Source organism: Myodes glareolus, chromosome 6 (genome assembly GCF_982192425.1).
Source record: "Myodes glareolus chromosome 6, mMyoGla1.1, whole genome shotgun sequence".
Lineage (NCBI taxonomy): Eukaryota > Metazoa > Chordata > Mammalia > Rodentia > Cricetidae > Myodes > Myodes glareolus.
In genome coordinates, this window is record NC_142031.1 from 7,033,413 (window position 1) to 7,155,308 (window position 121,896).

Below are 121,896 nucleotides of genomic sequence, written 5' to 3' on the forward strand. Positions count from 1 at the left end.
GCTGTGAATATAATTGGTTAATCAATAAAGAAACTGCTTCGGACCTATAGCAGGACAGAACGTAGGTAGGTGGGGAAAACTAAACTGAATGCTGGGAGAAAGGAGGCAGAGTCAGAGAGAAGCCATGTAGCCCTGCTGGAGCCAGACAGAACTTTACCCGGTAAGAACTTTACCAGGCAGAACTTTACCCGCATGGCAATACACAGATTAATAGAAATGGGTTAAACTAATATGTAAGAGTTAGCTAATAAGAAGTTAGAGCTAATGGACCAAGCAGTGGTTTAATTAATACAGTTTCTGTGTGGTTATTTCAGGTCTAAGCAGCCAGGAACAAGAGAGCAACCTCCTCCAACAAACACCAAATACTAACACCCAGAAACTAGGATATCCCTGTCTTATGATGCAGCAGGACAATGACCTAAGCAGTCTTGGCAAAGAGCTCAGAGCAGCTTCTCAGCCTATGAGTCTTGACCCTCTGGGGGCTGAAGACTTTTTACAGGGTAGCCTAGGACCACCTGCATGTCAGATGTTTGCACTGAGATCATAACAACACCAAAACTGCAGTTGTGAAATAGCAACAGAAATGCTTTTGTGGTTGGTGGAAGGGTCATCACAACATGGAGAGCTGCACTGAAGGATCAGAGCATTGGGAAGGTTGAGAAACACTGGCTTAGAGAACGTCTCCTTATCTGAGGTCTACTCAGGCTTAGGAATGTGTGTCTAGCCTCCCTGTCTTTGCTAACTTTGTTCAGCGTAAGCTATTTTGATAAACTGAGTCATATAAGAAACTGCTGATTTCTGTAACGGTACTATAAAAGGATCAGGAAATTTCTCAGTCTCTCTGGGGACTGTGTCTATGAGTTAAAAGTTTTATTTTGATGCTAAAAGGAGCTTCAACTGAGAAATTATTAATTTTGAAGCCTCAGACTTAATAGAGATAAAGCTATAAAGTCCTTTTCCCAAGGTCAGGCATTTAGACAAAGGCCCCATTCCTTTAGGAGTTTGAAAAAAGTTCCTGCTGGCTAAGGGAGTCCTTCTCCTTGTACCTGGCAAAAAGAACTTGTGGCCCTTCATTAACACATGGCTGCGGTGCCGGTTAACTTGTCAAGGGCGGTGCTAGCCTGTAGGCTCCCCCAGTTCCTGCTCACAAGCCCTACTCCATAAAATCCTAGTCTCGTGAAAGCTAATAAGTTATTATAAACTGGTAAGGATAATGAAGAAAAATCTGACTAAAGTAGTCTTTAGTGAATGAACAGCAGCTGCTGAGAGACTTTGGATAATAAAGGAACTGCTGAATTAAACCACCCTACATACTTTAGGGATGTCTTGTCTTCGGAATGGAAGTGGGAAAATGTTTTGCACCGGGGGAAAGGTTGTGCTTTTGTTCCTACAGGAAGCAAAAAGCTATGGATTCCTTCAAAATGGATAAAGATTAGATTTGGCCAGAAGACCTCCTAAGGATCTCCACTGCAGAATTTACAGAGGAATCCAGGAAAGACTACAGGTGTGTGGGGGCGTGCTCGAGCCAGAGCGTGCTTGTGGAGGTGTGTGTGGGCATGCTCGTGCCAGAGCGTGTTTGTGGAGGTGTGGAGGTGTGCTTGTGCCAGAGCGTGCTTGTGTATGTGTGTGGGCGTGCTTGTGCCAGAGTGTGCTTGTGGAGGTGTGTGGAGGTGTGCTCGTGCCAGAGCGTGCTTGTGGAGGTGTGTGTGGGTGTGCTCGTGCCAGAGCGTGCTTGTGTATGTGTGTGTGGGCGTGCTCGTGCCAGAGCGTGCTTGTGGAGGTCAAAGCATAACCTCCTGGGGTCAGTTCTCGCCTTCCATCATGTCAGTTCTGGAAAGCAAACGCTCATTGCCAGGGTTGGCAGTGATAGTTTACCTACTCGACCATCTCTGATCTGACTTAGTGATTTTGTTTTATATTAAAAACAAAAATATTACATAGCTGTTGAATCTGTTGATGCCAATGATAAAAATCAGGACTTGCATTTCTTGCTTATTAATTACACTGTGTGTGTACATGTGTGCATTCGTTCAAGCCTATATTTTATATTTGTATTGGGCCTGTATTTTGGTTTTGGTTTTGTGTGGAAGTCTTTGTCTGTGTGTGTGTGTGTGTGTGTGTGTGTGTGTGTGTGTGTGTGTGTGTTTTGAGATTGTAATTTAATTACTTTTCTCCCATCCCTTTCCTCTCTCCAAATCCCTATGGACTCCTTCCTGTTCTCCTTGAAATTCATGCCCTCTTGTTTAATAAATTGTGATTGCACACACACACACACACACACACACACAGTCCCAATTATAGCCTGTTGAGTTCATATAATGTTACTTGTACGTGTGTTTCCAGGGCTGACCACTTGGCACTGGACAGCCATTAGTGTGCTCTCCTCTGGGAAGCCCACCTCTCCTGCTCCCAGCTCTCCTCAGTTACCTTTAGTTCTTTGTGTAGGGCTGAGGGCTTGTGGGATCCCCCATCCAGTTTGGCATAGTTGTCAGCCCTTGTTGGCAGCTCAAGTCTGGGTGGTCATGCTGGTGAGACTTTGTGGATGTAGCTTCCGGTGTCACTAGGAGCACGATCTCTCAGCAAAGTCTCATCCTCTGGCTCTTACCATCTTCCCACCCCTTCCTCCTCAATGTTCCCTGAGCCCAAGAAATGGGAGTGGATTTGTAGACATATTCATCCATACTGGCTCTATAGCTCCGCGTTTTGATTGGTTGGTTATGACTTTCTGAAGTGGTCTGAGGACTTGTAGACACAGGATAGCCCATTTGGTCCGAGGATTCCATAGAGGTCAGAACTGTGGTTGGCTGCTCCACTTCTCGAATCTTTCGGCTTTCACCCCCTAATATCTGACTCTGGGATTTTATTATTGAGACCAATTAGAATTTCACTAATTCTATAGGACTTGTATTTTGTGTGGCCTTTGTCTTTCCCATCTCATTTTTTTTTAAGTAGGTCATTGTTGTACGTCACAGTGGCTGCAGACTGTAATGGTTCGGAGATTTTAAAAGCTAGTCATTCAGTTTAGACAGTTGGAGACTCGCAGGCACCATTAATAGCCATTCCCTCCCCAGCCCTGAGACAAGATCCATAACTGCCCTAAGGGCTACAGAGATGCCACCCAGACAGCCAGGAACCAGGACCACCACGGGTACGGGACATGCCGTGCTGCCGCCACTGCAGTCCCTGCTCTCTGCTGACAAAGCATCGAAACAAGCGTGCGGGGTGCCCTGGCTTGCGGCTACTCGTGGCTAGTCCACCCTTCTCCATCCCCTGCATAGGGAGACACAGACCCAGGAAAGCTCAAAGTTCAGTTACAAGAGTCGTGCATAAATGTTGCTCTCTCTGTCTTTGTCTCTCTTCTCTCTCTCTCTCCTCTCCCTCTTCTCTCTCTATTTCTCTCTCTCTTCTCTATTTCTCTCTCTCTCTCTCTCTCTCTCATGCGCAGTATAAATGCACAAAAGTACAAATGTGTGTGGGGACACACAGTTGACATTGGGAATCTCCCTCTATCCTCCTGGCTCAATGAATCCCCTGTCTTCAAACTGCTGGAATTTCAGGCCAGCCACTGTACCTTACCCAGCACTTACAAGGGCTCTGAGGGTTCAAACCGTGGTCCCCTTGTTTGTTCAGAAGTGCTTTAATGGCTAAGGTGTTTCCAAAGACACACTTTCCATGCACCAATTATTGGCTGAAGTCAGATACCCCCACGATCCATGGCTCTGTCCCGGTTTGCCCTCTCATCCCTGAACCGGAGGAGTAAATGTGACCCAACTGAGAAACACTGTTGGCTCCAATCCACTTAGGACAGTTGTATAATTCCACTTATATAAAGAACAAGAGGTTGTGGTGAGAAGTTAGGATAGTATCTCTTGCCCTGGGGGTCCAGCAACTCGCGAGGGCTGGCCACATACTGACCCTTACATGTGCTCCTTAAGCATAGGTTCTGCTGGGGAAATTCACACGGCTCTCTAGAGCTGGACAACTGAGTGGTCTATACAGTTTTCACCACATTTTAAAAACAAAGCTAACCAGCACAACAACCACCACCACAAAAACTGTTGGCAGACCCCGTGTGACTCTGTCTTGCTGGTGTTCAGAGCGCTCTGCTGGAGGACCACACGAAAAAGCAGTTTCTCTGTACGAGAAACCGACGTTTGTTTTTTGGGTCACTGTTTTCCCAGGTGGTGTGTGACGGTGGTGGGGGTGACTCACTTTTGTTGCTCCACCCCTTGCCCTCATCCCAACCATGTGGGGCTGGATGGGGGCCAATGGCTGGGAGATCTGGGCTGTTGCCTAGGTGATGCTTAAATATTGGCCTCCAGTTATGATGGTAAAATAAATAAGCAGGAGCCTAGGGAGGGCCAGCTAGGCTTGCCCAAGTTCCAGATCCCCTGTCAAGGTCTGTGGACCAACTTGGCTCAGCCATAGTGGAGGCTGTAACCCTCTCCTGGGTGGATGGAGGGCAGGTTAGGGTTTCAAGACGCCTGGATGTTCACGATTCTATGTTGGATGCTCCATGTCCTGTTTTCATAGGCTCTGCCAAAATTCTAGATTAAGGTCATCAGGAAAGACCCCATGTTCATGGCCTTGGGGGATCTCGCTCTCTCTCTTCCTCTCTCTGAAGGCAGAACATGCGTGGAGGGAGACTGGACAGCTGCCAGCGATGCATTTGCTCTCAGGTAAAGGCAAAAGGATTGAATCGCTGGGATTAGAGTTGTGGCTCAGTAGTAGAGCCCTTGCCCAGCAGGTGTGAGGTTCGGGGTTCAGGTCTCACCACTACATACAGACACTTTGCACCACAGAGCAGAGGCCGAAGAGATGGTTCAGGAGTCAGGAACACTTGTTGCTTTTGCAGAGGACCAGAGTTTGGTTGCCAATACCCAGGTCAGGTGTCTCACAATCACCTGTAATTCCAGTTCCAAGGGATCCAACACCCTCTTCTGTCCTCTATGGGCACTGGCATTTATTTACACATAGACACACAAGTGTGTGTGTGCGCACACACACACACACACACACACACAATTTAAAATCAATTAAATTTCAATTTAATTTAAAAAGAAAAAAGTGGTGATGGTAGTGCATGCCTTTAATCACAGCCCTTGGGAAGCAGAGGCAGGCAGATCTCTGAGTTCTAGGCCACCCTGGTATACAGAGCAAGCTCCAGGACAGCCAAGGCTACACAGAGAAAACCTGTCTCAAAAAATAAAAAGAAAGAAAGGAAAGAAGGAAGGAAGGAAGGAAGGAAGAAAGGAAGGAAAAAGAAAAGAAAAAGAAAAGGAAACAGAAGGTTTTAAAGATCAAAAATCCAGAGGCTGACTCCAGCCCCTCCTGGCCCAGGGTTTACAGAGAAGACTTGCTCCTATGATGAATTCTTACTTCCAGACCAGGCTCCTATTTCAAGATGCCCTTTGGTTCAGAGAGATATATTTAGCAAGGCCTTAGAGCCTCTGGACCTCAGTTTCCCCATCTGTGAACCATCATTTTTATAGGCAAGAGGCGGGAGGGACTGAGTCCCCCAAAGCTTATTCCAGGATGCTTCCTCTGCAGCTGCGGCAGCTGTGTAGCTCGTATTCCAGGGTTTATGATCGCACTGCCCCTGGGGAAGTGGAAACCATTCGCCTCGCCCCCAAAGCAGCTCAAGTCTTGGCCCAAAGGTCTGCTTGTCCTGCTTGTTGGCCTGTGTGTGCAGGGGAGCCGGGCAGGGGTGGGGTGGGGACAGCTCCCTCCGGGCAGTGCTGAAGCACTGGGCAGTGCTGGGAGGGGTGCTGAGTGTTTGACAAGCAGCATGAGGTCACTACTGTCCTCCCTCCGGGGTGTGATGTGTCAGCAAACGGCCATTGGCCTACATGCCGTGACTCAGGGTGGTGGCATTCCTCTTGAAGGCCCCAGCCCTGCCGCTGCCCTCCCCAGCTGCAATCTCTGTCCCCTCCCTCTGGCTCTCTCCTTCCAAGGTTCCAGCCAGGAATGCTAAACAAAACACTATGTCAGCAGAAGCAACTGCCCGTGGGAGCCCCAGGGTGTTCCTTGTGATACCTGGGTCCCCTGCAGGGTCACATGGCTACCTTGGTGCTGCCACAGCGTCCTGAGGGATAATAGTACAGGCAGTTTGGGATTTTAGCGAGCATCTACAATGTGCCCTAGGCCAAATGTTAGTGATAGTCCACAGCAAGGGTATCTCCCTCTCTGGAATACTGCCACCATCACAAATTACCAGAAACTGGTGTCTGACAACAACAGGAATTTCTTCCTTCTAATGAAAGCCAGAAGGCCAAAATCAAGGTATCAACAGGTGCCTGTTCCCCCAAGACACTCTGGAGAGAAGCTATTCTCACCTCTCCAGCCTCGGGTAGACCAATTTCCTCAGTCCATGGCTGTGGCCCTGTTCTCCCTGCCTCTGGCCTCAGCTGGCCCTGGCTCCTCTCTTCATCCCTCTGGGTCCAATTTTCTTGATATGAAGACACCAGAGATGGGACATAGAGCCCACCCAAGTCCAAGAGGGATCCATCTGAAGATCTCTAGTTGCATTTGCAAAAGCCCTATTTCTGAAACAGGTCATTGTCACGGACATCACTGTGCCATTCCCCAAAGTCAAAATTTATCAATTAGTAATAAATTCAAAAGCCATGTCAGCTGCAATTTGCCAGGTAAGGCCAATTGTACTTGGTAGCTGGCTGCCAATCCCAGACTGCTGGATTCCGGTCTTAATTACTAACTCTCAGATCACATATTACAAGCTAGCAGACGCAGAATGTCTAAGAAAGGGTTAGCAAGCTGCATAGGTCAAGAGGCCATGCTGAGGTTGGGGGCAGAGCCAACCCAAGTACAGAAGGGTCTGCAGGGGACCTGAAGGCTCAAGCTGTCACGGGGCCGCTTTGAAGTGGGCCGAGTGTTACAAGCAGGAGAAACTGCATTTGAGCTTGAGACAGAAGCATGGGCGAGAGTCCTTTGCTGCGGGAGTCCTTTGCCACAGCGGCATTCGAGGACACGGCTCAAGACACCTGACCAGTGACCAGCCAGCACGCCTGCACCTCCGTCTTGTGTCCAGCCCTGTTAGAGTCTCAGGTGAGGGCTTCTGTTCGGCCTGAGCGAAAAGCTCCCGTGTCTAGGGTTTGTAATACGTTTAGGTGTACTCTCGGGTGTTACTGTTTATGGGCATAAATAACCACCAATCCGTGCCTCCTGGTGCCAGAAGCTGGTAGTTGGTGGTTTACTAGTATTAAAATGTGGAGACTTTTTTGGTACTTATACTCAAAATGTTGTCGCTTAGGACAAGGCTGTTGCTTTATAAAATGGATTTATCTAAGGTTAGACCCAGCCTGCTGATATCTCATACACCAGAGAAGAGCCCAAAGCAGGCCCAGCTCCTTCCCCTGTCACATTCTGAGCTCTGAATGACCTTGGATTGGGAGGAGAAGGGACAACTTCAGTTAGGAATCTCAGTGCCATTTTACATCCAAGGATACTAGGGGTCCCTGAAGGGAAGTGACTCCTCCAGGGTCCTTCAGCTGTAAGAGGTGGGTTCAGGACTTGAAGTCAGTCCTCCCAGACAGGATCCCCAGACTCAGCACCAGAGAGGATTTCTACCATGTAAGTAAGCCCTGGCAGGGCTGAAAGTGAAGGGGACCTCGGCAGTCAGGAGCTAGGCATGCCGTCAAGCCCCAGTCTTTCCCTTGCTTCAGTTTGGAGACAAATCCTCAAACAGAGCGTGTAATGCCACAGGGAGATGCTGAGCCATGGTGCCCATGGCTTTGTATGGTGGAATAGGCCTAGGAGACTTAGCGCAGGAGGCCCGGGAATCCCAGAAGCCTCGCTAGACGTGAAGCCACAGACCAGCGGTCCTCCAGCTCAGAGCAGGCACCAAGAGCACAGTTTAGCAAAAGGGACTGGTCCATGTCCTCACCAATGAGCCCAGCACTGCCAGGAGTCCTGCCACTGGGGCGGGGGTGCAGGGAATCACCTAAGAAAGAGAAACACTCATTCCTGGAGGTGCCAGTGTGCTTTCAGGAGTCACAGGCAGCTGCGGGCTCTGCTCAGGCTCCAGTGTGCTGAATGTGGACAGGCTCGGAGAATGAGATAAACCTTCTGTCCCCTTCAAAATTCCAGTGTGGCCAGACTTTCTCATGGTGGCCTCAACAAGCGCCCCTAGTGCCAAGTGAGGGTGGAAACCAGAACTCCCAGCGTCCTCTGCCTGCTGGGGCGGTGTGGACTCTGAGCAGGGACAGCTCCTCCCAGTCCCAAAGCCAGGAAGAAAACAGGTGCCACTGCTTACAAGAGGCCCTGGGGAAGCCCGAAGTGCCACCTCCTCTGAACAAGATGTCCTTGGCACCGCGCTGGGACTCGCTTCACCCGGTCTCATGAAAGCGCAGGACTCGGCCTCTGGACAAAACAGCCAGGCATTTCCGTGTCGCTACAGTGGGCAGCGCCTTGCCAGTGCCACGCCTAGCGTCACTATGTGCTGTCCCCTCTGGCTAAAACCCAGTGTGAGTTCCAAGCAGCAACAAGGGAAGGAAAAGGTCACAAGCCCTTACAGCCCCGAAGATGAAACACCCCAAGATGTCTGGGATGAGGGGAGGACCCTTTTGTATTGAGATGAGATTCAGTAAAAAATTCAGCGTCTTAAAGTGAATCATTGGGGCTGGGGGTGTGGCTCAGGAGTGAAGGACTTGTCTCATATTCGTGAGACCCTGGGTTTGAGCTCAACACCAAAACAAACAAAAAAGGAAGAGAAAACCCACAGAGTGAACAATGCAGTTGTGTTTGAGATAATTCGCAGTATTATGTAAACCATCGCCCCATCTAGTCCCAAAACATTATCAACACCCCCAAAGGATACCCCATCCTCACTGAGCAGTTACCCCACCCCCATCACAATCAACAGTCTCTCTGGAGTGTCTCTTCTGTATGATTCAGACAAATGGAATCAGGTAGTCTCCCTGGCCAGCCCTGCTGTCACTGGCTAGCGCCCGTTGCTCCTCTGATTGTGCACCCCCGTTTTACGTTAGGAAAAAAACTCACCAGCCCTTTCCAATCATGCAGCTGCCCCACCCTTGCCTCTAAGAGCAGCTCGCACCCCATCTTGTCAATAATCAGCATGGTCATTGGGGACAAGTAGTGATCCAGCCCAGCCCAAAACAACCTCAGAGTCATGCCTGAATGGCCCAGAGATTGACACTGTCTGGATCCATTATCAGCAAGCTTACTGGAGTGTTGGGGATAGAACACGGGGCTTCACCTATAGTCAGTAAGCGGTGCCTCCGAGTGTATGAGAGTGTGTGTGTGTGTGTGTGTGTGTGTGCACACTTGGGAATGCATGGGTGTGCCCGTGCCATGGTACATGTGTGGAGGTCAGAGGGCAACTTGTAGGAGTCAGTTCTCTCCTGCCACGTGGATTCTAGGGCTCAAACTTGGGTCGTTAGGTTGGCAGCAGTCACCTTTATCCGCCAGTCCAGAGGACACTCACTGTCATCCACATGGGTACCTGGATCCAGATCTGCCTGAAGTAGAAGCGGTCCTAGGCAGTTTGCCTTAAGAAGCTTCTAGCATCCTCTGTAAGTTAGACAGAGCACACATCTGTTGTTGTAGGAGGCAGAGGTGGCTGTAGTTTCCTGCCTTAGCATTACACAAAGCATCAGCCCCTTTAGATGATAGAGGGGCAGATTCTAGGGCGGGATGGCCAAAGCTATCTTCTGGGCTGTGGCCAGAAGGTGTTCCTTGTGCATTGCGAGGGTTTCAACAAAACAAAGTACCTGGCCTTTCTCCACAGCAGGTGAACACCAACCCTTCACGGGGCTCCTACCACTTCCAGGCCCTGCACTTTTTGGTGCCCAGTGCGAGGCCTGCTGCCCTGCCAGACCAGACAAAGCCTGACTGCCCTGGAACGCCTCAAGGTGTTGGGTAGGCTCCCTCCACCTACGACAAGAAAACGTGGATGGTAGTCCCTGCTGTCCTCAAGGCTGGGCAGCTGAAACCTAATCAGAAAGCTTGCTCATCTGGGGCAGGTGGCTTATGAGGTCGACTAGCAGTACCAGACTATGAGAAACAGAAGGATTCCAATTCCCAGATTCGTTACCGGAAGAAGCAGCCCAGAAGGCTACGGAAACAGCAGGAAAGAACGTGGAGAAGAAGTTCAGCAAGCTCAACAAGGTCCTTGGGACCAGTGGGTTCCTGGAGCGAGACAATGAAGACTGTTTGTGCCTCGAAGCGAATCAGAAGGAGCACACGGCCTTCATTCAGTTTGTTGAGGACCGAACTCCTGGTCTTGCACATGCTAAGCAAATGCTCGGTCACTGAGTTAAACTGCGGCCCTGCCAGGCTTCCTTGACTTCCCCAGCATCTTTCATGCCTTGTTACCTGTGTCTTTCGTTTAACACACCAGCTGCCCAGTTCTACACAGACACACACACACACACACACACACACACACAAACACATACACTTCCTAGTCTTTGGGTCTTCACTCTGGTCTCCACTTTCCAGAATGCTCTTCCCATCTCCCCACTGCCCCCAAGTGATTTTCTCTTGTCTTCTCTTCTCTTCTCTTCTCTTCTCTTCTCTTCTCTTTTTTTTTTTTTTTGAGTTTTTGAGACAGGGCTTGTCTCTGTGTAACAGTCCTGGCTGTCCTGGAAATCACTCTGTAGACTAAACTGGCCTCAGACTCACAGAGATCTCCTTGCTTCTGCCTCCCAAGTGCTGGGATTAAAGGCATTCACTACTACTGCCCAGCCATCCCAGGTGCTTTCCAGTCTTCTACCCTCCATTAGATGTAACCTTTCCCATAAGCCTCCTGACCTAGGACCCCACCTGTCTGTCCTCCATCAGAAAGCCATGGTTGTGATCTCCTCACCTCCCCCCACCTGTGATTCAGACTCAGCCTTCACCTGCCTGTTGCTTGTGGCTATCTGTCTGCCTCTGTAGTCTGACCCTGCCCCCAAACTGGGATCCTTCGGGGCAAAGCCTATGCCTGATGCACAGAACCTTAGTATGTGTTTGTTGAATGAATGAATGAACTAATGAGATGCCTAGCACTTTTCTTCAGAAGAGGGCTTGTGGTAGAGTGTTTGCCTAACACTCCACGCAGAGTCCCACCCTCGGCTCTTTCCCAGAACGCCAACAAAAGCCGCACTTCGAGACCACTGGCTCAGTGGCTTCTGCCCTGACTCTGGAAGCCCGTGTTCTCCGGGAGCTGCACCCCTCCGACACTTCCTGGTTTTTGAAGCCCCTGCACCTCACACCGCCCTGTTCTCCCAGGAACCTTGCTCTAAGACCCTGCAGACTCCCAGTCACACCCAAGGCCAGGATGCAGCAGCCCGAGAAGTGAGCCTCCAACTGTGGGGGATCATCAAGAATGAACAAGGAAGGGTGCTTCTCAGGGATTCCCTTTTCCAGAAGCAGCCTGTTGGCTGGCCAGGGAAGGAGTTTCACTCACTGATCCTTTTACCCAATGTTTGTCCAGAGCCCACTAGGAGCGGGGTGTTCAGCTCAGTAGTATACAGTCATGGGCATTTACAGCACTGCCATCCTGTACCTAAGAACAAGACAACCAATGTGCTAGGGAGCCCATTATCAGGATGCCCTGGGAGGAGAGAGCAGGGAGCCAGGGCCTTGCAGAATCGCTCTCCTTTGTTTACATTATAACCTGGAATCATTGAATTCTCACCAGGACTTTATGGGGTTGGGTGATGACTGCCACACCTTACAATCCTGCAGGAAGCTGGGGTGCAAAGAGGCCACTAGCCGGGAAGTGTAGAGCAGCCTTACACAAGCTCCAAATCCTGCTGCTTCTGCTGATGGGGGCGGGGTCTAGCTGAAGGCACGCCCTCTTGTTGGCTTGTCAGGCCACAAGAGGACAGAGTGTACTTCGGTACCATCCACGTGGCACAGGTGTCCTGGCTCCAGAGAGCACTCAGCTGAGGAGATCACAGGCCCCAGACAGACAGCCTTCAGGTCAGCCTAACCATCGTGGGGTCCCAGGCGTGTCATGGACTCCCAAGCAGGACCGCTCCCTCTCTGTTTCCAGGCCTTTAGAAGCAGCTTCCAGAGCCCCACGTGGCCCTTGGGGGCAGTGTGGTGGCTCCCCCCACTCAGCAGACAAGGTTTGACACCTGTCCTTGTGGGAACAGCTTGTTCCTGAAGAGAAAAACAAAACAATGAGTCAGACGCTAGGTGAAGGGTGCACTCGTTGTACCAGCGAGGGGACACAGGTCACAGAAAGGGCACCTGATGGCCCTGTCGGAAACAGCAGGCCAGAGAGAACATTCCAGCTAGGGTGTGGGATCTCTGGACATCATGGGCTCACTCCTGACTGCTAACTGTGATGAGGGGAGGAACAAGTGAAATTCTCGGAGCAGGAGTGGGTCACACTCCAACAGGGACTTTTCCTTCCCTCACACACAGATGACTTCAGGAGAGCAGCTCTCTCAAGGCCCTAATTTCTGTCTTATTCACCAGAGGGTCTCTAATATCCCAAATTTTATGTCACTGGGGGCTGGAGGGCTGGCCCAGTCAGTAAAGTGTTTGTTGTACCAGCACAAGGCCCTTGTTAGGGGCCCCAACATAAAAAGGCAAGCACAGTGTACACGTCTGTAATCCCAGGGAGGTGGACACGGGAAGATCCATGAAGCTCTGGTCAACCGGAGTCACTGAATTAACTAGCGCTGGGTTCAAAGACCTACTCTACTTCCAAAAACAGCGGAGAGAGAGACTAAACACCTCTGTGGACCTGAAGCAAGCACATTTACACACATCTGACACTCAGGGATGCACAAGTACACACACACACACACACACACACACGATGAGTACATAGAAGTCTGCATTTGTCAGACCACACAGCCTCTGTTAGGGGAAACAGGAACGTCAGTGCTCAGCTAGCAGGCTCCCTTCTCAGCGGCAGGGTGCAGGCTCCCATGTCGTTGGATAGTGCCGCTCAGATTCACGGGCAATCTTCCCCCAAGGCGATCCTTTCTGGAAATGCCCTCCCACGCACACCCAGAACTGTGCCTCACCCTCTTCCCAAATGATTTTAAATCAAGTCATCTTGTCACCAAAAGTTATCACCGATTTGAATTTGGATTTTATATCATACTCATAAATTATTAGCCTTAAAACAACTTTCCCCAGTCATTAGAAAAGATAAAACTCACCTTCAGCTTACAAGGGTCCAAAACCAGTCATGGGCTGACAGTGGCCCACAAGCATTGTTGTCTGGCCCCTAACTGTGGCCACAGCCCAAAGCTCAAATCCAGACACTTCTCCGCATGATCTGTCAATCAAATCAGGCATTCCCCCAAACCATGAACCCCATTTAACACCCACCATGCTCAATTTATGTCTCTTATGAGTTCTTCTAGAACATTCTTCTTCCTCCCCTTTTTAGCAACAGGCTTGTTTTCTTTTTGTTTGTTTGTTTGTTTTAATTTGGTTTGGTTTTTAAGACCCAAATCGAGTGTCACCAGTTCTGGGACCCCTCTGAGGATCCTCATGAAGTCTGAGTGCCCTCCTCACTTCTGTCCAAGTCTCTATAAAGAGAACATCACCATGCTGGCTGCCCAGTCCGATGATGGTCCTCATGCCCCTACACACCACCTCATCAGTGTTTGCAGCACGGGAGATCCTGATAAGTGCTGGGTCACCACCACCTCTGCTCCCTCTGGTCTGGTCCGTCCCTTCTGTTTCTCAAACCCTAGAATTGGTCACTCAAGACCTCAAGTCTGAGAATCTTCATCCAACTTCACCTCTTCTGTGAGTCACCCCACATCTGGGCATTTATACCATTCACGGGTGGTGGTGACAACTCTCAAATTGACATATACAGTCCCAGCTTGAACGCCACAGCCAGAACACCACTGCTGCTCTTAAAGTCAGCTCCCTAGTGACAGCCAACAAAGGCTAAGAGGTGCTTCGCTGTGTGATAGTTTCATGCATTCGACCTCCTGAGCCGAGGAGTCTAGAAGTAAGAGAGCAGGCCCAGTGGGGTGCAGAGTTGTGTCATCTGGACACAAGCCAAGTCATCAGAGAGGAGGGAACTTCTATTGAGAAGTTGCCTTCATAAGATCAGCCATGGGCAAGCTCTATAGGGCATCTTCTCAATTAGCCATTGATGGGGTAGAGTCCAGTCCATTGTAGGTGGTGCCAGCCCTGGGCTTCTGGTCCTGGGTTCTATAAGAAAGCAGGCTGAGCAAACCAAGAAGGGCAAGCCAGTAAGCAGCTCCTCTCTGTAAGTTGCCTGGCTGTGGCGTGTTGTCATAACAACAGGAAGTAACTAAGACAGGTGCCACACACCTGTAACTAAGACAGGTGCCACATACCTATAACTAACACAGGTGTCATATACCTATAACTAACACAGGTGTCACACACCTATAACTAACACTGGTGTCACACACCTATAACTAACACAGCTGGCATACACCTGTAACTAACACAGGTGTCACACACCTGTAACTAACAAGGGGTTCCATACGCTTATAACTAACACAGATGCCATACACCTGTAACTAACATAGGTCCCATACACCTGTAACTAACACAGGTCCCACATACCTGTAGCTAACACAGGTGTCACACACCTGTAACTAACACAGGTGCCACACACCTGTAACTAACATGGGTACCAAAAATCTGTAACTAACACAGGTGCCACACACCTGGGATCCTAGCACTCAGCAGGCTAAGACAATAAGATGGAGAACTCTAGGCCAGTGTGGGCTGCATAGCAAGAATTATTCAAAAGAGAGCAGGAGGGGCCAGCCAGATAGCTCATTAGATAAAGGCGTTTGCCACCAAGCCTGATGGCCTGAGTTCCATCCCTAAGGACCCACTTAAGGAAGGTCTCCCGCAAGTTGCCCTCTGACCTCCGTACACACAGTAGTGCATGAACACACAAATAGAATTTGATTAAATAAATAATAAATAAGAGGGAGAAAGGAGGGGAAAAGAGAAGGAGGGAAGAATGGATGGAGGGTAGATGGAAAGGAAGAAACAAGGAAGGGAAGAGGAAGGGGGAGGAAAGGGATGGAGGAAGCGAGGCCAGCTCAGAAGAACCGGCCAAATGCCTGCTAATCAAGCTGGCTCAGAGGCCACAGCCCACGGTCACCCCAACTGGCCTTGCTGAGCTCGCCTCTGGCCCACACCAACAGGCCAGGGTCCATGCACAGCCCCGAAGGTCCGGGCTGCAAACCCAGTCAGCACTTCCAAATAAGCTTGGGAAGGAGACACTGTGCCTGGGATGAACAGAGACGAAGAGGAGGCATCGCTCCCCACAGAACAGTCCTAAGCCCTTGATCTTATCAAATGTTAGCTGTATCAAATCCCAGAGCGGCTCCCCAGCCCTCCAGGGGTCATTATTCTTCTAAGCGGGCTCTGTGCCCGGGCCTCATCGCTTGCTTTCCAGAGTTACTTTGTTACTCTTCCATCGTCTCCCCAGTCTCTTCTCAACTCCTTCCATTTGGGACCCTTAACACCTGCCAGCTCAGGGCCCCAGCTCCTCCAAGGCAACCCAGAGGCCAAGTCCTCTGTTCTTGCTCATCCAGTCCCTCCAGTCCCTCTATCACTTTTATTGCCTTTTCCCGGCAAAACTCCCTGCAAAATTATCAGTGACCTCCACATGGGAAGGCCTAAGAGAAAATCCCCAGATAAGAGAGCATCCTCTCGCCTCCCAGAGTGCTTCTCTGTGCAAACACTCCTCCTCGGGCTGATTACAGGCACGATCTGGGCCAGACGGGAGAACGTGCGGTTCCGGATGGCTTCTGCCTGCCTGAGCCTGCATCTGCTTGGCCTGTTTCCCTGCAGACCCTTTGTGCCCCTCACCATCTCTCTGTCCCTGACCCAAGCACCTTTGACCCAAACAGCCAAGCCAAAGACCCTGAGCCACACGGCCCACCTTCTCTCCAGCACCCTCGGACTCCCGCAAATGTTCGAAGATCCTCCTCTCTCAGCCAGAGTGCTTTAACACAGGATCGCATTTCATCCAGAAAGCCATGTTCTGCTCCCTGGTTTCCATTAACGGTTGGTAGGCACAGGTTCTGGTGGATTAGGTAATCAGTCTCAGGCAACTGGGCAGGAAGTGAGAAGACTTCATTCAACCCAAGGCCTTGCCTTTCCCGGGAACCCACAATTGATCCCTCGGTGCAGGATGCACAGAGGGAAAGGAAGTCTGTACTGCGCCTCAAAGGCAGCAACCCCAGGCTCCTGGCCCCTGGCCCCAGCTGAGTCAGCTACACCCTAAAGGACATGTACTCTTGTCTCCTGCCCACTCACCCCCACCTCACAGCTGGTTCTTACTGAGAAGAGAGAATGAGGGGAAACTCCTGATTTGGTTATAAATCTTCTGATTCGACCTCTGGCCAAGGGAGATTTTCTTCTTCCTGTAGAAACACTGTCCTTTTTAAATTAGCAAGTTAGGGGCCGGCAACACGGCTCAGTAAGTAAAAGTGCTTGCTGCTAAGCCTGAGGACCTGAGTTCAATCCCTGAGACCCACGTGGAAAGAGAGAACTGACTCCTGCAAGTTGTCCTCTGACTTCTACACGTGTGCAGTGTACACACACACACACTAAATAGGTAGAGAAATAAAGGTTTAAAATCATTAAAATTAAACAGGTCAAGTAAAAAATGCACAGATATTATGACAGTACCATACACAATAACTAAAAGTGATAAACAGCTTAATATCCATGAATAAGTGAATGAATGAATGACTGAATGAATGAGTACAATAGGTCATCCATATTTGGAATATTACTCACCCATGAAAACTGTTGCCATTCTGACACCCAGTGCTTGGTGGAGCCTTGAAAGTGTAATGCGGAGTGAAGGAAGACAGACACGGAGGGTCCTAAAGTGCACGGACGCGGAGGGTCCTCCAGTGCACAGCCATGGCTCTGAGATGCACAAGATAGACAAACCTACACAGACAGAGGCACAGCAGTTTCCAGGGGTTGAGAAGATTCCTAGATGTGGAACTTTGGGGTTATGGGATAATTCTACACAGACCCTGTCTCAAACACAATGGAAGGTGAGGACAGACACCCTCTGATGGCCACACAGTATATTCATGCCCACACTTACACACACACACACACACACACACACACACACACACACTGAAGTGTACCCTTTCAATAGACAGATTATATAATATGTAATAGCTCAACAAAAGTGTTCTCTCTCCCTCTCCCTCTCTCTCTCTCTCTCTCTCTCTCTCTCTCTCTCTCTCTCTCTCTCTCTCTCTCTCTCTCTCTCTCTCAGCTAAACTCTGGCCAAAAAAAAAAAAAAAAAAAGATTCTCGGAATAACAAAAAGAAAAACAGCAGGAAAGCCCATGTCTTCCTGTAAATTGTCGACTGCATTCCCCAGGTCGTGATGGTCCTGATGTCACAAGTTTTTGAGCAAAAATCTGAAATTCAACAAGTCTCAAAAGGATCGCAAAAGGAGTTGATTAGCATGGTCTCGGGCGCCCCCTGGTGGGCACTGAGGATTTAGTTCCTTGCCAGTGGCGTGTGCTGGTTGCCCAGGGCTTGCAATGTGCCCACACTTGTTATTCTAAATCACTTGGGCCTCTCTGAATGCCAAGAAGGCCAGTCTTACCCCTAACCTATATAACTCTACATAACTCCTTTTAAACTTTTTTTTTCGGTTTTTCAAGGCAGGGTTTCTCTGCAGCTTTGGAGCCTGTCCTGGAACTAGCTCTGTAAACTAGGCTGACCTCGAACTCACAGGATTCACCTGCCTCTGCCTCCCAAGTACTGGGATTAAAGGTGCGTGCCACCACCTCCTGGCAAATGATTGATTGATTTCTAGTTTATGCCTGCACTTATGTCTATGTAAGAGTACTGGATCCCTGGGAGCCGGAGTTACACAGATGTTGTGAGTTGCCATGGGGTGCTGGGGATTGAACCTGAATCCTCTAGAACAACAGCCAGTGCTCTCAACTGCTGAGCCATCTCTCTGCCCCTTGCTGTCCTATTCTAACCTGAAGTTTGTCCTAGTAGGCAGCCTGGGTGAACAGACCAAGCTGTTTCGTGGTTAAAGCCACAAGGGTGTCATTTGTCTGTTTTTCTAGCTCTCTGTGGCTCTGTTACTTTTATCATTTTTTTTTTTAAAAAAAATAGTTTGTTTTTTTTTTTTTCCAGACAGGGCCTCAAGTAGCCCAGGTGATCCTCCAATTGGCTACATAGGCAAGGGTGACCTTGAATTTCTGATCCTCCTGCCTCCATTTCCTGGGGGCTGGGATTATAGACATGCACACCATGCCTGGTTCTATGCGGTCCCCAGATGGAACTCAGGGCCCCCTGCAACCTAGACAAGCACTTTCCTACTGATACAACCTCACAAAAATGAGCTTTAAAAACAGAAATTGGGAGAAGCAGCAATGACTTAGTGGTTAAGAGCCCTTGTTGCTTCTACAGAGGACCTAGGTCCAGTTCCCAGCATCCACATGGTGGCTCACAATCACCTATAACTCCGGTTCCAGGGGACCCAACACTGTCTTCTGGCCTCCCAGAGCAGTGGACACATGTGTTGCACTTACAGACATGCAGGCAAAACACTCGCAACATAAAATTAGAACAAATCTTAAATATAAAATAAAATAAAAATGGAAATTATGCGAAATTAGTGTCACAGAGAACTTAGATGTTCCACATCCTCTTTCAAATGACATCAACCTGAGTTGTTTGTAGATGCCTCTGAGATTTCTGGACAGTTAAGAAGGATTCTGTTCCATGAGGAGTTCATCCACTCAGACAATGTGCCCAAGCTAATGGGAGCTCACCAACTCCAACTGGACTGGGAATGAACGAGCACAGGATCAAACTAGTCCCTCTGAATGTGGTTGACAGTTGGGGCAGACTCAGGGGTCAAGGACAATGGCACTGGGATTTGTCTCTACTGCATGTACTGGCTTTTTGGGATCCTATTCTATTTGGATGTGTACCTTGCTCAACCTGGATGTAGTGGGGAGGGCCTTGGACTTTCCTAAGATTGGAGAAGGGTGGGGGGAGAGTGTGTAAAGGGAGTGGGAGGGGAGTGGGAGGAGGGGAGGAAGTGGGAATTTGGATTGGTGTTTTTTAAAGTAAAATAATAATAATAATAATAATAATAATAATTCTGTTGCTGGGCAGTGGTGGCACACGCCTTCAATCCCAGCACTTGGGAGGCAGAGGCAGGCAGATCTCTGTGAGTTTGAGGCCAGCCTGGTCTACACAGAGAAACCCTGTCTTAAAAACCAAAACAAAACCATAAGAAGAAGAGGAAGATGGAAAGAAGAGGAAGAGGAGGAGGAGGAGGAGGAAGAGGAGGAGAAAGACCTGCTTATGAATGCTTCTGGTGAGTTAAGTGGAGGAAATGGGGGCAGGTGAGACAGAGATCTTTGCTCTGCTTCTCTCCCTTGATCACCTACCCTGTACCATTTTTGGTAGCACCTCAACTTCCAAGGGGACCTCAGTATTCTTAAATCTACAAGCAACCACCTCTGTCTTAGTGGCCGGGGACCGCGCCCTCGCTTCTTAGCTAATGTTGGCTATGGGGGAGGGGGAGGCATTGTCCATCAGAATAGTCTCCCAGGTGCCCACCAGTCTTGTCCTGTGGTGTGAGAGGGAGGGAGGATGCTGAGAGTTCAGGAAGGACCCTGGCGGCACAGAAGCAAACCGCCCAGACGAATGAATGCAGCGCAGCTCGAAGACCTTCCATGGCTACACCTCCTCTGCAGCCACTAGAGGACACGATGGCGCCAGAAGGAGCCACAGGGACCCGTTTAGCCTCCTGAGGCGCCTGTGCTCCCTCCTGAGGCGCCTGCACTGTTACCTCTGTGCTTTCAGCCAGCACAGAGGGAAGGCGTTAGCAGTGACTCTGTGGGTCTATGCTACAATCAGCACCAACTTAACAGGCTCCCAGCTGGCAAGCAGTTTGCCAAGGACCTTAGGTCTCAACTGCCCTGCCCAGCGGACAAACCACCAGTCCTTGCTTCTCAGCCACCATCTGCCCACTTGTTTGTCCCCGAACCCTTCTCCAAGGGCACTTTTTTCCTTCCTCTCCACTCCATTTCTGGCTCCACAGTACTAGTTAGTTTTTGTTTTGGTTTGGTTTTGGTTTTAATTTGTTTTTTTTTTCTTTTTGTTTTGTTTTTTCGAGACAGGGTTTTTCTGTATAACAGCTCTGACTGTCCTGAAACTCACCCTGTAGATGTGGCTGGTCTTGAACTCAGACATCTGCCTCCCTGAGTGCTGGGATTAAAGGTGTGTGTGCACCACCACTGCCTGGCACAGTACTGAGCTTGAGGGAGCAAGGTTGCTAGGTTGTGGACCAGGCCACACATACCGGCAGTGACATCCTCCTCCCCACTAGTGTCCTCCTCCCCACCTCCAACAATCTCCTTTCCGAGCACCTGCTGGGAATCTAACAGGCCCAGTGGGTACCGGACTCTACTAAATCACAGACCAAGTCTGATTATGTTCACCTGCATCTCTCCCTGCCTCCATCCTCAGAGTTGATTCTGGAACCCTGCTGTATAAGGAGGGCTAGTACACTGTACTGAGAGCCTGGCTAGAGTGTGCAACAGACACCCCGTGCCTGGATTCCAGGCATTATGCACCCTTCCCTCAAGGATGTGTACAGCCCTCGGGCAATACAGGACAGACGGCAGAGCACTGCCCACGGCGGCCTGTCCTCGGGCAATACAGGACAGACGGCAGAGCACTGCCCATGGCGGCCTGTCCCCCGTTGTAGAAGAGGAACATTGATCGCAACTATACTTGCCCCGTCCCATATCCCTACATCCTTGGAATTGTATATTCACTTCCCAAATCCTCTCTGGTCCACTTGCTACCCAATAATCAGAAAGAGTCTGGCTCTGTGGCCCTTCTTTCTCTGACAGTCTAGATACATGAACCCCTTTCTCTGAGACCTGTAAGAAGGGACCCCTACCTGTCTCATGAGCCAGAACTCTGAGCCCTGCCGAACTATCATCTCCCTGACTGTCTGTGGAATTAGTGAGTCTAAAAAAATCTCTTGTTCCAGTGAACACACTACCTTGTGCCCCCCTTGAATCTTGCATCCTCAACTCCTCAGTAATGAATAATTAGGGTTAGTTGCTTGGTTGATTTTGTTTGGACTTTGGGATTTTTGTTGTTCAGTTGGGTTTTGTGTTTGAGAAAGTGCTTGCCTATGTAGCCCAGCCTGGCCTCGAACTTTCGATCCTTTCCTCAACCTCCCGAATGCTGAGAATGCTGGTGAGCATCACTGCACCAGGCTTTTCTGTTTTTTCTAGACTATTTTTAAAGTAGTTTGAGATTCACAGCAGAGCTGAGCCAGAGGAACACAGATCCCGTGGCACGCTTCCTGCCCTGGCACTCCACGCACGCTTCCTGCCCTGGCACTCCACGCACGCTTCCTGCCCTGGCACTCCACGCACGCTTCCTGCCCTGGCACTCCACGCACGCTTCCTGCCCTGGCACTCCACGCACGCTTCCTGTCCTGACACTCCACGCACGCTTCCTGCCCTGGCACTCCACGCACGCTTCCTGCTCTGACACTCCACGCACGCTTCCTGTCCTGACACTCCACGCACACTTCCTGCCCTGGCACTCCACGCACACTTCCTGCCCTGGCACTCCACGCACACTTCCTGTCCTGACACTCCACGCACACTTCCTGCCCTGGCACTCCACGCACACTTCCTGCCCTGACACTCCACGCACACTTCCTGTCCTGACACTCCACGCACACTTCCTGCCCTGGCACTCCACGCACACTTCCTGCCCTGGCACTCCACGCACACTTCCTGCCCTGGCACTCCACAACCTTCCCAATATCCAAGCCTTCTGGGGAAGAGGTGCGTCTGTCACAGCTGCCAACCAACACTGACAATGCCAATATCTCCCAAGTTCCAGAGTGCTGCAGGGTTGGCTTCTGATGTCTGTACTGGTCAATTTTCATCAACTTGACACATGCTAGGGTCACCTGGGAAAAGGGAACAAGTTGGTGGAGTTTCCCTGTCCTGACTACCTGCTCCCAAATAACTAACACAGAGACTTAAGGTTATTTATAAATGCTCAGCCAATAGCTCAGGCTTATTACTAAATACCTCTTGCAACTTACCCCATTTCTATTAACTTATGTGCTGTTCCGAGGCTCATGCTTTTGCCTCTATCCCATTTTGTGTTCTTCATCGGGCTGGCAACTCCTCTGACTCTGCCCTTCCTCATCCCATCACTCTCAGTTTGACTTTCCAGCCTAACTTTATCCTGTCCAGCTATGGGCCAGTCAGCTTGTTTATTAAACCAATCACAGCAACTTATATTCACACAGTGTACAGGATTATTCTACAGCAGGAATATCAATTGAGACAATGCCTCTATCTTGATTGGCCTGTAGACAACTCTGTTGGAGGGTGTTTTCTTGATTGATGATTGATATGGGTGGGTCCATCTCACTGGGGGTGGGGCCTCCCCAGGGCAGGTGGTCCTGGGTTCTATGAGAAAAGTGGCTGAACAAGGCCTGGGGAGCAAGCCAGCAAGCAGGGGCCCAAAACAGCCTCTGCTTCGGTTCCTGCCTCCAATTCCCACCTCGAGATCCTAGCCTGGCTTCCCTCGGTGAAGAACTGTAAGGTGTAAGATGAAATGAACCCTTTCCTCCCCGTGTTGCTTTCTGTCATGGTGTAGATCAGAGCAATAGAAAGCAAATTGGGACAGCGCCACACATTCTAACGACTGGGACAACTGTATCATGCTACACATCACCACAGGGGACTCATAGAGCTCACTTTCAGGATCCCCAAGCCGCCTGGGCTTCACCCGGTCATCTCTTGCTAACCATTCATCTCTTCACTGTCTCCACAGGCATCTGGCATCCCAAAGGTAATACAGCTGAAATCCTATAGCACCCAGACTTTCACATTGGCTCTGTGGCGACTAATCCTGGCTGTCAACTCCAGTTGAGGAATTGCCTCTGTCAGATCAGCCTGTGGGCATGTCTGTGGGGCATTTTCTTGATTGCAAATTGATGCCAGAGGATCCAGGCTCCTGTGGGCCATACCATCGCTAGGCAGGAGCAGAGGGGCTGGGCTGAGCGAGCCAGAAGAAGCAAGCTGGTAAGCACTGTTCCTCCATGGCCTCTGCTTTAGGCCCTGATTCCAGGTTCCTGTCTTGGCTTAACCTCCATGGTGGACTGTGACCTAGAGCCAAAGAAACCCTCTCCTCCCCAAGTTGGTTTTGGATGGTGTTGTAGTATGGTGACAGAAAGCAAACCAGGACAGGCTTCTCTACATGATAGGAATTTAGAGCCGGGAGATGGAGGAGCTCCTGTAAGCCCAGCATTCCAGGAGCTGTGGGGGAAGATAGCTGGAAGTCAGCCTGGGCTACTTAGGGAGACTCTGTCTCAATAAACAAACAAATGCAACAAAATAAAATTACGTGCATTTAAATTTCCTCCATGTCATTCTTTGACTTAATAGTTTATCACTTTCTAGAATGTTCTTTTATCGTCTTCATGATCCAGGTCATTTATTCACCTTCCAAGAGACATCCTGGTGGTCAGTTCTAACAGAAAGAGAGAGAAATGGGCTTTTCTTTTCTTTTTTTAAAAAATATTTATTTATTTATTTATTTATTTATTTATTTATTATGTATACAATATTCTGCCTGTGTGTATGTCTGTAGACCAGAAGAGGGCACCAGACCTCATTACAGATGGTTGTGAGCCACCATGTGGTTGCTGGGAATTGAACTCAGGACCTTTGGAAGAGCAGGCAATGCTCTTAACCACTAAGCCATCTCTCCAGACCAAGAATTGGGCTTTTCAATGACACAAGTTGTGATGGTGACTGGCATTGCAATGAATTCATAGGACAGTCTGGGGAGAACAGACATCTTGGCAATATTGAATCTTCTTATCCAATGACATGGAACCTATTTAAATGGTTCTTCCTAAAGCTATATTTATTTTAAATTATTTTTGTTAGTTTGTGTTCATTTGTGAATGTGTAAACGGCACACGCATGTGTATATGTGTCCACAGAGACCAGAAGAGGGCATCCTATCCTCTGGAGTTTGAGTTACAGGTGGTTGTGAGCTGCCCAGTGTGGGAACTGACCTCAAATCCTCTGAAAATGCAACATAGTTAGTTCTCATTAATTTGACACAAACCTAAACAAGCCCGACAAGAGAGGATTCTAGTTGAGAGTTTGTCTCCACCACATTGGCCAATGGGCATTTTCTTCATTACTAATTCTTTAAGAAGGCTCAGTTCACTGTGGTTCGTGCCCCCTCTGGGCGGGTGGGGCTGGATGAGGAGCAGGAGCTGTGTAAGGCAGAGGGAGCAAGCCAGTGAGCAGGCTTCCTCCGGGGCTTTGCTTCAAGCTTCTGCCTTCAATTCCTGCCTCGATTTCCCTTGAGGACAGACTGTAACCCGTAAGCCAGATTAACTCTCTCTCAGTTGCCTTTGGTCACAGCGTCTGTGACAACTGACAGTAAACCAGCAGCAGCAGGTGGCCTTAACTGCCGATCCAGCTCTCTAACCCACTCCAAGTGCTTTCACTCCAGTTGTGGAGATTTCCCTATGCGGATCTTGCATATTTTTTTTTTACAAATCTGTATCTTACTATTTTATTTTAGAAGTGTGAATATAAATGGTAATAGATTTATACTTTTTATTACATCTGCGTGTACTGGGCAGGGCACACGTGGGTAGTGCGTACGTGGAGGTCAGAGGGTAACTTGCAAGAGTCAGTTCTCTCCTTCCACCATGTGGGTCCTGGAAACCACATTCAGGTCACCAGCCTTAGCAACAAGTGCCTTTACCCCGTGAACCATGACGCTGACTCAGTAATATGTTTTTAATTTCAAATTCCACTTGCCTGTTACCTGCATTAGGAAGTCAATTACTTTGTATGCTACTGTTGGTGGGGAAGCAGACTGATCCAAGACTTTCTCAGAGGCCCAGGGGAAAGGACAAAGGGTACTTTAGTTCTGTGTCCTCACCAGGAATGGACATGGCGAGGCTGGTGTGAAGCTGGAGCCAGGGCTTCCTGGGAGTCCAGGTTGCTGAGGCTCCTGGGGACCCCACGTTTCCCGCTGGGTTGTGGTTAGCAGTCCTTAGGCAGCTGCCTCTGAGGGATCGGTGTTCTCTTTGCCAATATCGTCTGACTTAGTTATGCTGACATGTTGGGTTGCCCCCTGCAAATAGTGCATAAGATGTTGTACGTAATCAACTTGCTTGGCATAAGCCATCAGTTTAAGCAAGCCCCCTGGTCCCAGCTTTTCTTTTGTCGTCTCTGTTTCTCATCCCTGAGCCCACTCGGCACCTTGCCATTCGGGTCCCTTATTCCGGCTGGGTCAGATCAGATGTTGATCTCATCAGTTTCTATGCTCAGTTATTATATTTAGTTTTCATTAGTTGGAGGAGCACTCTCGGTTGCATTGGCTAGAACTTCCTGTGTTTCTGTCCAATAGCAGTGGAGAGAAGGCTCTTGCCTTGAACCTGGTGTCGGTCGGCAGGAGAGCTACCCTTTCTCATCATTCACTGTGGCCTTAGCCACGCTCTTCCTGCAGATTTTTATTATCAGCTTGAAGTTCCTTTACATTACCTGCTTGTAGAGAGTTTCATCACAAATGTATTTTGTATTTTGCCACGTTTGTGTATTGTAAGAGACCGCTTGTAGGTTCCTGGCTGCTCAGTTCCAAAATAATCAAACACAAACTACATTAATTAAATCACTGCTGGGCCAATCACTTAAGTGTATTGCTAGCTAGCTCTTACATCTAGTATTAACCCATTTTACAGTGTTTCATATTTTACCATGAGGCTCATGGCCTACTGGCAAGGTTTCACCATGCCTGTCTCTGGCGGTGTCTCCATGGCTTCTTTCCGACTCCATCCTCTTTCTCCCAGCATTCAGCCTAGCTTTCCCCACCTAACTAAGTTCTACCTTGCTATAGGCCAAGCCAGTTTCTTTGTTCATTAACCAATTAAAGCAACACATAGACAGAAGGACTTCCCACACCATTTCCTCTTTTCTGTTTAAACAAAAAGGAAGGCTTTAACTTTAACATAGTAAAATTCATATAACAAAACAGGTATCAGGCAAGAATTACAGTTACAATATTTTTATCTACTTTATCTTTTATCATAACTAAAGAAAACTATAACTATCAATTCTTCAACTCCATCAAAGACTCCAGAAGTATATAATATTACCTAAGTAAACAGGAAGTGCATTGTAAGCAACTTTCAAAACTCTACAATTGACAGAGACATCTTGCTGTCTGGACAGTCACCCAAAGTTCTTCTGTACCATTGGGGCATCCATCTTCAGCCTACAGGCCCATAGTATCTGGCAGATTTTTCCATGAAGTCAGAAATTTCAAAGACAGTTCTGCTTATATTGACAATTTGTCAGTCACTTTCTCCTGTGTCCTTCAGAATGTCTGGCAGATTTTTCATGAAGCAGGAACCCTGAAGGACCATCTCACCTTTAGGCAAGTTCAGCAGTCATCTCTCTGTGGGTCCTGCATATCCAGTTCACACAGCATAACATTAAGCAGTCCAGGCAAGAACAGTTTTTACCCAAATGACTAAACAACTCCATAAGGAGCCTCTTCAATGCCCATCATCCTCTTGGCATAACTGGTGCTGCCAGGAGCAGATGTGTCTCATGTCATGAAAAGTCCTAACTTCTTAAAAGATTTTAAATGCCATATTCTGAAGGTCTCTGAAAGATTTGAAGAATAACTATCTAACTGAAATATATCTCTGTATATCTAAAAAACCTAAATAACATTAGTACAAGATTGACTATTATATATTATTATCTATTAACCTATACTTTTAATTATACATTCCATTTTAAAATGAATTGCACAAACACAATACCTTAATAAAGAACAGAAATGCATATATAATAAAATTGACCTTAAATTTGTATCAATAAACCAATATCCATATCAATGCAAATCTCTATAGCATATCCCCTTTTAAATGTAAGCCAACATTTATAAACAGTATTTGGGAATATGGGCATTGTTCTCTCCAAACTGCTTCCTGCTGTTAATTGGACAAAGCAATTTTTTGAGGGGTGTTCATGGCGACCTCTCAGTGGGTGTTGATCCATTAAACCACATTAGTCTGGAATGATTCCACAGGTTCTCATCTTCTGTGGAAACAAAAGAAGAACCTCTTTTCCAAAGCAGCAAATCCTTAGACCCAAATTTGGAAGTCATGATACCTTTAAAACATATATACTGGTTTAGCTTAGCAGCCCATACAGTGAAATGTCTCTCTGTACTTAGCTCATGCACAGTAAAAAAAAAAAATAATAAAATAAAGAAAGAAAACACAATAATATACATAATGCAGACTCTCTGCATATTTTCCATCTTTATGTGGCTTATTCTTTTTTTTCTACTCCTTTTAATCTATGACTGTCTGTGCTCTGTCTCTTTAAAGACTTTACCTTTCTTTTAAACCATTTACTTTTTTTTATAACTGCCTATACACTTTTTCTTCTCTCTCCCAAGTCTACGTACATTTATCCAACACTTAAAGATCTTTTCTATCTGGATTTGTCCTTATTGTGTATCTGTAATCCTTTTCTGACCAGAAGTGCCTCTTAAAATGCTAAGCCCTTCTTATGAACTTAAGCAGTGGCATTGCTAGGGCAAATACGGCACTGCCAGCACAGCAGAGGAGGTCTGTTCAATGCCTATGAGCCACATACACTGCCCCAGTTCCAAGTAAGCAGCGGGTCTATGTCACACCATTAGGCAGTTTGTAACATGCTGCTCACAAACCCCGTTTAAATGCTCAGCCTCCTGAAAGAATCAGAGGTCACACTGTCAGCACAGCCCAGAAAGCCAGCATTTCAAAGCTGTGAGGTTTTTTTTCAGCTACCGCTGAGTCAGGAAAACCTCTCTTAAAGAAGCTGCAGCACTCCGCCAGCAAACAGCAAGAAGCTGTGTTAAACTCTGTATTTTTGTGTCTAGAATTCCTTTTCAAGCTCTCTCAAGTTTTTAAGTGGATTTAGTTGGCCATGTTGGCATGCCAAAATTTGTTGTAAGAGACTGGTTGTTGGTTCCCAGCTGCTCACCCCCAAAATAATCACACAGAAACTGATTAATTAAATCACTGCTTGGCCAATCACTTAAATGTATTGCTAGCTAGCTCTTACATCTAATATTAACCCATTTCTAGTATTTTATATTTTACCATGAGGCTTGTGGCCTACCAGCAAGGTTTCACCAAGTCTGCCTCTGGCGGCTCTGTGGCTTCTCTCTGACTCCATCCTCTTTCTCCCAGCATTCAGCCTAGCTTTCCCAGCCTAAGTTCTACCTTGCTATAGGCCAAGCCAGTTTCTTTATTCATTAACCAATAAAAGCAACACATAGACAGAAGGATCTCCCACACCATTTGTGTATGTGTGTGTGTATGTGTGTGTGTGTGTGTGTGTGTGTGTGTGTGTGTGTGTGATGGGTAAGTTTTTTCCTCTCAGTTTCTTCAATGATTGTTTCTATCATTGATTTTTTAATATTGAGATGGCCTTACATTTCAAGTAAAACTCCTTATTAGTTGTGGTGCTGAGTCAATAATTGATACACTAGTCCTATGGTAGAATGTGGGTCCCTTAGCTGATACCCCCATCTGATTTGGGATTCCCCTCTGTATGTTATGAATATTTTTATTACTATTGGTTAATAAAGAAGCTGTTTCAGCCAATGGCCTAGCAGAGTAAAGCAGGTGGGGATTCTGAACAGAGATATATAGAGAGAATAGGCAAAGTCAGAGAGATGCCATGTAGCTGCTAAAGGAGGCAGATGCCATGTAGCTGCCCGAGAAGCAAGAGGTAACAAACCAAGAGCCTTGTGAGAAAATATAAAATAATATAAATGGGTTAATTTAATATGCAAGAGCTAGCTAGAAATATGTCTGAATCATTGGCTGAACAGTGTTATAATTAATACAGTTTCTGTGTGATTATTCAGGTCTGGACATTCGGGAAACAAAACACAGCCTCTGTTTACAGATGGCGCCAATGTGGGCCAACTATATCCACATAAAACCTGAGAGAGCTTGGGAAGGAATTCTAGACACAAAAGAACAGAATTAAGCACAGTTTCTTGGTAGCTGCATTTTTTTCAGACAGACTCTGTTTGCTGGTGACAAGAGAGGTACAGCTCCTTTAAGAGAAGTCTTCCTGACACAGTGTTAGTGGCAAAAATTGCACAAATTCTTTAAGATCCAGCTTCCTGATTCATTCTGACAGCAAGAACTGATTTGGCTCTTTCAAGGGGTCCTGAACTTAAGTGGAGTTTGTGAGTAGCATGCTACTCATTGCTTATTGATGACATAGCCCCACTGTGTCCCTGGAACTAGGGCGGGTAGCATGGCTCACAGAGGCAGTGAACATACCTCTGCCATGCTGGATGGAGTGGAACAAACAGGCAGGGCCTTGGAAGTGGTCCTAGTCATGCCTGCCTAAATAAAAAAGCACTCCTGGTCAAAAAACGATTGCAGATACACAATAAAGACAGATGCAGATGGAAAAAAACTCTAAATAGGTCACAGTGTTGGATAAATGTATGTAGACTTAGGAGAGAGAAGAAAGAGTATAGACAGTTATAAAAAGAAATAGGTTTAAAAAATAAAACAAAGTCTTTAAAGAGACAGTAAAAGTAACATAAAAGACTACAGATAGTCAAGCTTTATGGTATGCTATATGAACTGAAAAAGTGACTGCTGAACTTTCCAAAAAACAGAACAGTCCTGCAAGGTTCCTGCTTCACAGAAGAAACTGCCAGATATTCTGCAGGACATGGAAGAAAGTAACTAATAAACTTTGCCATTAAAATGCAGAACAGATCTTCAGATTTCCTGCTTCATGAAAAAGTTGGCTGGATACTATAGGCCTACAGGCTGAAGGTGGATGTCCCAATGTTACAGAAGAACTTTGGGTGACTGTCCAGGCAGCAAGATGTCTCTGTCAATTCTAGAACTTTGGAAGTTGCTTACAACGTACTTCCTGTTTACTTAGGTAATATTATATCCTTCTGGAGTCTTTGAAGAGTTGAAGACAGATAGTTATAGTTTTCCTTTGTTCTGATAAAAGATTAAAGATAAATTACATATGAAACTTTCCAGATACAAATAGGCTAAATATTGTAAGTGTAATTCTTGCTTGATACCTGTTTTGTTACATGTAATTTATTATGTTAAAGCTAAAACTTTCCTTTTTATTTAGACAGAAAAGGGGAGATGATGTGGGATTCCCCTCTGTATGCTATGAATATGTTTTATTACCATTGGTTAATAAAGAAGTTGTTTCAGCCAATGGCTTAGCAGAGTAAAGCTAAGTGGGAAATCGGAACAGAGATGCAGGCGAACTCAGAGAGATGCCATGCAGTTGCTGAAGGAAGCAGATGCCATGTAGCTGCCCAAGAAGCAAGAGCCTTGTGAGAAAATATAAAACAATAGAAATGGGTTAATTCAATATGTAAGAGCTAGCTAGAAATATGTCTGAATCATTGGCTGAATACTGCTGTAATTAATACAGTTTCTGAGTGATTATTCAGGTCAGGGCAGCCAGGAAACAATATGCAGCCTCTACCTACACCCCTCCCTTCAACACTGATGTAGGCGGTTATGGCCTTGGGCTGTGGCTCAGCCTGTGACTTGAAGGATGCCCTTCTTCCCTCCACAGGCTTGTTTTCATTGTTTCAGAGCAGAAGCCATCTATAATCCTTAAACCCGCCTCAGCTCTGCTATCCCAGGGCCTTAACCTTGAGCTCTGCCCACTTGAACCCAGGGCAGCTCACACCTTCTGGGCAGGTCTAGACCTCCCAATTGAATCCACATCCTTTGCCCAGTACAACCTGGATAACAGGTGGGGATAACAGAGCCCCCACCCCACCCACAGTTCCACCTGGGCCATTTTAGCCTTGCACCTTCTTACCTTGTTTTAACTCCAAGTCCTTTGAGCTCTGCTACATCCAGCAACCCAGAAAGCAGCCTCCACACCGCAGACATTTTCTTTTCTTTTCTTTTCTTTTCTTTTCTTTTCTTTTCTTTTCTTTTCTTTTCTTTTTTCTTTCTTCTTTTTTTTTTTTTTGTTTTGTTTTTTGAGACAAGGTTTGTAGTTTTGGTGCCTGTCCTGGAACTAGCTCTTGTAGACCAGGCTGGCCTCAAACTCACAGAGATCCTCCTGCCTCTACCTCCCAAGTGCTGGGATTAAAGGCGTGTGCCACCACCGCCCGGCTAACCGCAGACATTTTCTGAGAGATGGGCTGGTCCTTCATCCTGCTTCTGAGAATACAAAGAGTAAGCTAGATCTGCCCCTGCCCTTGGGAGCCTGCACTGAGGTGGGACAGAGCTGTGAATGAATAGGGCGGTGCAGGGATGGGGGTAAGCTCAGAACAGGGTAGCAGGATAGTGTGGACTCCTGGGTCCTTGGCGGCCATCATCTCCTACGAGCCTACCCAGGATCCTGTTTCAGCTTTCGACGGAAACTCCCTGGCTCTCCTTCCGGTGCCAGCCTTGGGGCTTTGCCGCTGTCTCCCTTCCTTTCCACTCTAAACAACATCAATAGCTGACCACTCCCCAAACCAGTCATCACTCTAGATTAAAAGCCCCTCGAGGAGCTGGGCAGTAGTGGCACACGCCTTTAATCCCAGGACTCGGGGGGGGGGGGGGGGGGGGGGGGGGGGGGGGGAATAGAGGCAGACAGATCTCTATGAGTTCAAGGCCAGCCTGGTCTACAAAGCAAGTTCCAAGACAGGCTCCAAAGCTACGTAGAGAAACCCTGTCTTGGGGGAAAAAATATAAATAGATAAATAAATAAATAAATAAATAAATAAATAAATAAATAAATAAAACCTTGAGGAACCATGGAGATGGCTCAGGCCAAGAACGAGTACTCGGGTTTGAATCTCTAGTATCTACATGGAAACACAGGTGAGGTGGTGCACACCTAGAGTCCCGACACTGCAGGTGCCAGGGCTCTGCGCACGTGGGTTTCTGGAACTCACTGGCAAGCAGTCTAACAAAGTCTCACTCCCGTGAGAAAGGCTGTCTCAAAATATAAAGAATGATAGAGAAAAACATCTGATGTTGATTTCCGGCTCACACACACACACACCACACAACACCACACACCATACACACACACCACACACACACACACACACACACACACACACACACACACACACATGGCTACTCAGTCTTTTGGCTAAAATGAACCATTGAAAACAGGGGATGTTCTGAGCCAGGGCCTCCTGTGTTCCTGAGCAGAATTTCAAAGGCAGGGCCCTTTCCACTCTAGGACCACAGAACTGTGTTTATTGGGCCAATTTCCCGACAGCCAAGGGTCTTGGAAAAGAATCCTTTCTCTCCTTCTCACAGAGGAAGCTTCTGGCACCGGGCTGAGGTGAAGACAAAGGGAGGGGCAACTGGACCCAGGGTGGCTCCAGAGTGCACTGGGCTGTCTACTGCTGGCATTGCCCCCTGGGGCAGACACATAGGGCTGCTCATTAACAAAGATGTCCAGGCAGCCCTGTGAAGCTTGCATCCTGAACTGGGGGTGGGTAAACTTCTGAAATACGGGTAGAGATGTATCTAGTACAGAGGTTGAAATAACGTTTACAGAGACTTGCGAGGCCTTGCGAGCTGTCTGTGATCTTGGACAAGTCCCTCTATTTCTCAGTCCCCTAACCTGGGGGTTGACTGTATTGGGAGGACCCATTCCAGGAGACTGTGGTGAAGAAATATAGAAATACCTGGCAATCCCATTCAAAGCAAACCTTGATGTCGGAGACTCTTTAAGAATGACATCAGGGGCTGGGGATGTAACTTGCTTGCCTCATATGCAGAAGATTCTGGGCTCCACACCCAACAATGAATAAATTGGGGGTGTCAGCACACAGCTATAACCCAAATACTCAGGAGATGGAGGCAGGAGGATCAGAGGGTCAAGGTTGTCCTCAGCTGCATAGAGATTTTGAGGCTAGCCTGAGCTACATAAGGCCCTGCCTAAGAAAGAGGAAGGAAGGAACGAAGGAAGGAAGGAAGGAAGGAAGGAAGGAAGGAAGGAAGGAAGGAAGGAAGGGAGCCTGAGGAGATGGCTAAATCAATAAAATATTTAAAATATTTAAATCTGAGTTCAATCCCCAGAACTTATACTTTAAAAAAACAATCCAACATTTCAGCACCTGTAACCCCAGCACTATGGAGGAAGAGGCAAACACAGAAGGATCTTTGGGGCTCACTGGCCAGCCCATTGGCCTACTTGGCAAATTCCCAGCCAGTGAGAAACCGTGTCTCAAAAAAGAAAGTAGCGCCAGGCAGTAGTGGTCCATGCCTTTAATTTCAGCAATCAGGAGGCAGAAGCAATTGGATTTCTGTGTTTTCAAGGCCAGCCTGGTCTACAGAGTGAGGTCCAGGACAGGCTCCAAAGCTACACAAAGAAACCCTGTCTCGAAAAACTAAAAAAAGAAAAAGAAAAGTGGAGGGGCTGAGAGATGACTCAGGGTTAAGAATACTTGTTCCTGCAGAGGGCCAGGGTTCGATTCCCAGGACCCACATGAAGGCTCACAACCGTCTGTAACTCCAGTCCCACGTGATCCAATACTCTTTTGACCTCCTTGGGCACCAGGAACACACGTGGTTCACAGACATACATGTGAGTAAAACACTCACACCCACAAAATAAATCTGAAAATGATAAAAAGTGGATTGTGCCTACAGAATGACACCCAAGGTCGTCCTCTGGCCACCACATGCACACACGTGTATGCAAGCATACACAAACACACACACACACACACACACACACACACACACACACTTTTAAAAAGTGTCATCTCTATTGTGAAGCCTGCCTGGATAGTCTTCATGACAAACTAGCTGATGTTTTCTTCTGTAAATGTGGATATCCTGGTGCCATCTAGAGGGTGTGCTGCAAGGCTCTTTCTCTGAGGACTTCTGGTCTAACTTGTAAGTAAAGAACGAACCTCTGCTATACCCCTGTCTGAGGAAGGACACAATTAGGGCAGATGCTCTAGGGGTCACCCCCGTGCCCCAAGTCCACATTCCTTATCCACAGTCAATGTATTTGTCCCCAGGGAATATGGGAGAAAAGTCAGACCTTGACCGTGGGTGGTATGCAAATACTGACCCATTGATTTGATCTAGGTTTGCCAGGGCTAAGCTTAGGCCCTTATTCTGCCGAGGGAAACGGGACATGGAAAAAAACAACAGCATGGGAGATTCAAACAAGTCCTAACCGGTCTCCAGGGAGCCAGACCCACTAATAACCAGACTGTCTGACCAGAATGCAGCCTGCCTAAGTAGCCATGCCACCGCCACTGACAGCAACCGGCCAACACCTCTCCCCCACCCCTGAGGAGCTGGTGGCTCCCAGGCCAGCATTTCATCTTGTGGCATCAGCCGCTCTGCCATTTGCTGGGAGGAAAGCTGGGCGCAGGGAGGCAACCCACATGACTTTCCTGGGAGCCTGTTTGTTTGTTCTTGTGAGACAGGCAGACAAGCTCCCAGCTGGCCTGGGAACTGGTCTGGAACCGGATTTCACGTTCCTCAGACTCCTGCCCTCTCTTCCCTTTGTTTGTTATTGTTGTTGCTGACTCCCCCCCACCCCCCCCACCCCCACACAGGGTTTCTCTACGGAAACAGTTCTGTCTGTTCTGAAACACACCCTGTAGACCAGGCTGGCCTTGAACTCACAGAGATCCACCTGCCTCTGCTTCCCGACTGTGGGATTAAAAGCACACACCACCACCGCCTCCTGCTATTGACAGTTTGAGACGGATCCTACTGTTTCTCAGGCTGGCCTCCAACTGGCAGCAATCCTCCTGCCTCAGCCTCCCCAGCACTAGGCTTACAGTGGTGTGCTGCCGAACCCAGCTATTAGATGTATTTCAACAATCCACCTGCTTCACTCTCGGGTAAAAGGTGAGGCAGGCACATGGGCAACCCGAGGGGGAAGAATATCCACAGAGTAGGTAGGAACAGGCACAGGTTATACGCCTGCCAGACGGGGTGGCCGCAGGGACCCTAGGCACTCTTAGGGTGATGGCCCACGAAACAAAACCAACCAGAAGTTTATGTTTTAATATTCTGAAACATGTGGGTTTGAAACCATCATTTTTTTAAAACCAAGACAGGGTTTCTCTGTGTAGCTTTGACTGTTGTCTGTCCTGGAACTAACTCTGTAGATCAGGCTGGCCTCAAACTCACAGAGATCCACCTGCCTCTGCCTCCTGAGTGCTGGGATTAAAGGCACGCAGTTCACCAGTAGGGCCACTTCAAGCCCCTGTTCTCTTCTTAATCCCATGTAATTCCCTTCACCCACAGCCTGAGACCTGGGGATACCCATGACTGTCACATATACCATGTGACAGAACAGCTGGATACACACTCTCGGGTAAGCTTTCAGTCGGTCTGTGCCAGCCCAAAGGCTCTACCTTACCCTTGTTCATGAAAGGAATTGAGCTGTTGTCCAGATGCCCTGGAATTCACCAATTTCAAGTGTGGAACCCAATGCCATCTGTATCTTCACGGAGTTACACAATTTCCACAATCAATTTTCAAACATTGCCTCACTCTCTCAAACAAGCCATCTCCTTAGCTGTCAACCCGGTGCCTCTTCCCCATCCGTAGCCCAGCCTCATCCGGCTGCTGACACTAATCCACGGTCTGTCTCTGGATTGTTCGCTCTGGACAGAGATAGAATCATCTGTTATGTGGCTCTGAGCGTCTACTTGTTTTCACTGAGCAGACATCCCCAGGCTTCTCCCCGCTGCAGCAATCTTCAGCACAGCTTCCCCTGTTCATGCTGAGTCATGTTCCACTGGGTGGTCACGTACCACATCTTATTTACCCATCCATCAAGTTGATGGGCATTTGGGTTGCTCGGCTGTCTAGCTATTAGGAACAATGCTGCTGCGGGCATGTCTATAAGTAAGTTCTTAAAATACCGCTTTTATTTTGCAATCCACAGTCAGGAGATGAAGAGATGTCCTCAAGAGACCCTGGTGTTCCACCTGGTCAGCAGCACAGGGCAGCTAGGGTTATGGAGTCCCCCACAGGCTTCACAGAGGAACGGGGGAGGGGGCACTTAAGACTCCAGAGTCTTTGCGAGGGCTCTCTGGGTCAGACAGGCTTACAAAGCTACCCCTGCCCACCCTTACCCTGCCCCCAGCTCTTGATCTCCTGTCGGGGGATCACGGCGGCACCAGGAACTGGGGATCTGCTGTGTGATGGCTCAGGTCTGGTGGCACTGGTGGCGTACATGACATAATTCGTGGTCAAGTCTGTGTGTCACTGAAACAAAGCTTCCCAGAACGCCGTGTTTATCAGCTCGTCTAGCCGAGGGGATCAGGATTCAGGTAGAAAAGGTTCAATCCATGGTCACTTAGAGGCATGCCCTTGCGCAGAGCATTACAGCAGCAGGGGTCTGCTAGAGAGAGCTGTTCGCTCCACAGCAGACAAGAAGCAAAAGCAACGTCTACACAGAGCTCTAGGTGCCTACTGTTGTGTTTATGTACCTGTGTGTGCCGCCTGTGTGGGTACCCTTGGAGGCCAGCAGAAGGGATCGGACCTCCTGAGCCAGAGTGACAAGCAAGCTGTGAGCACCCTGATGTGGGCGCCGGGAACCAAAGCCGGACCCTCTGGAAACGCAAGACTCGTCTTAACAGCTGAGTCATGTCTCCAACCTGGCGCTCTCTCTCTCTCTCTCCCTCTCCCCTCTCTCTCAGGCACGCACAAATGCTCTCGCACCCACATGTGCACACATACACAAGACAAACACATCTAATTAGGCTAAAGGAATCCCAGGACAGACATGAATCGTAATTGTAAAACAAACAGCTATTAATGCCTAAGTCACTTTGAAACAAGAGGAGACAGAGACTGGAGACAGGAAACTGTTGATAAACACAGCACTGGCTGGTGATGTCATGCTAAATGGGATCCAGCTACAATCCAGAGCTCCGCACAGGTGTGCTGAGATCAATTAGCAAGTGCACAGACAGCAGATGGTGTGAGCCTGTTCTCACTGGCAAGCTCTGGGCAAGCAAAGCAGGAGGGGAGGGCTGGCGAAGTGGCTCAGCCCTAAAGGCACTTGCTGCCATGGCTGAGGAGCTGAGAACCCACTCCTACGAGATGCCCTCTGACCTCCACAGGCAGACTGTTCTACATACACACACACACACACACACACACACACACACACTGACTTCCACAGGTGGGCTGTTCAACACACACACACAATTATTTAAAAATTTAAAAAGGGAAAAACTAGAATAAATGGGATAATGTTGAATCGAGTATGACCACAGGTTTTACTCCATGTGAGTCTGTGTGTCTGTCCATGTGTTTCCAGATTTAGCCACCGACAAGACCTAGAAAAACCGTACCAGTGAGCAGCAACATCTCGGTTCTGATATTTTTTTCTCACAGGTGTAGATATGATTGCACTGGAAGGGTGGAGGATCACGGGGATCAGCAGGGAGGACTCCTCCAACTGCACTGGAAGGGTGGACCACAGGAATCAGCAAGGAGGACCCCTCCACAGCTTGGGAAGAAAACAGACAGTGCTCCATGGATCCACGGTCGGGTGCCAGCGGATCAGAGGCTGGTAGGTTTTCTCCCTGAGCTCAAGCCCTCAGCATTACTCAAAAAATTAACTGGGCACCATAGCGCAAACCTGTAATGCCAACTCTTGGAATGCTGAGGCAGGAGGATCAAGAGCTCAGGGTAACCTCTGCTATACAGCAAGTTAGAGGGCAACCTGGGTTACATGAGACCCTGTCTCAAAACCTCACAAAAGGTTGACTCTGTTACATGCCACGTTACAGCTGCATCCTCGGGCTACGTGGAGGAAACGGTCTAGCTGTCTGGGCACGGCCCACTCCATGAGGCTTGTACAATGCCAGCATTGTGTTTCTCAGATTGTGTCCCCCTCGAGAAGTGATGAACTTGGAGACTATGTTTAAGGAAGTCGTTGAAGTTAAATGAGGCCATAGAGCAGAGGAAGTGCACACCAACAGAAGGAAGGTCACGTAAGGACATTGCGAGCTGTCTGCCAGCCAGGAAGACACCCATCAACAGACTCCAGCCCTGCCCGTCCTTTGATCTCAGACATCCAGCCTCCAGCACTCTGAGGTCTGAGTGTCAGCCACTGGGGCTCTGTGGGACCCTGTCAGCAGCCCTCCAGAAGGAAGCATTATGTAACCTGTCATTTCCAGGTGGGGGAGGGGTAGTGCCGTTTACACCGTTGACAGCTGTGTTCCTCAGCTGAGCCGACTCTGGAGCTGTACCGGAGGCAGTTTTTGAACATCCTGCATCTCATCACTAACACCGTTGTCCAGTGTGAAGCTCCTTAGAGCCTCTCCCAAGCTTCGAGAAACATAAAGAGCATTCTCACTCTTGGGCTGTAATTTACAAGACCGCTTCTAAAAGAGATAATTATAAGATAAAAACAGGGTGCCGAGCACTGCTCAAGTGTCAGACACAGACTTGACTTACAGGGCCTGGCTATCCTGTCTTCCATTGTTTTGAGTCTTGGAGATAATTGTTGATATAAAAGCTAAATCATAAAAACATAAAACTTAAGTTGAAGTGTCCCACCTTTGCCCCTCCTGGGACTTTATATCTGAGTATCAAGTCATATCAAAACACAGTCAGTCACTTTCCCAGATACCCTGTAGTCAGGACATGGGGCGTGTGTTCAAACCTTCCACTCAGGGACAAAACACTTCCGAAGGGGTAGGCATGGGAGCGTGACTGGTGAGTGTAGTGTGTCCGCGGGAGCACAGGCAGGTGCCAAGTCCCCACCTCGTCTTTAACAACCAGGATAGACGTGCCAGTTTGGCTTCTCTGTTCAAAGATTGGCTTGACCTGAGGTTGCCTGAATAGAACTGGCAAGTCTCAGCTTCTCCTGGAAGATTAGCTGATATCTGCGCCCCCTATCCCCAGGGGGAAAGCCCTAGAGAAAGGACAGCTGGAGAAAGAGAGATTTCCTGGGACGACAAGTTCCCAGGAACCACTTGGGACTCAGCCAGGACAAACCAGTCTCCCAGGGAACAGCAAGTAGGAAGAGGGAAGGAAGGAGAGCAAAGAGTATGCTAAGTAATGAAGGTGGTGGTGCACGCCTTTAAACTCAGCCCTGGGAGGCAGAGGCAGGCGGATCTCCGAGTTCGAGGCCAGCCTGCTCTACAGAGCGAGTTTCAGGAGAGAATGGAAGGTGTATTTGTTGATCTATTGATTGATTGTGTGTCTGATAATGTGTGTGGACACATCATGTTTTCAGAATCAGGGAGTCTGGGACTGTCTCAGTCAGGATTCCGCAGAGAAGAGGGACACAGGAAGAGATTCAAAGCCCATAATCCCAGAACGTGATGTGGGAGGGAAGAAAGGATTGATCAAAACCAGCCTAGTCTACACTGGGGGTGACTTGGGTTTCTATGGCTGTGACAAAGACCATGACCAAAAGCAATTTGGGGAGGAAATGGTTTATTTGGTTTACACATTGCTGTCACAGGCCACTGAAGGAAGCCAAGGCAGGAACTGTGCCCACTGACTTGCCCCTCATGGTTGGCTCACCCTGCTTTTTTACAGAGTCCAGGACCACTCACCCATGGGGGACGGGGCCCTCCTACATCAATCATGAATCAAGAAAACGTCCCCACAGACTCGCCTGCAGGCCAATCTGACGGAGGCCTTTTCTCAAGTGAGGTTCCTCTTCCCAAATGACTATAGCTTGCGTCAAATTAACAACCAACCAACCGGCACAGAGACCTTATCTCAAAAGAACCAAAAAGACAAGAGAGGAAAAAAGAGGAACAGAAAGGGGGGGGGGCAGGGAGACAAGAGATGTGTTTATTTGACTATAGAGGTTGAGAAGTGTCATTATCTGTGGACTGAACACCCAGAAAAAACTAAAGCTATAGTTTCAGTCCAAACCCAAGGGCTTAGGCACCTAGAGTTGGTGTCATGGGTCTCTGCTCAGACTCAAAGACTCAAAAGCAAGAACTCCAGTGCCCAAAGGCAGGTAAATATGACTGTCCAGGTGCAAGAACGGACAGGTAAATATGACTGTCCAGGTGCAGGAACGGACAGGTAAATATGACTGTCCAGGTGCAGGAACGGACAGGTAAATATGGCTGTCCAGGTACAGGAGCAGGGAGGGATATTCTCCTTTTTGTCTCTGCATTCTACAGGAGCCACCAATGCATCAGACAGTGCCTGCATCAGTGAGGGCCCACTTTTTTTTAATATGCATAGATATTCGCCCTGAATCTATGTACGTACATCTTGTGCATTCCTGGCCCCCTCAGAAGCCAGAAGCGAGCTTCAGATCCCCTGGAACTGGAGTTACAGACAGGTGTGAGCTACTATGTGGGTGTTAGGAATCGAGCCCAGGTCCTCTGAAAGACCAGCAAGTACTCTTACGTACTGAGCCATCTCTCCAGCCCCAAGAGTCTAACTTTTAATTCAGGATGCCAATTCAAATATTGATCTTTTCCAGAAAATCTTCCCTGTGTAACTGACTGTCAAGGCATCCCCCGACAAATCAAACTGACCATGAAATTCAGTGTAACAAGGAACAAGAGACAAGAGTCTGTAGGTCACCCAGCACCCATAACCTTCTCCCCTGCTCCCAGCACCCCATAACCTTCTCCACTGCACTTTTTTTTTCTTTCTTTCCTTCTTTTTTTTTTTCCTTTGAGAAATTGTGTCACTGTGTAGCCCCTACTGGCCTGGAACCTGATAGGTCTGGAACAGGGACATATCAGCATGGATGCTGGCTGCCAAGTTCTCCCTGCATCCCTCAGTCCCTACCTGTTACAGAGCTCTCCTGACTGGCGTACCCCAACTCCTACCTAAACTTCTCCAGACCAGGGTGTAGGTTGCCCTTCCCCCCAGCTGCCCTCCCCTATGTAATTCGGCCATTTTGGTTACCTGGTCTGTCTTTTGGTCTACCCTTTATCTGTCTGGCTTCTCCTCTCCCCTACCCTCCTCTCCTCACGTGGCACAGGGTCATGTCCACTCTGGACTCTCCCCAGATGTCCCTGTTTCTGGCTACATGCTCCTTTTATCTACAATAAATTTTCTCCTCCACCGTACCTGGAAAGAGTCATGTCCTTCCTTTTTTGTTTCTTTTCTCTTTTTCCCCATTCAGAACCCACTACATACACCAGGCCGGCCTCGAACTCACATTGGCCTGCCTGCCTCTGCCTTTCAAATGGAACGCTGGGATCAAAGGCATGCTGCATCTTGTTGACACCATTTGTTGTTTGAGCCTGCCTCCTCCTTGATGTGTGGCTCCGCCGTGTCTCAAGCAGTCTTAGAGAAGAGAGATCGTAGCATATGAACTAGGGAGTATTCACTACTGGACTGCTGGAACATCCCCTCCCACAGGCTGCCATTGACACCCATGGCTTCTCCTCCTCAACTCTCTCCTTCCCTGCCTCACCAGGCTTCAGCCACACTGGTCTGCTTCCTTCTGCCTCTTACATAATCAGAGGTCCTCAGGGCCTTCACACTTCCTGTTCACACTACTCAGTCTCCCTAGCCTCTTACAACCTAGTTTCTATGCGTTCTCCATGTCTCTGCCTCAAGACAGCTCTGACCCTCCCCAAAGGAACTAGATGCGCACAATTACCGCCAACTGCCTTCCTGCACTGAATGCCAGAGGAATTCAACAGCCCTTTATCCCTTTGCTGGTGGTTGATCTCCACTAGACCTGAGCTCTGTGAAGGACAAGGAGTGTTTCTTCCTCACACCAGAGTTCTGGGCCTAACATTGAGGAAGAATTCAGGGAGAGAGAAGCTGTGTGTATTTGTACATATGTGTATATAAGTGGTAATATATGTGTGTGGATGTGTATGTGTGGTGTATGCACACATGCAAGTGCGGAGGCCAGAGGGAGACTTTGGGTGTCCTGCTTTCTCACGCTCTACCTTATTCCCTTGAGTCAGGGTCTCTCAGTGAACCTGGAGCTAGGCTGGTAGCCAGCAAGCCCCAGCAATCCTCCTGCCTCAACCTCCCATAGCTTTACATAGGTGCTGGGATCTGAACTCAAGTCCTCACGCTTGCGCAGCAAGCATTCTTACCTGCCGCCATCTCTCCGTTCTTACCTGCCGCCATCTCTCCGTTCTCACCTACCACCACCTCCCTGTTCTTACCTGCCGCCATCTCTCTGTTCTTACCTGGTGCCATCTCTCTGTTCTCACCTACCGCCACCTCTCTGTTCTCACCTACTGCCACCTCTCTGTTCTTACCTACCACCGTCTCTCCAGCCCTATTGCCCTCTCTCACTCCCCACACTTTTGCAGTGCTGGAGATAAAACCCCCTCAGGGCCTTGCGCATGCTCAGTGCATGTTCCACCACAGAGCTCCGCCCCTGCCCCATGGCCTACTTTATTGAGTAAAACGAAACCTCACTTCTCCAGTGCCCTTAAGTACTGGTGCTAGAGATACGGTGCCCTGTCCTGGTGAGACCCACAGGTCAGTGGGAGGGGCCTGAGGGCAGGACCATGAAAGCTGTAAGGAAGGGGTAACCACACGAAGCAGGTCCCCAATACCTCAGTGTCTTGCTTTGTAAAGGCAGACAGCGATACTGTAGCTTCTGTTTTATGGTGGCATAGAGCGTGAGTCCTAAGGAGAAGAGCATGAAGCAGATACTCTCTACATGTGGCCGCGTGCTGGGTCTGACAGGCCTGTTCGCTCCCCTCGCCTGGGCCTGGAGTGGCAGCCTCTTTCACAGGGAAGCCCTGCTCATGCTGGAGTCAGGCCAAGTCTGCAGCTGAAGTCAGCTCCTTTGGAAGGATACAACTGTGGGGTCATTTCTGTGAGCCAATGACTTCTTCAAACTCTTGGGACTTACCAGCCCTGGGCAGAGTCACTGGACCCAGAAAGAATTACCTAGGGAAGGCTAGGGCTGTAGCTCAGAGGTCGCCCAGCATACAGGAAGCCCTGGGTTCCATCCCCAGCACTGCATACACTGGGTGTGACGGTGCAAACCTGTAATCCCTGCACTAGGGAGACGGAGGCAGAAGAGTCAGAAGTTGCAAGCCATCGCCAGGTAGATATTGTCTTTGAGGCCTCCCCGAGCTACACGAGAGCTCCAAACAGACAAGCAAACGAAAGTTGCTCATGGAAAAGCAACTTGGTGCACGTGAAGCTGTTCTGCCCCACCTCCACTACAGGGACTTCTATGTGAGGTACTGCCAGGGTCACCCACAGGGACCCAGGCCTTTCTGCTTTGTGTGTCTGGAGGTGTAGGGACTCTTCAGTTCCTGATCCTCCAGAACATGAGTCTCTTAAAATGCTGTCGGGCGCAATTGAGGCGAAATCACGGAGCACACAGAGCCCTCCCTACCCAGCCACATCAGCCTCTTCACTGCTCTTCCTTCCTGGCTGCCTCTAGGCAGGTACCCAGCAAAGGGAGAGGTCCCCGGATTTCAGCACCAGTGGCTCGGAAAGCCAGCCATCCGCAATGGATCTAGGACAAACACTTGGCTGAGACCCTAGGTCTGCCTCACATTGAAACAGTAACCAGTTCAGGCTTGGTTGGAGCGCCCAGCAGGATCACCAGGAAGTTTAGTGTTGAAAATGAAAGCAAGCCACGGCTCTCAACAACCTAGCCTCAACCATGAAGTTCTGCAGAGGGTCCAGCCTTTCACAGATCAGAGAGATTGTGGGTGAGATGTTGAGTCTGCGAGAAAAAACACAGACTGCTGTTCTGAGGGATAAAAGCTTCTCTCCCATTTTATTACTCTTTCTGTTGCTTGCCCTGCTCTGTTCTTCTACTGTGATGCTCCCTTTTGACTTCAACTTTGAAGCCAAGGTATTTTCAAAATACTTATCTTGGATTTAAGCAAATATCTTTTAGCAGCTGTTGCTCCTTCCTCAGCATTTAAACAATTTAAAGGGAGCACAATAGCAAACAGTATCAAGATTCTCTGTGTATTTTCCATCTTTATGTGGCTTTATTTTAACCTCTATTTCTTTTATTTTTACTTTTAACTTTTGACTTTTTGAGACAGGTTCTCTGCATGTCTTTGTCCTGGAATTCCCTCTGTAAACCAGGCTATCCTTGAACTCCCAGAGATCTGTCTGTCTCTGCCTCCCAGGCTACTCGTTCTTTCTTTCTTTCTTTCTTTGTTTCTTTCTTTCTTTCTTTCTTTTTTTTTTTTTTGTACTCTGAGAGCTTTAACCTTTAGCCTGTATATATTTTTAACACAATGTAAACCATTTAGAGGTTTTCTTACTCTTTGAATCTCTCTTTACTGTATATCTCTCTTTTTCTGACTGCATGGGTCTTTAATTTGCTAAGGAATATGGAGAAAACAACAGTCAAAAGCTCTTAAGGCGTTTCAAGGTCCTTGCCAGGAAGCAAGCTGCAACAGTGTTTCCATAGTCTGGACTGCCTGCTTGAAAGAGTCAGAATTTTCCCTGGCAGGATGGCCCAGAATTTTCCCTGGCAGGATGGCCCAGAAAGCCAGCATTTTAAAACAGCGCGGTTTTTTTCCTGCTACGGCTGAAAACCGAAATGCTTTACTCTAGTCTTTCCCAAGCTTTCTCAGGCTTTTTGTGGATGCAGTTATCCACGTGGGCGCCATTCTGTAACATGAGGGGGCCTGCTTGTTGGGGGTTTTCTGTTTGACAGAATACAGACAATTCTCCCGCAGCTCTTCCAGAGGGCATGGCTTCAATCCCCAGCACCAACATGCCAGCTCACAACTGTCTGGAACTCCAAGACGTTACACCCTCACACAGACACACATGAAGACGATAAAATAAAATAAAAACAAATTATTTAAAAAAAAAGAATTTTGTTTTGTTTTAAAGAAAGAAAAGATACACGAAGGGCACCACACAGTCCAGGCTCAAGGGACAGGACTAAGGATACATACAGCCCAGTGACAGAGTGCTCCCCTACAGAGTGCTCCCCTAGCACGTATGAGATGCCAGGGAGATGAGCCCTTGGGGGAGGGGTGGTGCGCAGGGGCAGAGACTCTGACTGATATGCTTGGCAGTGGTTGTGGAACTCACGCACGGCGCAGTCTGTATCTGACTGCCATGGAGACCATCCATCCCTTATGGTCATCAGATGGAGTGAAACAGTTCCTAAATCTCCATTCCACAGTTGTAAAACCCCCAAATCACAAAGCTAGAGGCTAACCCTGCTGGCATGAGAAGCTATCCTGACAGGACCTCATCTGGCAGCACATGCAGGCTTTTCCTGGCCACAAAGCTGCTTAATGGTCCCTGTGTGTGACTGTTCAAAACAAAGACAGAGAAAGCCCAGGGAAAGAGAAAGAGAGAAAGAGAAAGAGAAAGAAAGAGAAAGGGAAGTGCAGTGACCTGGCGCCTGCCATTTGCCCCACACGGCTGCTTCTCCCCTCGCTGCCCCTGCATAGACACAGGTCTCACTGGCTTCCTATCATTTGATTATACATGAAGCTACCAGAAACTTCCAGAGAAAGAAATGAGCCCTCCCCCAGTCTCTGGGCTCTGTTGTGGAATATTATTTTAAGGTGTGTGACATTTGTTTATGCTCCAGAACATTTGTTTTAATGATGCAAAGATGTGTTGCATTCCTTTATCTTGCATTTGTTTGACTCTGTGAAGCTGTGTTACTTTGCCTGTCTAAAACACCTGAGTGGTCTAATAAAGAGCTGAACGGCCGATAGCAAGCCAGGAGCAAAGATAGGCAGGGCTGTCAGGCAGAGAGAATAAATAGGAGAAAAAGCAAAAGAGATCAAGAATCAAGAAAAGAAGGGGTCAGCCAGCCACTCATCCAGCCACGGAGTAAGAGTGAATGGAAGGTTACAGACATGAGAAAAGGAAAAGTTTCGGATGCAAAAGGTAAACAGGATAATTTAAGAAAAACTGACAAGCTGGGCAAGCTGGGCAAGCTGGATGGTGGTACATGCCTTTAATCCCAGCACTTGAGGGGCAAAGGCAGGTAAATATCTGTGAATTTGAGTCCAGCCTGGTCTACAAGAGCTAGTTCCAGGACAGCTAAGGCTGTTACACAGAGAAACCCTGTCTCAGAAAAAAAAAAAAAAAAAAAAAAAAAAAAAAAAAAAAAAAAGAAGGAAGGAAGGAAAAAAAAACAAGAAAGAAAGAAAGAAAGAAAAGCTGGCTAGAAAAAGCCAAACTAAGGCTTGGCATTTATAAGTAAGAATTAAGCCTCCACGTGTATTTATTTGGGAATTGGGTGGAGGGCCCCCTGGGGTGATATTTTATTTGTGCTTTAACAAATAATGTTTGCCTGAAGATCAGAGTGCAGAGCTAAGCTATTAGTTAGCCATACAGGTCAGGCAACGGTGGTGCATGCCTTTAATCCCAGCACTCAGGAGACAGAGGCTGAAAGACCTCTGTGAGTTCAAGGTCACCCTGTGCAACGCAAGAAAGAGCCAGTCTAAAAGAGAAACAGAGCTCACACCTTTAATCCCGAGCACTAGGGAGGTGGAGACAGGAATGATAAGGCTGGGCAGAGAAAGGAATACAAGGCGAGAAGAAACAGGAACTCAGGATTCAGTCTGAGGTTTCATAGAAACAGCATTCAGTCTGAGGACTTGTAGAGACAGGACATCCCATTCGGCTGAGGATTTGGTAGAGGTCAGAACTAGTGGCTGGCTGCTCTGCTTCTCTGATCTTTCACCATTAGCATCTATATCTGACTCCAGGTTTTTATTATTAAAACCAATTAGAATTCATGCTACAGCCCCCCAAAGAGTAAACGAACAAAGAGTAGAAAGACAAAGAGTAAAACGGACAAGCAAACAAAATAAAACCATCTGCAGTGCTCATACAGCAGACACGCTCTTTACAGCTCCCCACAAGGCGATGAGACCCCAAAGCCACGATGGTGGCAAACGACTGCTGGTGCCAGCAGTTTCTGCAGCAGAACAAGAATTAGAGAATTAGAGGCTTGAGAGGCAAGAGCGAGGGGAAGAAAGGAGACAGAACCCGCATCAGGTCACGGGAAGCCACTGGCCCTTGGAAACCTGAGTGGGGAAGGATGCTTTTCTTCTTCCACCTGCCAAGCTAGAGACGTCAAATGGATCAATAGATCATGTGTGCCTCTTCACCTCTGAACTTGACATGCAGTACCTTTGATTTACGCTATCTTTTTATGCTAGTGGTTGAATCCATGGCCTTGGGAATACTAAGTGTGTACTCTACCACTGAGTTACACCCCATCCCCTGAGCTGGTGGTGCATGTAGTTGGCCTTGCTTCTTTCTATCTAATCAACTTCTCTGGGCTACAATGTACATACAATAAAATGTATCAGTTGCAAAGGGGACTTTGGTGGTGGTGGGACAGGTCTCACGTGGTCCAGAATGACCTCAAATTTGCTATGTAGTCGATCATGATCTTGAACTCCCAATCCTCCTGCATCTGCTTCCTGAGTACTGGGATTATAAACCCTGTCAGAACACAAAGAATGTTGCATAGTGCACAATGCCTTGGGGAACTGTGAGAGAGGGTTCAGGAAAGAAGGCAGAGGGCCTTTGTCCTCAGGTGCCTTTTATTCCCTGGATTTTCTTGGATGTGATCACATGCCTCCCTTGACAAACATTTGCATTCAGTTTATGAGTCATATTCATTCTTGTTGGATGTCAGGACATAGTCATAGAACCCTGCTGGACTTCTGTCTTGCTCTTCTGCTTCCCTAGATATAATCTATAGTGCCTGCCAGGCAATTATGTTTAAATTGGTCTGCCCTGAGAAAGGGCTGTTCTGTTGATATTTAGTATGTGTTTACTGACGTCTATTGACATGTTTTTTCTGACCTCAAACACCCTTCTTTGGATCATTGCTTTCTTTGTTACATTTATGTATAAAAGTACAATGGAACTGAAGTAAGGTTATCTCCAGCATTAGGCCGTAGTCTGCCACATTCTTTCAGATCCTCAGATGCCAGGTCCAGCAAAGATCTGCACAGGTTGGCTGAAAAGTCGACAGGCATCATCCACCATCCATGACAAATTTAAACTTTACTTTTACTTTGGATAGTCCCATGTATCCTAAGTTGGCCAGGAACTCAAGGTGCAGCTGGCAATGACTCTGAACTTCTGATCAACCTGTTTCCATCTCTCAAGTACTGGATCAAAGGCATGTGATCCAGCCATGCCCAATCTCAGAGTGGAACTTTCAATTTTATTCTCATTTGGTTCCTATTCCTATACATCATAGAACATTCTCTTGACCCTAAGACGTTCCCTCCAACTTTTGCTGCAATATGCTGCATAGTTTTAGGTCAACTTGACATAAGTTGAAGTCATCTGAGAGGAGGGAAGCTCGGTTGAGAAAATACCCCCATAAGATCAGGCTATAAGCTAGCCTGTAGAGCATTGTTTTAGTGATATATGTGGGAGCCCATCATGGGCGGAGCCATCCCTAGGCTGGTGGTCCTGGGTTCTATAAGAAAGCAGGATGGGAAAGCCATGAAGAACAAGCTAGTTAGCAGCACCCCTCCATGGCCTCTGCATCAGTTCCTGCCTCCAGGTTCCTGCTCTGCTTGAGTTCCTGCCCTCACTGCTTTCACTGATGAACTGTTTGGTGGAACTGTGAATGAAACAAACCCTTTCTCCCCAGGATGCTTTTGGTCCTGGTGTTTCGTCACAGTAATAGTAACCTGACTGAGACGTATAATCAGACCTTCTTATCCCCCATCCCAGGCAGCCAGCTACTCATCTGTTCAGTATCTATGGTCAGTTCTGCCCCCTCTGTTCTGTCGTATAAACAGAACCATGAACTCTTTTATGCCCATTTCTTCCTCTCTTCCGCCTCTCTCTCTCTCTCTCTCTCTCTCTCTCTCTCTCTCTGTTATTATAAATAAGATTCTATTAAATTACATTTACTTGTGTGTGTGTGTGCAGTCATATGTGTGGTGTGGCACATGTTTGGAAGTGCAAGAACAGCTTGCAGAGCCGGCTCTCTCATCCCATTGTGTGGGCTCTGGGTTCTGAAGTCAGGTCATCAGAAGTGATAGCAAGTACCTTCCCTGCTGAGTGAGTCATCTTATTGGCCCCAAACAGGGTTTCTTAAAGCTTCAAAAGCCAATTGTTTGCAAATAAACAGATAAATAAAATACAAAAGACACTTCTTTTGAATACACTTTTCTTCCTGTGACCTTGCTGAATTCACCAATTAGTCCTGAGATGCTGCAGAAATTACTCGGGATTTCGTAACAATTGCATCATCTGTGACTAAAGTGGCTTTGACTTCTCCCTTCCAAATGTTAACAAACTCAGGCCTATTACTCAGAAAGCCAATGTTCAAGAGACAGATGTTGAAGAAGACACAGCAGGTCTCCCTGAGGATGCTACTTACCTGGACTAATGGCCCAGACCTCCTTCCAACCTTTGGGAAAGGAGATGCTTACATGAGGACCAGGTTAGGAGATGCCTGCAGAAGCAAGCATTCCCCAAGAACTTTAGTCAGGTAGCCTGGTCTTTTGACACCTACCAGGGTTGATATTCTCCTGGCAATCACCACAAATGCATACATATACATATGTGTGTGCACATCTATATAATGAAATGCAACCCTATCTACCCCCATTTCCCCATCCCCATGTTTCTTCAACATGCCTTTTCCACCTCTCTTTCTCTTTCTCACCCACAAAGTGCAGTTAGTGCTGCCCATATGTGCATGGGTATGAGGCCATCCACTGGAGCATGGAATGCCCACCAGTGGCCACATCCTTGAAAATGAATGATTCTTCCTCCCCCAGCAATTATCCACTGCCAGTGGCTCCTCAGGAAAGAGTGGGGCCTGGAGATCCTCTACTCTGTGTAACCAGAGACTGGAAGTATTATCCATCCCCCGGACAGGTTTCTCTCCACCCACCAGGTCCCGCTCACTAGTTCCCATAGCTGGTTATGAAATAACCACTCTGAGGCTTTTTTTTTTTTTTTTTTTTTGGTTTTTCGATACTGGGTTTCTCTGTAGCTTTGGACCCTGTCTTGGAACTAGCTCTTGTAGATCAGGCTGGTCTCGAACTCACAAAGATCTGCATGCCTCTGCCTCCCGGTTGCTGGAATTAAAGGCGTGTGCCACCACTGCCCGGCTCTGACGCTTCATATTAATTACCTACTTTTTGACCTTTTAACTCAGGCTTCTTACTAACTAACTCTTACATCTTACCCATTTCTATTATTTTATATTTAACCACAAGGCTCATGGTTTGTTACCTCTTGCTTCTTGAGTGATTACATGGCATCTGCCTGACTCTGCCTTCTTTCTTCCTCTTATCTCTGCTTAAATTTCCCACCTTGCTATATTCTGCCTTTCCACAGGCCAAAGAAGCTTCTTTATTAACCAATGGTAATAGTACATATTCACAGCATACAGAGGGGACTCCCACATCACCCTATCTGTGCCAGGATTTTGGCTAGCTTGCTCTTGTGCAGATCTTGTGGGTTCGTGACTGCAATAGCCACATCCCATCCAGAAAACCGCATTTCCTGGCAGTCTTCTCTAGCCACCTCTTCCCCGAGTCTCGGTGGTGGTGGAGTTAACAGCCATCCCACTGGGGCTGAACTCAGTCTCTTACTCTTTAGAGCAAGACAGTCCAAATGAAGAGTGAAGACAAGCCCTGAGAATGAAAGAGAAGGGATAAACCAAGATGGAGCCGCTGACGACAACCCAGCACACAGTCTTTGTGCTTTTCTTTTTTTCCTTTTCTTTTCTTGCCTGACTGCACTATCTGGATGAAGAAGAGGTTAGAGCTAACGTCTTTGATGCTAATCTTGGGGATTAGGCAGTCGTTGTTTACCTTTAAGTATGATGTCAGCTGTAGGATTGTTTTTGTTTTGAGATAGAGTCTCACAGAGCTCAGGCTCCCTTTAAATTCCTGGTTCTCTCGCCTCTACCTCCCCAGTGAAGGACTAGAAGTCCACAAGATCCCAGGTAGTCAGGCAGAAAGGAAAAAGAGGCTCCAGGTGGATTATTACATTTTGATTTGGCAGATTATTTTTTCCTGCCAGAGAGAATTTTTCAGTGAAGCTTTCTGAGGAGGGTGAGGTGGATTGGTTTCCTGTGTTGAGGACCAATCTGTTCTCTCTCTTTGTCTAGATTACCCGACCCCCTGTGACAGCCCAAACCAGTCAGTTCTGAGGGGAAAAAAAAAAAAGAGGGGAGCCAATCTCCAAACACAAAAAGTCTCTGAGACAAACTCCAGAGCCACTTTAGGTCCCCTTCCCACTGGGGAAGCTGTTTTTTCATGTGCTTTGCTTTGTATATGTTTCTACTTTTACTAAAACTTGGCTGCAGGAGCTGGAGAAACGGCTCATCAGTTAAGAGCACTGACTGGCTGCTCTTGCAGAGGACAGGCGTTCACTTCGCAGCATCCATACGGCAGCTCACAACCTTGTACGCTTCAGTTCCAGGGGAGCCAATGCAGACAGGTAACACATAGTCATACACGCAGACAAAGCATCCAAGCACATAAAACCAAAAATTTAAAAAAAAAAATTGGCTGTGGTGAGACCTTGCTTTTCCTGCTTTTTTATTCTTTAAATAGGCAGAGGAAATAATAGGTTTCTACGGCCCTAGTCGACTCACCATGACGGCACACAAGGGCTAGATTACAGGTGTGTCCTGCATGCCTGGCGTAGACACCGTTTATCAGCGAGAAGATTGCTGAGTGCTTTTATCATGAGCAGTGTGCATGCACACCAAACACCTTTCTGTGTTTATTGACATCCTTGTTCCCCCTCCACACCCACCTTTGTTTTGTGACCCTGCTGACCACTTGGTTTCCTCACCCACCCACCCACCCTGCTGAGTGTATTATTGCTGTTTCAATGGTAAACCCGCTTCACATTCCTGGATCATGAGCCATTTGGTCATATTTTACCCTTTTGTTGTAATTATTGAACTTGATTGTATATATTTTTCCTTTTGAGACAAAGTTTCATATAGCCTAGGCTGGCCTGGAACTCACTGTCCCGTGCTTTTCTGTGAAACCTCACTCTCCTGGTACAGGGCGCACTTCCTGTACCGGACCACGAGTCTGGATCAATATCCTAGGAGTTGAACAGACACACACAGACCGGATCATTTGCCCAAAGGGTAAATGTCAATCTTTATTCAGCACACGTAGGCTTATATACTTGGAGGCAAGAGAATGAGAGCCCCCCTCCCACCTGGGAGTGAGATCATAGTGTTGACTGCCTGGTGCCAAGTGGCAGAACAACCAAGCAGGGGGTATCGAGCTGGGAACCCTGACAGACAGATGGGAGAAGATTTAGGGTGCCTGTGAGGACCTTTTTAGCAGGTGAAATTATCATAGCAATGACAGAAACAAGGCTTTGAACTAATTCCCTCTGGTTGGCAGAATGAGCAGGAGAAGCTAAGCTGGTTAGCGTAAACAATTCTTGCATCCTGTGCTTCGAGGAACAGGGAAGACAGGGCCCTACAACTCACTATGTAGCAAAGGATGACTGAGAACTTCCCATACTTCTGTCTCTGCCTCTTCTGGGGTTACAGATACATATGGCCATAAACAGTCGTGGAATGATCGTTTTAGCCACTGTGAAGATGTGCTGCTCTTGTTGTTAATAAAGAGCTGACCAGTCAATAGCTAGGCAGAAAGAGCTTAGGTGGGACAGCCAAACTGACAGAACCCAGGAAAGAAGGAAGGCAGAGTGGCCAGTCAGATGCTAAGGAAGCAGGAGATGAACATGCCATACTGAAAAAAAGTACCACCAAGTGGTAGAGCGTAGATAAGAAACCTGGGTTAAGTTGTAAGAGCTAGGTAGTAACAAGCCTAAGTTATCGGCCAAACATTTATAATTAATAAGTCTTTGTATGGCTATTTGGGGAACTGTCGGTCCTGATGAAGAACTCCACCTACAATACCCAGTTTGTTTGTTTATTTACTTCTATGTATATGTGTGATTTTTCTGAATGTATTTCTGTGTACCACTGTGTGCTTGGTACCCTTGGGGGGCAGAAGAGATCGCCACATGCCCTGGAACTGGAGTTAAAGATCAGTTGTAAATAAACTGCGGGTGTAGGGAATCAAACCCTGGTCCTCTGGAAGGGCAGCGGGTGCTCTTAACTGCTGAGCCATCACTCCAGCCCATGCCCAGCTTTTTGTGGTGCTGGATATGACACAGGAGGCTTTATTCAAGCACACTACCAGCTGCCCCAAAACATTTGTGTCCATTTCAGTCTCTGGGGATCCTCAGAGCCCAGAATACTGCTTGAGACAGAATAAAGTCTCAAGAGCCGTGCTAAACACATGAAACCTCTAGCTCCCTCCACGTGGGATGGCTGAGCCAAATAACTTATTTACATATGTCAACAGAAAGTTCCAGACTTCCTTCTGAAAATGCTGCCTTAGTCTTCCTTCCCAGCAAGAGATACACCAGGGAGTAAAGGCTCCACTACAGGCAGGCGCTGCAGTCAAATCCTCTCAGTGGGCGGGGAACAGGAGCAAGAGGCATTAACCGAGAGGCTTTGCAAAGTGGCCAGTCTCTGAGCCGGCTTGATAGACTCACTGCAAGGGGGGAGGAAGGGGAGGTAGTTTAGGCCCAGAAGGAACCGGGGCAGTGGAGGAAGGGTGACATCTTGGCATCAGAAGCCGTGCACTCAAAAGCACAGAGGCGTGACAAGTCATTACATCAGCCTCCAACTTAGCTGTTGACCTTGAGCAGATTGGTCCTGCTTGTTGGTGAAGAAGGAACCAAACAACAGGGCTGCCAGTGAGATGATATACGGGAAAGACCTTGGGAAAATTCCCACAGAAGCGCTGCATTGCTGCTGACAAGGAGATGGGAAGTCTCAGCTGCACTGACAGGCCTGAGGAGCACCCAAGAGACTGGCTCTTCCTGGGGGTCAGAGCCTAACAAACAGCCTTACACAGCAGCCCAGGAAAGGGGTGGGCTCCAAGGGTGGCACCTCCTCTGATTTAGGATGGGGCGTGGTGGCTCTTGGGAGGCTGAGGCAGGCGAGCTGAGCTGAGTTTAAGGTTAGTTTGGTCTACCTTGAAAGTTCCAGGTTGACCAGTGCTGCATAGTGAGACCCTGTCTCGGGGCAGAGACAGACAAACAAAACCCAGAGTCCTGCCTAGAAAGGGACAGTTCCCTTCTGGTTAATAGATAGGCGGTAGTCTGCCTAGGCTCTCCACTACCCTACAAACCACCTTTAGCTGGGGCTGAAGAAATGGCTCAACCATCTCAGAAAATACCAATTCTCTTCCCAGCACCAACATGGTGGTTCACAACCATCTGTAACTCCAGCTCCAGGGGATCTGACTCCTTCTTCTGGCCTCATTGGTCACCAGGCATACACGTAGTATACATACATGCAGGCAATAACACTTATACATATAAATGCTTTTTATTAAAAACTTTAAAAATCAACTTTAGCTAAGACAAGCTCTCACTTCCTAAGCAACTGAAGCAAAGGGTTTTGGTAGATACAGGAAGCTTGAAGAACCTCACCTTTTTCTTTCCTTTCTCTATTATTAGAGCACAGCTGGTGTGCACCCACCCACACCCACACCCACACCAAGAGAGCTACCACTGAACTATAATCCCAGACTTGGAGTGCTACTATTCCCCCGCGCTGCCTGACAACGACGGCTTTAATATAGAGCAATCAATCACTGTGTTTGTATTTTACATGACTATGGAGCCTAGCAGTTGTTTCTCAGCAGTGCCCCCTACCAAACACAGATTGGCTGTGTTTACCCACAACTCACCTCCCACTCCCGTCGCCCTGTGTGTGCGCATCTAGTAGCTGGGTCTGGGAAAGGTGGCGCTTTGCTTTTCATCAGATCTGGGAAACGGAATACAAAAGGTTGGTGTATCTGCCTCTGGACACTCTGGAGGGTGAAGGGACAAAGGAGCGGATTGCGTGAACAGGTGGCTTCTAGCTAGCGGCAAAGTAGTGAGATAAAGGGGAAGGGATAGGTTCCAGGAACTGCGAGAGCTAGAGGTGTCAGATGAAGAAGGAGGGAGAAAGACATAAAAAGGGGAGGAGAAGGAGAGAGGAGGAGAGGGAAAGGAGGAAGGAGAGGAATATGAGTCAGTTTGTAAGCAGAAATTTATTGCCTTGGTGCCCATGCAAGAACAGAGTCACTACCAGGTCAGGGAACAGCAGAGGCTGAACAGGTTTGGGGGGAAGAGTAGAGTGGGAAGTTCAACCTAGGCCATTTGTTTATTAGTTTCTTGGGCAATGTTAGGTGGCAGGTACTGTGACAGGAACAACCTGTAAGGAACAACCATGAAGTCTAAAAACAAGGTTCCCTGCTCCCACGAAGCTCACATTCCAGGATGGTTAGAACAGTTTAAATAAAACGACAAAGTAAGTGAGGAAGTCACGTGATCAGGGTGCTGCCAGGGTAACCAGGCAAGGCCCAGTCAGAGCCCAGCTTGGAGGTAAGAAGATGCCAGTCTCAGTGTGGCAGCGGTCCAGGACATCTCAGCAGAGAAGCAGTTTGGGTATCTCGGTCTGCATATTAGAACACACAGTACAAAAGTCATACTGAAAAATACATACCAAATATAACACTATTTATAGAAAGACCAAGAACGCTCAAAGTTCTAAGGGAGTGCTGGAGGAGAGAGGCTCTTTAGATCAAGTGTTTTTTTCCTCCTAAGCTCAGAGCTGGGAGATGCAATATATAATCTGTGTACTTTTTTGCATATGGGAATACTACAAAATTAACTTCTTAAAAAGATCCAGTTGGCTGGGGAGGTGGCTCAGGGTAAGAGGACTTGCAGTCCAGCCTGATGACCTGGGTTCAGTTCCTGGGACCCACAGGATGGAAGGCAAGAACTGACTCCTGAAAGCTGTCCTCTGACCTCCATACCTGCAGGGTGGCACGTGTGGACCCACAACACGCCCAACACACACACACAGACAGCTGGGTGTGGTAGGTAGTGCTTGCTTCTTGTTGTTGTTGTTTGAGACAGGATTTTTCTGTGTAACCCTGGCTATTGTGGAACTTATTCTGTAGACCAGGCTGTCCTCGAACTCACAGAGATCCACCTGCCTCTGTCTCCCCAAGTGCTAAGATTAAAGGTGTGCGCCACCAAGTGCCTTTAATCTCAGCACTGGAAAGGCAGAAGTAGGTGGATCGATGTGACTCCAAGGTCACTTGGTTTACCTAGAAAGTTCCAGGTTAACCAGGGCTTCATAGTGAGACCATGTCTTAAAACAACAACAATAAAACAAACATATGCCAGGTCTGGTGGCAAACATTTTTTAATTCCTGTACTCAGGAGGCAGAGGTAGGCAGATCAAATGTGAGTCTACATGACCAATTCCAGGCTATTCAGGGCTACACAGTAAGACTATCTCAAGACCAATCACACACACATAAACGTCTCTTTTTCTTTTCTTTTTCTCTCTAATTCCCTTCTTTCCTTTCCTCTCTCTCTCTTTTCCTCCCTCTCTTCTTTCCCTCCCTCCCTCCCTCTTTTTCTTTTTCTTTTTCTTTTTTTTTTTTTAAGGCGAGACCGGATTAGGTGGCCTGGTTACAAGGACCAAGCCGCCAGGGCAGGTTTTCACGCCATCCATTCGCAAGCCTAGCCAGCCTTGCACGGCCAACCTCCCGGGACCGACTCCGCCCCGCGTCTGCACGATCGCCACGCCCCACATCCACCTGTCGTCCAATAGACACACGGGATGCGGGTCCACACCCCCGCCGCGCCGCGTCCCGCCCCGTGACGTCACGGCCCAGCCTCCGCCACGTGACGGCCGCGCGCCGGGCTCTGGCTAGCGGCTGGGAAGCGCCGCCGAGGCCGCTGACTGGCCGGGCGCCACGCCGCGGAGGGAGCCGGGCGCCTGGGCCTCCCGCGCGCGAGCTCGCGCATGGGAGCGTCGGCGGCTGCCTGAGGAAGGGTAGCGAGGCCAGCAGAGCCCGAGACCTCGCGGCGTCCCTCGAGCGGCTGCGGCGGGCCGCGGAGCCGGCGCGGCCATGGCGACGGGCGCTCAGCAGAAGGAGAACACGCTGCTTCATCTCTTCGCCGGCGGGTGAGACTCGGGCCCGAGCCGTGCTCTCCTCCGCCCCGGCGTTGCCGCGTACCCCCACCCGCCACGGACCGGGGTGAAGCGAGGGCGGGCGAGCTGGGAGGGTTGGGGCTTCGGTGTCCCCCACGGTCGCGGTCACCACCCGGCGCGTCCGCGCTCCCTTCCCCCACCCGCCTCTCGCCTCTCGCCTTAGTCTCCTTTTAAACAATTCCTGGCTGGTGTGACTGTCACCAGGGTCGATCGCGTCGAGCCCCTGTGGCTCCAGCCCCCTGCTTGTCGCTGGCTACGCTGCAGTCACTCACCGCTTCGGAGGTGCGGACGCTGGAGAGCCTGGGGGAGCGCAGGAGGTACTGCGCTCGGTCAGAGAGAGGGCTGCGAGCAGGTGTCGCAAGGCAGCCGTGGCCTGCGGAGTGCGGGGGAACGGATGCTGGCCTGCACCACGTGGGAGGGAAAATGGGGACCTCGGAAGGTTTGTCTGTGCTAGTCGATCTTTAAGCACCTTAGATGATTTTCGATGTAGGGACACTTTATGGTATGTAGATACGAATAGGAGTTGAAACCCCCCCCCCAAAAAAAACAGAAGTTAAATTATTTTTTTTAATATTAGTTCATTTTTTCCTTTTGTCATAGCTGCTACTGGCATGGGAGTCTTTTGGTGCTGGTGGGTTTTTTGTTTTTCTTTTTTTTTAAAAAAAAACATTCTCATGTCTTGTAGCTGAGGCTGATCCTCCTGCCTCCTCCACAAGAAAGATGTTGGGATTACTGGTGTGACCCAGTGAGCCTGGATTTTATGTGGTGCTAAGTATGAAATCCAGGAGTTTGCATGCTAGGCAAACGCTCTATGAAGTTAGGTTCCCCAGCCCTGGGCTGTTGAGCTCCTTGGCCTAGCACAGTTTTAAGTATAGGGTGCTTTACGTAACCTTCAGGGCTTATCCTGTGTTTTCATCTTGAGCACTTTAGCTGTGGTCTGGACTAGGTATTACCTAAAGAGTTCCTTATACTAAACAAGTGATGGCTGAATAATTACCCAGAAAATAACCACGATGCTTTCATCGTTTCTGGTGCCTTTTTACTTTTACTATGGCCAGCAGTTGTTTCCTCCAGACAGATAGCTTTGATGGTTGTGCTTCAACAGGAAAGATTTCTTACTCATTTTATTTCTGTCACCCTGTCATTCCTTCCATCCATGTCTGCACTGATCCTACCTTTGAGAGTGACACCCAGAAGGCACCCTTAAAGTAGACCACTTCATATAAATTTGTCAAACCTGAGAATTTAAAAACCCTTTAGGCATATTTTTAAAGCCAAGAGAATTTTTTAAAAACGAGTTTATGATGAGTGAGTTGGGTTTTTTTTAGCGTGCTATTTTTACTGAGGTGGTCTCTTAACCGGAGGAGTTCCAGAGTGACCTGCATTGTGGCCCACTGTAGTTGATGGCCTTGTCTGGATGAGTCTCCCTGTAAACACTTCAGTGCCCTCTGGCTGCCAGCCTTTTCCTTTCTGACAGAGAATACTGCAGTGGGCAGCGCAGCTTCCAGGACTCATTAAGGTGTAGGGAGTTGATTGGGGCTGTGCCTGAAGCCGTGGTGTTTAATAAGCTCTAGTTGCTTCATTAGCAGTTTGAGATCTCTGTGTTTGCAGATAAGAAATGAACCTTCAAAAGATTGTTTGCAGAGCTGCTAATTGGATTTTAGCCTAAAAAAAAATACTTCTGTCCCTTTTAAGGTAGAGCATGAAAGGAGTTGGATATAATGAACAGGGCACAGGCTGTAGTTTAACCTTGTCAACCCAGGGGTCCTTGGAACATTTTCCTCTCTTGCTAAGCTGGCCTCTTTCCAGGGAGCTAAGTTCAATGCCTGTGAAAATCAGGGGTCTTGCTTTTAAAATCTGTTGTTTCTCTTGTTTATTGGCTAGTCATTGATGGCTGTATTCTCAGACAGATTTAATACTATCCCAGATTAATAATAGTACAAACTATTTGTTTTTGAGACAAGATCTAGAACTCAAAGAGATTCTCTGTCTTTACTTCTGCCTCACAAACACTGGAATTAAAGATTCGTGCCACCAGGTCCTGGTGATTTCCAAAGATTTCTAACTCACTATGACAGGCTTATCAATTTAATATGACCAGTGAAAATTAATTTTAGATCCTGGAAACATAAAAGCTGCATCAAAACAGTTTGTGATCTATGCTTTTTTTTTTTTTTTTCGTGAAGAGCCAAGTTTCTATATTATTCCCAACGGTTATTGCCAAAGGAGAAAGTAGTCCTGAATTAACATGTAATAGTCAGGTTTTCAGAATAGCACATTGCCCTTTGAGAAAGAAAGCAGGAAGAAAGAGCATCACAGACCCAACGTCTAGAAATGCACTTTGGCAGAGGTTCCCAGTGAGTTTCATACTCACTTCTGTAGAGGATTGTGTTTCTTATGTTGGTTTATTTTGTGTGGGCAGGTCTAGAATTCACTGTATGGTCCAGGTTAGCCCCAAACTCCCCACAATTCTGCCTCAGTCTGTCAAACACTAAGATTACAAGGCATGAGCCATGTTACCCCAGTTCTCCACTTTGCTTTCTTACTGATATATTGAATGATCGTGGTAGTGTATTTTGAGTATAGTTTATTGTTAGTGTCTATTTTAATATTCAGTGCAAGTTCCGTTTCTGAGGCCTGGAATAGGAATCAGTGAAGATGTTGGCTTAATTTACAGTGAGCACCTTCTTACACTGACAACGTCTTTCTAATCCTTGCTTTTTGTTCCTTCACATCCATTATAAATCACATCCTTACCTATGGACAAGATCTATTTCCTTTGACTAAATTAGTGAAGATACAGCTGCTGAGTCAGTATTTTTAGATTTTATGCATATGGGTATTTTATCTACATGTATGTCAGTGTATCACATGTATGCCCTATGCCAATCAGACTAGAAGAGGGCATCTGATCCTCTAGAACTGACTAGATGGTAGATGGTTGTGAGCTGCGATGTGGGTGCTGTTCATTCAACCTGAGTCCTCTGGAAGAGCCATCTCTCCAGCCCCAAACTAAAACATTTTTAAGACATTTGGTCTCAGCATTTTCAGTTTGCCTCTTAGTGTGCGTTGTTTGTGCATGACTGTGCTTCATTCTTGGTGTTGAAAGACCCTCTAGGTCGCTTCCCTCCCTCTGTGCTGTCAAAGCAAGAGAGTAGTACTCAGGCCTTACTCAAACAAATACAGTCTACTGTTTCTTTCTGTGACCTATACCACCCCATCAAGAAAATGGCCAGAGTGATCTCAAGTAGCCCTTCCTTGGAAGACCTGATTGGCCTTCAAGGGCCTGGGGGGCTTGTGTCGTCTTAGTGTTAGTGACATTCCTTGCCTGCCATGCTACTGTGGGGGTGGTATTAGATCTGCATGGTACAGCTGGATTAAGCTGTGGTAGATTTAGATTGACAATCTGAATTAGATGCTTTCAATCTTATTTTTTATGGTGTGATTTTGTGTGTGTGTATGCATTTTGTAATAATAAACAGTTACATGACTTTTTTTAATTTAATGATTTATTTATCTTTTATTTTATGTACATTGGTGTGAAGGTGTCAGGTCCCCTGGAACTGGATTTTCAGACAGTTGTGAGCTGCCATGTGGGTGCTGGGAATTGAACCCGGTTCCTCTGGAAGATCTGTCAGTGCTCTTAATTGCTGAGCTATTTCTCCAGCCCCTTAAAATATTTTTAAATAGGGGCAGGAGATACTTTATTGGTAGATTGTATGTTTAGTATGACTGTGACCCTGGTTTTTTTTATTTAATCCCCAACATGCTCCAAAGGAAATATTGATGGGAGTATGGTAGATCTGATAGCCCATAGGTAGTTTCAGAATTTACTGTCTTCCAACAGATCATTGGCCATGGCTGACAGGTATACTCTGGCACTTTGTCAACTTAATCTTGATTATGTTGAAGCATTACGGGGATGACTGTTCCTTTATCTAGGGATGCAGTATATAGACCATTCAAATTTTCCCTGAGGTCCAAGGCTGTAGCTCAGTGTGAAGCATTGCTAGCATACACAAGTTCTCAGCTGGAGCCGCCAAACTATATAAACAAACAAACAATAGCACATTCTTACAGGGATTTTGATTAAACAAATATAATGACTAATACTTTTTATCAAGCTATATATACTATTATAAATATAAATTGACTTTAATTCACCTACTATAGTTGTAGATATGAAAGGATTTGGGGGTTTTTTGTTTGTTTGTTTATTTGGTTTTGATGGGAAATGCCCAATAAGATGGAAGTTTCTTTTTGTTTATCTGTTTTTCACGACAGGGTTTCTCTGTGTAGCTTTGGCTGTCCTTGAACTCACTCTGTAGACCAAACTGCCCTCAAACTCACAGAGATCCATCTGCCTCTGCCTCCCGAATGCTGAGATTAATATGTGTGCCACCACCGCCTGACTAAGATGGAAGTTTCTTGTAAGTACCATAAACTTCCTTCAGTAGACCATTCCAAGTGTGGGTGCCAGGCAGGTTACAACTGCCAGTCAGTATTAAAGAATTGACTGACTTAACTCAGGTGTAGATTGATGTGGTCTGAATTGTCCTAAATAGAGAGAAACAATACTTTATTGATGAGTTACTCATTAATATTTGCTGAAGCTATGTTGGTACAAGGTAATGTTAATTTAGATTTCTTTATTTGTGAAAGATATGATTGTCTTCATTTGGGATGCATGAGTGTTTGTTTGCCTGTATGTATGTGTACCATGTGCATACCTGGTACCCTCTGAGGCCACAGGAGGATAGTGTATCTACCATGTCAGTGCTGGGAACTGAGTCTGTGTCCTCTACAAGAAAAAGCGAGTACTGAGCCATCTCTCCAAGCTTAGGGGAGCTATTTAAATAATTTTTTTTTCCCAAATGAGATGGAATAGAGGGTGTATATCCTAAAGGAGAATCAGTGGTATCCAAAATTGGTTTTGCTTTAATGAAATAATATGCACCTTACATAATTGACATCTCATAAGCTTATGTCAGATGTTCACATAAATTTTCCAGAATATGATAGTTTATGAAAAGCAACTAATGTATTTCAAGTAGCAGAAAGGAGGAAAAATTATTGAATTGCCAAGGATTAGAAGGTTTGCAGAGTTCCTGTTGGTATTGTTTGTTGGTAGAGCCCATTTTGTACCTGTGTGTAGTCCATGACCATGGAAATCAGTTTACCACTAGTTGGTAGTGATTTTTATAATAAATAGTCCATTAGGACCTGAGAGATGGCTCAGTGGGCAAAGAGCTGGCAGCTGGAGTTCAATCCCGAAGACAAACGTGGCAGGAGAGAACTGTGAGTTGTGTACTGGCATCCACACGTGCGCACCAACACACCTACCCATCCCCGCATTGAAGAAATAAATGTAATAAAAGTCTATGGGCCACCGAAATGGCTGTGCTGGTGAAGGCACTTGACACCAAACCTGACAGCCTGTGTTCAGTGTCTGGGACCCATATGGTAGAAGGAGAAATCTAATCGGTCGCCACATGAGCACTGTAGTGCACGTGCGCTCGCACGGGCACACACAATATATTTCTTTTTAAGTTTTTTTTTTAAAGATTTATTTATTGTGTATACAGTATTCTCAGTATCCTGTCTGTATGTATGCCTGCAGGCCAGAAGAGGGCACCAGACCTCATTACAGATGGTTGTGAGCCACCATGGGGTTGCTGGGAATTGAACTCAGGACCTTTGGAAGAGCAGGCAGTGCTCTTAACCACTGAGCCATCTCTCCAGCCCCACAATATAATATTTTAAAGGTAAATTTTTTTTTTTTGTAAATAGCACATTGACCTTGATGTTAGTGCCTAAGGTGAGTGGGTATATGCTCAGGAAGCAGCATATTTTACTGAACACTTGTATAATTTTTTTCTGATTATTTGAGATTCTGAGGTGAAAGTTAATTTATGTACTTCATTTAAAATTTTTATGTAACTTTGTAACCCCATAAAAATAGCAGAAAACTTCAGTGTACATTTTGTGGTAGTTGTTCTACCCCACACTGGAGGAGAGGTGCCTAACTCACGGGGGAAATTAAGCAAGGGCCATGTGGATATAAAAAGATAAAGGTTAAATGTGCATTTGTGTGATAAATGCTATTTCAACTCTGAAAGGGATGGGGAGAGAAAGTAGAGAAATGCCGAGAAGCAGGTACTGATGTAAAAGGGGACAGGTGGTGGGAAGGACTCGAAATGATAGTCATTTGGGCCGTTCTGTTGCTCTCCTCAAACCCTTCCATGTTTGCTCTGAGTAAAACATTCCAGAGAATTTTACTGGACTTTGGCATTATAATAACCAGTGCCAACTTACCCTGGGAGAGAAATTAAATTAACGTCCAGGAAGTTTCCTTGTAGCCATTGGAAATGCCGCCTCCTCCACAGAATGCTGACTGCCCTTTGAACGCTGTCTGCAGTAGTCACGTCCTACCTATGAGCTTTCTCCAAACACTGAAGTGTAAGTTTAGGGATTGTAGGTGTGAGCAATAGGAAACCCACTCTGCACTGGTTAACTCCTGGACCATACACTTGAGTTCCAGAGGGGGAACAAGCTCCGGAGAGGGCTTGAGGAAACTGCTCCAGCCCCTGTGGAGCCCTGACTGCTCTGCCTCCCAATGATGCATGCTTGGTCCCCTCACCTGCATGTGGTTCCTCTGTCTCTCCCACCACTGAGCAGGTCTTGAGTTTCTTTATGGGACCAGCTTGGAGATATGCCTATCTCTAAACCAGTTGTTGCTCCAAGAGAATTCATGCTGAGTATCTGGGCCCAAATCACATGCTCCTCACTGAACAGACTGTGGCCGAGTAGATGGTATCATATTAATGGACTTACATGAGTCAGAGTTAAAACTAGAAATGGCCTTGATCCATTCATACTGTATGGCTTAAGAAACAGATCTGGTTAGGACAGAGGGGCTACTCTATGCTGGGAGGCTGCCAGCAATGCCCGCTGTCTCCAAGATGGGTTGTCTGTTTTATTGGTCAAGAATGCAGTTTTGCAGCTTGGGTAGTGTGATAATTGTTTTGTCCTATGCATTTTAGGATGTTCAGCAGCATACTGGCCTGCTAATAATAACATCACTTCAACAACCAAAAATGTCTTCATACGTTGCCAGATGTCACTGGGGGTGGAGGCAGAATTGCTTGGGCTAGGAACCAAGACTAGAATAGTGGTCTCAGATTTTGATTGCATGGCCCTAAGATTAAAATGTTCTTGCATCTCTCCATATGTAGTTCATGTGAGCATATATGCAAGTGTGTGTGTGTGTGTGTGTGTGTGTGTGTGTGTGTAAGTGTGTGTGTAAGACAGAGTCCTACCGGGCAGTGGTGGCGCACACCTCTAATCCCAGCACTCGGGAGGCAGAGGCAGGCTGATCTCTGTAAGATCGAGGCCAGCCTAGTCTACAAAGTGAGTTCTAGGACAGCCAAGGTTGTTACACAGGGAAACCCTATCTCGGAACCCCCCCCCCAAAAAAAAGACAGAATCTTCAAAACCTCTCTCCTCCCCCAAAAAAGGCAGACTCTTTCATAGAAGCTGAAGCTCATCAGTTTGACTACGTTGTCTGGCCAGTGAACTCTGTGGATCCACCTGTCTCTGCCTCCCCATCCTAGGGTTACTGGTGAGGCAAACATTTTACACGGTGGGCCGTCTCCCCCGCCTTTGCCATGTGTAGTTTTATTACCCCTTAATTCTAGACACGTAAGATATACATATAAAATATAAATTACTTTGTAAAGATTTTAAGTAAATAACATTTTCTCTCTGTACATTCCTTTTAAAAATTGTTTGTGTGGGGGGGAGACAGGCAGACAGACAGACAGATAGACAAAGTGAGATGTGTGGGTGCCTGTGAAGATTTGAAAAGGGTGTCAGATCCCCTAGAACTGTAGTTACTACAGTTGTGAGCCGCTGGATGTGGGTGCTGGGGACCAATGTTAGGTTCTCTGGAAGACAGGTATGAGCTCTTAGCCAAAGAGCCATCTCTCCAGCCTCTACTTTCTTTACATCAGTGACTATTTAGGTATCTCAGAATATGTACTCCTTAGGGCAGCAGTTCTCAACCTGTGGGTCACAACCCCCCGGAGAGGGGTTGAATGATCCTTTCACGGGGCCGCATATCACATATCCTGTATATCAGAGCTTCACATTATAATTCATAACAGCAAAATTATAGTTGTAAAGTAGCAACAAAATCATTTTATGTTTGGGGTCACAACAACATGAGGAATTGTATTAAAGGGTTGCAGTGTTAGGAAAGTCAAGAACCACTGACTTAGACCAGGGATCTAAATGATCCTATCCAGCCAGATAATTGATTCTTCACCTTTGCTAACACCGTCATCATATAACTCTCTGATGTCTGAACATTGGCTGAAGATGCTCAAGTGAACCAGAGGCCTGGTCCACCCCATCATTGTGAAGAAGAATCATTGGCCCTGAAGAGTGCTGGGGTGTGTGTGTGTGTCTTTCTATTATTTCCCTGCTTTATCCCGAGGCCCTAGTAGGTCTGGACTGCAGATTGAGGACACTTAGCTGGTTCTATATGCTTCCTACAAGTGGAGGCTGTACCTCCGCCCAGGCAACAACACGAGGAGAACAGGCTGGAGAAGGGCATGGGTGACTGCCTCCCGTGGGCCAGTTGTGTTGGCCTCTGAGGACAGAAAGAGACTCGTGGACCTTGCTAGCTTTTTGCCCAGGAATATGTAGACTAGAGAAAGAGAAAATGTTTGATGCTGCCACAGAGTTCCCAGGTCAAGTGTGCTGGGCTTTTTGTTGCTGTGACAAATAACCGAACAGAAACAACTTAGAGACCGGAGGGTTTATTTGGGGTGGTGATTTCACCCCATCATGGTGGGCAGAACAAAGCAACTTCAAGCTGGCCAGGAAGCAGAGAGAGAAAAGGAGAGCCCTGCTAGTGGGTGCTCTCAGTTTCCCCTTTTATTCCATGCAGTCCTACTGTGTGTGATGGCCACACTGAGGGCAATGGAAGTTGGTTGAATACTGTGTGGAGATAGAGAGATGGCATCCAACTGTTGTGAGTGGTCAGGTGGCATCTGCGCTCACGGATCGCTGTCAAGTGATTCTCTTTAGTTCTGGAACCTCAGCTAATTTTTTTTTTTTTTTAACTTTTGAGACAGGGTTTCTCTGTGTAACCCTGGTTGTCTTGGAACTTAATCTGTAGACCAGGCTGGCCTTGAACTCACAGAGATCTGCCTGCCTCCAAATGCTGGGATTAAAGGTGTACGCCCACCACCATCCAGCTTCAGCTAATGTTTTTAACTCCCTTGTAAGTTATATTAAATGAATGCAGGCACTCTGTTTTAAAGAGGAAAAAGCTAAATAGCGACCGCATTTTCTGCAGACTCGTGTTGCCCTCCTGACCTCCTGTGCCTTCTGTCCTGCAGGTGCGGGGGCACAGTTGGTGCTATTTTCACATGTCCACTCGAGGTCATTAAGACGAGGTTGCAGTCTTCCCGACTAGCTCTTCGGACAGTGTATTATCCTCAGGTTCACCTGGGGACCATTAGTGGAGCTGGAATGATGAGACCAACGTCTGTGACACCTGGGCTCTTCCAGGTTCTGAAGTGAGTACAGTCCTCTCCACGCGGCCCTCTCCTGTCTCTCTCTCCGTCACATTATACAATTTGGGTCCAAATAGAAGAATTCCATTTCTTATTTATTTTGCAAGGAATGGGATGGTATGCCAAAGCTCACAGGTGGAGGACAGAGCTCTGGGGATGATACTCAGGTTAGACTTGGTGACAAATATCCTTACCCACTGAGCCATCAGACTGCCTAGGAGGATTATTCTTTCAGTTTTAACATTGAGGAAGGGAGTAAAGTCCCAAAAGCAGGTGGTTATCGATAGGCACAGAAAGGCCAGAGGCAAGAACCAGGGGATTTGGAGGCAGCATAGATCTCGGTGAGTATAAACGGGATCCATGGTTCTCAGTGGCCGAGAGATACTTCCTGCTTGGCATCAGGTGACACCTTTCATAGTGTCTTGGCATAGTGAGATGGAAGCAGGTGATCAGGCCACGTCCCTAGTGTTCAGAATGAACTTCATACAGACTTGCCATGTAACTTGTGACCAGCTGACATGTACTCTACGTGAAAAACCGTTACCCCAAAGCGGTAGCTATCCGCAGGACTAAGCCTGTGAGGTGAAAGAATGTCTCTCTACTGCAGGTCTTAGGGAGTATCCCCTCCTTGTCTAGTTTGTCATGTCTCCAGGAGCCCCGCCCACAACAGTATTACAACGGTGGAAACCAAAGCAGAGGGCACTTCATCCCTGAAAATGCGAGAACCACTTCCACACCACACAAAAGCCAACACTTCACCACGGACCTACACTGTCGTTGCTTAATACGGTCTATGGCTCTGTGGCTGTGAAGTCACAAACTGCTACTTCCCCGCGACTGTCCATTTATACTGTATTTATGTCAAAGTGTAAACCATGGAATTAAGCATGTTCTTGTTTTAATGACACACTGCCCATGCTAGAATGGTTCTGTGCAGTTGTCTTGCTCATCCACGCTGTGTTTCCTCAGCCTGTGGTGTATGTTTTCAGGATTCTTCTGCACTTGGGCTGTCATTTAGTAGCTTTCAGGTTCTGAACAAATCCATTGATCTTTCACAACAGCCTTAAAGGATGAGCACCTGGACCCCATTGCTCTCAGTTTGGAGAGGAAGACCTGCAGATTAGCAGCTGTGGATACCCAGAGTCATGTGTAGTGTGGAGCTCCCTTCTTTCTAGAACAGTTTAGAGCAGCTTAGAACAAAACAAAGCAGAAGAGCCCAGACCACAGCCGGGCTGCAGCCTCTTCCAGGTCTTATGTGGAGGTGGCTCTAGTGCTGGACCAGAGATGCCAGGAGCAGAACCTTGGCCCCTTCGCTGGCTGCTGTGACTGCTGCTGTACCACCTTGTCTCTTTCTGCCATAGCAGGATCCCAGGACTCAGCTAGTGACAGCTGTTCCTCATTCAATCATCATGAGTGATGGGGTTTCTCACACTCATCCCCTGCTGCCTCTGATGTTAGCATAATTGTTTTCTACCCATTCCAAGCAAAGTGGAAGCAGACAGAACTCTGCTCTGCTGCTTCATCCCACAGTCATAGTTCTGGGACCTCTCAATCCACAATAAATCCTGTCAGCTCTGCTTTCAAAACATAGAAACCTGACCCCTATTCGTGACTTCCTCTAGTGCTGTTCTTTGTTGCAGTGTTAGTATCCTAGCTGACAGAGCCTGAGAGTTAACTACCCCCTCCTCACTCTGCTCAACAGAACAGCCAGAGTTCTACTCCCAGCCACCCTGCAGGCTCTTCACTCAACAGTCCTGTGACTGTACTGTTCCCCTCCAGCCTCCTTGTTCCTTTAAAGGCACAGGAATGGGCATTATGGTGCACACCCATCCCAGCACTCAAGGTAGAGACAGATGGGTCTCTGAGTTTGAAGCCAGCCTGTTCTACATAGAGAGTTCCAGGACATCCAGGGCTACACAGTGAGACCCTATCTCAAAAATAAATAAATAATAAAAGCACAAGAACACTTGTTAGCACCGGTTCCTTGTTCTGGGCATTATCTCTGTGGCTTTAACACCTTTGCAGGAATATCCCGCGCTGACCTAGTTATTTGACTGAGCTTCCCCATGCCATCGCGTTCTCCTTTATACACAGCACCTACCTCATCCTCCAGCAGTGTTGTCGCTTACTTACATGCTCCTTTGTCTGCTCACCCTCACTCCAGTGTCCTTAGACACTGTCAGGCTCCTTAGAATATTGTGTGTGGCTAGAGAAGCATTCAGAACCAACCAAGTGATTCTGTGAAATTGGGCAAGTTAGTACTGGCCATGGAAAGGCCGACACACATGTGCTGCTGTTTCTAGTGGGCACTTTCTTGTGCTTCTTAAGGGAAGGTTTGCATCAGAGTTTCTTTGGATGGTGGGTCCTGATTCTCACCTGAAGAAGCATCCCCTCGTGCCACGTGGATGTTCTTGTGGCTGTTCAGATCTCAAAACATCAAACAGTGTACTGCCCTGGGTGGTGTGGTCAATAAAGAGGGTTGCTTCCCACTCAGCCTCTGGAGCCAAGCCCAGGGGTGATGCTCAACCAGAAGAGCTCTTTGTGAGAGAGGCAATAAGCAAGGACAAGCCCCAGACCTTTTCTATGCACTACAAGACCCATCCTGGGTTCTGTTCTGAATTCTAGGAAACACTGTGGTTGTCAAAAGCACAGGTGACTAATGTGGCCATTCATTTAAAACTCAGCTGCTTCTTACTTGTCCTACCCTTCCTGTGACCACTGTTATAAAGTCATAGTAAATTGTGTGTGTACAAGTCTTTAAAATATGAACCACATGTCTTAGGCTAACATATTAGGAAAAATATATATGCTGAAGAATGGAGGAAGTTATTTCAAAAGATGGGGGGTGGGGTGCCATGATGGTTCAGCGGGTAAGACACTTGCCAGGCCTTGCATCCTCAGTTTGATCCCCAGACTCCATATGGTAGGAGATACCTAGTTTACACGTAACACACAATTTGTTTGTTTGTTTGTTTGTTTGTTTGTTTGTTTTCAAGACAGGGTTTCTCTGTGTAGGTTTGGAGCCTGTCCTGGCACTTGCTCTGTAGACCAGGCTGACCTCAGCAGAGATCCATCTGTCTCTGTCTTCCACATGCTGGGATTAAAGGAGTGCACTTAGCTTACACATACACACATTAAAAAAAAAGAAGAAGAAGAAGAATGTTTTGTGGGAGGGGCCTGGGGAAATGGCTCAGTGCCTAATAAGGTGCCTGCTCTACAAGCGTGAGGACCTGAGTTTGGGTTTCAACACCCACTTCCAAAGCTGGACGAGTTGGCAGAGTGGTTAAGAGTGCTTCCTGCTCTTCCAAGACCTGAGTTCTGTTCCCAGCATCCTCACCTGGCAGCTCATGGCTGGCTGCAGCTAGCTCTAAGGGACGTAGTAGCGCTCGCATATACATTGGAACACACGCAGATGTACATACACACATGCACATTTTTTTTAAATTTAATTAAAAAAATAGTACTAGTGATGTATGTGTGCCTGTAATCCTAGCATGGGCGGGAGAACACCAACGTTGTCCTGGAACTCACTAGGTAGCTAGTTTTGCACAGTTAGTAAGCTCTAGGTTTAGTGAGACCCTGTTTCAATAAATAAGACGGCTTAATATGGTTCCAGTTTAATCCCAACACTCAGAAGGTAGAGGGGGGACATCTCTATGAGTTCCAGGCCGGCCAGAACTACACAGTGAGACCCTGTCTTAGAAAAAAAGAAAAAAGAAAAGAAAGGATGGAAAATGAAGGAAGAAGAAGCCTGACGTCGACCTCTGACCTCCACATGGTTACACATATACAACATACAACACGTAATTTTTTAAAATAATACTTTGGGGCTGGAGAGATGGCTCAGAGGTTAAGAGCATTGTCTGCTCTTCCAAAGTTCCTGAGTTCAATTCCCAGCAACCACTTGGTGGCTCCCAACCATCTGTAATGGGGTTTGGTACCCTCTTCTGGCCTGCAGGCACACACATAGACAGACTATTGTATACATAATAAATAAATAAATATTAAAAAAATAATAATAATGGTTTGTCGGGTGTCTCCTTTTTTTAAAAGTATTTTTTCCCCCAGTTTTTCGAGACAGGGTTTTTCTGTGTAACTTTGGAACTTGTCCTGGAACTCACTCTGTAGATCAAGCTGGTCTCAAACTCACAGAGATCTGCCTACCTCTGTCTCCCAAATACTAGGGTTAAAGGCGTGCACCACCACCGCCTGGCCAAAAAAGTACTTTTTTAAAGTGAAGATTTGAGTTACTGAAGTACCTTATTTGATTTTTTTTAGAGGTCTTTAAAAAGGTTTTAATATTTTTTTAAAATACTACCTTATTTGATTTTTTTTAGAGGTCTTTAAAAAGGTTTTAATATTTTTTTAAAATACTTAAATGAGTATGCCTGTATGTGGGCATATATACAATGTAGGCGGCCAGACAGGGAGTCAGATCTCCTGAAGCTGGAGTGACATACTGTCATGACGTGAGCTGCCTGGAGACCAACGAGTGATCGTGACCCCCGCAAGCCATCTCTTCACCCCTATTTCAGTCTGAAAATTAATGTCCCTATCAGCTGGTCCATGTCTTTCCAAAACTGCCTTGCTGTGGTGGATATTTGGTGAGATTCTTGCCTCTTCTATACGTGAAGGTCTAACCTGGGGAGAGAGACTCCGAACAAGACTGATGGCTTTTACATGTGTTTCCAATATGAAAGGTGGCAGGCAGGTGAGAGGGTGAGCCTGGGCTCTGCCTTGGTCTTTCAGAGCTGATGTGTGCCATGTAGTGGGAACTTGATTGTCCCAGAAGAGCTTATAAACACCCAGCAGGGCAGAAGTTCAGCTTATGTAACAGATTGGACTTGTTGCCACTGTTCAATGCGTAACTATGGAGACTGTCTTTCTTCAGCTTTTAAAAGCCGGGAGTCACTTAAGGACACGCATTCCCTGCTGCATTATGGATGAGGACTCCCAGCTTCCTGGAGCCAGAAGTCCCCCTAACCTTCTTCAGTAGCCTCTGGGCTGCATGGTTCTCATTACTGTAGACCACAGTTGCAATCTACACTAAGCGACTGACTGTCGGAGTGAAGAGCATTTGAATCTTCAGTCTCACGGTGTCGTCAGGAGCAGGTCCCCTCAAGGCACTTCTGCAGACATGTCCTGATCAAGGAGCTTGGCATTTGGAAACAGTCCTCTCTCAGGAAAATAAGAAGAGTGAAGGGTTTTCATTGAAAACATTGAATTGTGCCTCTGTTAACAGCCAGGTGGTTTACTTTTGGCTATCGTGACCATGAATTTTATTTTGAAGCATTGTGTTGATGGGAGCCCAAGAAGTGTTTCCTCTAACCCTTGATTTTTATAAACTTTATGTGCTAGAATTTTGGTCTCAGTTTTTATGACCTGTATTAAGATTTATTGAGGTTTTTTAAAGATAACCTTTTATTTTGAAATAATTTAGTAGTAGAAAAGTTACTTGAATGGCACAAATGACTTACACCTTCTTATAGACTCACACACTGCTAGCATTTTACTGCCTCAGCCTTCTCACTGTGGCTCTGTTCATGTGCACCCTTCCGAGCCATCTGAGAGCGTGCCGCATGCATTTACCCTGTGCCGTAGTTCTCTGCTGTTTATCTACTATGAACAAAGGATCCTCAAAATCACAGTGTAGACTTCAAGTTCAAGAATTTCTTCCCGAGGCTGGAGAGGTTGCTCAGTGGTTGAGAGCACTTGCTGCTCTCCTAGAGATGTAACATCAGGGCCCATGCTGGGCAATTCACAGCTGCCTGTAACTTGAGCTTAATGGGATTCAGTACCATTTTTTGGCCTCCATCTCTCTCTCTCTCTCTCTCTCTCTCTCTCTCTCTCTCTCTCTCTCTCTCTCTCACACACACACACAGTTAAGTTCAAAAAAGAAATTTCATCTGCTAAATAATGATGTATTATACACATGTAATCCTAGAACTTAGGAGGTTGCAGCAGGAGGCTGGCAGGTTTAAAACCAGCCTGGGCTACACAGTGAGACTGCCTCTGGAAATGATAATAAAATCACTAATATGGTAGGGCCAGGTGCAAGGAGACAGAACTGAAACCCAAATAGTCTTCCATGTGTGAGGTAAGTGCCCTCTCTGCCACTGGCTTGCATCCTCATACCTCCCCCATTTTTGTACTTTATTTATTTTGTGACAGGGGCTCACTGCCCTGAATTCACTGTGGTCTAGACAGACCTTGCCTCAGTCTCCTGAGGAAGTAAGATTGCAGACTGAAGTAAGCGGAACTGAGAAACAGGACCAGAGATTTCCTCGCAGTCTTTCTTTTGGGTGTACTCTTTGTAGCATCCCTGTCTGATACTGCAGCCTTCTGGTTTTACATTGTAGCAGAGGGAAGTGAGAGTCTAGGGACTCCTAAATGTTATTCCTTTAAGGAGGTGACATGAAGGTTTTCTCTTACTACCAAGATAGGCCTTGCTCAAAGGTCTTGTTTTGTTTTGAGACAGTCTTGTGTAGCCCAGGCTGGCCTCAGACTCTTTGTAGCCAAGGATGACTCTGAACTTCTGATCTTCCTGCTCCCACCTTCTAAGGGCTATGGTTAGAGGTGTGAACCACCACACCCTTATGGCTGAGGTTCAGACTCGAACTTCATGTGCCCTAGGTCGCACTTACCCAAGCACCCCATCCAGAGTGTCTCAGAGATGTTACAGCTATGTCTTTTCTTACCATTCAGGTCGATCCTGGAAAAGGAGGGACCAAAGTCACTTTTTAGAGGCTTGGGTCCAAATTTGGTTGGAGTTGCACCATCAAGGTAAGCACTTGCTCCCTAAGATCAGCATGCAGTGCTGAATCTCTCCTTGCCCAAGGGTGACACTGTTGAATGGCTGCTTCCCTCTCTTCTCCCTCCCCCCCCCCCCCGTGTTAAAATTGCCTAACCATAGCCAGGTGGTGGTGGTGCATTCCTTTAATTCGAGCACTCGAGAGGCAGAGTCAGGCGGTTCTCTGATTTCGAGACTGGCCTGATCTACAGAGTGAGCTCAGGACAGCCAGGGCTACACAAAGAAACCCTGTCTAGAAAAACAAAAACAAACAAAAAATTGCCTAAACTTGTCAGACATGGAGAAACAGTGATTACCATGGGTTGGTTGGTTTCTTTAAAATGGGGAAATAAATCTGCCATCAGCACTCAGATTTCTCTACGTGAGATTTCTTACCCTGAATGGAGTATGTGGTCTATCCCTGGGTGTAGAAATGCCCAGTGTTACGGCACACGCAGATCCATGTCAGAATCTGCCTTCTCAGCCAGATGTCCAGGTGGCTCAGGAACAGTAGTCTGAAGGAATTATACAGGCTCCTAGACTTTGCTTTCTATAACATTTCATTGTTGGTTCTTTACTTCTCTTTAAAGCCTTTGCAGAACTGCACTATCCCAGTGCATTAAGCTGCTGGCTCCATTCACCTTTTTAATTAATGAAAATGCTGGCCACCATGCACAGCTAGTGTCTCTGAATCACAGAAAGTTATTGGGCAGTGCTAATTGAGAAGGGAACTGTGTGTGTAAAAGGACAGGTTGCAGTGTGTGTCCCAGGCCAAACTCCTAACGCTGTAGTGTACAGGTTTTAGTTGCCTTTTCTATTCTGGAATCTGGACGGGCTTTATTCCATAAAATAAGACTGGTGTATTTGTTTGTTTAGATAGAACAAGGCTGTGAAAAGCAAGGATCAAAAAGTTATATATTTCCGAGTTATAAGGGAAGAACAGAGAGAACAATAGACAAATAATGAACTGGTTCACATCAGGTTCCTCTCTTAGAAGGACTAAAGCAGAGGGAGCCTATTCATGCTGCCTGGAACTTGTCCCTTTGTGGGATCTGTTATTTTCTCTAACCCTGCTTTACTCAAAGGGCAGGGTAGCTTGAGTTGGTAACAGGAACTGGAAACTTGAGCACAAATGATTACTCCCCACCCCCACCTTTCGTCCTGTCTGATGGGATCTTGTGCCAGAGCTTAGTCTAAACCAGTGGCCTCCTGGGATCCTAAGCTGAGCGTTCAGCAGCGACAGCGGGAAGCATCTTTCTTCTGCATAGCAGGATGAAGCCTGCTCCTGCCGCGGAGCTCCCGAGTGTACTCTCACCTCAGGGAGGACAAGGAGAGCAAGTTCCCCTCTGAGAAAGCTAGACTTTTAAAAATGGCAGCATACATTTCTACTCAAATGATTGACATTGTCCAGAATAAAGAATGCAGAAGGACTTTTATATGTGTTTCCCAAATCTCATTTTACTCTGTGGTCTTGGACACTTTTGTCACATCCCAGGTTGGTGGCAGGCGTGGGTGAGTCCAGCCTTGGGCCCCTACACTGCTCTGTTGTAGATGTTGCAGACGGATGCATAGACTTTAAAGTGCCTCGATGGTTTCCTCAGCAGTGTCTCTTTGTCCTAACAGGGCCGTGTACTTTGCATGTTACTCCAAAGCCAAAGAACAATTTAATGGCATTTTCGTGCCTAATAGCAATACTGTGCACATTTTCTCGGCTGGCTCTGCAGGTATGTTACCTCGCAAGTGAGATGAAGACTCGCATCCCAAACCATGTGGTGTTTGTCTTGCTTTCTTTTTTCTTTCCAGGAATTACAAGTTAACTCCCTGCCTCTTATGCACCTAAAATCATTTCCCAAAAGCTTTCTGTTGTTGGTAGAGCGAAGCTGTTAGCAGTTTGTAAACAGGTTTCATTTCTCTGACCACTCCAGCGTCTTATTCCTGCACTAATCAGCTGTGCTTCTCTTAAAGGATGTCAATGTAATTTTCACGTCTTCCTGCTTTCCCTACTGGGTTCTAATGTAGAGTGGGAGCTGACTCTGTCTGACCCCCTGGATATCTGGGGTGCATCTGCCCTGTACAGCAAGGATCAGGGTTGTTTGCTTTGTGTGCTATGTGGCACTTGAGGTTGAACTTAAGGCCTGTGCTATCAGACAGGCTGTCCTTTTTTTTTTTTTTTTTTTGTTTTGTTTTTTTGAGACAGGGTTTTTCTGTAGCTTTGGAGCCTGTCCTGGAACTAGTTCTTGTAGACCAGGCTGTCCTCGAACTCACAGAGATCTGCCTATCTCTGCAGGCTGTTCTCTTTTAAGGAAGTCCTCCTTGCTGACTGCAGAGCTCAGGGCACGACGTCCCCTCAGGGAATGCTTGTAAATTGCTAGGAGACTTCTGTCCATTTAAATCTAAAGGTATTTTTAGAGAATTTATATTAGCATTTTAGAATTCCTGCCTTCTGCTAACAGAAAGAAATCGCCACACCAATTTTGTTTACCTTTGTTACTCTTAATAGAATTACTAACCCAGATTATGATTTTTTAAGCTGGAGCAAAAAGTAATGTTAAACTACTTCACACAAGAACAGATTCCCCTTAATGCTGAGCCCTGAGAAGGGGTGCATCTTTCCAGAATAGGTTGATCCATAGTGAACTGGCTGTGACCCTGGCCCCATTAATCAGCTTTGTAGCATGTGTAGCCTTAACCCAGAAGACCTTGGTTAAAGCTAGCACACCTCAAGGCAGCCTTTCCAAGTATATTGCCCTCCTAGCATCTACCTAGCCTGCTTCCTCAGAACTGTGGGCACAGGGTGCAGGAGAGAGAGCTGGGCACTGCATTCGGGCTGGTCTGGAATGTTAAAATGCTGCAGAAGGCTGAACCACAGTAATGATTCCTGGGGGTCGATCAGTTTTTAAATTTTTGTTTCCTTAAGTTTCCAAATTTGAATTCAGGTTACTGAAGACTTAACACTCGTATTCAGTGTTAGATAAACATAGAGATCAGCAAATTTAAACAAATTATTTCTGAATTGAAATTTTAGATAGTTTTTGCCCTAGGATTCAAATGAACCAAATGCTAGCAGCACCACCTAGAGGCTGGAAAAGGCTATGTATGACAGTACCAACAGCTGTAGCACTGCAGGGAAGATGGCTAGGTAGATGGGTAATGATAGGTAGGGAGATAGATGATTGATAGATAATGATAGGTAGGGAGATAGATGATTGGTAGATAATGATAGGTAGGTAGATAGATGATTGATAGATAGATAGATAGATAGATAGATAGATAGATAGATAGATGATTGGTAGATAGATAGATAGATAGATAGATAGATAGATACATGGATGGATACATGGATGGATACATGGATGGATGGATGGATGGATGGACTTCTGAGTACTGTATGGTGAGGCAGCTCCAGTGCACACTGACTGTATCAGTGACAACTGTTTTTTCCCTCCAGCTTTTGTCACAAATACCTTAATGAATCCTATTTGGATGGTTAAAACGAGGATGCAGCTAGAACGGAAGTAAGTTTATAGTTCCTTCCTTATCTGAGAGTTCTGGTGTGGTTTATTTCCTTCTCCCATTGCCAAGTGTGGATTAAAAACAGGGGTCCTTAGCTGTCCCATCTGGATTCTCTGTATGTGTATGTAGAAACGTCTTCTGAGATCTATACTGGTAGTATTGTGGGGAGAGAAGAGCACAGAGAACAAAGAAAGATGGACAGAGGTCCTCTTCATGATCCAGCTTCCATGGGTATTCTCTCTGGGGTTCTCTGTGGACCGCATGTCAGAAGGTGTGCTGTGGACTCCACAGAGGCCTGACTGTCTATCCAACGACACAAGAGAGAGCACTTTAACCATAGCCCCAAATGGGCCAGCCGTCTGCCCTGAACCTAACCTGGAGTTCTTAATGTATTCTGTGCTGTGTTCCTTTAGTGTTCTGATGAAGCCCACAGAAATACCAAGCTTTGTTTTCTGTTGAGACAGAGTCATGCTATGTCGTTCAAGTGGCTTCAAATTTTCAGTCTTACTGCCTTGAGCCTCCCCAGGGCTAGGCTTACAGATTAAACCCCTACCCTCGGCTAGAACAAAGGTTTTTAAATAAATGGAAACCAACTGAAATAAAGTCATCAATATTTTAAAAATCTGTGATATGATGGGTGTGGTGGTGCACGCCTTTGATTCCAGCACTCCGGAACCAAAGGCTGGCAGATCTCTGTGAGTTCAAGGCCACCCTGGGCTACAGAGTGAGTTCTAGCACAGCCAAGTCTACACAGAGAAACCTTGTCTCAAACAAAAAAACAAAAAAATGTGATATACTAATAATGCTTTTTTATACAAAAATCCGATGTCTCAGCAGGCCAGAACTCCTGTGATTTCCAGGGCATCCAGGACACTGACCACTGCTTTTTAACTTGATGACAGTGTGGTAGGGAAATGTGTGAGCCACAGCTACTGCTTCTGCGGGCCGTCACCCACACGCCCACTTCTTGAAGGAATGCTGGTCTCCAGTAGAAATTCGGGCTCTCCCAGTTTAAGTTCAAGGAACTGCCAGGATTCCAAAAGCCCTTGTGCTGTGTGGCCCAGAGATGTGAGCCCTGGAAACGTTAGCAAGTCCATCTTTCCTTCAGCTGCCTCTAAGAAAGAGGGGAGAGCTAGATATATTCTGCGTAAAGTTTTCCCAAAGTGTCATATGTGCCCTACACGTCCATCTTCCTGAGTATGCAGTCCCTTACTGGGCCCTTCCTCTCTATGGTTGTGCTTCAAGCTTCTGGCAAGCCTTGTTTCCTGGCAGCCTCTGGTATCACCTCAGGGCTAAGTGTTCAGTGTCCCGATGTCACCTGTGTTTAGCATCAGTTAACTGAGCTCAGGACATTTTAGACCTTTATTTAGTTGGGCTCTGTGAACATCTGTGAGCATGTCTTGTTCCAGTGGCTGCCAGGGAAATTGCTCCTGCCTTCTACCATGCAGCATTACAACCAATGTGTTAAGAGAGTTGGAGTCCAGAGGGACAAGGGGTATGAGGCACCCAGCATGCTGGAGGGTCCATACTACAACCTAGGCAGGGTGGGGTGAGAAGAGGATAGGAGAGCCTCCTGAGACAACAGCGGCTTCCACCCTCTCAGGAGCTTGGTGCAGGTGCAGAGGGGGGAGGGGCGCACAAAAAGATGGGAGCAAGAGAACAGAGCCCAGAAGTTTAGCAGTTTAGCTTGTCTCTTTTTTCTTTTTAAATATTTTTATTTTGTGTGCATTGGTGTTTTGCTTATATGTATGTCTGTGTGAGGGCACAGGATCCCCCAGAGGTGGAATAACAGACAGCTGTGAGCTGCCGTGTGGGTGCTGGGAATTGAACCTGGAACCTCTGGAAGAGCAGCTAGTGCTCCTAACTACTGAGCCATCTCTCCAGCCCCAGCTTGTCTCTTTTTTTTTTTTTAGTTTATTGGTTTTTTTGAAACAAGGCCTCACTCTGTTATCCATGCTGGCCTGAAACTCAATCCGTTCTCCTATCTCAGTTTCCCAAATGCTGGTATTACAGGCAGGCGTGACCCACTGTGCCTGGTATTACAGGCGTGAGCTGTTTAAACTCTTGTTTTCCGTTCATGAGTCTAGTATCAGCAGCACTTAGTCTTTAAAACAGAGTCTTCGGTGACTCTTGAGCAGAGGACATTGTTTATAGACAAAGAGGGATATGTATAAAAGAAACAAACAGTAGATTGATATTTCTGTTACTTTCCTTGTAAAATGAGGACAGAGTCAGAAGAATACTAAGAAATGGAGAATATTTGCTCATTCTGAGTTGTCATTTTTTTAAAAAAGATTAAGGCAGGGGTTCTCACCAACCTTGGAAACGACAGAATAAAAATCTACCACTGTGTGCTGGAGCTATGTCTCAGCAGCCAAGAACATTTACTGCTCTTAAAGAGGACGCAGATTCAGTTCCCTGCACCACATCAGGCAGCTCACAACAGCCTATAGCTCCAGTTCCAGGGATCTAATGCCTGTACACATTCACACACACACACACACACACACACACACACACACACTCTTATATGTAAAGTAAATACATCAGTAGACATTTAAAAGTAAATAAATGAGTAAAACATCAGGTAATACGTCTAGATTAAAAATTCTATACAGCATAGCTAAGAAGAAATATAGATATATACATGTACATACATATAAATATATCCATATATATGTGCATGTGTGTACCTTTTTCCCATATAAGAAACCCTGGGTTTGTTCCTTGTCATGCACACAAATCACATTCCAGAGAATGATGTTAAGAAGGAGCACCGTGGGCTGGCAGATAGCTCAGTGGTATAGAACTTAACTGCCATGCTCAAAGCCCCGAGTTCAAACCCCAGCATACCAAAAGGAGACGTCAGCAGCCTTTCCCTCAGCAGTCCCTCTGGTATCACAGTGTCTGACTCTGTATGTCATTTTGTCCAACTTTTGTTTTCTTTTGTTTTTCCAGACGGGGTTCCTCTGTGTAGCCCTGGCTGTCCTGGAACTCACTCAGTAGACCAGGCTGGCCTCAAACTCAGAGAGCTGCGTGCCTCTGCCTCTTGAGTACTGGGATTAAAGACGTCTCTGACTTTCTACTTAACTTTCCCTTACCTCTCTGTTGTCATAACTTATCATCTTGTCTGTGACACAGTTTACCTAGCTAGTCCTGTTTTTAGGTATTTCAGTGGTCCCAACTGTTTTCTCTGACAAATATTATCCTCCATTAGCATTTTCTAGAATTGGGTCAAAGGCCGCAAGCCTGCTTCAGTGACTGTCGTTTCAGATGCCGTCTATTCTGTGGGCCATCAGGTTTCTCAGCTAATTGAACAGGTCTCACAGTGGGTCAGAGGTTAGGCGGCCTCAGAACAAGAAAGACAGGTTTCTTCTCCCGTGTCATTTCTGTGTTATGGGTGACCCTCATGTGACTTGTGTGTGGTGTCTCTCAGCACCTATCATTGCTCCCTCTGACAGGGTGAGAGGCTGCAAGCAGATGAATACACTCCAGTGTGCGCGCCATGTGTACCAGACAGAAGGCATCCGTGGCTTCTATAGAGGACTGACTGCCTCCTATGCTGGGATCTCAGAGACGATCATCTGCTTTGCTATTTATGAGAGTTTAAAGAAGTATCTGAAAGAAGCTCCGGTGGTCTCCTCCTCAGATGGAGCTGAGAAAAGTTCCTCCGGCTTTTTTGGACTCATGGCAGCTGCCGCTGTTTCTAAGGGATGCGCCTCCTGCATCGCTTACCCACACGGTACGCTCTGCTCTTTTCTCCTGGAGAAACACAACAGTTGTTGGTGGGGAGAGCTGGGCGGTGGTGGCACATGCCTTTAATCCCAGCACTTGGGAGGCCAAGGCTGGCAGCCTCCCTCCTAGTTCAAGGCCAGCCTGGCCTACAAAGTGAGTTCCAGGACAGCCAGTTTCAAGCTACACAGAGAAACCCTGTCTTGAAAACAAACAAAAAGCAAAAATGTCAGGTTTGTCGCTGTGCATAGACTCTACAGCTCTGGTATCACAGACTGAAATGCATGTGACATAGATTGAGTGGCCCTTACATGAGATGCATGTGACAGTAGTGATTGAGTCTAGAGATTTTCACCTGGAGTCTGTGCAGTTTTCCTGGTTAAGCATGTCTGGTCCGGGCAGAGTGACGCCATCATTGACTGCATTGACACAGGTCATGTGAGTGCTGGCCTCTGCCTTGCTCAGCTCCACCCCAGTGTGGCAAGACTTTGCAGGGCCGAGATGTGGGTTACTGAACCTCTGTTTTCAAAGAAGCCCAAAACTGGACTTTACTTAAAATTCCCTGGTTGAAAAAGTTATGGGGGACGATTGAGTAGAATGCTACATAAATCTACTAGTTGGGCTTTTTTGTTTTTGTTTTGAAACAGCTCTCTACCGTAGCCCTGGCTGTCCTGGAACTCGCTCTGTAGGCCAGGCTGACCTTGAACTCACAGAGGTCCACCTGCCTCTGCCTCCCAAACCAGGTCCCCTTTCCCTGTCAGAATGCTAGGGACTGTGCCGAGGGCCTTTGTATGTTGGACACTGCTGCTGAGCTGCACCCTTAGCCAAGATGCAAGAGCAAGATAACTACCGTCCCACCCACCTGCTTAAAAACCAGTTCATTTGCTGTGAGAACAGGTTGTGTTCTCAGAGCCCCCGGCACAGCAGTGACCGATGCACCAGAGTCTCGGGAACAAGGGTTAGGTCCTGTTGTATTCTGGAGCACCACCCAGCAAGCCACAAAGGCCTGAGCGGGGAGATCAGAAGTCCCTCCCGGCTCTGAGGTCTGCTCAAGCAGGAGTGACCAGCACTGGGCCAGTGCCGGGACGGAGGCCAGGGAGCTTTTCAGCTAGAGTAGGGAGACCAGAGGAAATCTTTCAGACCAATTAGAATATGGTCTAAAAAAAACTTGTCTTTTCTCCTTCTTTCCTTCCTACCTTCCCCCTCTCACATACACACACACACACACACACTTCTCTCTCTCTCTCTCTCTCTCTCTCTCACACACACACACACACATATATACATACACTTTCTTATCTCTATCTCTCTCTTTTTCTTTTTTCCTCCAAGACAGGGTCTCACTGTATAGATCTGGCTATCCTGGAACTCATTTTGTAGACCAGGCTGGCCTTGAACTCACAGAGATCCACCGGATTCTGTTTCCTGAGTGCTGGGATGTGTGCCACTTTGCCCTACTAGAATTTAGCCTTTAATCCCAACACTCAGGAGGCAGAGCAACCTGGGCTACAAGAGCTAGTTCCAGGACAGACTCCAAAGCTACAGAGAAACCCTGTCTGGAAAAACAAACCAACAAAAAAAAAAGAACTTAGCTTTTTCTTGTCCCTCTCAGCATGTGACTGCCTTGTCCAGGTGAGAACCACGATGCCCAGTAGACACAGAGCCTTGACTTCTTCACACTGTGTCTCTCCCACAGAGGTCATCAGGACACGGCTCCGGGAAGAAGGCACCAAGTACAAGTCGTTCGTGCAGACGGCACGCCTGGTATTCCGGGAGGAAGGCTACCTTGCCTTCTACCGGGGACTGTTTGCTCAGCTCATCCGGCAGATCCCCAACACTGCCATTGTGCTCTCCACCTATGAGTTCATCGTGTACCTGCTGGGAGAGCGAGCTTAGTCACAGGCCACACAGTTGTGCTCTAGAAGAATAAAACTGAAAACCCTAGAGATTTTCTTTTCCGTTGATGTGTAGTGTTCCACACTGAAACAGCAAAGGCCATAGACTGCCCGGCTCATCTCACCTGTTGGACATTTCCTTTTGGATTCATGTTTCTGGAAGGTTTTAATTCATTAACGTTAATAGTTAATTAGAACTTTTTTTTAACTTAAGAGGATTGAGGATTGAGCAGCAAGTAAATTAAATCATGCTATTTAATTTAAGTTTGTGCTGGGTTTGTGTTCTTTTGTGCTCAGTGTACCATAAACCAGCCACAACCTCTTTTCTAAGCAGCTGTAAGGGCTCCCTGACAGACAGGGACGAGCAGTCACGTTTGGTGGCACTGTGGTGAATTCCCACAGCTTTCCCTCTGGACATTTCCAGTTCCCAGGTAGTTTTATCCGTAGTCTAGGTTTCCAGGCCCTGAAATGGGGGAAATGTGACTTTAGCCCCCCGCCCTTTTTTGAAGACAGGGTCTTGTTACTGATCTCAGACTTTAGTTCTCCTGCCTCAGCCTCCAAGTGCTGAAAATGCAGATGTGCACCACTGGGCCTGACTGATTTGACAAGAAACACTGTTAGCTGCGTCATACACCTTCCTGCATGTGCCCTCCTCTCCACATTTGACCCCGGTCAGCTTATCGGCTGCTCGCCTCCTCAGTGGATTTGCAGGAGGGAAATCTGCTTCAGCCCAGGCACACTCGCAAGTGTGGGTGCCGCAGCCTCTAGGGTTGGCCTCAAACACTGAGTGTGTTGATCAGTGCCACACTGCTGCGGAGGAATGCGGCCCTGTGGAGGTACTTCATTCTGACAGGGACGGTGTTGCCTAGATGCCTCCTTTTCACGACAGGGCTTCTCTGTGTAGCCCTGACTGTCCTGGAACTCCCTCTTAGACCAGCCTGGTCTCAAATCAGAGGTCGTCCTCGCTAGTGCTGGGACTGGCGTGGGAAAGGTGTGAGCTGCCACTGCCCAGCCTAAGTCTTTTAAATGACTGGAATTTTTAGCCAGATTACAGATGGTGCACATGTATAATCCTAACACTCAGGTAAGCGGGAGAATCAGACATACTAAGTTCGAGGCTAGCCTATGCTTCATGAGACTCTGTCTCAAGATGAAAAAAGTAAATGCTAGGATTTTATTTAAAACAAGGCTCTCATCCGGGTGGTGGCGGCGCACGCCTTTAATCCCAGCACTCGGGAGGCAGAGGCAGGTGGATTTTTGTGAATTCAAGGCCAGCCTGGTCTACAAGAGCTAGTTTCAGGACAGGCTCCAAAGCTACAGAGAAACCCTGTCTCGAAAAACAAACAAAACAAAACAAAACAAACAAACAAAAAAGGGGGCTCTCATATAGTCCACGCTGACCTCAAAGTCCCATGTAGGTAGCTGGGGATAACCCTAAACTACTTCTGTGTTTATTTCTTTGTTTGAAACAGGGTCTCACTGTGTAGTTCTGTTTATCTGGCTAGCCTGGAACTCCTTTATAGACCAGGCTGGCTTTGAACCCACAGAGATCTGCCTGTCTCTGTCCCCCAGGTGCTGGGATTAAAGGTGTGCACTACCTTGCCTAGACAGCCTTGAACTTCGATCCTCCTGTTTCTCACTTCCTGAGTGGTGGAATTACTAGGCAGTGCCACCACACTCAGTCCATGGGGTGCTGGAGATCCAGTGTGGAACCTTGTGCATGCTGGGTAAGCAACCTTGCCAGCAGGTCACATTGTCAGTCTGCACCCTGACTTTTAGAGGAATGCAACGGGATCAAAAAGACCATAGGAAGGCTAATGCCAGAGTATAACTAGACGCTCAGGGCCAGCCTGATCTACATAAGGAGTGCCAGGTCAGCCAGGGCTACAGTTGAGACCCTGTGTCAGGAAGAAGGATGGCCAGGAAAATCGGTCGGTCAGTCCAACTTTGCCTGTGGAGCTTGAGCAAGTACACAGGGAGGCATACCTCAGGATCTCACAGACGCCGCTGAGTCCTGGGGGCTTTCAGGTTCAGCTGCAGATGCTCTGGAACAGCCGAGAGGAGATCTTCATTTGTGTCGTTCTCGTTTGTTCATCCTTCCTGTCGAGGAGACCGGTGGGTGTTCCCCAGCTCCTTAGCAGGATTTGCTTCAGGAAGAATTTAGAGGTCAAAGCAAGTGACCATCTCTCCATACTCCTGAACTGCACGACTGCACATCGACTGCACACCGGAGAGCAGTCTCCACCCCAGAAACTCATAGCTGCTTGACGCGGCATGAGGCAGCAGCCCGTTTTTAATACTCCTAGTAAAACCTGGATAATTGTATCTATCCTAATGTTTGAAATTAGATTCCTTCATTTGTTTTGGTTTTTATTTGTTTTTTGTTCTGTACTTTATGTGTATGAGTGCTTTGCTCAACTGTCTGTCTTTGTACCAAGACACATACATGAGTGCCTGGCGTGTCTCTGGAGTTTAGAAGAGGGCGTGCAGTCCCCTAGAACTGAAGTGTGAGCCTCCACACGAGTGCTGAGAACCAAACCCAGGCCCTCTGCAAGAATAAGTGCTCTCTCCAGGTGGTGGTGGCGGTGCGCGCCTTTAATCCCAGCACTTGGGAGGCAGAGGCAGGCGGACCTCTGTGAGTTTGAGGCCAGCCTGGTCTACAAGAGCTAGTTCCAGGACAGGCTACAAAGCTACAGAGAAAAAGCAAATGACAAAAAAGAAAGAAAGAAAGAAAGAGAGAAAAGAAAGAAAGAAAGAGTGCTCTTAACCCCTGAGCCATCTCTCCAGCCCAGGTTTCTTGGTTTTTTGTTTTTTTTTTTTTTTTTTTGAGACAAGACCTCACAATTATTCTAGGCTGGCCTCGAACTTATTATGTAGCTGAGGAAGACCTTGAATTGGTCTACTTGTTTTTGCTTCCCCAACTGTGTAGCTGTACTTGGTAGACTGCTTCACTTGTTTTTTGGGTATGGATGAATACATTTTATGTGAGCTAGTATAAGTTAGTTTTCTGCTTCCCCTACACCAGGGCATTGTAAGACAAACTTCAGCAACCAGAGCAGGAAGGGAGAAGCTGGAAAGAAAGGGAAAGGAGCCGTTGGATTTAAAGTAGAAAAGATCATGGAGCTGTCCACAGAACAATACCACCGTATATTCCTTTCTTCTTCACAAGTTCAGTCACTGGAAAAATTTTACTTTTGAACAGGCTCTGTGTTGTGGCTGAACTAGAACTCACCCTGCAGACCAGGCTGGCCTCAAACTCAGAGACCCATGCCTCTGCCTCCTGTGTGATTTGATTGAAAGTGTTCACCACCACTCCCAGCATTAGAGATTTATTTGTATTAAAAATTTATTTTACCAAGCTCAAGAGATGGCTCAGTGGTTAAGAACATTGGCTGCTCTTCCAGAGGACCTGGGTTCAATTCCCAGCCCACGTGGCAGCTCAGTACTGTCTATAATTCCAGTTCCAGGAGATCTGACACTCATGGCAAAACACCCATACACATAAAATAAAAAATATTTTTTTTAAAAAAAATTTATTTTACTATTGTCTGTGTATGAGTGCTTTGCCTATTGCTTGCATGAATTGAACCTGGTTCTCTGTACGAGCAATAGGCTAGCCTAATCCATTCCCTTTAAATGGTCTTTATCTGTAGGTCTGTATGCACATGCATATGTTCCTGGCTTTACAAGCCCTCACTGCATGCCACATCTGCCAAGCACTGGACCAAGGGGTCAGGTATTTTCCCTTAATCCTGGCAACCTTGTCAGCAGTGAGACTGACTGTACATGACTAGTTTGAGATGACACAGATTGCAGGTGGAAAACTGACCTACAGGAATGCATGTCCTTCCTACTGAATGAAGGAAGGAAGGAGGGCCAGGAAGCCAGAAAGCCTGGTGGATGTTCTAACTCAAGGCCAGTCACTAATGCCTGAGGTAGTCAGTTTGGAAGGCAGAAAGATGAGTTTTGACTGTTTGAGTGGTTTGAGTCCATGATTGATTGATCCATTGTTTTGGGGCCTCTAGAGAGGCAGCAACACAATATCAAGTGTACAGCATAGCAAAAGCCATCTGATGACCTGAAAGCAGGAGAGTAAACTCCCATAGGCCCCTGCAAAGCATGCCCCTCGTGACCATCTAGTGGTAAAGTCCCCTGTAAGACACGTCCCTCATGGCCATTGACTAGGCGTTACCTCATAAAAGTTTTCACCACTCGGACCTAGAGAAATGGCTCATTTGTTAAGAATACTGCTTTCCTTCTGGAGGATGTGGGTTCAGGTTCTGCCAGCTACATAATGACTCAGAACCAGCTCCCTCAGGTTCCAGGAGACCCAGTGCCCTCTTCTGGCCTCTGGGCACCAGGTACCATTGTGGTCCACAGACACACACGCAAGCGAAACATTCATACAAATAGAAGGGTTTTGTTTTTTGGTTTTTTTTTTTTGCCAAAGGACGTACTTTATTAGCTCCTGAGATCTAGTTCTCCTTCTCCTGTACAGTTTTGGTTCCACGCAGTCGCCCAGTCCGGCGGGCAGCAATGAGACCCACTTTGCGTCCAGCAGGGGCATCTCTTCGGATGGTGGACGATTTGGCAATGTGCTGATGGTTACCACCTCCGAAGGGATGCTCTACAGGATTCATGGCCACACCACGCACACATGGCCAGCAGTTCCTCTGGCCTTGTACTTGTGGTAGGCGCGGCCAGCCTTTAAGATAGGCTTGTCAGTTCTGCCCCCACCAGCCACAACACCGAAGACAGCTCTGTTGGCCGAGGAAATGACCTTCTTGGACCCTGAAGGCAGCTTCACTCGCGTTTTCTTGGTCTCCGGATTGTGGGGGATGACTGTGGCGTAGTTCCCGGGGGCTCGTGCCAGCTTGCCCCTGTTCCCAGGCTTCTCCTCCAGACAACATACGATAGTACCTTCAGGCATGGTGCCCACGGGCAAAACATTGCCGATATTCAGCTGGGCCTTCTTGCCACAGTACACAAACTGCCCGGTGTGGATTCCCTCTGCGGCGATGAACAGCTTCGTTCGCTTCTTAAACCGGTGGGGATCACGAAAAACCACTTTGGCGAGGGGAGCACTGCGACCGGGGTCATGAATGATATCCTTTACAATGCCCTCAATATAACCGTGCCACTCGGTGAAGTCCACAGCTCGCAGGTGCACGGCGCCCTTACGGTGTTTCACGTGCGCGCGGAACACAGAACCGGCGCCTTTCCTCTGTCCTCGGATCACTCGGCCCATGGCAGCGAGTCTGCCGGCAAGCACAGCCGTAAGAGGTTTTGTTGTTTTTTAAAGTTTCCTCCTGTCACCTTCCAGTAGCTTCACCAGCTAGAGACCAGAACTTTAACATGGAATGCCTGAGAGCGTCAGTGACGTCCAGGCAGTTCACAGACAAATATTATCAACGCTTGACCTTCCCTGGAACTCAAGGCAGGCACTCAAGGGAATGATACTTAAATATGGCACCACAGATGTTATGGGCCAGCACAACCTAGGGCGTGCTCAGAGCTAGTGAAAGTCGCAAAAAAAGACGAGAAAGGAAGGCCTTTTCTCTGAGGTCCAAGAGAAGCCCGCCAGCCCTATGATTTCACTGTTTGCCCATCCTGCTTCCTCCCTCCTGCCTCGTGAATACACATACATGGGTGGGTATGTGGACGAATGAACTGGCAACAGGAAGCAAGAGATTACAGTGACCCTCAGCCCAACACTACTCAGAGAACTCGATCCTAAAAGCACTCATAAAATTATGCCACAGAAACAACGTGCAATTAGATATAAATAATTCTTTTTTTTAATTTCCGATTTTATGAGACAGGGCCTCTCTACATAGTTCTGGTTGTTCTGGAACTCACTTTGTAGACCAGGCTGGCCTTGAATTGAGAGATCTGCCTGCCTCTACCTTCCGAGTGCTGGGATTAAAGGTGTGTGCCACCAGCCACTATGATTGAAATAATATTTCTTGCTAGAGTTTTCCTCCTCCTCCTTCTTCCTCCTTCTTTCTTCCTTCTCCTTTTTTTCTTTTTTTTTAAGACAGGGACTCAGTATTAGCCTTTGGATTGTCTAGACGACCTGGAACTGACTATGTAGACCAGGCTGACCTCAAGTTTACACTTTAATCCGCCTATCTTCACTGGGTTTAAAGCTGTGCACCACTAAGCCTCAGTGAGTTTTTCTTGATCATTAATTTAGCTCACGTCAATGCTGAAACACTCCTATAACGTGGCTCCACCCTCGATCTCACCCCCTAAGGTAATCGATTTGAAGTACATAAGCTTCATCAAACTTAGCATTCTATGAAAATTATCTACAAGCGACTTAAAAAAAAAAAAGTACCACTCCGTGAGGGCTAATACCTGAAACTCAGCCACACTTTACAACGGCTGCATTATGTTCTGAAACATGCCTACCCTATGATTATTTAACCTCGTTCCCATCTTTGGATGTTTGTGTTTATGCAAGCTAATTTTTAACCACGGTGGCCTCTGGAGCGGCTCAGGCGACTTTGGCCCGACGCCAGGAAAACAGGACTAACCGGAGGAAAGCAGAAGGAAGCGTTGGCTCGGGAATAGCTGGACTAAACTGACGCTCCAAAGCGCAGCAAGATATACGCCTGCGCAGGGAGCGGGCGCGGGCGGGGCTCCCTCCAGCTCTAGAGTATGGTTTTCCAACTCCGACCGCTGGAGGGCGCTTTCGAGCCAGCGCCGAGCGTTTCCGTCGGCGCCCCGCCCACTCAGGCTCGCCCCGCGCCGCCATTGGCTGCACGGCGGGAGCGCGCCGAGTCAAGGGGCGGGCCCGCGCCGGCTACAAAGCGGCGAAGGTCACGGCGCCAGCAGGAGCGCGCGGGCCGCCGGGAATCCGTTCTGCGGCCCGCGCCCCCAGCCCACCGACCTCGCTCGGGAGCCATGGAAGGAGTGAGCGCGCTACTGGCCAGCTACCCCACCGCCGGCCTGGCGGGCGGCCTGGGGATCACGGCGTGCGCCGCCGCCGGCGTGCTGCTTTACCGGATCGCGCGGAGGTGAGTGCGCGCCCCGCTGCACGCGGCCCGGGCCGCCGCCGCCCCGCCCCCGCGAGGCCACGGCTGAGTCTCCGGTGCGGGCCAGGCCTGCTTACGAATGCGCGAGATCTCCTCTGCACCTCCTCCCTGCCCTAAAGACCTCGTCGGGAGGCAGCCTCGGAGCGTGGCTGGGGGAGGGGGCAGCCTGCTTGTTCATCCTTTCGAGGCCTGAGCCCCTGGCTGTACTGCCCTGCTCGGCCTCTGCAGCTCATCGGTTAGGGTGATGAGAGCTGACTCTTGGTCTGCCTGCTATGACAGTAATACTCCTAAAGGGAGCTTCCCCCGGAGAAGCCTTTGAGCTAAATACTTAGAAGAGGCACGTGTGAACAGTAGCAGCCTGAGACAGACATTTAGGGAACTTGTCTATTCCCCACAGGTGAGGAGCGCTGTACTCTTCTGGACACCTGTCTGGAATGGGTTTGGGGGCTGTACCTCTGCCCTGTCATGGCTTAGAGATCACGGGGACCCCAGTACTCAAAGCTGGCCTTGGCCATTCTCCTCCATGGTCAAACCCCGAAATGGAATAGCCTCTAACGAATGGTGAAGAAATAGCCCACTTCATCATATCACTGAGGACAGGAATATATACGACTTTATGGAGCTTCTTGGAGACAGCCAGGGATGTGCAAAGCTCAGGACTTGTCCCCTAATCTATTGCCAACAAGGAGTTGTGGTTGAACTCCTGTCAGCCTGGCTGAATTAGCCCTGCTCTCCTGCTGAGGTGGAAGACAGGCAAAAGGTATTAGAGGTCAGAGAGTCACAGAGGGCTTCTGAAGAGGAAGGCATGGAATCCAGCTGTGTCTGGAGGAGGGGTTCACATGGGGGGGGGGGGCACTGAGAGAGTCTCTCTCTAGGAATCTCAACCCAAGCTTCTCAACTTGTTCTCATCCAGATTTTTGGAAGTCAGGGGCCTGTAGAGCAGCCAGCCCAAAGCAGCCCTTTACCTACCCAGGGAACCTGGACAGTCTGTCCATGTCCCCCAGCCCAGGACAGGGCATGAAGCTGCAAGAGCAGAGTGGCCAGTACTGGGTCACTGCCTGTCACCCCTTGGTGCCCTCGGTTGGAGACAGGAATCCAAGTCCTTGGTGACGTGCAGGGCACACTCTTGCAGTGGGAGCCAAGTCCCTTCGTGCTCACACCAGGTTGTCAAGGCGGAGACTTTGACTGGTGCAGATTGGTCAAAGCGTGATGCTGCGTAGTGTCTTCATCAGGAGGTAAATTGGCCACTCACAGTTCTGAAGTGAGAGTGGCTTAGCCGGAGGCTACAGCTTTCGCCTTCCCTAGCGGGGGAGCTGTGGCAAGCAAGAATCATCAGCTGTGGCAGAGAATGGGCGTTGAATAAGCCGGAGGAAGCCTACAAGGAGTTGTTTTTGGAAGGCCACTTGGTGGAGTGGGTGCTTGTAAACTGAGCACAGAGATAACAGGGCAAGACAGTGTGGCCCTGGGAGCCATGTGAAGAATCATTAGCTCTCTTCAGGTCAGTCCTTCCTGACTTTTAAAATTGGCTAAAGAGTGTGTGTGCATGGTGGCACTGTTCTTTAATCCCAGCACTCAGGAGGCAGGTGCAGGCAGATCTCTGAGTTCGAGGCCAGCCTGGTCTACAAAACGAGTTCTAGGACAACCAAGATTATTATACAGAAAAACCCTGTCTCAAACACACACACACACAGTTAGCCAAAGTGGTTGCTGGGAAGTCCTCTAGAGCCCAAATCCGGCCACCCTGCTTCCTTACCCGTGAAGTTTTCTTGTCCGTTACTGTTAATGATGAGAGCAACTGCCATTCCTGTATATGTGACAGGCGACACGCAGTGAGGATCCGCCATCAAGTAGCAACTCCAGTGAAGCACGTACTACCATTCTCACCCATTTTACAGCCGGGGAAACAAAGCCTCGAGGACTGCCCTTCGTCGCCCAGCTCTAAGTGGAAGAGCCCCATTTCACACCCACAAGCAGCTTCTCTGTACCTGTAGTTCTGGGGTGGAGGTCCCACATCTCTCTTCCTGTGCCACACACAGCTCTTCATGCTACTGCTCAGGCATGTCTTAGGTTTGCATAATGTACTTGGGATTCGCCCCTTGTGAGTGCATCTCAGCACCCTTCGCCATCCTGCGTGCACAGCCTGTGGCGTCAGCTGGTGTTTATTGAGATTGTAGTTTCTGTGTTTGGAGCTCAGGACACAGCCTCTCAGGTGTTTAGCAAAGCCTATCCTACCATTCCGAGGCCTTCTGGCAGTTACTGCTGTGTCTGGGCTCACCTCAACCCTCACTGTTCTGAGCTGCCCGCTCCAGTTGAATGGACGCCACTCCTATGTGCACATTTCATATGACCCTACCCTGCCTGCTGCCCCGCTGCTGAGGGCACCTGTTTGTGGATGCAGCATGTGTCCCGCAGGTTGGCTAGTCAGTCCTGCGGCATCTGTTGCCAGCTACTCTGAATTGTCATCTTCTCCTTGTATCCCAGCCCAGTTGGTGTGTATTGCTCATGTGTCATCTCTGAAAGCCTTGAGTGGTGCTCGATGGACAGAGTGGGTGATGTGTCTGTCCCCAGGGGATCAGTTTTGGGGGTCTCTGTTCTCGTCAGTGGATCCCTGTGAGATTGGGCCGGAGATCGGGACCTCGTTGGTCCGGGCTGTGTGGAGTTGCTGCTGCCATTGAAGCCCGGGTGTGCCTCCCTGGACTCTTCCTTTGGGAGGTCACACTTGGAAGAGCAGAGAAGGTGCATCCTGTGAAGCTGAGCTTTCCCTGGAACCCTGAGATCCAAGCCTGCCTCTCACAGGCATAGCCTGTCAGGCCTCTTTGGGAGAAATGGGCACACTGGCCTCCCACAGACTCAGAATAGCCCACGACAACTGAGCCCCATCCGGTGTCTTGTGTGTGGCCTACCATGGGCCCTGACTGGTTCCCAGGCCAGGGGACTTAAAGTAGTGCTGAGGTGTGGGGACAGGAGTTTGGCTCTTCCCAAATGTCCTGGGCTGGTGAAGAGAACATCACCAGAGGCACAGGTTCGTGTTTCCCCGGTATGTGTTCAAGCCCGTGGAGAGGACACCAGGCATATAGTTGCCCCTGTCCCCTTCTATAACAATCTGTCTGCCATGGCTCCTTCAGGTTCCCTCTGGTATCCCAAGAGTTAAAAGACAAGGTGACCAGCTGAGGAAATGGTTTCCAGGTCCCCCACCCACCCACCCCCGCCCGTGGCATTGAATGTGTTTTGGGCTTGGCCATGGGCTGAGATGCTGCCTCTGCCAAGTCACCTTCCTTCCTGTGTTAAAGGGACATCGCGTCTCATCACCTCCACCTTATTCCCCAAATGTGATTTATCATGGAATTGAGGTTTTTGGCTTGAGGAAGCAAAGTGGTCCAAGAAGTTTGCAAGGGAAACTTAAGAGGACTTTCCCTAAGCAAAAACTGGGTGAGCTCTGAGGCCAGAACTGCCTGCTCTGACCTGGGGACAGTGTGGGAGCTGTGAAGTGGCTGCTGGAGTGCAGCAGCGTGGGTTGGTGCTGGAGGGTCTGAGATTCTGGCTGGCTGCCTGCTACCCCTGCCCACATACCTTTTGGGACTGTCCCTGAAGGAGGTAGCCTCTGGTGTAGAGATCCCACCTAGCCATGGTGAACAATGGTTTCTTTGGCCATAAAAGAACACCCCCTTGCAGCATCCACCCCTGCAGAGCTTAGCCTCCAACTTTAGGGAGGATGAATCCCCCGCCTTCCACTTCCACACTAGGCTTCTGTCAGGCCAGGAACCATTTCCCTAGCAACAGAGCTGGAGACTCAGAGTGGAAATGATGGCTTCCTGAGTGGGAGGGGCTTCCTGGCAGTCTTGACACTCCAGAGCAACAGCCCCTGCTTGTCTGTCTTTGGTACCCAGAGCAAGCCCAGAATTGGCCTTTCCCAGCAAGTAGAACAGAGCTAAGGAGCCCCCGGGGCAGGTGGGTGCATGTCTCAGACTCGGGGACATGTGAGAGGTCACATTGCCTAAGTACCAGCTGTGAGGCATACCCTGTACATAATTACAAAGCCTATAAAAGATGTACAAATTACCACAAAGTAAGTGCTTAATTGCCCGGGGATACCACACACGTGGGCACCCCGGCAGAGTGCATTTCCAAACCTCCAGCCGCAGCCCCTGCTGCAGTTTTCTGCATTGCTTTTTCTATTATGGGGCCAGTAACACTGTCGAGTACCAGGTACTGGCAGCGGGCTCTCTAGGGCAAAGTCTGAGCAACCCATTGGAGAAGTGAGGGCTTAGAATGAAGCTTCTAGGAGGTAGAGTAACCGTTGAGATGCTGGCACAGGGGACCCTGCCCAGCATGTGCACTGTGAAGGGCCTGTTCCTTTGTGGACTGACTTGTTTGTTTTTTAATCTCTCTCTCTCTCTCTCTCTCTCTCTCTCTCTCTCTGTGTGTGTGTGTGTGTGTGTGTGTGTAAGTAAATGGTAAATGCAGGGGCCTGTGGAGGCCAGAGGCATCAGATACCTGAAGCTGGAGTTACAAGCAGTTGTTAGCCCCCAGAAATAGGTGCTGGGATCCAAACTCAGGTCCACAAGAGCAGTGAGTGATCTTGACTGTTGAACCATCTCTCCGATACGCTTTCCTACTGACTGGTGGGGTCAGGCCTGAACTGAGGCATAAGGAAGTGTGAGGCTGCTAGGGACCCCAGCCTCACCATCTTGCATCCCTGTCATTTATTAGCATTGACTAGGTTAGAACACTGTTCGGTGCTTCCCAAGAGCAAGCCCTGTGAGGGGGGTGTTCATACCCCAGCTGACAGGATACCTTTCTTAACCTGCCCATAGGAGGGGGAAGGGAGTAGAGCTGCTGGCCAGGCAGTGTAGACTGAGTCCTGCAGGAACTAGAGCCCACTCCCAAGGCTGTCCTCCCCTCTTGGGCTTCTGACTATGTGACCCTTTCCATCACAAAGCTCCTCACATCTTGTCATTGCGTGCTTTTGTCTTCTGGAAGCAGCTAGTACTGTGCCTGGACCATTTTACGGGCATGGCTTACATGCTGAGTTTGACAAATGGGAATCTCATGGGGACACACATACATAAGCTTCCGTAACCAGGGACCCAGCTCCTCCTCTTTCAGGATGCTAAGGCCAGAAAGTCATGCTGTCTGAGGAGCTGGGCATTTCTGTGGGGTGGCTCACTCTGCCCAGGTCTCAGCAGTGCCCCTGAGCTAGACATGGCCTCTGAGTGACAGGGCAAGGTCAGGGTTCCAGGGCTCCACACCGGCTGCTTTTGCTGGTGTTGTTTCTAGAGTCCTGGCCCTGGATTTGCTGGGCAGTTGCTGTGTGACCTCTGCAATGCTGCACAATCCCCCAGTGTCTGGGCCGGGATTATCCTTCATGCCCCACCTGTTAACAGACTTGTGGTCAACAAAACCCACTGTGGGCCTCCTCCCCTGACTGGGCAGCTGTGACCGTCACCAGTCCCTGCCCTTGACATCCTCGGCTCTCTTTCCTCTAGGGATTTTTTCCTGGGAAGGACAGAAGGTTCCCTTCATTCTTAGAACTCTCTGGAAACATGGCTTCTACACCCTAGGACCAGCCCTCATGGGAGAAGAGGGGTTCTAAGCTTCATCTCTGTTGGCACATTGGTTAGCTAGCCTTGGCCCTGTGCCCTCCCATCACCGTAATGTCTGAGACCCCGAAACAGTGGGGGCTGGTGGCCCTGGGTTCCCAGGTGGCTACTCCAGAGCCGGTGAGCCTCCAGCGGCCTCTTGTGAAGTACTGTCAGTTATCAACACAGCATCATCTAAGGGGCCCGCCTCCCTCCGCCATGACTTCCTCCTCTGGCTGGGCCTTCATCTCCACCTTGGATACTACTTCCTGCACTTGGATAATCTTTCATTTCACCGAGGTCTTCCAGGCCAACTCTGTTGTCCTTGGTCCACAGGGTGAAGCCAACGCATACTGTGGTCAACTGCTGGTTCTGCAACCATGATACACTGGTGCCCTACGGGAATCGCAACTGCTGGGACTGCCCCCACTGCGAACAGTACAACGGCTTCCAGGAGGTGCTGGCTGGCGGCGGGTGGACGGGCAGTGCTCAGGCTGCTGCTGACATGTGCCATGCCACTGTGTTCTAACTGTGGCCCTGCCGCTATGTCTCCCTTTGAGGAGGAAGAGCAGGTGCAGGGAGCTGTGGCCAGTTGTCCTGTGTCACCCAACAGGTGGCAGGATAGGGGTTCAAGTTCAAAGACAGGCAGGTTTGCAGCCCAGTTGCTGCAGACACTGAGTATCCAGCTTCATGGGTGGTTTGTTTTCTGTCACGGCTTTGTCTGTCCAGCCACCATAGTGTGTGAGTGCCTGAGTCTGGCTTTTACTAAAGCTTACTAAAACAGACAGCCTACCCCTAGGCCCACTGGCAGGCTTAGTTTTCAGAGTGTTTCTTAGGGACAAAGCCAGGGTGGGAGACATGGGTCATGAGCACCCCAGAGCCTGCCCTGATGCACAGACTGGGTGGCTTCTCGGCACCTAGATGTTGAGGGTTCCATGTGAGGCAACATCAGAAGCAATGTGTAAAGAAGCCAGGGTAGGGTTGTCTGAAGTCCTGGAGCTTCCCCGAGTGGGCCGCACTGACCGAAGCCCCCTCCCTTGCCCAGAATGGAGACTACAACAAGCCGATCCCTGCACAGTACATGGAACACCTGAACCACGTGGTGAGCAGTGTGCCCAGTCCCCGTGACCCCGCACAGCCGCAGCAGTGGGTAAGCAGCCAGGTCCTGCTCTGCCGGCGGTGCAGCCACCACCAGACCACCAAGATCAAACAGCTGGCTGCCTTCACACCGCGTGAGGAGGTGAGCATGCGAGCATGCACGAGTGGGCGGAGCCAGATAGCTGTTTACCTCCTACTGTCCCCAAATTCCAGGGTTTGGGGCTTCCTTCTCAGTGGGAGCCCAGCTTGCCCTTGCTGTGATCTGGTGACCACGGGGAAGACACGTGGAAAACAAGGCCTATCAGGCCAGAAGGGTTTGTCCCTGAGCAGAGGGAGGTAGAGGCCTTGGGCTCCGGCTGCAGTTTCAGGGGCTCCATCCTGGTCTCATTCACTAGTCAGTCCTGCCTAGCGTGGCATCCAGGGAAAAAGATTCCAGTCCCATCTGAGGCTCAAAGGTGCCTAGGAGAAGAGAAGTCAGGAATGAGCCAGAAGACCAGGAGGGAGAGCTGACAAGATAGCTCAGTGGACAAAGACATCTGCTGCCAAGCTTGATTGTCTTAAGTTTGCTCCTGCCACATGGTGGCAGGAGAACAAACTCCCACAGATTTCCTTCAGCCTTCGCTCGCATGCTGATGTACATACAGTGATGAAGTGAATAGATGTGATTTGTATGTTTTTTACAAGGAGGACATGAGGTGACTTTCCAATTTGGCCCAAGAGATCATATAGCCATTCCTACTGAGCACTGACTGGGCCTTGCTGTGTCTTTGAGGGAGCAAGGGATGGGGCATCTCTCCTGAGCTGCTGTGGAACGAGAGTTGTCGGCTCTGGCAAACCCAGGCTGAGCCAGCAGCTAGCTCGCTCCCTAGTGAGTTAGACCTTCAGACTCAAGGAGAAAGGCAGGGTCTAATCCTAGGTATTCTGCCTGCCAGAACCTAGTAGGTCCTGAGCTACAGAGTGTCATTAATGTCACTGTCCTGCGGGCTCCTAGCCTCTGCTGTTTAGCACTTACTCCCAAGAGCTCTCATGACCGTTTGCACGGGCAGGGCCAGCGTTTAAACTCAGTTCCCACATTTAACACAGACCCTCTACGCTCCCTACAGGGCCAGTATGATGAAGAGATTGAGGTGTACCGCCACCACTTGGAGCAGATGTACAAACTGTGCCGCCCATGCCAGGCAGCTGTTGAGTACTACATCAAACACCAGAACCGCCAGCTGCGCGCCCTGCTGCTCAGCCACCAGTTCCGACGGCGGGAGGCTGACCAGGCCCATGGGCAGGTCTGAGGCTGTGGGGCATTTGGGTGTTGAGTGTGTGGGAAGGTGCTCTGAGAGCTGGACCCTAGCAACTCAGCGTAGCATACCAAAATCACATTTCTGAAAAACAGTTGCCTGGTGGCCTCTTGCTGTCATCGGCTCTCCCTAACAAGAATAACTGGGGGATGGGGGGGGGGGAGGAGAGAGACCACTCATCAGTTAAGAGCACTAACTACTCTTCCAGAGGACCTGGGTTCAGTTCCCAGCTCCTACATGGCCGCTCATAACTGTCTGTAACTACAGTTCCAGAGGACCCGACACCCTCACACAGATATACACGCAGGCAAAACACCAATGCATATAAAATAAAAATAAGTAAATTATTTTTTAAAAAATTACTTTAAAGGCTGGGTGGTGGTGGCACACACCTTTAATCCCAGCACTCAGGAGGCAGAGGCAGGTGGATCTCTGAGTTTGAGGCCAGCTGGTCTAACAAGAGCTAGTTCCAGGACAGGCTCCAAAGCTACAAAGAAGCCCTGTCTCAAAACAAACAAACAAACAAAATTAAAAAAAAAAAAAAAAGAGTGACTAGGATCGTGATGTGGCTGTCGCACACCTTAGCCTGGTGTGATAGGAATGTTTGATGAAGATTTGACAGTGATTAAAAAATTTGGAAGAGCGAAGTCACCAGTGTATAGAAAGGATTTCTCTATGAAGGAGAAGGAGCAGAGCCCTCGCTAGAGACCATCCCAGTGAGGCAGTAGCCTAGGTCTGGAATGGGACATACGAACAGCGTCCCCACATGGTGGGCACAGGAGTGGCCATTGGTGGCTCTCTGGCTTCTCACTGACCCATCTCTCCCTCCCTCAGAGCTTCAGTTCCTCAGCAATGAAGGCGCCCTTCCAGGTCATCCTGCTCCGTGCCCTCGCCTTCCTGGCCTGTGCCTTCTTGTTGTCCATTACACTGTATGGCCCCAGCGAACCCTTCACCCCAGGAGCCGCCCTGCCCCCGGCCCTGCCTCCTGGGGGCAACAGCTCTGCTGCATCCGACAACACCACCGCTCAGGCCGAGGGCTGGCAGCAACTGCTGGGCCTGTTGCCAGAGCATGCCACAGAAAAGCTACGTGAAGCCTGGGCCTTTGGGCAGAGCCACCAGACCAGCATTGTGGCAGTGGGCCTGCTCACCTGCCTGCTGGCCATGCTGTTGGCTGGCCGTATCAGGTGTGTTGTGGGGCCTTGGGCATGGGTGGGCAGAGGCCTGCAATGCTGCCTGGGGTCTTTCTGGTCCCCTGCTCTGGACTGAACTCCATGCAGCTAGACAAAGCTGTCTAGTTTCTCTGGGGCCAGGAGGACAGCACAGGACCGCAGATGATGGCAACACTGAGCTAGTCCTCCGCTTGGCCTCAGCCCGGCCACCTCAGTCTCTAAAGTCAGAGTAGTAGAAGCCACCTGCCCCTGGTTCCCAGGCTAGGTCATGGGTATAGGAGCCCCGGCTTGCTTAGTGTGGGCCTCTCTGTCTCTGAGCTGGGCCCAGTGTGGATGGGGTGTGGGGGCAGGAAATGGTGGGGCTCAGGGTTTGGTAGTGTCTGCCGGGCATACACTCACCTTGCTTTCTCCAGCAGGCTCCGACGGATCGATGCCTTCTCGACCTGTCTCTGGGCCCTGCTGCTGGGACTGCACCTGGCAGAACAGTATCTCCAGGCTGCTTCGCCCAGCTGGCTCGACACGCTCAAGCTTAGCACCACGTCCCTGTGCTGCCTGGTGGGCTTCACTGCAGCTGTGGCCACAAGGAAAGCTACGGGCCCGCGGAGGTTCCGGCCCCGAAGGTCAGAGAAGCAGCAGTGACTGCGGGGGGGGTGGGGAGGAGGACAGGTGATGGTGGGCTTTGGCCCCGCCCTCTGAAGCAGGCAACCCTTGTCTTTTGTTACCCACCCCACTCCCACACTTTTAGCAGAGCCTTGAGTTCATGCTTACCCCTCCATTGCCCCTTTTACTTCCCAGCACTTCCAAGCCCCACACCCCAGTCTTGGTGCTCCCAGGCGCCTATAGGTGCTCACTACTGCCACCACCTCTCTGGCCTAAGACCCTTTCATAGCCCAAACATGGGCAGCTCCCAGGTGACCTGCTTCTGACCCATGGCCTCCTGCTAGCTCCAGGCACCCCAATCTTGTCACCACTCTTCCTGGGGAGACTGCCTGCGCTACCCTTGTCATTTGCTCCACCCTGGCTGGTCAGCAAGGCTATGACCTCAGCAGGGTGAGCCAGGACTAGAGCAGAGCTGCCCCTCCTGGTCCCTTGTTCCCTCCTGGAATCTATTCCCAGTTCCTTGTTTCAAGACCTTCCTGAGACTTAACGGTCCCTCAGGGTCCTTCCCTGGGAGTGGAGAGTACATCACTGTGTGGTCAGCAGGCACCTGTAGCCCACCAGGCAGGAGGAGGACAGATGGTCCCAGATCAGTAGCTGCTCTGCACAAACAGGACTCGAGGGGATAGGCTGTGGTGACACCAAGTCATTATCACCTTGTCCATCTATAGCATCAGTGGCTTCCTTGGAATAAATTTTGGAGGGTGCCAGTCTTCTGCCCTCAATTTCTCTAGGGGCAGCTGCAGGACCCATGTCTCAGCCTCACCCTTCTTTCAGGCACAGCTTCCTAGGGTACCACCCCCAAAAGTCTCCACCTCAGGGGAAGGACCATAGATCAGGCCCTTGCTAGCTGTGTGGTTCTGGCCAAACCCCTGTTGTCCCTTAGCCTTGGTTAACCATCTGAAGTGGGAAATGGGTCCTTCTGTAGGGCCTTGGGGTTCTGGTCTCAGTGAATTTGAGGACCACATGAGGTAACACATGGTGACCACATAAAAAGTCATTGTCTAAGGCCATCCAGAGCGTAGGCCAATGCCTACCCCTCTGATGTGCTACCCTCTGGTGGCTCCATTGGACTGCACACTCCCTCCATTGTTGGGTCCTATCACTTGTATTAACATCCCACTGAGCTGCAGGCTCCGTCCTCCTCTGCACCAGAGTGCAGGCAGCTTACACATGAATGAGTGTCACGTCAAACGTGGCCATCAGCTGCTGGGTCTTTGTGAGGAAGCTTCTTAGAGCCCCCCATTGGGAGCTTGAGAGAAGCACCCAGGCCCCACTGTGGTAAACTTATTTGAGGGTCCTTAAAAGACATTCTGCCCTCGACCCTCTGTAATCAGGCAGCAAGCCAAGTCTTACCCCGCTTCCATGTGTGGTGAGCTGGAAGTGTCAGAAGACGGGGTCTTTTTTCTGGCATTTCAGGGCTCAGCTTGCTCTCAGTGAAGGGTGTTGAAGGCCCCTCTGAAAAGGTGTGGATGAGGCCATGGTTGAGGTGTAGGCCTGCTACCGCTGGCCCTATGGCACAGCTTCCTGAGAGAACAGGGAACACCTGCCTGACTCTCCCAAGAAACTGGCCCCGGGAAAAGACGGGACAGGTGGTGGGCCATTGTCTGCGTGTCCTGCGTCCTTTTGCGTGGTGTTGTGGCTCTCATTCTGAAAGAGGCCAGCAGGAGAGTACTGATTTCTGCATTCTTGGCTTTGGATAGAAGCAGGGTGTGTGGGTGTGTGTCTGTGTGGTGTGTGTGTGTGTGTATGTATTTAAATTATTTATAATACACAGAGCCAGCTCTGGCCAGTCAGGATCCCTGCTAAGTATGTCTTTCCTGCCTGCTGGTGGGTGTAGAAAACATGGTGGAACAAGGATTCCTGGCATTTTAAAGAGTTTTGTGTTACTTTTTAACATTAATAGTCCTTTAAAGTTTTGTTAGTTGGAGAAAATGCCAGCATGTTCTGGTGTCGCTGGCAGAAGCTGAGGAAATGTGGGCATCCGCGGATTGTGGCTTGTTGAGTGGGGACAACCACCAGACTGTCCCTGGTCAGAGTGGGATCGTCCCAGGTACCTTCAGGTTGTATCCCTGAAAAAGGAAGGAGGGAGACTCAGCCGTACTCACCTCTGGGTCTGGAATCCCCACACTGGCCCTGCAGACCAGTAACACTTGCCCTGGAATAAACGACCAGGACCACCTTCCTCCATCCCCTGGCTAGCCCATCTGCCTGCTGTGCCGTCTCTCTGCACCTGGTACAAGTCTTGTGTCGTGTAGTAGAATTGTGACTAATTGTCTAGCAACCCTAATCACTGTAACCACCACTGGCCATAGACGTCATGTTTTGAATGCTGTGTTTTCAATAAATGCCTCCTGGGCCCTCATTTGGGTTGGCACCAGGTACTGCGTCCTTTTTTCTTTCATGATTCTTCAGAAGGGCTTCTGTGCCAGGGTGGGAGGGGGTGGGTTTCGGGGGTACTGCATTTACACAGGAGTCTGGGCTTGGGAGCAGGTTGGGGAGCTGGTGATGACATTGGATGGCTTGAGGGCACAGCTGTTTGTCTTACTGCCCAGTGTTTTTCCCGCGTGAATAAGCTCATGCTTAGCAGCTACTTTGTTTGTTTGTTTTTCAAGACAGGGTTTTTCTGTGGCTTTGGAGCCTGTTCTGGAACTAACTCTTGTAGACCAGGTTGGCTTCAAACTCACAGAGATCTGCCTGCCTCTGCCTCCTGAGTGCTAGGATTAAAGGCGTGCGCCACCACCGCCTAGCTAGCAGCTACACTCTTGATGGGGCTAGCTAGAGGAGGAAGTCTTGAGGCTCCCGTCAGGGTTGGATTAACGAGCTCCAGCCTCAGCCTTATGGCCCTCCTCACAGTCAGGACTCCCAGAGAGTTGGGTTCGAACTCGCAGGGATTCAGGGACCACTCAACTAAAGAAGCACTGGGTCCTTTTCAGGGGATGCTGCTTCAGGGACTGCCCAGGGCAGAGCTGAGCCCTTGCCAGGCTCCCACCTTTGGGATCCACTCATCTGATGATGCTACCTTGTGTCACAGCCAGAGGGAACAGACCTCCAAAGCCCTCTCTCACAATGCTGGTGTTGTCAGAGGCTTCAAGACCCGCAACATCCCTGTGCTTAGTGGCCAGGACTGTCAGGCTTGACCATGGCATAGCCCCAGGGTTGAGCAGAGCTGGAGAGAAGGGGGATATGCTAGCAAAGGCCAGCCCATATGGGGCCAGGGGTCTATAGTCCTTATCTAGCTGGGACCCTCTCTGTGTACTGCATCCCCCACTGCTTACTGACCCTTGGGGGCTGTCTATTTCAGGGTCACCCTTGGCTCCTGGCTATGGCAAAGAATGGGCACAGGAGGCCTAGTGTAGTGTCCTGCTGCCACCTGCTGGAAGGGCTTGGCCATGCCTGTGCACCTGCTCTGAGACTGACTGACACCCTGCCACAACTTCCACCAAATTCTCAGCAAGGCCCAATGTCTTCCCACAGTCAAGCGTGTGGTACCCAGGTTCCAGCCTCACCTCTGCTGGCCCTAAAGAGCCTGAATGTGTCCCCCTGAGCCATTCATTGAGGTCCTGCCAGACAGACTCAGTCGTAATCCTGAAATGGAATGAGAAACTGCCCTTTTTTGTTTTTGGTTTGGTTTGGTTTTTGGTGCTGGAGATCAAACCCAGACACCCCCCGCTACACACACACACACACACACACACACACACTTGGCAAGTACTTTACCACTGAGGTTAACCCTGTCCTACAAAAGTCAACTTTTCTGCTTAAGACAGGGCATTCCTTAGTCTTAGAGCAAGGAGTAGGGCTTCTGACGACCCCCAAAAGGAGGAAAGTTAGGGTGTGTCCACAAATGTCCCTCTGCAGTTTTGCCGTGCCCTGATTTCCCTATGTTCCCCAAACACTGAGCTAGAAGTTCAGGTGCATCATGGTCCTTTACAAGAGACTGGAAAGGTCATGTGATTGGGCGTTCACCAGATGGCTATATACATTTCTCTCACAAAACTGAAAAGCGGGGAGAGGGGTGGTATGGATCTTGGCTAGCAGTAGCCCCCACCCCAAACCCTCGGCCATGACGGCATGGGGATCTTGGCCCCTGCTCACCATGAGTCCTGACCCTGCCAGCCCATCCGTCGGCACATTGTCTGCTGGGCTCATTTGTCCCTTGGGACCGAGGTAAGGCTGGATACCCGAAGCTCTTTCCAGATGGCAGACTAATGTATTAACTGCCTCTGTCCCTCTCCCCTCTGTAATCGGGTGCCTTAATCGGAAGCATGGTTGACATGGGTGGCCTGTGGCCATCAGGTTCTGTTGTGTGATTTGTACTGTTCTCGAGTTAAAGAGACACTGTCACCTTCTGTCTTTCGGGCAGCTTGGTGGTTGTTTTGGGGTCTTTTCTAAGATTGAGTCTGGTGTGCACAGTGTAAGAGCCTTTCCTGGGGATCTAAGGCCTAGCCTCATGAGGCTTGGCCCCAGGGAGATGTGACAGCATCTCAGCCCAGTTGGGAACCACCCAAAGCGTCTCTTGAGTCTGGCTGCTCCATTGGGAGGTGGCTGGAAGAACCCCAGGTTTGAGCCTCGCCGAGTGCCTGGTCTGGAGATGGAATGTTTGCTTCAGGATAGAAGGGATTGGCATGAGGCTGGCCAGGTGACAGTGTCACTTTAACACGGAGACGTAGTGGAGGTAGATTGCAGTGAGCCTGAGGGGGTCGGAAGGGGCATGCGGGGTGGGGTGGGTCATGCTGGCATCTCCCAGCCACCCGCTCCTAATAAGTGGACAATTGCTCTTTTGCTTCAACTAACGCACGCCTCGTCTGGGACCCCGACTCAGGCCCACCACACACCCTGGGAGGGGACAGGCCCCATTGTGCAAAGGCTATTTTCAGAAACTTCCTGGCTTACTCTCTCCTCTCTGTGGCCCTGGCCCTTGCAGGTACTTCTCAGGAGACTCTGCCAACCTTTTCCCCTCCAGCCCCAGCCTGGCTGTGCCCTGCCCAAGCATCACAAGCTCACCAGCATCCCTTTTCATCCCTACCCCACCCGGCTTCCTGCCTCTGACCAAGCAACAGCTCTTCCGATCTCCTCGCCGGGTCTCACCTTCCTCGCTGCCAGGCCGCCTCAGCCGGGCCCTCTCATTGGGAACCATACCTTCTCTGACCCGGACAGGTAAGACCTTGCCAGCTTTGATGACAGAATCCAACTAGGCCTGGATCTTGTGAAGAGGAGATGGGGTAATACCAAAGAGTTGGTTTGAACTCCAGCTAAGGAGATGGGCAGGACTGGGCTCAGACCCAGTGAGCCCACTCAGCACCCACATTGACCAATCACATCCCATTGTTTCCCTCCTTAAAGCCTGGGCCTGTAGAAGGATTCCTCATGAGCAGTTGTGTTATTTGAAGTGATATATTTCAAGGGCTCAAAAGGGGACTAGAGATACAGCTACGTGGGTAGGGTACTTGGCTAGCATTCACAAAGTCCCAGGTTCAATCCCCAATACTACGTAAACCCAGCGTGGTAGCACACACCTGTAAACCCAGCACTCTGAAGGAGCTAGGAGGATCAGAAGTCATTCTCAGCTACTAGCCAGCCTGGGCTTTGTGAGACCCTGTCGTCATCGCCCCCCCCCCAAAAAAAAAAGTACTCGAAGAGTGACAAACATCCCTGTGTCTCAGTAAATGAGTGCTCACTGAGTTTTTATCATTTTCTGTCTTTCTGTCTGTCTTGTGGAGCCTGAAGAGACCAAACCCTGGCCCTGTCTGGAGGGACTCTGTCTTGCCCCTCACTTGTGAGGGGCACCTCTCCTGCCACCTGTGGGATCTGAGAATCGAACTCAGGTCATCAAGCCTGTCCTCATGGCTTTCATCCACTGAGCCATCTCACCAACCCCATATCCATTTTTAAACATGCTTGATCCAGGTGCATTAGTGACGATTCTCACTTGCCTTTGAGAACCTACCTAAGAGTTTGCCCCAATCTCAGGTGTCGAATGAGCTTCAAGGAAGAATGTGGGTGCATATTGGTTCACCCCCTTTCTTCTTTACTAAACTATAGATGGGCACTAGACTTGGTCTTGTAGCCAGGCTCCCTCTTAAGACCCTCAACAACATCGTCAGAACCCCAGGAGCCCCAGTCTTGGGTGACTTGTTCAAGGTCCTCCTGCCTTAGAGCTGGATGTGAGCCTGGCAGCCAGGCCCCTTAATGCAGGCTGCTTCTTACCTGCTGTGTGCACGTTGAGTGTTTTCCCTGCCCGAGATATTGGATACTTCAGGAGACAGCATCTGAGCAAAGCAGGGGCAGTACCAGGCCTTGAGGTAGGGGTAGGTAGAGATGGGGATGTCCTTACCGTCCGTGGAGACTTGGGTAACCCTGTGAGCCAGGTTCCTCTGAGAGTAGTGCCAGCCCCTCTCACTTGCTCTTCACAGAGCTTGAGCGTGCAGTCGCAGGTGCCCACAGCTGGAGGTGCTGGCAGGCCTTCCTTGTGCAAGTGACAACTGTGGTGCAGGGTCCTTGGAGGGACTGACCGGAAACTTGAAACTGGGAACGTTTTCTAGAACATTTGCCAGAAGTGGGGAGCTAGGGAGCCCCATCCCTCTCCGAATGCAGGTCTTAGTTCTTAAAAAAAAAAAAGAAAGAAAGAAAGAAAGAGACCCAAACGGACCTGGTGGTGCATGCCTGTGAGCATTTGGGAGGCTGAGGACCCCCAGAGTTCAAAGCCAATCCAGGCTACATGGCAGGTTCTTGTCTCTAAATAAGTAAATAAGTAAGAAAAAGGGAGCAATGGCTCAACGGTTAAGAGTGCATGCTATTCTTGTAGAGGACCCTAGTTCTGTTCCCAGCACCCGTGTGCACTTAGCACTTCTGTAACTTGAGCTTCAGGATATCCAGCACCAAGGCGAAAGGCGGGACTTCCTGTGCGGGAAACAATTCCCCTAACCCTGTTTACCTAGCTCCAGGCTCTGCCTACTGCCCACTCAGCTGCCAGTGTGCCTCTCCCCCTTTGCTGCTCTTTGGAGGTAAAATGGGGGCACCACTGCCGCCTTGAGAGTTGTTTTGCCATGGTGTTCTTTTCCCTGGCTGACATAGGCCAGTCCTGTACACTTTTGGGGGTTGTGAGGGTTTATTGTATGCAGGAAACTAAGGAATTAGCCTGTACATCAGCGGGTTGCTGCTAGCATGTCCTCAGTGTCACAAGGGTACAGGGCCAGGCCTTGGGTTCAGACTGGGTGTATGACTCGATGACAGAGCAGTTGCCTAGGGTATACAGGCCCTGCATTCTCTCCAGCATCTAAAATAATAATAGCAATAAAATGAGGCAACTGTGGAGAAAGGAAGTAGAGTAGTTGGCCAGCACTCAATCTGCAGAAGTGGCTGCTGGTCTGGTCTGTCAGGATGGGGGTTCTGGTAACAGCAAAGTCTCCGAAAGGACCAGGTCTAAGAGCATGTTCTTGCAGGTCTAAGGCTCACATACTGGGAGACCAGCCAGGTCTAGGGTTCAGGTACCAGCATGGGCCTTTTGTCTCTATCTGTCTGTCTCTCCCTCTCCTCCATGCTTCTGTTCTCTGCCAGCTGCTAAATCCTGCCACTCATGCCTCATAGAGATTCTTCTTCCCAGCTTCCACAGACCTGGTGGGCATACTGCAGTTGAGGGTACTCTGGTGGGCATACTGCAGTTGCAGGATCTGTTCCCAGGCATCTGGCCTGGCCTAGAGGGGAGGAGGGAGCGTCATGGCACTTCGCAGCTGGGCACTTGGGAGAGCATGAGATCTGTGAGACAGGGCCCTGCCCTGAGGGTGTACTTAATTTAGAGAAAGGCAGTGTTGGGTTCCCTGTGAGGTCCGTGATTTGGGATGAGAATTGTGGAGACAGACCCCTTGGGAATAGATAGTGGAACTCCGGGTGACCAGAAAATGGTGCCTTGGGGTTGGAGAGATGGCTCAGTGGTTAATAACGTCGGTTGCTTTTCCTGAGGACCCAGGTTCAAGTCCCAGCATCACATGGCAGCTTACAACCTTTGGTAACTCCAGTTCCAGGCCATCTGCAGCCCACTTATGCCGGCTTCGCGTTCACATAGTGCATGTGCATACGAGTATTGTACTTAAACTATAGTACGTGCAAGTAAACATTCATGTACTTAAACTACAGTGCATACAAGTGTACTTATATAGTTCATACTCATATACTTAAACTTTAAAAATGAAGATTGATATTTTAAAACACTGTGTGTGTGGAAAGAAGGGCGAACGATGAAGAGGCAGAGACCAGAGCCACTGCTTCCTTCCCCTGACCCATGGAGGCTTCAGTGTCATCATTGGCAGAGTGGGACTGCTCCCACGTGCCCTGGATGGCAGTTCCTGTTTTCATGAAAGCACCTAGTGCTATGTGGCAGGGATGTGGGGACGGAGGGCGGTGGCTGTCACCCTCAGGTCAATGCTGCATTTCTCTTTCTGCCTAGACTCAGGATACCTGTTCAGCGGGAGCCGCCCACCATCTCGGGTGTCTCCACCTGGGGAGGTTTCTCTTTCAGGTAAGGAGATGGGGAGCTGGCAGAAGGGCCTGGAAAGCTGTTAACAGGTGTCCCCGAGGCAGGTTACCCCAACCCTGGGCAAGAGACGAACATGGACGTGTCTAGGTTTTCTCTGATGTGAAGTAGGTTGGGGTCAGACAATATTATGCTGTGTTAATATAAGCCAGGTGCCAGGTGCAGCCCTAACAGGCTAGGCCAGCTGACCTGAGACCAGACACAGGCCCACTGCTGCCGGGGCCCAACTCTCAGCCCAGGGAGGTCTAGAGACATACTCTGGGGCATTCCTACCCTACCCGTGCCCCCTGCTCAGTTCCTGGTATGGCCCCGTCACTTCCTCCCTCATGTTCCTGTAGAGTTTCCCCCATCCCCAGCCCACACCTTTTCCTCCTTCATGAGCCAAGGGAAGCATCAGGTCCAAGTGGCACGTGGCACATGTCCTGTGCTGCTGTGTCACTGATTCGTCTTCCTCCCTCTCTGCAGAATACTTCTCTCTGCTGTCGGGCAGCTTCCCCTCTTCTCCTCTCCCTTCTCCAGCGCCTTCTGTGGCCAGCTCCATGGCCTCCAGCTCTGGCTCCCTGCGCCACCGCAGGCCCCTCATCAGCCCTGCCCGGCTCAACCTGAAAGGGCAGAAACTGCTGCTCTTCCCAAGCCCCGGGGAAGGGCCCAGCTCCCCCAGCAGCTCGGAAGAGCACTCACCGCCCAACGGCAGCCTCTTCATTGAGCCTCCCCAGCTCCCCCAGAGGAACCGCACATGGGACACGAAGCCTACTATGGGTATGTAGGCCTGAAGTGTGCAGCACGTGCTGCCATGGGAACTCTCGGCTGATCCCAGAGGTCACCTGGTGCTGTGGTGGGGGCATCTGTAGTGACTGCCCAGAATGACTCTGGTGATCTGGAACCCTCTCTGATGGGTGCTTTTGTCCTTTCTTCTTTAAGTGACTCTCGGGATTTGGCCGTCATTTCGTGAGACCTCAGAAAGCCTGTTATGCACTCTCAACCTGTGCCTATCATGGGTGTTTTCACTTTCTACCAAGCATTTTAAAAAGTTAGTTGGACTCTCTTAAAATTTAGACTTTGAGCCGGGCGGTGGTGGCACATGCCTTTAATCCCAGCACTCAGGAGGCAGAGGCAGGCGAATCTCTGTGCATTTGAGGCCAACCTGAAGCTACACAGAAAATCCCTGTCTCGAAAATAAAAATATAGACTTTAATGTGGGCTGTGTGGCTTTCTTGGGTCTGTAAATGTGGGTAGATTTGAGCACCTGGGCTAAGTGGTGCTGAGAGGAAGGGATAGGCAGGCAGTCTGGAGCCCGGAGCCGCTCTGGTCCTCAGCCTCAATCCTCCCTGCCTTGTGGGACTTACTGGTTGGTGCCAGTGGGCACTTGTGCTGCCCTGACCTCAGCACAAGGTCCAGGCAAGGCCCTGGCCCTCTGCTGCTCAAAGGAGGAGCAGTTGAGACTTGTGAGGACCTTGTCGTGTACTGAAGCAGAGCTCTGGGGGTGTCCTGGGGTTGAGTTGTGAGCACAGCGGCGTTTCACTCTTTCTTCTGCAGACATGCGATCGATGCTGGCTAGAGACAGCGCTTGCAGCAGCCGCTCCATCAAGAAAGAGGATGACTCTTCCCAGTCCTCCACTTGCGTGGTAGACACCACCACCAAAGGGTGCTCAGAGGAGACTGCTCTCTGGAAAGGTCTGTGACCCCGGGGTGGGAGAACAAATCCCAAGCCCCCTCTCTGGAGATTACAGTATCTGTGACAAAGAACCTCCTAGAACGCCACACCTGTGGAAACTCCCCACTAGTTCATCTCCTCAGCCCCATGTCAGACGTTCAGTAGCCATGGGTAGCTCAGGGCTCCTGTGCTCACAGAGTCGACACTGAAGACATCCAGGATGTACTTCTCTGGAGAGTCTCAGCGTGATAGCAGGTGTGGGCCGAGGACTCTAAAGACTTCCTGTTGGGCCAGAGTGCCCCCAGCCTCCTGGGTGGACTTGACTCCTTGCTTACTGTCTTACTGATAGGGGCAGTGTGAGACCATCTGTGGATCCTGGTAAGCTCTCCCACATAAGGGAGACAGGACACTAGTGGAAGGGACAAGTCAGCTTGTTTTGTTTTGTTTTTGCTTGTTTCTTTTTTGTTTTTTCAAGACAGGGTTTCTCAAAACAGCCTTGGCTGTCTAGAACTCCCTTTGTAGATCAGGCTGGCCTTGAACTCATTGAGAATTCAACTCGCTGAGTCAGCCTCTTGGAGTGCTGGAATTGAAGGTGTACTTCACCACCGCCCTGCTGTGTTGTTTTTAAGCAAGGGCTCCTGTAACCCAGGCTGGCTTTGAACTCACTAATCTGTGAAGCCTTTGATCTCCTTATCTGCTGCCTCTATCTCCTCAGTGCTGGGATGATAGACATGCGCCACCATTCCCAGCTCTGAGTCTACTTTTTAATCTCTGAGACTTGAGCAGGGTAGCCCCCCACGAGACCCCATTTCTTCCTTTGTGACATGGGTATCTCTAAGACTTGGGTATCTTGGTTGCCCCCTTGTTACCTGGGTGCAGCCTGACCTAGGGTCCATGTGGTTACACGGGTTCTGGAAAGATACACCTTCAGAGATGTAGGGCCAATCAGTACCGCGGGAGGGCCCCCAAAACCCAGTAGCCTGGGAAGGGCCCCAGGTCCTCCATACAGGGAGGACTTTGTTGGAGGGAAGACTAGATCTGGCCTGGCCAGCTCGGGTAGGTCTGAGCACCCTCCATGAGGATCGGGGTGCCAGCAACACTGCTCCTAACTTGTGTCCTGCTTCCAGCTCGTGTTGGCCCCTCTCTGGTCCGGGGCCTCCTGGCTGTGAGCTTGGCCGTCAATGCAGTCTTCACCTCAGCCTACCTGTACCAGAGCCTGCGCTGACCACCTTGACCGCCCTTCTGAAGGGCACTGCCCAGGCGCATGCTGCTTCCACCACTGCCGCTCAGATCCCTCCCTGAGGGGCTCTGTCTCCGCCTTGACACCACACCAGGACCCTTGACCCCCTGGGTTGAGTCCCTGACCTCAGGACACCTGCTGTCCCCCCACAACAGACTGCCGACATCAGCTGTGTTTGGTGCTGACACTCTGACCCTGAAGCAGGGACTTCTGACAGCTGCCCAGCCCCAGGGACACTAGTGCTGCTGTAGAGGCAGCAGGGGCAACTGCCTCTGCCCTGCTGCTGCCACCCGGTCACATCTTCTCTGTACTCCGAGACACCAGAGATCTGCCTCAGAGCCCCGCCAAAAACTCAGATGAAGAAGGCCCCGCGCCAGAGAGCAAGCCTCCCTGCAGCAGGCACCTGGCAGCTCATCTTGCCCCTGACTGTTGGCTCCAGGCAAGGCTGAGCAGGTGGGAGCCTGGGACTCACATGAAGTCCTGCGTTCTCTCTCCTCCTAAGTCCTGCCCGACTCATCTGTTCGGTGACTTCTGGTGACTGAGCAGGCAGCTCTATTGCCCTGAGAGCACCAGAGCCCCCCTTGCCTGGCCGCCAGTTCCACATGAGCTGCACAGTTCAGACGAAATTGGACTCCTTCCTCTCCGTACCCAGACCCCCTTCTCCCTTGGTCCTCGGGCCCTACTATTCTCTCCTTCGTCTGCCTCCACCTGTGTCCCCCATGACCTGGCTCTCCAGGCCACCTCAGTTGGTCTTCATTCCTAACCATGTTCCTGCTGAGGGCACTGCAGGCTTGGGTGCACATCTGTCCCATGAGGAAGGAGGAGGAACATTGGCCTGACACTGGCCCTTTTGATACCATAGGGCCACGTGAGCCTGTGGGGGTCAGTCCCATCCCCCATCCCAGGCATTGACCCCAGGCACGTTTGTATGTGGGTGTGAGTGTGTTTCTGTGTCCTTGTGTTACACCGCTTGGGATTCGTTGTGGGGGAGGGGCATGGGGCAGGGAAGGGTCTTCACTGTCATTCAGGGATAAAATTTAACTTTATTTTTGTACACATTTTTTGCCAGGTGAGGCGTGTGCTGGCCTCCAGCTCCCGGCCAAGGGAGGTCATTTCCTAAGCTTTGGGTGCTTTAGTCCTTTTTTTTTTTTTTTTTTTTTTTTTACCATAGGGAAGGAGGCCTGACCTGACCTCCTTATTCCTGTCCTAGGAGCTCTTGATGACAGCCCAGCCTGTGAGTCCATGAGTCCAGCTGCCACCAAAGGTTTCAGCTTGGGAGTGGCTCTTCTTGGTCTCCATTTGTACAATGGGTGCATCAAGTTGAAAAATTTTTTTCATGCCTAATGAAACCAAATTGTTCCCTGGCATTTTTGTCTCCAGCTCTGAGGACGTGCCCAGGGAGAAACTGGCCCCTCCCACCAGCGCAGCAGGCCAGCCTGGAACACTGCGCCCCAGGAGGGGCTTTGACTTACATTTTGATTCATACATGAAACACGACGTTATTTTTCTTTACAAAAGCAAAGCAACTTAAACAAAACCATACCAACTCTTGACTTGAACCAACCAGGCTCTGTTGTCTTTGTTTGCTGGAACAGCTCCCTGGGAGAAAGGCGCCCATCCCAGGGTGCGAGTGCTGTGTAGGGGTTTCCAGAGGATTCCTGGAGCCCTGGCTCTTGGAGGAGTGAGCTGGGAACTGCATCCTGCTGCTGATCCGCATGCAGGGGCCTGATGACCAACAGGAGATTGGTGTGGGCAAGCGTGCATAGAAGGTGGCACCCAGACCCCTGCCTCGGGCTGGAGAGGTGTCCTGGTGTCCCTTCTGTTGCTGAAATGAGGAAACAGGAAAGGGTTTATTTAACTTACAGTTCCAGGTCACAGAATATCACTGAGGGGCTTCAAGACAGGAGCTTGCAAACAGGCCTGTATTGCCAATCCACACAGCCATTTCCTCTAACCAAGGAGTCAGGTGGGGACCGTGGAGGGTACTGCTAGCTGACTAATCTCAGCTTTATACAGTTCAGAACCCCTGCCTAGGGGATGATGCTGCCCCAAGTAGGCCTGGCTCTTGAGGTTACATGAGTTAACAAGGCAGTCCACAGACCTGCCACAGTTTCATCTGATCTGGGAATTTACCCAATTGAAATTCTTTTTCCAGATTAATTCTAGGATGTCAAGTTGACAGAACTAACCAGGGCCAGAGGTCAGCAAAGATTTGGTTGTCTAAAGCCTTCACTAGCCCTGTGGATCTCCTGGCCCCTAGGCTTGAACCCTGCAGGCACAGAACAGAACACTGCCTAAATAGGGGGGTACCCAGCGTCCACTGCCCTGACACCCCTCAAAAAGCCCATGCCTTTCCTGTCTCCCACCAGGCCCATTTCACAGCGTCAGTGAAATCAAACCTTTACTGTTGGCGATTGTTTCTGAGCTGGGGCTGTGGTGGGTTTACATCAGACAAAGCCTGCCATGGCTAAATAACCTTTCCTGCGGCATCCTGCCCTGTGCAGGATCCTGTGGCCCCGGTTCACAATGGCTGTTCCCACCTGTCTGAAAATCCCTGTCCTGATTGCTGCCCTCTGCCTTCTGAAGGTGTTTAACATTCCTGGACCGCAGAGAGGTCAGGGGACAGCTCCAGACCTCCTTTCTGTGTGGTAGCTCACACCCAGTCCGCCGCCGAGCATGATAGCCTGAGTTTGGTGCCTGGAACTCCACACACGCAAATTCATTAAAAAAAAAAAAATTTTTTTTTTTAATTAAGGTTGAGTCTGGTGGCAAACACCAGTAATCCTCACACCTGTGAGATGGAAGCCAGAGAGTCCAGAGTCGGAGGTCAGCTGCATAGTTCCATGCTGGCCTGAAGGAGACTCGGAAATTAAAGTTGAGAAGCTCTGTTCTCCTCCCCCCAGTTCTTCCCCTTCCCTTCACAGTTCACTCAGAAAGGCACTGGGGCTGACTAGTGGCCCTCACCCTGGACGTGAGGTAGGAGGTTTGTCTTGAGTAGACTAGCCCAGGCTGAAGGCCCTGTCTCCGTATTTAAAAAGGGAACTAGCCAAATGGTGCACACCGTTAATCCCAGCACTCAGGAGGCAGAGGCAGTCAGATCTCTGAGTTTGAGGTCAGCCTGGTCTACAGAATGAGTTATGGGATGGCCAGGGCTATACAGAGAAACCCTGTCTTCTGTGGAAAGGAAAGAAAAGGAACTGGGGGGAAAGAGGCCACGTTGCAGCTTCTCTGCATGCACATAAGGGGGGTGAGGGAGATCAGAGCTAGACAGAAGAGGTGTGGAAGAACCTATATTCCTTGAGGTCAGGGACACTGGTCACCACTGTACCCTCCAAATAGAGAATGCTGTGTGCATCTCAAGGTAAAATGTCTGGCGTCCTTTAGTAACAGGCTAGGCATGGGAGAAAACCTGTGACCCCTGGCCCTTGATGGTCTCATACCATGTATGTGTCCGCACACAGGGAAAAGGGAAGCCAGTTGTGTTTCTGTCACTACAGCAGAGAGAACACTAGGAGGTTGAGCAGGCTAGATGAGGAGGTGGGATGAGTCAAATGGCGGGGCAGGGGGAGAGGGGCTGCATTGTCCAGCTGGGGCTCTAGAAGCTAGCCATTGGCAGCAAGGGCCTCGGGAGGAGAGGGGAGGGGGAGTGTGTACCAGGGTCATTGTGCCCAGCACCCACGAAGGGGACACAGTCTGGATAGTGTGTCACTTGCGGTGTGGGAAGTAAGAAATAGGAAGTTTGTAGAAGGAGGAACCAGTTTCAGAACAACAAGCCTTGCACGCCAGCACCTGCTGCAGTCAGCAGCGTGGGCTTATGGTATGGCCCGCCCCAATGGCTGAAGTCAGGAGGGAAAGAATTCTGCATTCGTTTGCTGCAGAAAGCACCCTTTGAGCTGGATGTAGTGGAACACACCTTTCACCCCACTCAGCAATCAGGAGGCAGAGGCAGGCAGATCTCTGAGTTTGAGGCCAGCCTGGTCTACAGAATGAGTTTCAGGACAGCCTTGGCTACCTAGAGAAACCCTGTTTCAGAAAACCAAAACAAGAAAAACACTGCACACCGCACAGACCTCCTGAGCTGAACTGTGCCACCTGAAGTACTACATATGGCCACTAGGGGAGTCCTGGTACTTCCCTGGAACCCAGACCCTGAGAGAAGGGCTGTGCTTGGCAGGGGCAGTCTCTCACACGTAGAAGAACCCACCTCAGCCTCTGTCTCAGGGGCAGTCTCCAGCCTCGGCCAATCCTGACGAGGTGGGAGCTTCGCAGACTTGCGAACAGGATGCAGTTTGTGGACACCCAAAGCTGATGACAGACTATATAAAGACCTGCATGAGCAGGGGCCAAGTCGGAGCACAAGCTTCCAACAGACTTTAAGTTCCAACACTCTGGGCCACTTAGTGCTGTGTCATCTCAGCATGCAGCTAGGTCTCTGCTTCCATCTTCCCACCTTCAAGATGGGGTATGATGTTATCTCAAAAGACTGGTATAAGAAGTAGAATGATGCTGAGCTGTGGTGGCACACGCCTTTAATCCCAGCACTTGGGAGGCAAAGGCAAGCCTGTCTCTGTGAGTTTGAAACTAGCCTGGTCTACAGAGCAAGTTTCAGCACAGCCAGGGCTGTTGCACAAAGAAACCCGGTCTTGAAACCCAAGACAACAAAAGGAATTAGAATGGACAGTGATGAACCAAGAGGCAGAAGGACTGGAAATTCAAGGTCATTCTTGGATACACAGTTTGAGGCCAGCCTAGGCTACGTGAGACACTATCTCCAAAAAAAAAAAAAAAAAAAAAAAAAGAGAGAGAGAGAGAAAGAAAATGATGGCAGCAGTAAAAAGTAAGAAGGAGCAAGCATTGGGCTCTCATCAAGAGCCGGGCTATTCTAAGCACTTTATGCATAGTTTTCTGTTTGCTTTTGTTTTCGGGAAAGGGTCTCTCTCTGTAGCCCTGGCTGTCCTGGAATTTGCTCTGTAGACCAGGCTGGCCTCAAACTCAGAGATCCGCCTGCCTCTGCCTCCCAAGTGCTGGGATTGAAGGCGTACATCACCACAGCCCAGCTAGATGTACTTGTCTTGAGCGCTCTCTTAAATGTCTGGAGGCTGTTGGCGAGACCAAAGTGATGGTCAGGATGCGGAAGCAGGTGGTGAAGGGGAAGATGGGTGCTGCTAGGCAAGGTTTGGGGGGCTCGGGAGCAGCGTGATCCCAATGTCGTGAGGCCTCAGGGTTCCCAAGCAGGGGAAGGCCTGTGAGGAAGGTCCCCAGGAAGAAGCCTGGCCTCTTAGCTTGTAATGGAACAAACAGGATGAACAACTTCATGACCGGAAGCAAGCCTGAGTAGGAACTGTACCCTCACCATCTCCTTCGGGCCACCCGAGTCCCTTTCCCCACCGAGGTCTCATTATGCCATCAGAGCGTAAAGCTGACAGACAAGGGGCTACCCGAGCTTTGACACAGGATGGAGGATCCTGAAGTCACGGGAGTTCCAAGCTCTTTGGTCTCTCAATCCGCTGAGAACCTACAGAGCCGAGCTTATGTCTGGAAGGCTGTCCCTTGCCTCTGTTTCTTCCTCTGAATGCCGTCCTCTCCCCGGCTCCAGCAGAGTCTGGGCCCCGAACCTCCTAGTAGACACAGCTCAGGAACGAGAGGCTCTCAGGCCCAACTGCTCAGCTGCCTGTTCTCCAAGTACTGAGATGGATCCAGAAACAGCAACCCTGCCCTGCCCTACCCTGCCCTGCCCTGCCCCCACTTGCTGCACACTCACAGGCCTAGAACAAAAACACCCCACAAATAGAAATCAAAGTCTGAGAAGAGAGCAAGGAGCCCTGACCCCGCCGTGGGAAAAGCTGGGCAACCCTGGCTGGGCATGAGCTTCTCTGGTCTGTTCTGGAAACAGAACAGCTGTGTGGAGCTGAAGTCAGATGCAAGACTAAAGCACAGGTGTGGCATGTGGTCCCCAAATAAAGCCCTTCACCACAGGGCCTTGCGTAACCCCACTGCATGCCCATAGTAAGACTAGGGCTACCCCCAAACCCCTTTCCTATAGGGCTGGGTGTGTGTGTTATATGCATGCACACGTGTGTGTATGTGTGTGCTGCCACAGTCACCCAGGAACTTCTGCACTCCCTTTCGTATAGGGCTGTGGCGTGCGGGGGTGGGGTGGGGGTGTACTGCCACAGTTACCTGGGAACTTCTGCACCCCTGCTCGGGCCTCCACTTCCTGTTTTTCTCCCCCAACGAATTTTGCCCCTAGTGCTTTCATCAAGGGACTGGGGTGGAGGTGAAGGCCGCTGGGGAGGAAGCCTAGGGGTCCCAGGAACCCAGGCTGGCCAGAGGGGTGGGCTTTGGGCTAGAGTAGAAGCCGTCAGGAGGTGGCTGGGTGCCCCTCTGTGGCCTCCCGCTAAAGCTGTAAGTCTCCTGACTCAGGAGCTGAGCACTGTCCCAGGCCCTTCCCTGGAGACACAAAGGGCCGAGAGGCCACTGTGAAAAGCTGGTACAAGGCAAGGGAGATGGCTCAGCTGGTAAAATACTTGTGACAAAAACATGAGGACCTGATTTCTGTACCCTGCATCCACGTAAAAAGCTGGGTACAAGCCGAGCAGTGGTGGCGAACGCCTTTAATCCCAGCACTTAGGAGGCAGAGGCAAGCGGATCTCTGTGAGTTCGAGGCCAGCCTGGTCTACAGATCAAGTGTCAGGACAGTCTCCAAAGCTACACTACACACAGAAACCCTGTTACAAACGAACAAAGCTGTGTAGAGTGGGCATCAGAGATGCCAGTGCTAGGGAGGCAGGAACAGACAGAGCCTCGAGGCTCAATGTTGGCCAGCTTTGCTGAATTGGTGAATTCCACATTCAAGGAGTCTCCAAAACTAAGGTGATGAGAGACAGGGGATAACACCAGAAATGAACATTAAATGTGTGCAGCACACGCTTACACACAAAGACGAATCCAGCCTCCTTGCTGTCAGGGGTGAGCACTGGGCTCCATAATCACTGATCTTAAAATCTAGCCTGAACAGCTGGGTGGAATTATCCCTGCAATGGCTAGAGGTGGTCCCTTCTTCATATTCATTGACAACAACCCCTAGCCAGCCCATTCAAAATTACAGCATTCATTCATTTATTCATCCATTCATGCAATGGCATCTCCGCACACTCTTTTCCAGTGTTGTCTGGGTGCTAGGCAGAGACCAGGTGACTAAGGAGCCCATCCTGGTCCATGGAGACCCCTGTCTCTAGAGAGCACCTGAGTCAACACCCAGACTGATTTTACTGCAAAACAAGTCACAGCTGGGGCAAAGTGGGGGCCCTCTGGGCAAGGGGTCGACTGAATAACATCTATATTGGGGGCCTGATTCTCCTGAGTACTCAGTTGCAGAGAGAGGTGCTCCAGACAAAGGGAGCAGCATGTTCAAAGGCCAGAGCACACAACAAGCCTGGGAAGAGCTGGACCCTCAAGTCCCCATCAGCATCAGGGGAGGCAGGGCGGACTGAGTGGGCGGGAACTCTGGGAGGCTGGCTGTGTGATTCCATCTCATGTCAGCCTTCTTCTCATCCTGCAGCCTGACTCTACACCCCGGTCCACAGTGTGCTTCCCAGGCTACGAGCAGAAATCAGCCTGAAGCTGGAGCAGGGATGGGAACCTTATAGTAGGTGCCCTTTGGATGCCCACCACAGACCCCAGTGTTTCTGGAAGAGTGGGGAATAAAAAGCCAAGTGCCCATGTCCCCTCTTCAGGTTCTGCTGGCGTGCTGGAGCAGCTCTGAGAACTCTGGGAAATGTTCCATTGCTCTTTCTGACTTGTAGTGAAGGACTAGAGGAGAGGTCAGGGGAGGGTTTACCCAAAGACCACTCTCCTGTATTGTTTTTGATTCCAATGACCAAAAAGCACTGAGAACACTGCCCTCTTGTGATAGAGTGTTTGCCTAGCACACAGGAAGCTTGAAATCCTAGCGCTCCAGAGGCAGAGGCAGGAGGATCAGAAGTTCAAGGTCCTCCTTAGCTCTGTAATGAGTTTGGGTCCAGCCTGTGGTACGTGAGATCCTGTTTCAAAGCAAACACCACCAAATGCCTCGCTGACCTCTTGAGTATTTGTGTGGGAGCGGCTCTGACATCTAGACCGTCTTCCCTTCTCAGTAGGGGTGGGGGGCAGGGCTGAAAGTCTCTACCATCACAAGGCTAGTTCCCTTTGGCAGTCAGCCCCATCCTGAGATTGTCCAGCAGCCCTCGGCTACCCATCAGCCCGAGCCACAGAAAGATGCCGCTACAGAATTTCCCAGGATGCTAGGAGCCAGCTGCAGGAGACTGGACAAAGGTCAAATGTGCCTGTCACAGGAGTACAGGTACAGGCTGCTCTCGTGACACCAAGAGGCCAAACCCTGCCCCACTGAGATCGAAGAGCCTTCAACACCACTCACCTGCCGCCACTTGCCACACCTGCCCAGCTGACCTACCCTGGGTTCCTCATCCTGGTCCCAAGTCCACTTTTCTGGGAAGGACTTGATAGATTGGCCTCACTGGAGTCAGGGCCTGACTCCATTCTGGCCCAGTCAGTTATGGCCGTGAGTCAAGTTTGTCTGCTGGATGCCTAGCCTCTTGGTTACACGGGGAAGAGTTGCCTGAAGGGGGCGGGTCAGGCTAACAGGTTAGAAGCTAATTTTGTCCTTGTGAGTTCATTCTGTTCTGGGCCTGCCCAACACACACATATATAACACAAACAGACATATACAGCACACACAGACATGTAAACATATATATACAATGTACACATATACACATACAACACATATACACAAAGACAATCCACAGAGACACATAATACACTGACACACATATAAAATGCACAACACACAAAACAGACATATACACACAAACACATGAACAAACACAATACACTCACAGAGACACATACACCATACACAGCACACACAGAAGGACACATACACAACACATAAACAGACACATACACAGAACAAGAAACATACCAACAGACACACACACATATAGCACAAGCAGGCACATATGCACAAACAAAGCTACACACAAGTAGGCATGTACACACACAGGGCACACACATATATAACACAAACAGACATATACATACAAACACAACAGCACACAAGTAGGCATGGATACACACAGCACATGCACAGCTGCTCAACTTGACAACTCACAATTGTCTATAACCCCAGTTCCAGGGAACCCAACGCCTATGACAAAACACCAATGCACATCAAAGAAAGAATGGTGGTGGTGCAGGCCTTTAATCCCAGCACTTGGGAGGCAGAGGCAGGTGGATCTCTGAGTTTGAGACCAGCCTGGTCTACAGAGGGTGATGTAGGAAGTCCTTCTGTCTATGTGTTGCTTTTATTGGTTAATGAATAAATCTGTTTCGGCCAGTGGCTTAGCAGAATAGAGCTAGGTGGGAAAACTAAACTGAATGCTGGGAGAAAGAAGGCAGAGTCAGGAGACACCATGTAGCCACCCACAGGAGACAGACACACCAGAACCTTGTCACAGTAAGCCAGTAAGCCACAGTCACATGGCAATACATAGATTAATAGAAATGGGTTAATTTAAGGTGTAAGCGTTAGCCAGAAATACACTTAAGCTATTGGTCAATCAGTGATTTAAATAATACAGTTTCTGAGTGATTATTTCAAGTCTGGGTGTAACGCCTGCTATCCCAGTGGTGCCTCCAACTGTAACGCCTGTGCCTGCGTTACCCTCATGGTACAGTTCGCACGCCACTGTAAGGTACGTGAGCAGGCAAGGGCCTAGAGATTGAAAGAATATACAGGAGACCTGGGTCATTGGAAAGGAGATCAGCCAAATGCCGTTTATTCAAACTTAAGAAAAACTTTAAATACCTAGCTGCTGCCGGATGAAATATCCCCCAGGCAGGTGGGAAATTACCATGCCCAAGGTGGAGTCAACAATGCCCTATAGCTAATCACCAGGCAGGGCAGAGGGAGCACAGGAACAAACAGGAAACACTGGCTGGCCAGAAACTGTCCTCAAAATGAACCCCGGGAGCAGGTGTAGACCCGTGGTCCCTACATCTGGGCAGCTGGGAACGAACAGGCGGCCTCCACCTACAAGAGAGAGTTCCAGGATAGCCAGGGCTACACAGAGAAACCCTGTCTCAAGAAAACCAAAATAAATAAATAAATGTCTCTAATAAATAATTTGGTTTGGTTTGGTTTTGTGGTGGGGGGTAGTTGAGACAGGTTTCTCTGTGTAGCATTGACTGTTCTGGAACTCATTCTGTAGACCAGGCTGGCCTCGAACTCAGAGAGATCCACCTGGTTCTACCTTCTGAGTGTTGGGAATAAAGGCATGTGCTACCACTGCCTGACTTAATAGTTTTGTATTATTTTGTAATTAGTATTTTATGTGTAAGGGTATTTTGCTTGAGTACCACGTGTGTGCCTTGGTGCTTGTGGAGGCTGGAAGAAGGTGCTGGATCTCCTGGATCTGGAGTCACAGACAGTTGTGAGCCACCATGCGACTGCTGCTGATTGAACCTATGTCCTCTGGAAGAACGGATAGTGCTCTTAACCACCGAGCCACCTCTCTAGCCCCTCCTTTCCTTTTTTAAGACATCCCCATTCCTGTTGCCCTTGTTTAACCTAGTTGTGCTCTACCACAAAATTAGCCGTGTCTCCGGGTCAGACATGAGGTGATGGAGTAATAGTTAATGACGGTGTCCAGGTGTCCAAGGCGCCATTGCAGGCCTACCCTTCCTACCTGTCCGTCCCTTCCCTGTGTCTGCTGCCCCTCCTCGAAGACGGCTCCCCAGGACCCCACACCTTATGAACAGCCAATCAATTTAACCACATACCAAACTCCATCTATAGAGCTAAGACACAGAAGCGGGGTGAAAAGCTGTTCTCTCGTGTTAGCCGCAAGCTGAAGCCTGGGCTTATGTTGCTGGTCACCTCCACAACTCTGTTGCCAGCAAGCATGGCATCTCCAGGTTCCTCCCACTGAGAAGGGAGCCACTCTGTGAGTCTCCCCAGCTCTGCCCGAGAGTTCCTTGTTCAGGCTTTTTCTCCGAGGGCTGTAATTGCCAC

At 48.9% G+C, this 121,896-nt stretch overlaps 2 protein-coding genes, 1 long non-coding RNA gene and 2 pseudogenes across 6 annotated transcripts; 3 read left to right on the plus strand and 2 right to left on the minus strand.

The window, feature by feature from the left end:
* The first annotated feature begins 9,644 nt into the window (after nucleotides 1–9,644).
* On the plus strand, nucleotides 9,645–11,320 carry LOC125389326 (large ribosomal subunit protein uL13 pseudogene; annotated as a pseudogene).
* A 43,746-nt stretch (nucleotides 11,321–55,066) lies between these two features.
* LOC125387570 (uncharacterized) lies at nucleotides 55,067–57,463 on the minus strand. Its single transcript, XR_007227905.2, has 2 exons — nucleotides 57,319–57,463; nucleotides 55,067–55,492 (listed from the first exon to the last, which is right to left on the minus strand). It is a non-coding gene; the product is annotated as an uncharacterized LOC125387570 (long non-coding RNA).
* Slc25a33 (solute carrier family 25 member 33) lies at nucleotides 56,793–82,824 on the plus strand. 2 transcript variants are annotated; one of them, XM_048415277.3, is made up of 7 exons: nucleotides 56,793–57,019; nucleotides 66,454–66,633; nucleotides 73,336–73,413; nucleotides 75,044–75,144; nucleotides 76,869–76,935; nucleotides 80,395–80,675; nucleotides 82,362–82,824. In XM_048415277.3, the coding sequence occupies exons 1-7, from the start codon at nucleotides 56,964–56,966 to the stop codon at nucleotides 82,559–82,561; spliced, it is 963 nt and encodes a 320-aa protein (XP_048271234.1). In that variant the 5' UTR covers nucleotides 56,793–56,963; the 3' UTR covers nucleotides 82,562–82,824. The 2 variants fall into 2 exon arrangements, with proteins under 2 accessions (XP_048271234.1, XP_085546376.1); XM_085690250.2 differs by lacking the exon at nucleotides 56,793–57,019 and adding an exon at nucleotides 62,696–62,811.
* A 4,165-nt stretch (nucleotides 82,825–86,989) lies between these two features.
* LOC125389586 (large ribosomal subunit protein uL2 pseudogene) lies at nucleotides 86,990–87,865 on the minus strand (annotated as a pseudogene).
* Nucleotides 87,866–89,367: 1,502 nt separating this feature from the next.
* On the plus strand, nucleotides 89,368–112,381 carry Tmem201 (transmembrane protein 201). 3 transcript variants are annotated; one of them, XM_087906848.1, is made up of 11 exons: nucleotides 89,370–89,582; nucleotides 95,516–95,636; nucleotides 96,225–96,419; nucleotides 97,381–97,557; nucleotides 98,404–98,753; nucleotides 99,152–99,358; nucleotides 104,323–104,555; nucleotides 107,842–107,913; nucleotides 108,394–108,687; nucleotides 109,465–109,602; nucleotides 110,710–112,381. In XM_087906848.1, the coding sequence occupies exons 1-11, from the start codon at nucleotides 89,470–89,472 to the stop codon at nucleotides 110,805–110,807; spliced, it is 1,998 nt and encodes a 665-aa protein (XP_087762974.1). In that variant the 5' UTR covers nucleotides 89,370–89,469; the 3' UTR covers nucleotides 110,808–112,381. The 3 variants fall into 3 exon arrangements, with proteins under 3 accessions (XP_087762976.1, XP_087762974.1, XP_087762975.1); XM_087906849.1 differs by having other exon boundaries at nucleotides 89,371–89,582; nucleotides 99,155–99,358; XM_087906850.1 differs by lacking the exons at nucleotides 109,465–109,602; nucleotides 110,710–112,381 and adding an exon at nucleotides 108,850–109,123 and having other exon boundaries at nucleotides 89,368–89,582.
* The last annotated feature ends 9,515 nt before the right edge of the window (nucleotides 112,382–121,896 follow it).

Excerpts from the sequence above, each read along its gene's own strand:
- Slc25a33 (XM_048415277.3), top strand. The coding sequence starts at position 56,964 with ATGGCGACGGGCGCTCAGCAGAAGGAGAACACGCTGCTTCATCTCTTC. Across the intron at positions 57,020-66,453 it reads CTTCATCTCTTCGCCGGCGG|GTGCGGGGGCACAGTTGGTG; the intron begins GTGAGACTCGGG and ends TCTGTCCTGCAG. Across the intron at positions 76,936-80,394 it reads AGGATGCAGCTAGAACGGAA|GGTGAGAGGCTGCAAGCAGA; the intron begins GTAAGTTTATAG and ends TCCCTCTGACAG.
- Tmem201 (XM_087906848.1), top strand. The coding sequence starts at position 89,470 with ATGGAAGGAGTGAGCGCGCTACTGGCCAGCTACCCCACCGCCGGCCTG. Across the intron at positions 97,558-98,403 it reads CTGACCAGGCCCATGGGCAG|AGCTTCAGTTCCTCAGCAAT; the intron begins GTCTGAGGCTGT and ends TCCCTCCCTCAG. Across the intron at positions 109,603-110,709 it reads GGAGACTGCTCTCTGGAAAG|CTCGTGTTGGCCCCTCTCTG; the intron begins GTCTGTGACCCC and ends TCCTGCTTCCAG.